The sequence below is a fragment of the Lygodium microphyllum genome, chromosome 1 (assembly GCF_053477565.2).
Source record: "Lygodium microphyllum isolate KBCC chromosome 1, Lygodium_microphyllum_v1.1.10, whole genome shotgun sequence".
Lineage (NCBI taxonomy): Eukaryota > Viridiplantae > Streptophyta > Polypodiopsida > Schizaeales > Lygodiaceae > Lygodium > Lygodium microphyllum.
In genome coordinates, this window is record NC_141135.1 from 59,244,224 (window position 1) to 59,388,402 (window position 144,179).

The following is a 144,179-nucleotide window of genomic DNA, read 5'->3' on the forward strand; positions in this document are numbered from 1 at the left end:
AGTGGGGAAGGGACACCATCAGGGTAAAATGAAGTCATGGCGTAGAGGCATGATCATAGCAGGGTATATGCATGGGGGTATGCAACATAGAAGCGTAAGGACGCGTCCCCACACTTAAAACCTTAATAGGAAGGGTAAATCAAACATCAAGGACCTAGTACCACACATCAGACCAACCACGAACGTCCCCACACTTAAGACATGACTGTCACTGAGAAACAGAAGGTGTATGATTAGAAAAACTTGGCCCATATTGTCGAGGAGTAATGTCGACTATCGAGGTTACGCCTTGTATCGTTGTCGACTGTAGGAGGTACCAAGGTGTCTTCACAGCACATGTCCTTCATGGCAGGGAACACGCGACAGCACCCAGGGAGATAGCTAGTTGAAGAAATCGCAAGAAATTCGTCGATAACGAGGGATATTGCACTCAACTCAAGATCACTCAAATGGAATGAAAGAGCAGTCACTCGCCGCCAGAGCTCACACCCAGTTTAGGAATCAACAAGGGGATGGTGTAGAGAGAGTATGCCAGGGTGCACAATTGATGGTGCATCAATGCATCCCATAGGTGCAAGCAGGAAGGCCAAGGAGCCTTGCAGTGCAGTGTATAGAACATAGTGACGTGTTCTGTACTGATGGCAAAGACCCATCCCGTGGGTGCATAGGAAAACAAAACCGTACCTGACTCCAATGGTCGTAACATCCCTCAATCCTCACCTCTCAATAATCGATTGAAGAAACACTAGTCACACTCAGCCCACCCTCTGTCTCACTCTCTGTTGAAAGATACAAAGGGAAGCCCATTCTGGAAACCCATTGATGTAATCCTCACTGTCACTAGTGTAGAGGTTGTATGCCTTGTGCGCATTTGATGGTGCAACAGTGCATCCTGCCTTGTGCCGGCATACAGTGCAAGAAGGAAGGGCAAGGAGCCTTATGGTGCAGTGCACAGGAATAAATCGTGCATTGTGCATTGAGAGGCCCAACCCATTCGTGCAACACTTCGTTCACACGTCTCACCTCTCATTTGACTTGAAGGGAAAAACTGGTCACTCACCCCACCCTCTGTCTCACTCTTTGTTGAAAGATACAGAGGGCAACCCATACTCACATCCCCATCATGTTAGGATGAAAGCTCACATCACTCAAGGGATTGGTGATGAAGATCGTGTCGGCTGTTGTTGTCATTAGGATCTTGAAGATGAGGCGTACCCAGGGAGGCAGCCTACAAATCTCATACTTCAATGATTTGTAAGAAAGATCATCTGTTAAGAAGGGCAAACGGACTGATATTGCAGAGACAGTGCACCAAGGGAGGTGGCTTCAAATTACTTGCTGAAAAGGTTCTATTGATGAGTCAGCTATCCTGAATTGCGGGTGTTACCGCCTTTTCCACAGTCAGCTTCCCGCCCAAGGGTGTTTCCACCTTTTCTTGGAATGAGGCCTATTATTATAGGGAATTTCTTTCTTTTCTCCCATAACAATTTTGTCTGTTTTTTCTTTTTCTTTTTTTTCTTTTTCTTTTGTTTGTTTTTTTTGTTCATGAAGAAAGAGAATGGTAGAAATACCATGTGTCAGGACCAACCTCGCCACCATTGTTGAATCGGACGAGAAGAAAACAAGGTCGGGTTGAGATGTATCTGTGAGGGATTAGCAGAACGAGATTGCCTCATGAGGAAGATCATAAGGGCTATCAGAAGCACGACGAGAAGGACAGTGCGACGCCCAAAAAGGGAGAGGGTAAGTCGACTGTGATTGTCAAGATTCCCAAGGAGGGAAGTACTTCTTTAGACGATAGCCATTGATCAGGAAGGGATCATCAGAGGCATCAACGGTCTGCACCTGAACAGAGCCGTTAGGATTGACAACAAGTACCTTGTACATGCCCATCCACCATTGTTGAAGCTTTCCAAGAAATTTGCCAAATATCTAATCATAGGCCAAGACAAGATCACCTTCCTTGAACTCCTTGTGCTTGATGAAACTGTCATGGCTGTGGCTGAGTTGATGGCAGAAAAAGAATCAGTGGCGGCTTTCCAATTGGAAAAAACCCGCATCATCGCCATGCAACAACACCAAATATTTGAACTCAAGCAAGAGCTGAAGGCCAACGAAAATAAGGAAGAGAGTTACAGGCAGTAGCTGGAGGATGAGAACCAGGAACTCGTGTAGATGCAGCGGGAGTACAAACTCCTCCCGATGCAATATCAGGAATTGGAGTCAAAGTATAAGGAATTGGAGTCAAAGACCGCTACCATTGAGCAGATGATGGGGGAGCTGAATGCCAAGGAAGAGGAGAGGAGCCAAGAGAGGGAGCAGCAACAAAAGAAGATCGAGTCTATCTCTGATCAGCTACGTCTCGGGAAGACAGAAGGCCTTGCGTCTCGCTTGAGTGGTTTCCATGCACTGTAGGGCTATCTGTCGTATCTTATCCAAACATTCCAAATGTAGGAGGCGGCGTTGCAGTGACTCATCATCTCCCAAGCGTTCTTTAACTACCACTCGCAAAGAGGGAAATTCCAATTCAACAGAGAAGATGGCTTCTGTACTATACACTAGCTGGAAAGGGGTCTATCCTATAGCTACCTTATGGGAGGTTCTGTATGCCCAGAGGGCCTCTGTAAGTCAATCATCCCAGTCGCGATGATGTACAGCAATCGTTTTTGTCAAAATCGAGCAAAGGATACGATTGGTGACTTTAACTTGGCCGTTGGCTCTGGGGTAATAGGAAGTGGACTTGTAATGGCGGATCTTATACAGCTCTGTCAACTCCTCCATGATTTTGTTAAGGAAATGAGTACCTCTATCACTTTACCAGCTCAAGGGGACTGTCAAAACGGGTGATAATATTTTCGTACATGAATAGAGCTACGTTGTTACCATCATCTCGCTTCAAAGCTTTAGCTTCACACCACTTTGTGACATAATCCGTACATACTAAGATATATCTATTCTGCTTCCGTCTGGTGGGTGGATCAATGGGACCTAAAAATCAATCCCCCACTTCTCAAACGGCTTTAGGGGAAGAATGGGTTGCAATGGCATGGCACTTGTTTAAGTGGGTTTTTCCATTCGCTGACAAGCATCACATCTCTTGCAATAGTCATATGCATCCTTGTGGAGGGTCGGCCACCAGTATCTTGCTAACAGAGCCTTCCTGGTTGTCGCTTCTCCTGCGAAGTGTCCACCACATGGTTCGTCATGGCATGCTTTCAATACTCTACCAATTTTATCCCCTGCAACACATCTTTGTAGCACTTCATCCTTGCTTCTCTTGTATAGTGCATCGCCTAGCAAGGTGTAGGGGGCTGATTCTAATAGAAGGTTCTTCTTCTCACGGCTTGAGATGCCAGGAGGATACTGTTGAGTGGCCAAGAGGTTGGCTATGTCTGCATACTGTTTCAACTAGAAACAAGGAAGCATCAAGAAGGTCAGGATCATCCTGTTCCTCTTCTTCTGTTTGAGGGATCCGTGATAGATGATCAGCTAGGACGTGGGAACGGCCAGGCTTAGCGACCACTTCAAAATCGAACTCCTGGAATAGGAGAAACCATCTCATCATTCGTCCTTTAACATCTACTTTATTCATCAGAAAGGACAAGGCTTCATGATCCACATAGAACTTGAAATGCGTGGACAGTAGATAGTGTCAAAACTTCTCCAGTGCAAATACCATTGCCAAGCATTCAAGCTCTGTCTCACTGTGTAGTTCTGTTCCCTATTAGTAACCTTCCGACTTGCATAATATATTAGCTGATCTAATTTAGAGGGGCCCTTTTGACATAGGACAGCACCTAGCCCTTCAACTGATGCATCTATGTGCACATGGAACTCCTTTGTCCAGTCAGGAGGCTGCAAGATAGGTGCTTGGATAAGGCACTATTTTAGGGTATTAAAGGCTTCTTCACAATCATCAGTCCAAAGAAAATCCATATCCTTCCTTAGGAGCTTGTGTAGAGGGGCTGCCTTGGTTGCAAAATGTGCAATAAATCTTCTATAGTAGCCCATATGGCCAAGAAATCCTCTCAATTGCTTGAGGTTTGTTAGTGCTATCAAGGCGGCAATCGTCTCAATCTTTGCCGGGTCTGTGGCAATCCCTTGTGTAGAGAAAATATGACCCAGAAGAACTCCTGATGAGATGCCAAAGGCACATTTGTCGGGGTTGAGAGAAATCCCATACTCTTGGCATCTGTCAAAACATTGCTCTAGGTGTCCCCAATGCTCACGGGTCAAGCTATAGACACAAAAGTCATCAAGATGCACCTCAATGAAATCATGCAAATGATTTCGGAAGGCAGTCTTACAAGTTTGGCATCAAGCTCTAGGTCAATGTGATGTTGGCATACTGTGGGATCAATCCCCTTTAGATCTTTATATGACCAAGCAAACACATCTAAGTTCTCCTTTAATAAGTCTTGCAAGACCACTAGTTCTTCCTCTGGAAGATTGAGACCCACTTTCAGGTGACGTTCAGTACCATCAATATCTAGGAATGTCACTTGTCTTTCACCTTCCACTTCACGGATAAATATCCCATGGATTGCTTCTGGATAGAGGTCTGACTAGAGAGTAGTGTCATCATCTGATGTTCCACTAGAACCAGTGTCCTCCTTCTAAACAGACGACCCATTCGTCTGTTGAGGTTGCTGGAAGGGTATCAGAGCTTTGTTTGATCTGTGTGAGTGGTGATTTCTTCTGGACTTAGGGATTCATCTTCAAAGGATGCATCCAAGAATGTCACATGGCATGGACCTTCTAGAAGCCAAGGCTTTGATAGCTCTGGTTTCTGTTGGTAAGGGACATCATCATCATCTTTTCTCCGGACTGAACAGTTAGAGCGACAGAAGCCACTGGTCAACTTAATTTTTATGCATTTGATCCATTGCTTATGCAAATTTTGCATACTTTGTGGTCCATTGGCTAACCCAAATGGAACCATGGTCATTCCATCCAATACCCTGAAATCTTCGGCCTCTGAGGTCTCTGTAGGGACATCAATAAGATTATCTGCTATCAGAGGAAATTCTTCATCTGCACTTTCATAACCTGCTTCGTTTTCTTCCTCATCATTTTCATCCTCTTCCTCTGGAGCCTTTGTCTCTGCTTCTCTAGAGGCTTTGTAGGAGAAGAACAGATCTTCTACCTTTGCATCTACTTCTGCTTCTGCCCCTATCTCTAGCTCTGTGAATGTCTCTGTTACTATCTCTGTGACTGTCTCAGCTCTGTATCTGTTCTGTCTTTGTTCTGTCTCTGCAACTGTCATGTAGCATGGAGAATAGTACATCCATGCTTCTATTTCACTATCAAAGGTGATTTTAGAAGTCAATTCAAGTTGAGGTAAAAGGTACTCTCCCATGGACAAGGACTTTGCTTCCCTTGGTAGTTGGCTTACAGTGCCCACTGTTAGGGACTGTGCCTCTGTTTTCTTGGAAAAGATTTGTTTAACAACCTCTTTATCTCCTGATGTACCATCTGTTACCTTGTTGGATGAGTCAATTATGGCTTCAATGGATGTGGATCCATTGCCTTTTTGCAATCCATACAATTTCAACACCACTTTGTTGGGTCCTTTGCCGAGGGTTAGGGTTCCTTTGAACCAGTCCGTCCTGGCTCTTGCTTCAAAAAGCCAAGGTCTTCCCAACAACAGAGGGTATGAGGTCACATAAGAATTTGGTTTGACCACCAAATATGTCAGCCAATAGTCTCTTCCTGCAAGGGTTGTTTTTACGTATGGAAGGATGCCCAACGGTTTAATTCTGCTTTGATCAGCCAATATGATAAGCCACTGTGTAGGTTGAATTCCTTGCAACCCTAAGTCCTTTATTGTCACATCCGTCATTATGTTTACTGATGAGCCTCCATCAATCAATGCATCTGAAATAAAGAATCCCTCTATCCATACACTAATCTCTGGGATTCTAGGATCTAGGAAGGCATTAGCCACATCTACTTCCTTTACAAGCTCCAGGACCTTATTGGTCTTAGTCACTGTTGAAGGAGCGATCCTTAGTCCACGTCTTCTTGTCAAGATGCTTTCGAATTTCTTTCGACAGCTGGGAGACAGCGTCAGCAACTGCCAGAATGTTAAGTTTGGTTTAAATGTGTCTAGGTCTTTGACCAAGTCATAATCTTTGATAGGATCCACACGCTTCTCTAGCCTGCTGGGAAATGGGGCTACACCCATTTTCATCTTTCCTTTTTCTTCTAACAATGGTGGCATCAGCACTTCCTCTGTTTCTGGAGGTACTTCTGCATCATCTATCTCCTGGACCTTTGGTCCTGTTTCTGGGACTGTCTTTGTAACTCTCTGTGGCACTTCAGTGCTCTGTACTACACTGTTCTGTCCTGTACTGTTCTGTCCCTCTGTTGACAGGTTGAACTTCAAAGTCTTGGCAGGATAATTATTTTTGTTCTGAATAACTAGTTCCTTCTTCTTGGCATGCGTGACAGCGGAAACTTCCAACTCTACCGAATTGGAGGTAGGCTCTTGTGCCTTCTGTTGGCTATTAGTAGCATTGGCCTTGACAGGGGCTGGACTCGGACAGTCCTTTGTAGTGTGGACTTCTTCTTTGCATCGGCTGCATAAGGGCTTTTAATCCACAAATTGTCTAGGGTTTGGAAAATTCGGGGAGATATGAATCTTTTCTCCACACCTATAACATTCCACCTCTGATCTCTGACCACTGCCAGACTAATGTCCTCTGTAACTTTGTGAGGGAAACCTCCTTGGACCGAAATTAGGATCAAACTCTCTAGGCTTTGGTCAAATATCTTATGTTGTCATTTTGGATTCTAGCAAGTTGAATCTTGCATTTTCATCCTTCTATCTTCGTTCGTGCATCTCTTTCAGAGAGCAAATATCCTCTGTATGGTTCTTCCTCAAATAGTAGGAACAGAAGGCTCCAGGAATGGTTGGTTTTCGAGTACATTCAGTGGCTAAATGCCCCACTTAATGACACTTTCCACACCATGTATTAGAGCGCATAACATATCTTCCAGCTCCCGTAGGGGTGTATATATTGGCGGTATTCACCTTCAGCATCGGTAGCTGCTCTGTAATCACATCCATAAGCTCTTTCTTGATACTTGCAACTGAGTTGGATAAGTAGTCCTTTATATTTTCACCTCCTGAAGTGCTTGTAGTAGGATTTTGGGAAGCTTCTGTAAATACTGCATACACTGGTTGGGTCGATCTAAGAGGGTCCTCTGTTCTGATTCTGATTCAGAGCTCCTGTTGAAACTTGGGGTTGTTGATTCCAGTGGGTAGGATTCCACTATTGTCGAGTCGCCATTGGAGGAACTGTTTGAGGCTACTGTTGTTGTGATTGAACCATCATTTGAGGCACTGTCATCTGTGGTGACCACAGTGGATTAGGTGCATTATACTGCGACACTGTTTGCATCTGGGGATAGGGGTAGGAAACTGTCCCTAGGACTGCATTTGGTGGGTATACCATTCCTGGCATGGTAGGAGGTAAGACTCCTCTTCCTGGAGTCATTGATAGCCTTGCTTCAACTTCGTTATACAATCTTGCACCTTCCACTGCAGCTTGCAGATTGGCTGGTCTTCTCAATTCCACGAACTTGCAAACTTCTGGTTGTAGGCCTCTAAGGAACACTCCTTTCTGAATGCCTTCATCCAAATGATGGTTAGTCCATCTCTTCATCAGGATGGATTCCATTCACGAGACATAAGCTTCTACTCTTTCTCTAGAGGACTGACTCAGGTTCATGAACTCCTCTCGCATCTGCTCTTCAAAACCTTCATGCTTGAATTTAGTGAGGAAGGCCAACTTCAGGTCGTTCCAAGTGCCAAAATTTCATGCTGCTTGTCTCTCATACCACTAAAACGCCGCGCCCTTGAAAGTGGCGGGGAATATTGCTAACAATGCTCAGGGGTTCTGGCATTGTTAGCCACACATGTTACCATAAATTTTGCTACATGAAGATCAGGGTCTTCATTGTACTCTCCCTTAAAAACTGGCAATGGGACTATATTTGCTGGCTTGCCATCAATATTTCTAGGTCGAATCTGACTAGGAAGGGGACCTTGAGTTGCCATGGGGACTTCTGTAAATAGTGATTTTAGGGCGTCAAAGGAAGCTTCTGCTGCGAGCTCGTTCTCAGCTTTGATTTTTGCCTTCTCTCTTCTCACGTACCTCTGGACTCGTTCTAACGCTTGCCTCTTGATTGCATCATTCATCAAGGGGTTGGCTCCAACCAGTTGGTCTGTACTCAACAGGATAATATCAGAGAGGGCTTCAGTGTCTGGGGGATTCTCTGGCCAACATCTCCTCTACTTCCTTCTTTTCAACATCTTTGAATTCGGCTTTCAAACCACTACAGAGGGGAAATATTATGTTCTGAAAGTATCAAAACTCATTCTTCTTAGGATCGTTGTTGTGCCATTATAATAATGCCAGCTTCTGAGGGTTTCAACAGTGTATATTGTGAAAAACACTCTGTCTACCAACTTCCAGTGGGTTACTAATTGAACAAACAGAAGATTGTCAGTGCACCAAGCATCCCACGTATCTTGCCGTTGAGCATCCACGAACAAATTCCAACTCTTTTCCTTCTTGTTTTCGTAAACCTCCATAGACCACGACTCTTGAAGCTTCTTCACAATCTCCCACTAGATGATGTTTGGAAACTTCTCAATGAATACCAAATCTTATATGGATAGTCATTCTCTCTGATTCTTCTCTTCAGTTTGTTCCCAAACAATTTTCCATCAAGATGCAAGTTTCTGCTGCTTCAACAGGAAGTGGAAACAGTCCACCACATAAAGCATGCATCATGATGGTGATATGTTTCCGCCATTGTGGGATGAACTTCTTGTGGAAAGTGGCTTTGATAATGAGAATCTCCAACTCTTTAGTGGAAGAAGGAACTTTGCAAACATCCATTGAATTCTCATCTTCTTGGCAATGCCATTTCCTTCATTTTCAGCCTCTTCTGATGCTTGTTGATGGCAAGTTTCCCTGGCTGCGCACCAAAAACATGGAGCCCCAAAAGGAACACCAAGGAAAAAGGGATTCTACTGTAAGAAAATCTATCTTGTAACATCAACAATATTTTATTTCATTCTTTTGATGACCAGAACAAAGAAAACAACAATTCTTCATGCAACATCATAGTGGATATCTCCCACGGATTTGATAGAATCAACCATAATCTTCAACTTCTTCATAGAATCCATCAATAGAAAAAGGAACATAAAGTAATACACCATTTTTGAATAGAAATCAATCACATAGTATTCATCTTCAATGTCTTCATAGTTTTCTCTCTCAATCTCTCATATACAAATACATTGTTTTGATAGAATTGGCTATCTCTGGCTCTCTCTCTCTCTCTCTCTCTCTCTCTCTCTCAATAGTACATCATCTCCTCACTATAATACTCTAACAATGACTCTCAATAATCCTTCTTAGGTCGTGGATACAGCTCCCAAGAGGTATGTCTGATGTGACGAGGCACCAGAGCCACTACAGTGTCTCTTCACAGCTCACTACTGTCACTGTCACTCCAGCCTTCTCTTCAGTCTTCAACAACTGCTTCTTCCATTTGTTTTAACTATTTTGAACTTAGATTCATCATTTCCAAAAGTTAGAAAACTTTTCCAAAGTCACACAAACATTCTACAGAACACTTAGAGAAGATCTACAGAACAATACAGTACATGAACAAAGCAGATACAGATTAGATACAGAGGCTCTATAGAAGGTTTACAGAGGGTTACAGAAGGTCATCATAGAACATCAAATCCTCATAATTCATACTAAAACCATTCCAAACTATCAAAAACTATTCAATAAGATTTCAAAATATTTCGACCTTCATCAATCATCAATCCATGCTTCATACAGAAGAAAATCAGAACAAAAAAAAAGCTATACATAAGGTATCAGAACCAATCAAAACCTCAACAGAACCTATCAGAACATCACATAGCTTCATATTTCTACTAAAAATCATCATGAGCTTCCAAAATATAATCAATATAATCCAAAACACTCTCAAAAACTTCCATTAACAACCATACATCACTCTAAATCCATAAAAAATCAATCATTCAGACCTCAAAAATAACAAAAATCAGTCAAAAATTCAGTCTGTTTTCACTCTCAACAGGTTAGCATGCCCCCAAACCCTATGTCGCCCGCCGATTTCTTTCTTGTTGTCTCTGATCTATAAGCTAGAGATTCCCCACCTATTGTTATAGGGCCCATGGCTAGCGCTTTTGCTAAAGACTCAATGGTTTTATGCATGTAGCCATTCTAGTTGACTTCATCCAAGGACCTAGGTGCTGCAAGGCTCTTGAGCAATGGTACTTCAATCCTGCTTATCAAGATTTTGTAGCTCAGGCTAGAGAACAATGCGTGGACCATTTTTGCCTACATTCTGATGTCAAAGTTGGGGATGTTGACTAAACTGATCCCATCATTGGTGTACACTTGGCCCGTGTCCATCCCCAATATGTCATAAACATATCTCTTTTGCCACTTCTTAGGTTTGTTAACAAGCCCTAGAGCCCTTTCCACCAGTTTAAACCTCAGCTTAATTTCTACTCTTCAGATCTCCTCTCCCTGCCTCGCTTTCACTATGCCATGGTTCATGTTGGTGTCAAAGGATCATAGGAACTTTGTGCACTTGATGTAATTAATGGATTGGTCCACCTTCTCTAAGTACTTTTCTGAGGTTGCACTGGTCAATGATCTATTTCATTGCATGCTCCTCTATCAGCCTGTCTTCTAGGTTCTAAATGCTTCTGTATTTGATCTGGTTGAAAGCTCCCATTTTAACAGCAAATGGCATGCTCCTCTTTCGAGAATGAAAGCATGTTACCTTTGTCACGGTGCCGTGCCATCTCAGGTTCCTGTCATGATATGACACTCACTATTAGTTCACTTGAAATGACATTTTGCAAAAAGGTAAGAGGATCACAAATGTATGTTATGGAACAATGAAATGTTCAAGTATAGAATGAAATGTTTTGCTTCAATAGTCCACACATTCCAATGAGAATTTCATAAAACTTTTCCTCAAGTTCAAGTTTACTTTAACCATCCTTTTTTGCTTTTGAAATCCAATTTGAGGTTCAAGTCATGTTTTCTTGCTCACCTTACCTCCTCCCCCTAGGAATGATGAAGATCCTTCCTAGGATTGGAAGATGAAGGGTTAAGTGCGTTAACAACACTAGTTGGATGATTCTTACTTCTTCATGATCCAATCATAGAACTGTGGATTATACTTTAAGTGGGTGTGATGGTCCATGTCATACAGCCTAATGCCTACGCATGTAATGTAGGTCAGGACATCAATTAGGAAGTCAACAGAGTTCATTCTGCTAGCAATGTGAAGTTCTTCCTCGATCAATATTCGGTCCAAATAGGGGTGGATCAGAACATGAGCTTCTAATGGTCAATTGTGAGTGATGGCCAAGACCCTGAATGAGGTGGGTCGTACTCAAAGGTTTTGATTGCATGTCTTTGCTCCGTAATGGTCATAATTTGGCAACCCTCTTGTTCCCATTGGAGATCAAGAGTATACCATTTTTGCAAGAATGATCAGTCAAAGTCAGCTAGCTTTTTCAGCTCTTCTAGCTCTTGATTTGTTGCAAAGACTTTACTCTTGCTATAGGAGGTGATTAGCTAGTGTTTGAGAGCTTGCTCTCGAGAAATCTTGTTGGCAATCAATTCCTTGGCCAACATGGGAAGCTTGAAAAACATGAATTCATATTCTTCCCAGGTGCATGGCAAGGAGTGTACATCCATTGCTAGTGGCTCATCTAGGAGACCTAAATCCAATTTTTCATAGCTATTAGCAAACATGGTGAAGGTAGCATCTAAGGATCTAATAGAGGTGAGCAGGTCATCCCCCATATTCATGGCTAGGTTTGAGGCCAAAGTAAGGATAGATCTCCACTCATAGGAAGGTCTAATTCTTGCTGCAGAGGATTTTGGGGTTTGACTGGGCTAGATAACTTAGCAATTGATGCCTGCTTCATGGACTGGTCATTAGGGTGTTTGTCAGCCACTTGTACAATGGGTTGGTCTTGTGGCTCAATTGGTGCACTGCTTTCTACTTTTGGAACAATTAGGACACTAGAAGTATTAGGTTGAGTTAGTTTTGGTGTAGAGAGCTGCAACTTTGGTCAATAAACCTATTGTGGTCCTATGGATTTGGTACCTTTTGGGTGAGTTGGTTTCTCATTCCTAGCTAGCTTACTAATGCATGCCACTCATGACCTTGGTTAACTGAATCCATGTGTTAGCCTTGAGCATGCAATTGATCTTTGGGGACCCAATGTGGCTTGTTTGTTCGTTCGCTTCTGTAGTGCCAAATTTCTTGCCTAGGCTTAGGATGTGAAGTTATGGGATTATGAGTTTGTGCGGGGCTGGTTCTTCCTAGATGGTGGTGATTGTCATTTGGGTATCCATTTGAGCTATTGCTCAATGGTCTTAGGTGTGTTTACGAGGGGTTGCAGTCGATTTGTTGTGGTGGGGTGGAATAAGTTACGACCCCTATCCTTAGGCTTGGCCCTAGGTTCTTTTACTGGTGGTATTGTGGGCTTGGATGGAGTCGTGTTGCCCTTGCTAAAAGCTGTTACTATTCAAACATTGCCAATGGCAAGGTGAATATGCTGTGAGTCATAATCAGCATTGTAGTGTGCTTGTCTCTTGATTGCATGTCCTAGCAGCATTTCCTACTGGTGGCACCCTTAGTGTTAGGTAACACATAGAAGATCATTGGTAGGCTTTTAGTCTCAATTAAGACCTCTAATTTGCACTTTCCCAACAGTGGGTAAGACTGCCCCCCAAATAGGTTGAGTTTAGCATTAGTAGGCTACGATTGGGACTGACTAATGAGGATCCAATGATTGTGTGTAAGAATATTGAAGTCAACTCCCTCGTTAATGAGTGCATCAAAGGCATGTGTCTTGTGGGCAGTGATTGATATGAGCAAGTAGGCAAATGCTACTAGTTTCTCATCCTCTATCTCAATGATGGTGGTGACTCTCATATTCACGAGTGATTCTAGCATGGGAGGCTCATGTAATGGATGCACTAGAGGGTTTGAGGCAATTGCCATTAAAAAACCTTATGCCCTCTCCCTCTAGAGTCTTGAGCTCTACATTGTTGGTTTGCGACTAATGTTGTGAACCTTATAAGGTCCCAATCCTCTGAACTTCATGCACGTGCTTTGGAATCATCGGGTATGGTTGCTTCTTAACTAGTATTGCTTCAAGAATCATAAGGATGTTGTGAGTCATAACCCTTGAATCTACTCCTTTTAGCTCATCTAAGGACCAAGCAAATAGATCCATGTACTCTCGTAGGAGAGCAATGAGATCAGCCTCCTCTTTCTTGATCAATTCATCTGCTATGAACACGGGTCGAGGCTTTTTCCCTTTCCTTGCTAAGTTAACTTCCTTGACCTTAGGAGGCCCTTCTATTGGTTTGCTCGCCTATCCTTGCCTCTTAGCTCCTAGCAAGCTCACTACCCTTTTGCCCTTTTTGAACTTCATGAAGCACTTTGTTGGTAGATCATGGGGCTTCCTTTGCTCTTTGGCTTCTGACCCCTTTGACTGCCTCCTCTTTTCCTCCTTCAAATGCCTATGCCTTAGGTGGATTGGCAAGTCCCCTTTGGTGCATTCAATCTTAGGTGGTCGAGGTGTTTCTGAATCACGTTTGGAGCTTACTTTTGACCCAAAGTTAAAATCACGACCTTTACTAGAAGAGAGAGTTTCATCTAGTGATCTCGCAACTTTGAGGCCCATTCAGTTTTGAAGAGTGGTGTAGTAATAGATTTAACTAATTCGGCTCATAGACTATTACACCTAGGTGGTCCACGATCACACTCCGTCTTGATGACTCCTCTCTTGATCCTAAAGATGTTGGCTTTTTGTGGCTTGGAGTCTACTCGTATCTATTCGATCACTCGACCATCTGTATCATACTCTATTGTCCTAGCCTCTTCCTTACTTTCCTCATTTGTAGAGTAGTAGTCTTTGTACTTGCTGTATGAATCCTCATATTTTGACTGCTTGTCATTTCCTAGGCTTCTACTGTCAACCTTCTCCTTGTTTGTAATTAATGTCTGATTGTACGATAGGTTCAAATCATGCACTTTGGTCCATTGCCATGTCAGTTCCTCCGTAAGGTCCTTGAGGGGTTTGAGATTGGTAGTTGGGCTATCAACCAGCTCTCTCATCAAGTGTTCAAGCATGCCCTAGAGTTTAAATTTTTTAGATGAAACATGGAAAGGGACAAGTGTTGGTCGACTTCTAGAGCTCCTGGCCATCATGTAGAGTGGTACCAATGGTGTGGTACAACTCTTGGATAGTTGAGATGGTGTGGCTTTGTGGGACTCATTGGTTGTTCTCACAACTCACTTATACTTCTCTTCATCATTTGAGAATGACAGATCGATGGTGGCTAACATATGCATACAATTCCGCTCCTCCTCGGGGCAAGGAATATACCTTGTTAGTGGCCCATAGGAATTCTTGACTTGTGCATATCCTTTCAAGATGGCAGAGATGGTATCTAGGTTGACCGACATGGTCTTCTAGGTGTCCATCTTGACTCTTACACCTTTCGATCTATTGCCTAAGAATATTAGACTATTATCCCAATCTTCTATTACTCGTGTATTTCACATCTAGGGTTGACCTAGTAGGGTGTCGTAGTCCACTCCCTTCATGACTATGAAGTTCACTAAGAATTGAACTCCTGCTATTTTCAAGAGTCACTCTTTCAATACTCCAAATGGTCTAACCTTCATTCTGGTAGCTAGCATGACATTAAGCCTTGTAGTCTCCATAGGTGGGTTACCCCAAGCCTATAGGACCGTATGACTAAGCACACTAACTCTCGCTCTTGTATATCTACAATTCCCTTTCTCATGGTGTCTCCCAATGCTACGATAGGTAATATTGCATGCATTTTTGTGCCTTCCCAAAAGGCGTTTACATACAAGGACTTAGGTACTGATTTTAGGGTTAAGATTGGTATTTGTGTTATTGCATCGTGGTCAAACAAGCTACTTGGTGATCCTTCTACCCACTGCTTCAACACTTGCCATAGACAAGACATATCACAATACCTTGGAGTTTTGGTGGCTTACTCCTAATCTCATAATCAAAATCTTGCAAAGTGATTAACCACTTTGCCAAACGGTCAGGCGGCAACTTTTTTTATCAATAGTCTAAGTCCTTTTTCCTTTGTAAAAAATACCACCTTCTCATAGAGAATATAGTACCTAAATTTCTTTGTTGTGAAAACCATTCCAAGGTACAATTTCTCCATATAAGTATAGTTGACTTCAGATATCCTAAACAATAGCTAATGCTATGCACTGTTGTTGCTAAAAATATATAGAAGACCTGGCCTCTTTCAGGTGATTTTAGGATTGGCACTTTTTCTAGTTCCTGCTTCACATCCTTAAAGGATACTTGACACAAGCTTCACTCCAATCAAACATATAGTTAAAAAATAACAAGTTCATCAATGGCAATGTTCTTTTTGCCAATGCATTGATAAATATCTGATAATACCCCACTGATGATGCCAGAAAGCTTTGTACCTTTTTTGGAGTGCGTGGTGGACTCATAGTGACTATAACCTTTAGTTTTTTAGAGTCAATCATGATCCTTGTGTTGAGCTAACCACATGGCCCAGTAACAACCCATAGGGCACCCCAAGAGATGCACTTCTGTGGATTAATAGCAATGTAGAATTGTCTGCAATGCTCAAAACATTTCCTAAAAATAATCAATTGTCTTTCCCTTGTGGTGGTGGTTGCCCCCAAATCATCAAAAAAAACTTTTAACTCCTTTAGGAAAATATCACCAAAAGTCTTATCAGCTATACGATGCCAAGAACCAGGTGCATTGTATAACCCAAAGGCCACCACATGATACACAAAGATACCAAAGACAGTGATAAATGTCATTTTTAGCTTATCTTTCTCCACAATAGCCATTTGGTTGTATCCAGCAAAGCACTCCATAAATGAATAGCTTTTTCTACCCGCTAATTGATCTAAGATCTGATCAATAAATGGTAATGGATAGTAATCCTTAATCGTCTCTTATTAAGATCTTTGAAATCCACGCAAAGCCGAATTTGATTATTATTCTTCTTTTTGATAAAAACTAGTGAATACCACTGTGTGTTGTACCGAAAATATCAAGCCAGCTTTGTGCAAATTTTCCAACTCCTCGAATAGCCCGTCCCTTAGCTCTAAAGACATATACCTTATTTTTTGTCACATAGAGTGGCTATCTTCCTTTAGAAGAATGGTATGAACAACAAGACTGGGAGGAATACCTCTCAACTCGTCATAACTCCAAGCAAAGATGCTGTGGAACTTGTGAATCAAGGACACATAGTTCTTTCTTTCTTCCAAACTGAGCATGGACCCTAATTTAATTGGCCGTGAATAATTCATCGTCCCAAGGTCTAACTCAATTATGTTTGGATCTCTTATCCTATCATGAGCCTCTATTGGCTTATTCAAAGTTACTTGATAGATATCCTCTATGTAGTGGTCCCCTCATTGGATTCATCACTTGATGATGTCTCACTACTAACTACATACTCCAATGTATCTATCTCTATAGAGGATAAATGAACTCTCTCACTTTGAGGAGATTCAGGGTAGGCATCTACTACTACACATCTAGCACCTTTGCCAAAGATCAACCAACTAGCGGGTATATCAACCTAACAGTCCACTTGTAAGATCCATGGCCTGCCTAACGATACTTGATAGCTAGGCTTCCTTATGCACATGATAACCCTAAAGTCCAAAATGTATTCCACATTAGTGATTTAGGCCCCTCCTCTACAATAGCCTTCCCTCTTTGTAGTATTTATTTTGGTCCCTCATCTTGCTGGAGATTATTCCCTTGTGCTTGATGGTTGACTAGACCTGGTGGTTTACTTTCTTGCTAGAGAGAGCTAATCTTGCTCCAATAGGTACTAGCTAAGTGGCTAAAATTTTCGCATATGTCACATTTAACATTTGGATAATTTCTAGGGAAATGTTAGTTGCCACACCACTTACAATTGAATCTTGAGGGGGCATACTCTTCAAGGCACAGCAACTCCCTATCAAATTCTGCTACTTAAGAAAACTGACATCAAGAGCTATTTGCATGTATTGTTTGGTGATAATGTTAGCATAGTACTTCATTATATCCTCAACTTCGTCAAGGACATATTTGAGGCACTTGACTCATAGCCGTGATCATCTGCCTGTTGTTCCATTGGCCTAACCACCTGATTAGAAATTGGCTACTAATTCCCTGGAACAACATTAGAATTTATTGTTTGGCCCCCACCACTTGGCGGAGCCATCTGACTAGCCATAGGCATGTGAAAGGTGAGAAGGATCGAAGCTTGCTTCGAAGAGCTATGGTGGGAGAGCAAGAGCAAGAAAAGAGAGAGACCAAATGGGAACTCCAATAGTCACAATGTGTGACCGGGCATTCCTTTATTCAAACTGTCACTGAAAGAATAAAGAATAAAGTGATGGTGACGGGAGCTTGTCACCTGTAGTGTGTAGTGGCAGGTACTGTTAGTGTAGTAATGTACGGGTGGCTAGGTGGAGGCGCCTTTAACCCCAAAACCTCCCACTTAAATGGAATCTGCCCAGCGAGGAGTGTAAAGAAAAAGAAAAGATAGTATAATATACACATGTACAATAGGATAAGGAAAAATGTCATCTCATCCAACATCCATCAATCTCTTGAGGAAGGCAAAGCGCTCAGTAATGAGGCTTTTCGTGAGCAGATCTGTAGGATTTTTGTTAGTGGAGATCTTGACAAGGTCAACAAACCTATCCTCCATGACCCCACATATGAAGTGGTACCTCATCTCAATGTGTTTCGTCTTCACATGGAAGACCGGATTCTTGGCTATGAATTCTTGGCTAGCTGAATAGCATTCATAGAATCCAAATGTAGTGTAGATATAGCATCAATCCCAAGGTCATGAACCAAAACACCCAACCATATGGTCTGCTTGCAAGCCTCAGTGACTGCAACATACTCAACCTCAGTGGTAGAGAGAGCCGTACACTTTTGAACCCTAGGTATCCAAGAGACAACGCCTCCAGCATAGATGTATACATATCCAGAAGTGAACTTCCTACTATTTGCATGTCCTGCATAATCAGAGTCTGTGTACCCCACAACTCCTGTATCTTGGCTGCCATAGCAAATACACATATCTGTTGTGCCCTTCAAGTATCTCATGATACCCTTCATGGCATCCCAATGTTTCCTGCTAGTTGTACCCATATAGCATGCCACAACACCAATTACAAAGGCAATATCTAGATGAGTGGCTATCATGGCATACATCAAACTTCCCACAGTTGATGCATAAGGGATCTTGGCCATCTCGGCCCTCAGCTCATCTATATGTGGACAATCGGCCTATGAGACCTTCACATAAGAAGGTAATGAGAGCTAATAGGCTTCAGGTTCTGCATGCAAAAACACTGAAGGATTTTATGAATGTACTCCCTCTGTGAGAGGTAGAGTAGTCCCTAATGCTTGTCGCGCTTAATGTGCATACCAAGAATGTGAGAGGCCTATCCCAAATCCTTCATCTCAAATCTCCTCTTTAGTTGAGATTTAAGAGCATCCAACTCATCATGAGCTTTCCCTGCTATCAGTATATCATCCACATAGAGTATCAAAATAAGAAATGAGCCATCATAGGCTTTCTTCTTGTGAAGACAGGGATCCATAGCACTCTTGCTATAGCTCTGTGACTGCATAAAGGCATCAAACTTATGATACCACTCCCTAGGTGCCTAATTTAAACCATAAAGGCTTTTCTTCAACTTGCACACTAGGTGCTCCCTTCCAAGTTCTACAAAGCCCTTAGGATGCTCCATGTATATCTCATCATGCAAATCGCCATGCGAGAATGCAGTCTTGACATCCATTTGATACATGTCTAAGTCAAGCTACGCGACTAAGGCCAAAACCAAGTGTAGGGTGGTCAACTTGACCACAAGGGAAAAGACTTCATCAAATTCAACTCCATACTCCTATTTAAAACCCTTAGCAACAAGTCTTGCCTTATAAGCCAACTTGGGGTGCCCAGGGGTACTTTTCAACTTGTACACCCATTTGCATGGCAAAGCCTTCTTGCCGTTAGGCAATGCAACCAAATCCCACTTTTGCAGGGAGTCCATCTCAGAACTACATAGCCCTCTCATAGGAGTGACTGTCACCCTTGCACATAGCCTCATCATAGGTGAGAGGCTCTCCTGCATCTGTAACCAAGACATAATGCATCAAGGGCTCAAATCAATCAAGTGGACGTCTAGCTCTAGTAGACAATCTCACTGTAGGATCTATTGCATGTCTAGCATCCTGCCCAACACCCTGGCCATGTGTACCAATTGTTGATGCAGGCTGTCCAACTGGCTGTATAGGAGCATGTGGCTCCTCCTGGAATATAAGCATGCATATCTCTACTACCTTCTCAGGCTGCCTATGCATCTTGTCTTCATGGAAGACTACATCATGATTGTGGATGACTTTCTGCGGGCTACGGATCCCAGAGGCTGTAACCCATCTCACCTACATCTTCATAGCCAAGGAGAATGCATTTGACACTCTTAGGATCCAACTTAGTCTGCTTGTCTTTGGGCACATGGTAGAATGCCTCACATCCAAAGACACATAGGTGCACATAAGATAAAGGTTTCCCAGTCCATACAACCTAAAAATCCAAACCATTCGAATGTGATCTATTGATGACATGCACAGCTGTACTGACTGCCTCAGTCCAAAAGCTCTGTGGTAGGCCTACATGTCTAAGCATACTATGTACATGCTCTTGGATGGTTCTATTCATCCGCTAAGCCAAACCATTCTGGGGTGGGATATAGGGGGCAGTCAACTGATGCTTAATACCCCTCTTGTCACATTGTTGCTCAAAGGCACATGACACATATTCTGCCCCATTGTCAGTCCTAAGGCATTTCATCCTATGCCCAGTTTGGTTCTCAACCAATGCAAGCCATCTCTGAAGCACTGCCAAGACATATGACTTATGCTTAATGGGGTAAGCCTAGACTTTATGCAAAAAATCGTCAATGAATGCCACAAAATACTTTGCACCATCCATAGGTTGACAAGGCATGGGTCCACAGGCATCGAAATGTACCAATGCCAAGGGATCACTCATGTATGTCCTATTAGACTTCTTCTGCATATTCCTAGTTTGTCTACCATAAAGACAATGCTCACAGGAATCAAAACATGAATAGTCAAGGGGAAGTAAGTACTGCAAACCAAAAATCATTTTTATTTCCTTCAAAGACATATGGCCCAAACTGGCATGCCAAAGAGATACATGTGGGATAAAACCCACTAACAAAACATGGTCAACACAGGACCCATCAACTACTACAAGAGGATAGAGGCTACCAACATTGGCACCTCTAGCAAGCACAAGTCTGCCACATGTGATCTTTCACACAAAATCCCTAAATGAAACATGAAACCCAACTTCATTCAGCTGCCCTGTAGACATAAGACTGCATGTAAGTGCAGGTACATGACGTACATCCAGTAACAAAAAAGTACTGCCAGTAGAGAACTGCAACCATACATCCCTAATGCCAACAATAGCAAGTGACCTATCATCACCCAAGCGAACCAAACCAACATGAAATGAAGCACCAAAATCTAAAAGCCAGCACTGTGCATACATGGAGTGAACCTCGGTCAATGGCATAGCATCACAAGAACTAGCTGCAAGTATGCACTTCCCATTAGAGTCATCAATCTGCATGACATTTATCTCCTTGATTTTCACACTGGATTTCACAAGAATAATGTTGTGATCAAAGGACTTTTCTTGTACTTTGTCTTTCCCCTTCTCTTTGCACTTCTCATTGTGTAACTCATGACACTTTGGGCGTATATGACCCTTTTTGCCGCAATGATGACATGTCACATTAGCATTTCTCCCACGAGACTTGCTACGCAACTTACCACACGACTTGGGCCTAGACTTCTACGAGTCGCTGCCATGGCCATTCCCACAGTCATTCTTTCCATTACCATCTCTGCCTTAACAGTCAAAGCATGCGACACACGAGAGGCATAAAAAAAGCACAAGAAAAAGAAACAAAAAAAGAAAACAGAAAAGGAAAAAAGAACGAAAAGATAAGAAGCACCCACAATCACATCACAACACTTAGGGGTCCTCAAATTAGGTACATCCAGTGACCTTGGTCGGCTGGCTCCGTCCCTAATTCCCTAGCCCTTTAGCATCACCCACAATTTTTCAGGGCACATCAAGGGCAGGACAAACCTAGGGAGCTTGTCTCGCCTATAATTAGACCTATCACCCTGACCCATTCGCATGATTTCCTCTTACACTCTACCTTAATACCATTGCAATCAATTGGAGTAAGCACCGCACAAATGGCCATGAAGAGTACACCGTCCTCATCAAGCAAGTCCAATAGCTCCCAGCTACCGAAAGTGCGGTGTCCCTGTGTTCAATTATGCTACATCGTGCAGTCACAATGCAAACTTACTGTTGATCTCTTCCTACAGAAGAGCACTCTCTACATCATGAAAGTTCAGAATAGTGGCAAGAGCACATAAGACAGTGCAAAATACATCCCATGACTCACTCAAAGTCCCAAGCAAAAACAATAGAGTAACTCATCATTATAGGTAATGCCCTGCAAAGTCAAGTTCTTGACAATAGCATGGAACTAGCTCAAATGAGTAGACATTGTCATATTCTCTTTCATGCATAGGTCCATAAGCTGCTTCGGCCAATACATCTTACTTGCTGGAATTTTCTTATCATAGAGGTTCTTAATTTTATCCCAAAGCTACCAACCACACATTGTAATGGACCTGTTCTGTAAGAGATAGGATGAGGATGGACTTGAATAACTCATCAAGCTCATCCCATTCATCATCAGTCATAGTTTGGACTTGCATAACTCATCAAGCTCATCCCATTCATCATCAGTCATAGTTTCAAACTGCTCGTCATGCATCCTTGGTGGCTTGATCTGAGATTTCTGCACCAATACATTAGAATTGCACAAGAAATTCAAAATTCTAATGATGCCAAACTTGGCTCTTCCAATAGGCATGATTCGTACCATCAAGCTTAGTGATGTTGAAGAAAGTACTATCAATGGAAGAAGATGCCATATCGTAGTCCAAAATGGCGCAAACAATTCAAAACTGCTTGCTGCTTTCTATTCTAAACAGCCAAAATACCACCAAAACCAAGGCAAAATGACCACGAACTGATAGCTAATGATGCTGCCCACTAAGTACCATCAAAAGAACATAAAATTAGGATGATTCAGCATGAAAATTCCACGTTAGTTCATGCATAGCTACTTGCTATAATAAATTATAGCTAGGTACAATAAGAGCAAATTGTAGGCAAAATGAATTCACCAAGTCAACCACTGACTATCAAAGCATAACCTGGATCAAGTAGGCATAAATCAACATGTGACAATCATACAGACATCGAGTAAACACCCAAGCATGTCAATTGAATTTGTCAGTAAGCCGGCACACCCCCTATGTAATAGGGCAAAGTGTACAAAACACTGGCAAGACTTGACACAAATAGGTGTATGCTTAGGAAGTGCAAAGGCCAAATCAGCCCAAATACATATGTGAGGACCACGGTATATCAACCATGCAACATCCAAGTGAAGATCCCAATCTCAAGTATCTGAATGCTGAAGTAGCATAAACCATCGGGTTAATATCTATCAAGCATATCAAGACACTCCCACTCGTACAAAAGCCGTATGTATCAAGCCAAGAAGCTCAAGAAAGGCATATGATAGCACTAGTGACGGAAGATCCAAGACCAAGCATCAATAAGACATCATGAGCATTTAAGCTCTATAGCCTCCAATCATAGCATCCATAGACATAAACTGAATCCCAAATACAACTCTGGCAAGGCAAGAAATGTCCCAAGTAAGCTCCGGAAATCCAAATTCAAGCCAAGACAAAGCTCTAGTAGCAATCGGCTCCAAACAATGTAACTAGCATGTAGTAGTGGCATAGACCAAGCATGTCAAGACTGGTCAGACATAAGCAAAGTACATTCCATGAGTACATCAAAGATAGAGCATCCAAATTCTTTCCAAAGCTGAGCTCAAGCTCAATCAATGATCCAGTATGAAAGCCACAAGCTCAAAGTCATCCCCGAATGTCAATACATCATTGCATACATCCAAGACATAGCTCGAAACCAATAGGCATAACCAAAGGCAATCAGAGGTAGTTTAGCCCACTGTATACAGTAGGCATACACTACTTGAAACTAAGTATTTGTAGGTCCAAATCATCACCAAAAGATGGCAAATCATTAGCACAACATCCACCAAGCATATGCATTAATGGTATAGCATACAGGTATGAGATAGTGTATGTAGATGAGCTTCAAGACTTGTACACTTCTGTTGCAGACTTGGACATACCTGTTGTTGTATATTACAACCAATGTGTGCTCAGATCAATGTCCCAAATCTCAAGAGAAGCATCAACACATTGCAACCAACATTGCCAAGCATGAATAACTGCCAAAGGAAGAGGGTAATGACTAGAGAACCAAGCTGTGGAGTAGGTAGATGTAGTCCAGGCTTGCACAAAATATACGCAAACTAGTGTGGCTAATCTGATGGTGCTAGCGCTCCTAAATGGCTGATGTAGGGTCAAAGGAAGCTTGAGGGGGTGCCAAAGAAGGCACACAACAAGCCTTAGCAAGTCTTGTATCAAGCCAAATGAGATATGAGAAGAGGGAGGACCAATGGTGGCTGCCCCTTCCTGTAAATACAATGTGTGGCCTGTAAACCAGTGAAAACCCTAAAGCAAAAGAAGCCATACCTATGATACAATGCCCTGAGAGTACCCAAAGGGATCAGGAAGGTGCTCAAGAAGTCGAGGAGTGACGGGAGCTCGAGGGAGTTGGCTATGGCTGCTAGGAAGGAGACCCAATGAGTATAGGTAATCAATAGGAAGCTAAAGATGCCACGAACCAAGCTCGAGTAGTCATGAACCCATGCTTTGATACTAGCTGAAAGGTGAGAAGGATCGAAGCTTTCTTGGAAGAGCTATGATGGGAGAGCAAGAGCAAGAAAGAGAGAGAGACCAAATGGAAACTCCAACAGTCACAATGTGTGACCAGGCCTTCCTTTATTCAAACTATCATTGAAAGAATAAAGAATAAAGTGATGGTGATGGGTGCCTGCCACCTACAGTGTGCAATGGCGGGTACTGTCATTGTAGTAATACACGAGCGACTAAGCGGAGGCACCTTTACCCCCAACAACATGGTCATATTGGGAGGAGATGGCAACATGGGTACATTTTGAATCATGCTTCCTCTCCCATTAGAAGTCCTCATGGGCATCCCTTGATCTCCATTCGTAAAAGTGCCAAAGTATTTCCAACACCTATGCCCTAGAGGTATAGACCATTTATAATCACTTGTGACTCTACCTCTTCTACTCTTGTAATGGCTATATCAATGTCAGCAAGAGCTACACTGGTCAGCTGCACCTGAATGTTAAAGTCTAGCCCATGCAAAAAGAATTGCAGCTTAGGAGTAGTTGGAATGGGAATATAAGTATGCAACTTATGAAATACTTCCTTAAATTTCTTGGCATAGCCTCGAACATTCTCGTGAGATTCTTGACATGGTACATTGAGACCACGTAGCCAGTACTACATTGATCTCTCCTTTCAGGGGGGCAAACTCTCTTCAGAAGGCCGCAAAGAATAAGTCAATCATAGTTATGGTTCCAGTCTCTAGGTTGTGATACCATACTACAGCTCGTTTTTTCAGAGTCATATTAAAGAACATCATCAAGTGTCCTTCATCTTGGATTCAAACATTAACTTTTGGAATTCATTAATATGAATTTTTGCATCTTCCTCTACTAACCCATTGAAAATGGGTAGAGAAAATCCTAAGGCTAGCAAGTTTGTCATTCCTGTTGGGATTGCAATGGGTTGCGCCATGGTGACAACCGGATTCACAAAAGGATTTTGAACGATGGGAACTATTACTCCACTCAAAGTGGACTGACTAACTAGAAGAGGAAAAGTACTGGAACTTCCTCCTCCTCCTCATAGACTATGTGTGGAACTAGGATTACTAAGACCCCTTCCTTGTAGGGATATTGGAACACTCTGCTGAGAATAATATCTCCCAACAATTTCACTCCACCATCGAGCCTGTTTAGCTCTTTCTTGCTTCTGAAGCTCAGCTTGATGGTCTTTTGAATCTGTTTCACTACCTTTTGGCACACACTAATAAATTGGTCCCTATCAATTGAGATTGAGAGACTGCCACTTATTAGTAACTCCTGGCAAATGCACCACTTGTTGGGACCTAAAACGGGCTCGACATTGGCTCTTTGGCACTAGCCAAGCCTCTACTATGCACCCTAACCTCCAATATAGAACTTTATGTTTGTATGGATTGTAATCCAATAGATAACCCTTTTCACACTCCTCAAAGGGAGTCCATGCACATATTGGTGTAATACACTACGTAAGCATGGACAAAGGGAGTGACCCTTGGCTGATTGTCGCGGCCCCACTATAGCTCTCCTACACCTCGAGGATTAGCCCCAAGATGTGCATCACATACATAGAACACATACAATACATACTCCACTCTTTTAATGAATCACTCCAAGATATGTAATGTATTCCTAATTGAATATTCTCCAAAGAAAATGAGCCACTAACCCTATAGCTTAGGGTACCTCACCTCCTCAATGTGGGTCATTGTTCATGAAAACAATTAATGTGCATTCAAGATGATACTATGTGTTGCATACAATACAATTGTGTATGATTCATAGTGCTCAAATATTTTTTCCATCAACAACTAGCATTGTGAAGGTGTAAAAATATTTCTCTTTATGCCTTTACTCTAAACAAGATTGCTGCATTGTATAGGGCTAGCACTAAGTATGCTCCTGCTACTGGACCCTCTTAATTTTTAAACCACACATCCTGTATGCCATGCATAAGAAAAAATATCAGAATTCAGCATATTATTAGCCCTTAACACCCCCTTTTCCCTACTGCTTAAGGTTATGCATTAAGTGGTAGGTTTAGAGAGCATTTTTTATGTATTTTATCTTCATAAAAGCTGTAAATACCCACTTTAACATAAAGATATGGTTGAACTGAGGCTAAACCTTATGCCTCCGCCTTACATCTATTCACAAACACAAATGTGTTTTTTCTCTATTTTTTAGATGTAAAAACTCTAATTTTCTCCATTTTCTTTATTTACTTATTCATAAATATCAATATTTTCTTATTTATTGATTTGGATTGATTAAACTTGCTGAGAATTATTTTTATATCACATTCTATTTCACGGGAACACCATATACACAACAAAACCCCAAAAACCCATGATTTCCCTTAAAATCGCAATGTTACAGAGGCTTTGCATGTTTTTAGAGAAATTATTAGATAATTGGGTTTTCTTGATTTCCTTAACATTTGTGATAGATTATAGGATAGCCAAATACAATAATTTCCAACCATTTACCAATGAAATTTATCATTAAAAAATTAAATTTATGACTTACTCATAGAACCATGCTTTATATCGTATGCATCTTGTGATTGGAAGGCCATTGACGCTCCTTCCAACTTCGATCTATGCTTCTTCATGCTCTAGCATCATCCCATGATCAAAATCTCACACCATCACCCATCCCCCTCTCTCAAAGATTATGCATATGAAGGAGTTATAGAGAGGAGAGAGAAACAAGAGTGAGAAAGACTAGAAATCAGCAATTGCATTCACTGCACTATATCTCGTGGGAATACAATTAAAAAAAGGGCTCTCTGCATAGATCAGAGCCATGGCATCATTCCTCAATTATCCCAGCCCCCCCGAAAGAGACAAAATTGAGGCATGAGGAGGTGGAAAAAAATTTACGTTCCCCTGTCAGTTGCAAATTTTTAAATTTTTAATTCATTTCATTTCATTTACATTTATTTGCATATCATTAATCAAATATCTAGTTCACCAACAAACTGAGTGTTCACAGTACCCAGCAAGTGCTTTCCCCTTTGTTAAGGGTGCAAACATCCCTTGGAATCACGATTTGACTAGAAACTCGCTTCGTGTCGTCGAAATCTATCAACCTAGTCTCCGTCACACTCTTTCGAGCTCCTGGATCACATAGCTACTTTATAACGCAAAAACTTGTGGGGATTAAATGGGGGTCAAATGATCTTAGATTGATGAATTGAGACTTGCATTGCGTTCCTAGTATCAAAATCCACTTAGGAAAACTCCTGCGGACCATCCACCACCATTCAATTTTCCATGAAAAATTGGTCTTTTACACCTCTTGACCACTTTTGCGCTTCAAAATGGGTCCCAAAATTCAACTCTCACCAAGTCGGTCGCCCATTCGAGACCGACTTGTCCAAGTCTGAAGTGGGCCATTGGATGGCCGTCCGTGAGGCCGAATGTGTTTCAAGGTCCAAGTTTGAGTTTCAAACTTGAATGGTTTTTTTGTTCGAGTGGACTATGACACTTGGACTACTAGAGTTGGTCAAGGCTGTCCAAGGTCGCAGACGACATCAGAGTGTGGCAAAGCCAAGGGTCCAAAATGGTGAAAAATAAACTCAATGCTCTTTGCAGCTACTCTAAATTGCAACCAAGGTCTTGACTAGGATCAACAAATATCAATTGTCACTCAGAGCATACCTATAGGGCTCAGGGATGCGGGAGTGTGAATTAGTGAACGAATCTATTCTCCTTCCCTGTAGCTCTCGCACACTATCTCTCAAGCTCTCTCTTAACTGAATACATACAAATGAGCTCTCTCCCTCTCTTCTTGGCCTCTTAAACCCCTTCCCTCTTGCTCTGTTACTTTCCCCTTCTCTCTCTCTTTGCTTCCTTAATGCATTTAAGCCCTTTTTCTCCATGTTTACCTTGTTTTAATAGTAGTAACCCTACTATTTGTTTTTCTTCTTTTCCATGTTTCTTCCTACCTTAATGTATCCAAAACACAAAGCAAACACCTACGCTACTCCAATCTACTCACCCAAATCTTAAAAACCAAAAAACTTACTTGCAAAGGAGATTGAATGCCCTCCGACTCCCTCGCCTCCTATCTATCTCAACATCGGTTCACGGCATGCCCTACTTCAATGCTTGATTTGCAGAGCACGCAAGCACTTAAATCTTGAATCCATTGGTTCCGACAACCGAACTAAAATTAGGGTGATCTCTTTCAACCGCCAAGACCCCCGCACCACTTATATTATTTCAAGTGTTTCAAGCCAAGTGCAATGGCTATCTCTCACATAGCCATGCGCACTCTCTCACCTATGAGTGTACTGAGCTTACCTTCATACCCGATTGAGTTGCCTCCTCCAATGAGCTCTCCGGTAGCTCCAAAATCCAAGGTACATGCTCAAGAAAGCTCCATCCTTAGGCTCCAAGCTCCAAGCTCCAAGCTCCATTGCCGTGTGCAAGACAATATAAAAGAAGAGAGGAGAAGATGGAGAGCTTCTCCACCAAGGTCCCTCACCCTCACACACTCACACACTCACTCCCTCACACTCCCTCTCTTAAGCACAAGCACAAGCAAGTAGTAGCAGTAGAAGAAGAGAGCTAGTTTTGGCCATACACAAGAATGAGCTTCTTCATTCACTTTTTGCCAGTTATACATGCCCTACCTTCTCCTTGGGCGCCCATCCCTTTTTTACATGACAGGTCATTTTAGTCTAGGTCCTCTTTCCCTATTCCCTTCATATTCACATTGTTCCTTCACCCATGCTCGTCTACATTTACAAATTTCATAGGAGAGAGCCTCCTGGTCTTTTACAAAAAATTAGGGTGCGCCTTTATATTTAAATGTGCCTTACCCTTTTTGCACTTTCCCTAGACTTTTTAAAGTTGCTCCTGTGCTTTTGGCTTTTTTCCTCCTATATTTCCATTGGGATTGCCTTTTTCCACTTTGCCCTGCGTCTTTTGATTCTCTTTCACTTTCTTTGCACTAGGGTTAACACTCTATATATTGAATTGTAGCATGCATCAAAGTGGGATGCATGGCTCCTACTTCCAATGAGAGGGTGGGGTCAAGTCTAAAAATGTATTTATTGAGTTAGCTCCATCCGAAATATACTAGCCATATATATACACAATTTGAGAAATTTATTACAATAATGTCAAACTGATTTGCCATATTGTTGAAGAGAATACCAATGTCTTTCTAATTTTTCTTTTTCCAAGGGTAAAATTAAAAGCTCAATCATTGATTTCTTTAAAGTTTTCCATGTCAAGAAAACTTACCCAGTTAGATATCTCCACCATGTATGTGCATATCCTTTCAAGTGAAGGGCTACAAAGTAAACTTTTGCCTCCTTTGCATGTGGATATAGAGTAAAATATATCTCCAATTTATCAAACCATTCCTCTAATTTAGATGGTGATGGAGTATCACCCTTGAAATTAGGGATGTTGATCTTTTCTATATATTCCTTGTTATAGTTGTTGTCCATGCATGGGTAGTTGTGCATTATTGTGCATGCCCATAGATGATGGTCTACGCATATCATCACTCCAAGATCCATGTGCAATAGGTCGCTGCCCAAATGAGTTTTTCATCCCAACATATGCTTGATACTATTCCAAGTAATTAGGTGGCATTGGTGGCTATCCAGAGCGCTTATGGGGGGTTCCTTGAACTTGAGGATGGCTATATGAGTGATTATTAACATGTGGCTACTATTGTCCCCATAAGAATTTGGTTCCCCATTTGCATCATTGTTACCAAAGGAATGTGGCTGCCTAATAGAATTATGAGATTCACTAGATTGACCATGGGAAAACCTTCTCTCTTCATATCTCTCTTCAATGCAAAGGCTAATTATTAGGCTCAACTCTCTTAGCAACATTGAGCTATGATCCATAAAAAGATTTATAGAAAGGGTCACATCCATGATGGTAGTCTTCTTCTTGCCTTAAGTTCCCATGTAATCCTTTAAATTGATTATTTACCCTAGACTTGATCGGAACTTTTTACTCATACTTGGATTGATAAGGCTAATTCTATTCTCTTGTCTTTAATGGCTCCCTCACTTTAGAGTTTACTCCATTTTGTTGATTTTTAGTCCTAGGAATAGGAATTTCATACATAGGAGAACCTTGCACACTAGGATTTGCTATAGGAATTAGTCTTTCACTAACTAAGGTCATAATCTTGCCAAATTTGGTATTAATACCCATGCTGGATTGGGATTGGGATTCAAGAGGCTTACCAAGGTTGTTTTGGGATTTAAGAAGCTTGTCAAATTTTGAATCTAGATTCATGTTTAAATATAGAATACTATCCTTTATGCCCTTGATGTCATTAGACAATTGTTGATAATCGTTAGATTTGAGGGAAGCATGATTAGCATTCACCTCTTTAGCTTGATTAACCTCTTTGTCTATGTCTTATGACCATTAGCCTCTTGGGCCTATCATTTGCACTCATCTCTCCTTCTTCAAGCTCTTGATTCATAGCTTCTTGGCTGGTATCGCAATCATTATGATATGCCCTTAGCTCTTCTTGAATTGTGTCCAATATTGGATTTTTCTTTCTATTTTTGGCCATAGTCAATTGTGCTATCTTAATAACCTCCAGTACTAATTTGGCAATAAATTTTGAATTTGATCTCCAAATGAAAAGATTTTTGGCTCCAATCTTTGTAAAGATAGGACCTCGTCAAAATTGTTCGGGTTCTCCCACATTTTGTGATCTTGCCTTCTCCTTCACTGTGCCTACCTGAGCAGAAAGAGCTTCTTCATTCACTTTTTGGCATGGTCTTCCTTGGTCATCCTCTACTTCGTTTCGGCTGAATGGTGACCTGTTGTGGGACATTACCCCCTCCTAGATAGATGCAAGTTCCCTAACACTTGTGGTATTGAGATGATGAAGATTCCATGATTGAAAATGGTGGTCATGTGAGTTGATGATGATGGGGTCTTGTGGTTTGGGGATTGGTCTTGGGGAGGGATTGATTAATTGGTTGAGGTGGTGGGAGAAAAGAATGTATTGCATGGATGATGGGGCCTTCGATGTGGGTAAGTTTTGTAGCATTTGTTTTTACCTGAAAAGAAAAGAAGGTTACTACCTGGGGGTGTGTCTACCTTACCGTGTGGTGCACAGTGCTCGTGCAAGTGGAATTGGGAGTTGGGTCAGGCCCAAGCCTAGGTGGTGTCCCACAATTGAGGACCCAGTTGGTGCGATGCGTGGCTTAGTGAGATAGGTATAGCCATAGGTGAGTGTAGCATCCCTTGGTATGTCATGCTTGATGTTCCCTAAGCGTGTTGTGGGGAATCAAAATAGGCTAGGGGGTTAGAGATGGAGCCAGCCGACCAAAGCAACTGACCGAAGCCACCAATCATGCCTAGCTTGAGAACCCCTAGGTGTAGTGACTATGACCTTGTGACTGTGACCTTTGTGCTCTTTTTTTTTCCACATTGATCTAGCCATAGAATAGATCTCGGGGAAGTTACTATATATATGTCCTCTACATCATGTGTGTTCAAGATCTATTTATAAATATCGTTATCTATGCAATTTTCCTAAATAAAACATAATCCTTTTCTATTTAACCTTTATATTACACCCTTTTGTATGTAAAAAATGTATAAAAATGGTAATTTAAAAGTACCTTATTTTGAACCCACGTGATGCACACATAAATTCATGAGTAACTTGCCCGAGGAATAGATATCTTGGTCAGCATTGGAGGTCAACAAGAGTGGTGGGGGCATCCTTCTCGTAAAAATCTCCCTCTAAGGAGCCACTTCTTGGTGTCCCCTTTCAAAACTTGGTTTTGCGTCTTCAGTCAGCCCTTGCCTCTCTTCTATCCTATGCTGTGGTGGCTCTACTTTTGTGGACCCTATAATTTGTGTTTGAATGTGTAGCCCATGCCTTAGAGCTCTGCGGGTGATCTTCATATTTTTCTTTAAGGACTCAATGGCCTCCTCTTCCTCAGAGATTGTGTGGCATCTAAGAGAGTGCAGAGGAAGGTGGGTTATTGGGCTTCCAATGTCAATTGTGTAGACTTTGCCATGTTCTGTGCTAGCACTTTGTTCCCTTTTCTACAAGGGCTAGTCTAACATGCTAAGGTTCTCACTCTTTCTTCACTTCTGTTCACCTAGTCATCTACTTTTTTCCTCATGTCTTGTAGGATTTTATTGTGTCTGCAGGCTAATGCCCTTAGACATTTCTCCTGTTCTTCAATTTCTCTTTCCAAGTGATATTGTTCCTCAAGATCCGAGGCTAACCTTTGTTCTAGATTTGCTATATACTTTTGGTGCCATTAGTTTCTCCCTTTTTCTACTGGTGCTAGCTGCTCTGCAGCATCTCAGATTTTTTCATTTTCTTTTTGCAAATCCTTGTACAATGCCAGTAGCTCATCAAAATTTCATTGTAGGCTCATGAGGCTATGTGTTTCCACCGCGAGTTTTGCTTGCCATCTCTCGTCTTCTCCTCCTCCACCTCTTCCTCCCCATCTCTTCTCTTTCTTTCATCCTTAGCTCTTCTAGATTTCTCTTTTATTCTCTTCGCCTTGTCCCTTTCTTCTTTCTTTCCTCGTTCTTTCATGCTTTTGGACTCACTTTGTGCTTTGTGTAGGCCTGTTTTCTCCTTCCGCTCCCTCTCTTCTTTGGCCTTCTTATGTGGAGTCTCTTTCTTTGACTTCTTGGCCCTCCCTTGACCAGATTGTGCTTCTTACTCTCCTTTGTCCCCATCACTCATGGTCCTTTAATTGGACTGCTCTTGTCCTTGGTGCGAAAGGGACTTGTCCGGTATTTTACCAACTACCTCGCCGTCATGTGCATTCCCTAGTGTTTCTCTTATGATGACTGTCAAGATTCCTCGAAGCCAATGTTTGAGGCCTTTGAGAATGATGATTTTTGTCCACTAAATTGATTGCTTATTACGCATTCTCTATTTAATAAATTTATGTCAATAAATTAATGACTCACTTTTCTTTAAGTGTTGATGATGATCTAGCATGGCCATGAGACCATTTAGAGACCAGTATTCCTAGTGCATCACTTAATGGGGTGATCAAAGCACTGTGGCAGGGATATCTGGTACAGGTAGTACAATTTATGAAGGGGAAAGGAAGTGTCTTCCAAGTGTAAAAGTGTACACAAGAACCAAGGAGTTACACATAAATGATGATGGATTGAGTTCTAAGAAGAGGGAGTGCATTAGCATTATGTATATGTATTTATGTGTGCATCCGGGGACACCTAGGAACGTTTACTTGTGTGTAATGAGCATTGCATTCATTTGGGGTCATCCTCTCCCTTACAAGTCAAGGTTATAGTGTCTTTCATTAAGAAAGACGAGAGAGGTAATTCTCTCACTAAGAAAGACGAGAGATGTGATCCTCTGGAATTGAGGAGAGAAGTGATTTTCCCTTTCTAAGGTCTAAAATGACACAAGCTTTTGTGTGGAAGTCAATCTTAAGAGGCTCAAGGCAATCTAATGAACTCTTCTTAAGGTGGTTGCATGGACCATAAGTTAAGAGTACATTTTAAAAAGCAGTTTTTCTTAGAATAGACATGGTGAATCCATTTTTAAAGTGTCTCACAATAGAAAGACAATCTCTAAAAATGGCCCGAAAGTTATCGAAAACAACGAGATCTACAACTTTTGTGTTGGACGTTTTTTCATACGAGCAACGAACAGAGAGATATCTCAAAATTGCTACTGCAAAGTAGGTCCTGAATTAGCCACATCTTGCATGAAGATCAACCTTTCCAATCTTGGCACTCAAGTCTCTCTCCAAGAAGAGAAGCTCTTGAAAGCCTATAAAATAGGAGGCTCTCATCGGGTGTGGGAGAGGTGAAGGAAGCATTACGTTGCATGCATCCAAGAGGAGAAGAGAAGGAGCAAGTGCTGTGGAAGCCCTACTGAAATCAAGTTCCAAGAGGAGATCCCTACACATATCGTGTAGGAGAGAAGGTGCAAGTGCTGCGGAAGCTCTGCTGAAATCAATTTCCAAGAAGAGATCCCTACACATATTGTGTAGGAGAGGAGGAGAGGCTCAAGAAGGATCAAAAGGTACCAACTTCCAAGTTGTGCAAGTGTTAACCGGTTGTATACCATGAAAGGGAACCGGTTGTATACCATGAACAGACCTTGATCTTGTTCCCAAGATTTACAAGTAAGAATTGGTTTATGTGTAATAGAGGAGCTTGCTCCTTGTTAATAATATAACTCCACAAGAGAGGGAGATTGGCCCATCTTCCAATCCCTAGTGTGTTGTCAATCTCTCTATCTCTCTATCTCTCTCTCTACATCTTTCTTTTCTCTCATTTGTTCTCTTTGCGCCATCATACTATTCACCATATATATTTTAAGTATATAAGAAAGTTGAGCGTGTATCTCGGACCTCATAACAATTTCCTAGCTTTGGAGGCTGGGGACTCTTTACTTCATCGAAGGACTGTGCAACAATGCTCTCTAGCATTGGTAGATTGGTTCAGTTCATTAATGCATTATACTGTTGATGACTGGAGAACAGAGCGTGTACCATTTTGGCATGGATTTGAACCTCATGGTCGGGGATGTCGGCTAGACTGATGCTGTCGTTGGTGTGGAACATCATTTCGTCCATCCCCAACATGTCGTATACATCTTGTTTTGGCCTTTTTTCCTCTTTTTTTGGTAAGCCTAGTGCTTTCTGTACTAGCTCACAGGGCTCAACTTGATGTCTACTTAGCAGGCTTACTTTTCTATATGCACTGTGATAGTGCCCCAATTTTGGTTGAAGGTTCGAAGGAACTCGGTGCACTTCTCATAGTCGATGGCTTGGCCCATCTTTTCCACGTACTTGTGCAGCCTGCACTACTTCACCAGTTGTTGGATGGTTGGTTCCTCCACGATTATGTCTTCTAGATTTAGGATATACCTAAATTTGAGTTGATTATAAGCCCTCGTCTCCAGCCGTATTTTGCTTGCTCCTCCTCCGAGAATGGAGGTTTGCTGCTTTTGTCTTGATGACCTGCCATAGTGGGTACTTGTCATAATGTCATAGTTCACCATTGTGTTCTCAAGGTAATTTCTTGTAGAAAGGTGAGCAAGAATTTGATTATGCTTTCTAGAGAAGAATAACATGCTTGATTACAAATAAGAGCATTTTTTCCTTCAACAAGCAGTCCATTCATTCCAAAGTTTTTACAACTTTTCATCAGTCACGAATTGATTTTTATCCACTCTCTTCTGCTCTTGGTCACTGATGGAGGTTTCATTTGTGTGTTTCATTCACCTTACATGTTCGCATGTTTGATTCCACCTTGCCCCAGAATCCTTCATAGCATTAAGGTTTGAGGGGTCAAGGGCATTCAGCGCTGGCTTGTGGTGTTTTACTTCCGCATGAGCCAATCATAGAAGTTTAGATTATATTCTAGATTGGCATAGTGGTCCATATCGAAAGGACATATGCTAACTTGAGTGATGTAGGTGAGAACATCCGTGAGGAGGTCATTAGAGTCGATCTTGCTAGCAATGTGTAACTCTACCTCAATAATAAGGACTCGATCTAGATAAGGATGGCTCATGACATGATCTTCCAATGATCGATTGTTGCGAGTGATGGCCAATACCCTAAAAGAGGTAGGAGCTACATAAGTGGGATCATACTCGGAGGTCTTAATGGAGTGTTGTTGCTCAACATTAGTCATGATCTGGTAGCCTTCTTGTTCCCATTGGAATTTGAGAGCATATCACTTCCTCAAGAAAGACGAGTCATTATCGGCTAGCTTGTGGAGTGACTTGTGGCACTAACTCTACTCTTGCTGTAGGAGGTGATCATCCATTGTTTGAGGGCTAGGTCTTGAGATATCTCGACATTGGTGATCAATTCCTCTATGATTGTGGGAGTTTTTACCATCACAAAAATTTGTATTCCTCCCATGTGCATGGCATGGAGCGGGCATCCAACACTGAGGATGGATCAAGTAGGCCTAGGTCGAAATGCTCATAGCTCTTAGCGAGTAGAGTGAACGTGGCATCCAAGTGCTTCATGCAGGTGATTAGGTCATCTCTTGTGTTCTTGGCTAGATCTTTACAAATAGTAGTTGTAGCTAAGGGCTTAGGGCTGTAGCTGTAGTTGTAGTTGTACCAGTAGGTCTTAAGCCATCTCTTGTGTTCAGTAGGTGATTAGGTCATCTCTTGTGATTTGGTAGCTAAGGGCTATAGCTGTAGTTGTTCCCGAGAGTGTGGTTGGGCTCCTTGTGTGATGGGCCTGATTAGAGTCAGGGGTGCCACACTACTAGATGCTAGTGAGGTCTTAGGGACACTAGTAGGACATGGTTGAGGCAGTATGTGAGTGGCAGAGGCTGTGGCTTTGGTCAATAGACTTCTTGAGTCTTTGTCGATTTATGCATTTGAGGTTCTATGGGCTTCGTAGCATGAGTCGTTTGTGGCTCTGGTGTGTTTTTTGTCACGTGGCTTGGTGTGGTCAAGGTTGCGGGAAGCATTTGAGTAGTGCCCTTGGCCATCTTCGCTTTAGGTACCCATATCTAGGTGTTACCCTCATAATAACCTTGTGCTCAATAAGATCTTAGGGACCCATTGTTTCTTGACCGTTCGTCTCGATCCCTATAGTTCCTTCTCTGCCTCCTAGGTTTTGAATACGAGTTCCTAGCCTTGCGAGGTCATGATTGTGTGCTTTTGGGTGGTGGTACTTAATATTTAGGCATCCATTTGAACTGTGGTACATGGGTCTTGGCTTTGATTTCAATATTTTGTTGGTTTTGAGGTTTGGTGGGTGGTGACGGATCATGACCCCCCTCCTTAGGCATGATGGTGGGTTTCTTTACCAGTGGCTTTGCAGACTGCGATGAAGTCATGTAGCCCTTGCTAAAGGCTGTGACAATTTGTACGTTGCCGATGAACAAGTGAATGTGTTGTGACTAGTAGTTAACATTACAATGGGCGTGCTTCTTAAAGGTTCGTCCTAGCATTGATTTCGTGCCTGTATCTTTTGTGTTTGGCAAAACATAAAAGACCATGGGCAAGCTTTCAAACTTGATAGAGACTACAACTTTGCACTTTCCCAAAAGTGCATATGATTGGCCCCCAAATGGGCTAAGTTTGGCACAAGTGGGCTATAATTGTGGTTTACCAATTTGAGTCCAATGATCATGAGTCACAATATTAAATGAAAGAAGAGAAGGATAGAAGCTTGATTGGAAGAGTTATGGCAGGAGAGCAAGAGCAAGAAAGAGAGAGAGACCAAATGGAACTCCAATAATCACAATGCGTGATCGTTCAAACTATCACTAAAAGAATAAAGAATAAAGTGATGGTGATGGGCACCTGCCACCTGCAGTATGTAGTGGTGGGTACTGTCAATATAGTAATACATGGAAGGCTAGGCAGAGGCGGCTTTACCTCCAACAACCTCCCAGTTAAAGGTGAATCCACCCTAGTGAGTACTGAAAAGAAAAAAGAAAAGACAGTACAATGTACACTTGTACAACAAGATGAGGAAAAACGTCATCTCATCCAATGCCCATCAATCTCTTGATGAAGGCAAAGCGCTCAGTCATGAGGCTTTTCGTGAGCAAATCTGCAAGATTTTTGTTAGTGGAGATCTTGACAAGGTCAACATACCTATCCTCTATGACCCTATGTATGAAGTGATACCTCACCTCAATATGTTTCATCTTCGTATGGAAGACCGGATTCTTGGCTAGCTGAATAGCAATCATAGAATCCGAATGCAGCATAGGTATAGCATCAATCCCAAGGTCATGAACCAAACAGCCTAACCATATGGCCTCCTTTCTTGCAGGCCTCGGTGGCTGCAACATACTCGCCTCAGTGGTAGAGAGAGCTGTTGACTTTTGAACCCTAGACATCCAAGAGACAGCACCTCCAACATAGGTGAATACATAGCCAGAAGTGGACTTCCTACTATCTGCATATCCTACATAATCAGAGTCTCTGTACCCCAGAACTCCTATATCCTGGCTACCATAGCAAATACATATATCTACAGTTCCCTTCAGGTACCTCATGATACCCTTCATAGCATCCCAATGTTTCCTGCCAGGTGTAGCCATATAGCGTGTCACAATACCAACTGCAAAGGGAATATCTAGATGAGTGGCTATCATGGCATACATCAAACTGCCCATGGTTGTTGCATAAGGGATCTTGACTATCTCGGCCCTCTGCTCATCTGTTTGTGGACAATTGGCCTATGAAACCTTCACATAAGAAGGCAATGGACAGCCAATAGGCTTCACATCCTGCATGTGGAAACGCTCAAGGATTTTATGAATGTACTCCCTTTGTGAGAGGTAGAGTAGTCCTTCATTCATGTCGTGCTTAATGCGCATAGCAAGAATGTGAGAGGCCTATCCTAAATCCTTCATCTCAAAGCTCTTCTTCAATTGAGATTGAAGAGCATCCAGCTCATCATGATCTTTCCTTGCTATCAGCATATCATCCACATAAAGTACCAAAATAAGCAATGAGCCATCATGGGCTTTCTTTGTGTAAAGACAAGGATCCATAACACTCCTACTATAGCTCTGTGACTGCATAAAGGCATCAAACTTATGATACCACTCCCTAGGTGCTTGCTTCAAGCCATAAAGACTTTTCTTCAACTTGCACATTAGGTGCTCCTTGCTAGGTTCTGCAAAGCCCTTAGGCTGCTCCATGTAAATCTCATCACGCAAATACCCATGCAAGAATGCAATCTTAGCATCCATTTGATACATGTCCAAGTCAAGCTGCGTGTCTAAGGCCAAAACCAAGCGAAGGGTGGTCATCTTGACCACAGGGGAAAAGACTTCATCAAAGTCAACTCCATGTTCCTGTTTAAAACCCTTAGCAATAAGTCTTGCCTTATAAGCCAGCTTGGGGTGTCTAGGGGTACTTTTTATACCGGTTGAAAGGAGAGAAGGATCGAAGCTTGATTGGAAGAGCTATGGCGGGAGAGCAAGAGAAAGAAAGAGAGAGAGACCAAATGGGAACTCCAATAGTCACAATGTGTGATCGGGCCTTCCTTTATTCAAATTGTCACTAAAAGACTAAAGAATAAAGTGATGGTGTCGGACGCCCACCACCTGCAGTGTGCTATGGCAGGTACTGCCAATGCAGTAACACATAGGCAGCTAGGTGAAGGCACCTTTACCTCCAACATTAAAGTCTACACCCTCATCAATCAATGCATCAATGGCGTGTGTCTGCTGGGACGACATAATGGTCATGCGCAAGTATGCCAAAGCTACGGCTTCCTCATCTTCATCTTCAATTTTTGTGATTGTGGCCACTTATACCTTGACAAGGGATTCTAGCAATGGAGGCTCGTAAACTGGTAGTAGTCCTTGGTGCGCTGAAGGAGTAGTAGTCCTCGTGTTCACTCTCGCGTCACTAAAGGAGTAGTAGTCCTTTTATTCGTCGTGAGAACTATCCTCATTTGATTTCTCACTTGGGTTCACTTAAGAGATTTTTGAGAGGTTTGAAGTTAGTGGCAAGGTTTATGGCTAACTTTCCTGTCAGGTACTCTAAGACCTCTTGGAGTTCTTGCCTATTGCTAGGGACATGGGACATGACAAGTCTAGGTTGGTTGCAAGGGCTTTTGACTATCATGTAGAGTGGCATTATAGGCTCCTTCTTGGGGACTCTCTCTTTCTCCGCATCTTACTTGTAATCCTCTTCCTCATTTGAGAATGGCAGATCAATTGTAGCAAGTACATGCATCCAATCTTGATCATCCTCTGGGCAAGGGATAGAGTGGCTTGTAAAAGTTTCTAATCTGCACATCACCCTTCAGCATGGTAGAGATTGCATTGAGGTCGACTAGTGTGGTCTTCCATGTATCCATCTCTACTCTTATTTCTTCTATTTTATTGCCTAAGAAGATCATACCATTATCCCAATCTTATATGACCCGTGCATTGCACATCCAGGGCCGGCCTAACGGGACGTCATGATCCACTCCCTTCATGACTATAAAGTCAACAAAGAATTGGATTCTTGCAATCTTTAAGGGAAAGTTCTTTAACATCCCAAATAGCTGCACTTTCATTCCATTAGCTAGGGTGACATTGAATCTAGTATTCTCAACATGCAGGTTGCCCAATCCTAGAGTACTGCATGACTTAGCACACTAACTCCTGCTCCTATATCTACAATTCCCTTTCTCATGGTGTCGCCTAGAGCTAGGACCGGTAAGACTGCATGCATTTTGGTGCCTTCCCAAAAAGCATTAAGGTATAAGGACTTGGGCACCGAGTGCAATGTCATATGGAGTATCTGAGTTACCATGTCATGATCATGTAGATCAGCTGCCCCTTGCTCCATTGGTCCTTCAACCCACTGCTTCAGCTCTTGCCATAGCGTCAGATGTTGCCTAAGAAAGTCTCCTAGGCTTAGAGTCACTAGGGTGGTTGCTAGCATGGTAAGGAGGCCATTAGCTCCTTGTCTCTCTCCTAACTCTGTGTTTCTTAGCCAATAGCCTTGACTGCTTTGCTAGCCTGTAGCCTGTAGGCTCTATTAAAGTGGCACTGCTTGTGGTACAGTCATGTTCCTCGACTTTGGTCATGGAGGTGAAACTGGTGTGATTACGCTTGAGAGATCATCTAGCTCATCTTCCAATATGGACTCAAAATCCTTTAGGTGCTCCTGGGCTTCTTTCACCCACTCATTGACCTTTTCAATAGCCTCGAGTTGGCACTTTGGTTTGGAGTACTCCCCGACCTTTAAACTCCCCTTCTTGGCTGTCTTTGGAGCTGACGTTTCTACTTCTGCATCTGTCACCTTTTTTTCGGCAAGTCGCATCGTGGCACTCTCGGTCTCTAGAATTACCTTAGCATTAGCTTTCTTTCTCCTTTTCCTATGGCTTTTCTTTCCAATTGAGGGTGCATCCAAGTTGCTAGGCCTTGGCAATGATATGCTGGCTTGTTTTGTCTGTGCACGGATCATGAGACGCAACGAAATGGGTGTGTCCTCTTTGTTAAATGTCTCCACTCCAAACAGGCCCAATGGCACAGATGGCTTGTTTTCCACACTAGAGAGTGGTATTCATATCGGGAATTTAGCAAATAGGTGAGTGATCCCACACTTTGGGCATCTAAGATCATCCTTTTCCCCAGCCTTTTCCCGATTAGCCTGCTTTCATTCAAGGTAGCATGAGGAGATATGTCCTGGGTGTCCACAAATCCAACACAAGATTGGTTCTTGGGTTTTCCCTCCAAAGCCTCTACCTCTACCTCTACCTAATTCCATCACAGGTATAGTCGATAATTCATAAGTATTGCATTGCTCTCTTCATCATACGATACATAGGGGTACTCGTAAGGCTCTTCGTCATTTGGCTCCTCCACATAGTGGACTAGAGCATTGCTTGGTGGATGGGTTACATAGGGTCCAGGTGGTCTAGGTATGCATGTAGGGTTTATCTCCATCCTAGGAATGGCTGGTTTGGCATCATTAGCTATTGAGAGAGCCAATGGGACTCCCCTCCTGAAAAAGTCTTGCGGCCTATTCACTAGGTAAGGTTGTCTCTGTATGGTTGCAAGTATGGGAGTCTCCTTAGTGGTCTGCAATGCATGACATCGTGACCAAACCTACCACAGTTGGGCACAAGGTCGGGTCCTAACACTCGGCTGGCAGGTGGTTTCTACCCCACAATACACGCATTGGACATGAGAGCGTGTTGGTCATCTCATCATTTCTTGTAATTTGGCTAGCTCTGTCTTCATCTCCGCTAGCTCCTTAATTACGCCCGTGCCCTTTCCTTTATCTTGAGCACTTAGGCTAGATTTTTTGCTTGATATTGAAACTCTCTCAGAGTTTCTAGCATTCTTCTCTTCTTGGGTCAAGCTCTTGGAGCTTCTATCCTTTGAGTTGGTCGTCCACTCTAATCGCCTCGTTAAAGACCCTAGCTAGCGCATCTCGCTACAAGCTTGAATTGCCTGCCAAGGCCTTGTAGAATTTCTCACTTATTATCCCATTGATGAAGACTATGGATACTGCTCTTTTGGTGGGTTGCTCACCAGTTGGGATCCTCTTGAAGAGACTCTGCATATGGGTGATGTAGTCTCTTATGTCCTTGTCCTTCTACTTGATGTTTATCAGCCACACTAGAAGGTTGTCAGAATACCCATGCTCAGAGAATCTCTTAATAAAGAGACTCTTGAGGTTATTGAAGTCAGTTTGCTTAGCAGCATCCAGACTCCTGTACCAGGTCCTACCCTTATCTCCTAAGCATAGACCAAAATCTTGTGAGCACATAGTAACATTGGTGAGGCCATTGGCGTCAGACCTGCTTGAATTGCTCTACGAAACTATATGGGTCATTGTTTGGTACTTGTCTAATTGCTTAGCCAAGACAAGGATTCTTGATTGGCTCTTAGAGACTTGGTTAACTCCTTATCCTACAAGCAGCGAGGTTGCCATTGCAATGACGCTTTGCTCTATTGCTGAGGAGTTGTCTAGCAGTCACTTTATAAGAAGCTCACTCAATGTGAGATCGCCTTTTAGAGCTCTTTCCCTCTCTACATCAGGGCATGTCCTATTTCTGCTTCTGGTGGGGCTAGATGTTCCTAATTATAGGCCGTTATGCCCTGCAAAACTTCCCAGGCTAGTCTTCTCTCCTCTTCAAGGTCTGCTATGATGTCCTCAGACATCCTACCATGGTGGCCGGTCTGGGTTTGTAGATTGTAATTGGTGACTAGCCCATTGGATTTCTGTTGGGAAACCGCCTAGGTCAAGCTCTTCGCCATGTCTGTGGTTGATGCTTGACTCTGTCATATTCATGGTCAGATGCTCCACCAGGTTGTCAATGAGATTGATCAAGTCAAGTAGATCCACTCCTCTAATGGTGTTGGTCCTTGCAACATTTGACACTTGGGTTGCATCCATTCTCGGTCCTATACTTGGGGTTCTCGATCACGATTTTAGGGTCTTCTCCTACCATTGGGTTCATTCTGATTGTTAGGTTGGAGTGAGTGCCTTATTATTTACAAACAATCCTCAATTAAACTCACTTGGTGTATGTGTGTGTGCTCACTTCTATGCACCATGCAAAATTAGGCTTTTAGCTTTCTTCATTGCGCTTCAAGTGTTCATATCAGAGTGGTGTGCGAATGCAAAGAAATATTTATCACATTCACTTTGCTCTCTTCATCCTAGCCTAGTTTGGCTCTATGCACGATTACTGGCCACTCTTGGGTCTAGTAGGATTTTTGTTGCATCGTCCTACTCGATTGGTGGGCTACGGTCTATGCGTTGATTGGTAGGGTCAGTCAGTTGTGTTTTTTTTTTGGATAGCCAATTCTGAATCATCCCATTCTCAGAATCGGATGATCAATTATCAGCTTCAACCGATTTTGGGTGGCTTTGTCCTGTTCGATTCTCAAAATTGGACCAGTCAAATCGGACCTGTCAAATTGGACACGGGCCGATTCTCTTAGGCCGATGGCTAATTTTTGGTGGGCTGATTTTGCCAATCGAATGGGCCGATTTCCTTGTCTGATTTTCAGTCATTCAAATCGGATAGGCCGATTTTCCCCCAAGGCAATCGACTGGGCGGCCGATTGTCCAATTATGAGAATCAGACGGGCTGATTCTGCGTGATGAGTTTCCAAGGATGACAAAAATCAACTTGATTCCAATGATTTTGGTTGAGGGGTCACACAAACTTCCAAAATGTAGGAATAGACCCTAATAAAGGATTGTCTATACCTGGGATAGCAAATAAACTCCAAAATACAAATTTGCAAACAAATCAAACCCTCTTGTCCTATTATGATAGCAAAAACCCCAATGCTTGTTTTCCTTTTTTTTCCTTTTTTTTTCCTACCCTAATGCATCAAAATCATAAAGAAAACACCTACACTACTCCACATGCTTTCCAAATCCAAAAAACCAAAAACTTTCTTGCTAAGGAGATCGAATAACTCTTCAAACTCCCTAGCTTCCTACCTATCTACCTCAAGCACAAGTTCAGGGAAAACCCTACTTCAATGCTCAAATCGGAGCACGCAAACACTCAAGGCTTGAATCCATTGTCCCAGAAACGGAACTAAAATGTAGAGGTGAGCTCAAACTCAATCACTAAGACCCATGGACTGCTTATTCTTTCAACTGTTTCAAGCTAAATGCAATGGCTATCTCTTACCTAGCTATATGTGCTCTCAATCTATGGGTGTAGTGAGCTTACCTCCATGCTCGATCAAGTTGCCTCCTCTGGAGAGCACTCTGGAGAGCTTCTCCACCATGGTCCCTCACCCTCACACCCTCACACACTCACTTCCTCACACTCTCACACTCCCTCTCTCAAGCACAAGCTCAAGCAAGCAAGAAGAAGAAGAAGAAGAAGAGGAGAGCTACTTTTGTCCGCACACAATAATGAGCTCTTCATTCACTTTTCAACTTTATATACAAAACCCTAAATCACTCTTGGGTGGTGATCCCCTCTTTACATAGCAGGCCGTCTTTCCCATTGTCATCTTATCTTCCTAGCTTCCTTCCTACCACCCACCATCGACCTTTACAATTTGCATAAGAGGGAGCTTGGCGCTCTTTTACAAATAGTTTTAGGGGCACCTTGTATTTAAAAATGTGCTTTTTCCTTTGATTTAGCTTTTGAGGCTGCCCTTATGCTTTTGGCCATTTCCCTTTCAGCTTCTTCCATTGTGTCCAATTTCCTTCTGGGCCACCTCTTTTAGGTCCCGACTTGTGTTTTTTAAATTTTCCTGCTTTTTCTTGTACTGCTGTTAACTATAATAAATGAAATTAGATATAAATCCTTTTGGCCAATGCCTAACAAACATTAATCATCCAGATGGTAGAGTAGCCACTCAAACATGCAAGGAATTGAATTCTTGTACCTCCTAGTAAGAGGATTATGGCTTAACAAGAGGGCAAGAAGGAGGAATAAAGAATTTGAGAAGTATCTCTATTATTCTTGATCGATGACTTGAGGAGTTGAATTTGATGGAATCCCAAGCAATGGATAGCCCACACTAATGTAGACTCCAATTTGAGTAGTCCTTGTAGTGCTCCCCAATGCTCATATTGCAAGGATTTAATTTTAGGAGGTAAAAGCCCAAAATTAGGGTACTAATTGTTGAAGCATCAAACAATGGCTAAGGACCCCAATCACCGAATACTGAGAGACTTGAATCGTCGAGCTACTAGGGAGCAACAACAATAGCCATGATTAGGGATGCAGCTCTACATGGCTTGATCAATTTGATCAACACTCTAGTTACTCAAGAAACCAACAACATGTCGGGGGGGGGGGGGGCAACACCAATCTTGAAAATGACAAGCTTGACTTGGGGGGATTCCCAGTCAACATCCTGATAACCCGGTATAACAACCTACAAAAAAAAATGGAGCATCACAGTAGAACAATTGAGGACATCATAGTGGATCTTGAGGAAGAGAAAAAGTTGGCAAGGAAAGCACAACAGGGTTTAACTACCTACAACCAAGAGCAGTGAGCTCAAAAGATGAGGCAAGACATAGAAATGTGCGAGGTTCAATGTGTCTTAGCACTCACCATATTGAAATAGGGTAGGACCAAATGCAGAGAGGGAGAGAGTACTAGAGGCCAAGCTTACGTTAAGCAAGCTACTTACGAAGTGAGTCTTAGACAACACGGTTGTAGAACATAATGGAGCACCCTGTAACTTCGTTGCTAACAGGACTACGAATCACCCCAAATTCTAAAAGCTAGACCAAGATACCTATGGTCGCTAAGAAAATCAATAAGTATTAGCCAGACAATGACTTGTATAGCTTTGTGGAGTAGTTTGAGCAAGTATGCGAGGAAAATGGCCTCACGGACCTTGCTCAACATGCACAAGCTTTCAGACTTGCCTACTAGGAGACAAAGGATGAATGTGGTACACTAGTCTAGACAATGCAAAATGTAATAACTTTAATAACCTCAAGAGTCTCTTCATCAAGAGATTCTTTGAGGCAAGATACTTTGACAACCTCATCATTAGGTTGATGAATATCAATCAAAAGGATAAATAGAATATTTGAAACTATGTCACCCATGTTGTGCAGAGTCTCTTTAAAAGAATCCCAACCACTCGTCATAGAAGTGACCTAGCAAATGAGCAGTCTCCACTGTGTTCATAAGCAGAATTCGAAGTGAAGAGCTTTACAAGGCCTTGGTGAGCAACTCAACCCTACAAAGGGACGTGCTAGCTAATGTCTTTGAAGAAGCCATATGAGTGAATAACCTACTCAAGGAGAGGAGCTCAAGACCCACAAACCAAGACAACACTGCCTCTAGAACCTTAGAAAGAGCTACGACCGTTAGTGAAAGGTCTAGTCAAAGCACCCAAGATAAGGGAAATAGTGTCAAGATCAGAGCTAAGAGTTAGTGGAAGTGAAGCTAGAGTTAGCTAGGCTTCAAGAGATGATGAGAAGGCTTACATTTGATGACCTCATGTGAAATGTGTGCATTGTGGAGGAAAACGCCTTTCGATTGAGTGTATGGATCCAATATCCAAACCCTATGCCAATTGCGGTAGGTTTGGCCATGATGCATTGCATTGCTGCCTACCGAGGTGATTACCGCATTCACAACCATACAATCAACCTTACTACTTAGGGAATAGATTGCAACGTTTTGGAAGGAGGACTCCACTAGCTCTCCTAGCACCTAAGATTCAAAGACAGTTGTTGTTACCGTGTTTCCCGCAGCACAGAGGAGCGGAAAATGGAAAAAAGAGAAAATAGCAAAAAAGGCGCAGGATAAAAGTAGAAAAAGGCGCCTTGACCGGTAACCAGTCCCTGAAAAATTTAAATGTTCGGGCACGACCCTCAGAAAGCCTCGCTGTCGGCCTGAGACAACAAAAGAGAAAAAGGGCGCACCATTAAAATGTGGGAGCACCCTCGAATCTTTGTAAAAGAGTGCCAGGCTCGCTCCTGTGCAAAGTGTACGCATTAGTTGGGAATAGGATAAGTTAGAATGGTGGGAAATGGGAAAAAGGGCCTAGGCTATGGCCAGCCATGTAAAAGAGGGAAAAGGGGATGACCGCCCAAAAAGGATTTAGGGCTTTGTATATAAAGTTGAAAAGTGAATGAGAAGCTCATTCTTTGGTGTGTGGCAAAAAGAGTCTTCTTCTTCCTCTCTTCTTCTCTCCTTCTTGCTTGTGTGTGTTCTTGAGAGAGGGAGTGTGAGAGTGTGAGGGAGTGAGTGTGTGTGAGAGTGAGGGATCAAGAGGGTGAAGCTCTTCACCATCTCCTCTTCTCTTCTTCTCTTCTCTTCTCTTCTCTTCTCTTGCGCGCGCGGCTATGGAGGATGGAGCTTGGAGAAGGAGGAGGCTTGAGGATGCTTGAGCTAGCATCAAGAATCGTGGAGCTACCGGAGTGCAAGGGAGAGGAGGGTACTCGATCAAGCATCAAGGTAAGCTCACTATACTTGTAGGATCGACATCACGTCGGCTAGGTGAGAGATAGCCATTAGAGCTCCTTGGAACGCTTGAAACAATAAGCGGTCCGTGGGTCTTGGCGGTTGAGCGAAAGCTCCCACATTTTGGTTCCGTTGCCGGGAACCAAGGCAACCATCTTGCACTTCGGTTGCCCCATCGAACTGGCTAGCGACCAAGGCACACACTTCATCAATGAAGTGATAGCACATCTCCTATCCACCTTTCTTATCATCCATCGCAAATCCTCACCATACTAACCTCAGGCTAATGGTGCGACAGAATCAACTAACAAAATTCTTATCAACGTCCTGACTAAAGTAGTCTCAGCCTCACGAAGCGACTAGGACAACAAGTTGATAGTAGCTTGTGGGCCTACCGCACAGCTTATAAAACGGCCGTCGGCGGCGGCCAAAGCCCCTTTAGACTGACCTATGGAACTAAGGCAATTCTACCATTAGAATTATTCATCCCTAGCCTGAGAATAGCACTCCAAGAACGATGGGAAGGGAAGGAAGCATGGACGCAACGCCTGGTCAAGTTGGAACGCCTATCAGAGACTCGTCTTCTAGCCACCCATGCGCTTATCTGCAAAGAAAGCCCAACGAAAGAGCTGGTTTGACAAGCATGTCAAGCAACGCGAGTTTGAATAGGGTGACTTAGTGCTCCTCTACTCAGTTAAAGGACATAAGCAAAAGATGAAATTCAGAGGTCTCGGACCCTTCAAGGTTCAGGCGATCAGCTAAACCGGTAATGTGGAGCTTGAGACCCTGGACGGTGAAGGAATAGGCTTCTTTAATGGCAGTCGTGTCAAGAAGTACTTCCCTCCCACTCATCCTTTGCATGAGCCACCAATGTTAAAACCACCAGTCAAAATACGAGCAGCCACAATCACTGAAATCAACGAAGATGATGAGGAAGGTGTAGAACCCGCTTACCTCCGTGTCACGGTTGCTGCCAAGCAAACATGCGCTTTCAATGCCTTGATTGATGAGGGAGTAGACTTCAATGTCTTAATGCACAAGCATTGGATCCAACTTGGCAAACCACTACTTCAACCCACAACTGCCAAATTAAGCCCATATGGGGCTCAATCTTACGCACTTCTCGGCAAGTGTAGAGTCACCATTTCTATCAAGTCTGAGATTGTTCCAATGCTATTTTACTTGTTACCCAGTGCTACAGATGCAGGCATGGAGTTGCTACTCGAGCGAACCTTCAAAAAGAAGACTCACTGTAATGTTGATTATGAGTCGCAGCGCATCCACCTAGCAATCGGCAATGTGCGCATTGTCACAACTTTCAGCAAGGGCTGCGCGACACCATCACTGTCCGCAGGGCCACCGATAGAAACATCTGTAGGCAAGATTAAGGAGGGGGTAGTGTGCGTTCGCCACTCCCCGACTTCCATAAACCGCACCCCGTAACAACCAAAGCAAGGACCCAACAGCCTCGCTTTCAATGGGTGCCTAAACAGCCGCCTAGGAGTCGATGCACCTATCCGCATAAGACCCAGAACTCTAAACCTAGGAGGCCAAGACGCAATCAGCGGAAGCGCTGCGTGATTAAGCAAATATGGGTCCCTGAAACCCTCTTACGTGTGCAAGGCTACTATGAGGGAAATGCCTCACTGTGGCTCCCTAAGGCCCCCGCGGCCAAAGGAACTAGTCATATGCCACCCTCAAGCTTGATCATCCCACGCCCCCCAACACCTCAAGACCATAGGCTGCAGTGCTCTCCAGAGCCCCAGCCATCCGACTCATCTATGCTTCGGCCCAAGAGAGTCGCGCAAACCTATCGGCCCAAGCACCATCGTTACAGGTGGCATCATCCGACCAAGTCAATCCGACTCTTTGCGGCAAAGCCGACTGCAGCAGCCCAGTTACTGTGACTAACCCTAACCCGAGCCCATCTTCCAAACAGCTCGGTTGCAGGCTCAAGAAAACTCCCAACCGCAAATATGTACTGTCAAAGCCTCTAGTTCTAGCAAACCTCAACCGTCCGTCGGCCTTACGCCCTCCTATGAACAGAAGTCAATTCTAGTGCTAGCCACTGACCTTGCGGAGGACACCAAAAATGATGTGGTGGGCTGTATCAAATAGCTCAATGCCACCTTCGTGTCGCTAGCCCTCAACTATATGACCGCTTGGACTTGGGTCTATTGGAGGAACCCTTTGCAACGGAAGTGCGCAATATGCCTTGCTCTTGGGAGACTTTTGAATTCGCCTTTGCACAGGCTTCTCGCTCTGCTTGCTGAGTTGCTCAGTAGCGAGGTCTCCAAAGAGCAAGCCACTAAGCAACGTCTCATTACGTCATACGATCCACGGACCACTTCTGCTATCACTGACCAAGAGATCGCAAGGTTATCCCACCTTACTGATACTGGATCACCCTTCTTGAGGCAGTGGTACGCTCTTAGGTTGCAATGGGAGGATGTCGCATAATGACCAATGCCGAGCCATCAAAACAGCCAAGTATGATCCCACTTACGTCGTGCCTACCTCGTATAGAGTGTTAACCACTCTCCGTGGCAACCCATGGACGAGCACATCAAGGGGCACCCCTACCTTGACTGCCTCGTAACAGAGGAAGAGCTCCACATTGCAAGTAGGGTCGATTCTGGCAATCTCCTAATTGATGTATGACATACATCACGCATGTCGGTATCCGCCCATTCGAATTAGATAGGGAAGCTCAGCTAGAGTATAACCCTAACTTCTATGCCTGGCTCCTGCACAAATAGACCGACGCCCTTTATGTTGAACACCCTTGGCCTCTCAACCTCCAATCCTAAGACGGATTCTTCTCATTCCAAAGGGGGAAGGGGGTAATAAGGTGGAACGTAAAAAATAAACAAGGGAAATCTAAAAAGTAAACCAAGTATGAAACGTCAGTTAAATTTGAAATGCAAGGGTAAGATGTGATGGTAAAAGTCTAAAAAGCAAAGTTAAGGCTATGTTCAATAAAATCTGCCACGCTTTTATTCCCCCAGCAAATTAGTTGCCAAAAAGCACTAAAAGTGGAAATGGCTGAACTTGCAGGTAGCGATCATGGCAAGCCAGGACAAAGCGGGAAAGCTCCCCTTCTCAGAGGAGGAGCAAGCAAAGTACGGCCTTACGGTGGAGACAAGAGCCTTCAACTAGTTGAAGTTCTGTCACGTCTTCAACCTTGAAGACGTGGCCATCGAAGAGCTGGCAATACGCCAAATCATAGATCAGTGCCACCTGTAGAAGTACCTAGATGCAGTGGGCCGGAGGGTGGACTACACCCAGTGCGCTGACTTCTTGGGCACCTTCAATAGGAACAAGGGCACCATCACGGTGCGAGACAATGAAGCAACTAGACAGGTGCAGATCGAGCTGACCCCTGAGTTGGTGGAAAGGGCACTAGGGCTGTCGAATAAGGTGTAAAGGAAGCCAAAAAGAGACATATACACCATGTTGGGAATGGACAAGGTGAAGGTCCATACCAATGATGGAATTAGCCTGGCGGATATCCCCAACCCAGAAATTGAGCTGCAGGCAAAGATGGTGCACGCCTTGTTCTCAAGCCAAAGGTACAACAGCATAATGAGCCGAATTAATGTACCTCTGCTCGACAGCATTGCACCGCAATCGCTGGACGAGGTGAACCTTAATGGGTTCGTGAGGAAGACAATAGAGGATTCGACTAAGGCCCTGGCAATAGAAGGAAGAGCCGTTGGAGGGGAGTCCCCGTCATCCCGATCAACCCGCAAGGCATCATCCTCCAAAGCTGCAACCATAGGGTTTGAAGGTGTCCTTATAGCCATCATCCAAGAAGCACTAGGGCAAGGACGAGAAGGAGGAGACAAGAAGGGAGGCGACGAAGGAAGTGACAAATCACCGTTAGAATCCCACCTCACAAAGAAGAGTAGCGAAGGTCGTCATTTGAAATGGAGACAGACATAGACAAAGAGGGAGAATCCCAGAGCACCCCACAGAGACACGCGGAACAACGAACCAAGGCCCTGCATGGAAAAAGGGAAGGGGAGTGAAAGAAGAAAGAAAAGGAAGATCTGGAGAGGGCTCGAAGGGAGTCAGTCAAGGATTAGGAGGAGAGAAAAAAGAAGACCGAAGAGGAGCTGAGAAGGAAGGAAGGAAGAGGAAGAAATAGAGCTGGCCACCCGTTGCTCTATCGAGAAGCAGCACAAAAGAGATAAGGAAGGCACAGAGAGCCTGTACCGAACGGAGGCACCTGGTTCTAGTACCAGTGTGCTGGAAATTGCACCCCTGCCCCCAGCAGAAGGAAAATGAAAAGATCCGATGATGCCAACTCTCCCCCTCTTTATACCTTCCATGCCAGCCACTCCTATCATGACGACACCCCCTGCCACCGCCACCCAACGTTCCACACCAAAAGTCGACAGCCACCACGGTTGAGCTGGGGCTAAGGCTAGAGCTGAAAAGGCAGAAAACAGAAGATGTTGTCACCACCACCACCATGCCCCACCCCCCACCTCCAGCAGGCCAATACGACGAATATGTTAAGGAGTTGCTCTCGCAGTTAGAAAGGGCCAGGGAAGAAAGGAGAACAGCTGTGGAGGAGCTGGTAGTAGAATGAGAATCATGAGCCGCTCTCCAGCTGGAGAGAACAAAGCAGATAACAGAATACCAAAGGGAGATCGCTGCGCTCAGGGAGGAAGCTAGCAATAAGGAGGCAGAGGAATTAAAGGCCCTGAAGGAACGTGACGCTGCTTGGGAAGGAAGGAGAAAAATCTTGATGGAGCGTCTCAACGGGGAGAGAAGACCAATGCTCACCTTTGGCGCAAGAATGATCAGCTATCTGCAGTCAACCTGGAAGCACAAAGCCAGCTTGACAAGATTAGACAAGAGGCTGCAGAGCTGGACTAGTTAAGGGAAGAGCAGGTGCGAAGGATGCAGGTGAAGCTGGACCAGCTCAATGCACAGATTGCCGATGAACGCCAGGAGCAGTCCCACCTGCACCATGAGCTCGAGGCCCAGTAGCAACAACTCATGGCTATGACCCTCCATCAGGGGGAGAGCCTGGAAGATATGGAAAAAAGAGCAAAAGAATGGGCTGATCACAATGAGGGGAGAGTACGGGACTTGGCACGCCGGCTAGCCAAAGCCGAAGGAGATAGGGTGCTGGTTGAGAATCAAGCAGAGGCAGCCTAGCTCTCCATGATAGCCCAGCAGCACACCTTCCTCAATACACTGCTCCACTCCACCAAACCAGAAGGAAACGAAGCCAATGATCAGCTCTGTAGAAGAAGCTAACCATTGCACGCAGAGCTCTGACAACAGGCCTGCATGTGCCATTGCAGCTAGGAGGCCCGCCGCAGAGCCTAGAGGAGCAAAGAAGATATCTTGCACAGGTAGGCCTGATGGCGCAGGAAATAGATGAACTCGGTTTCACAGAGGCGAAGGCACAAGAGGACGTGCAAGCAGAAGGGGGTGAACCGGAGTTCGACCTGGGACCTCAGGAGGAGGAATACGTCCCACCACCCCCTTAGCCACAACAAAAGGAAGTGCAGCCCCCTGATATGTCTGCTGAGAGAAAAGCAGCCCAGGCTAGCCACAGGAAAGAAATGGTAGAGAAGGCAAGGAAAAAGCTGAATGTTAGACCTATTCCAAGACAGCCTGCCCCTCTCCTACCGCACCCTCAAGATCCCCTTGCTGAATTCCATGCCGAATTGATTATCTGGGAACAACATGAATATAATCACAACCCCTTTGACTTGAGCTTTGCGTTTCCCGCTACCTTGAACAAAGTAGTGCCCATTCAACTTGTAAATGACGTCATCGCTATGGGTGCAAGGCTCAAGGCCAAGTGGTTAGCGGAGTGAGAGGCCCACCCAACTGCTTGGGGAGCCGAGGACCACGAATTTTGGCAGGATAAAGTCCTCCAGGTGCCTAGATCAGTGGAAGGCTATAATTGCCAACCCACCTGGAGAAGACGCATTTTTTACGTCAACCTTGACGCATGGATGGGCTTTTGCAACACCCTCCCTTCTGAGAGAAACGACCCTACTTTCATGCCGTATCCTCGAAGGGTAGGGGTCGACTTTAATCCGTCCATCCACGGCAGGTTCGACTTTCCCATTATCTATAACACCAATAGCACCTCCCATAGGGATGCCCTTCTCTTCACCCTCCCTGATTTGTACAGCTCTATAGATAGATTTCTTAGCGAGTTCACCTCTTGTTTTGACCCCGCCTTCATAACCACTTGTAATTATCTTAGACTAATTAGGATCCTAGTCCATCAAGAGCCCGCACCTCAAGAACGCCACCTCCCACCCCTCTACTTCGATCCCAATGCCATAGATAGCAGCACCATGACTCGCCTCATGATGCGCGCTTCTCTTTTGCCATCTTTCTGTGTTGCATTGCTCGAAGATATGAGCGACAGCAAATTCACCTAGTGCAACCACCCCTTCCTTTCTACCACCACTCTCAAAACCCGCCTCAACCTCAAGGGCTACTTGTTGAGTCGTAGATTCCTTAACAAAGCCCCCCGCCCTCCACCATCCCCTACCCGCCATTCGGATGACGAGGAGTAAACTCCCGTCATGCCCTTGTATCACATATCTCCATGTCTATGACTCTTTATGTTTATTATTTATTAAAAAAATTTAAAAAAGAAAAAGAAGAAGAAGAAAGAAGCACCACAATCACTGCACCTAGGGTTCTCCCTAGCCCCCTCCCCACTTCACACTTAGGGCACATCAAGGGCAGGACTTTCAGACCTGTCACCCTAAGACTTGCACCGCACCTTCAACAAAGCACGAACTAGGTCCTCAAGTGTGGGATGTTACCAAGGGCTTGCCCAAGGTTAGACCCATCTCCCAGTTCCACTGCCACGGGCACCACACACTACACGACGAGACAGACACACCCCTTAGGGAGTGCACAACTTTTCTTGCAGGTTATGTTCGAGTTTCAAGAAATGGCTACCCGCGGAAGAGGATCACCCACGTCATCCTTTAATGACCAAAACTTCTTTTTAGGTGCCGGCATCCAGCCATCTGCCTGCTGATGGCTACCATGATTGAACCCAGTCAAGGTAGAACTGCCATTGGCATAGATCTTGGAACCTCATCATCCAATGATCCATGCCCAATGCCTCAAGATCTACGGATCAATTATTGATTCCACAAGCCTGAAGACCTTCAACTCAAAGACAAGGATCTTCAATCAAAGCCATGGATTTTCAAGGCAACCAGTGTTCGAGGGGTTTCTCCAGAATAAATCCCTCCAATACCATCCTCCTAAGGGATTGCTTATTGCTTCAAGCGTTTCTGATACCCAAAAGACGACCGCGGCTACATAAGAGGCGCCACAATAGTGTGAACGATGCCGAGTATCTTCATGGAGCCTAAAGCACGTCGGAATCTTTCATGTTCATCGTCCTTAAACTCCATCACCTATCGTTCACCCAACCACCTTGGAAGCAGTGTCACCCACCTACCTATTCCGCCTCGCAGCCGACCTAGCTAGCCACTCCATCCCACCACAGTGCCATGGGATTGGCATTTGGCTAGGAGGGGGTAATGTTACCGTGTTTCCCGCAGCACAGAGGAGCGGAAAATGGAAAATAGCAAAAAAGGTGCAGGATAAAAGTAGAAAAAGGCACCTTGACTGGTAACCAGCCCCCTTGAAAAATTTAAATGTTCGGGCACGACCCTCAGAAAGCCTCGGTGTCGGCCCGAGACAACAAAAGAGAAAAAGGGCGCACTATTAAAATGTGGGAGCACCCCTGAATCTTTGTAAAAGAGTGCCAGGCTCGCTCCTGTGCAAAGTGTACGCATTAGTTGGGAATAAGATAAGTTAGAATGGTGGGAAATGGGAAAAAGGGCCTAGGCTATGGCCGGCCATGTAAAATAGGGAAAAGGGGATGACCGCCCAAAAAGGATTTAGGGCTTTGTATATAAAGTTGAAAAGTGAATGAGAAGCTCATTCTTTGGTGTGTGGCAAAAAGAGTCTTCTTCTTCCTCTCTTCTTCTCTCCTTCTTGCTTGTGTGTGTTCTTGAGAGAGGGAGTGTGAGAGTGTGAGGGAGTGAGTGTGTGTGAGAATGAGGGATCAAGAGGGTGAAGCTCTTCACCATCTCCTCTTCTCTTCTTCTCTTCTCTTCTCTTCTCTTCTCTTGCGTACGCGGCTATGGAGGATGGAGCTTGGAGAAGGAGGAGGCTTGAGGATGCTTGAGCTAGCATCAAGAATCGTGGAGCTACCGGAGTGCAAGGGAGAGGAGGGTACTCGATCAAGCATCAAGGTAAGCTCACTTCACTCGTAGGATCGACGGCGCGTCGGCTAGGTGAGAGATAGCCATTAGAGCTTGCTTGGAACGCTTGAAACAATAAGCGGTCTGTGGGTCTTGTCGGTTGAGCGAAAGCTCCCACAGCTGTTCCTAAAATGGACATTAACCCCACAGGGATACCTAGACCACCTGGATCCATCGTGACCCATCCACCAAGCGATGCTCCAATACAATACGTAGAGGAGCTAAACAAGGATGAAGCATATGTAAACCCTTACATCTCACATGATGAAGAGGAAAATCCCATCTTGATGGATTTTAGACTAGCATCGGTGATGGTGTTGGGCAGGGGAAGTGGCAGAGGACTAGGAGGATAGAGCCAGGAACCCATCGCATGCTGGATTTGCAGTCACCCAGGACACATCTCATCATCTTGATGCCCTAAAAGGGAGAAAACCAATCGAAACAAGGCTAACCTGAGATGCCCTAAGTGTGGGATCATAGACTTGTATGTTGTGTGCCCTAGGTGGAAACCTTCCACTAGCTCAGCTATCATGCCATCCGTACCATTGGGGCTGTTTGAAGTTGAAATACTTGATGGCAAAGCCACAAAAGAAGGAAAAAGAGGACTGAGATGAAGATTATGTTGAACACAGATAGTGCCACCATGTTACCAAAGGGGAAGCAAGTCACAGATATAGAAGCAAAGATATCTACTCCTAAGACAATAGAAAAGGAAAGTACCAAGATTAGAGAATATCCCGATCTGAGTCACCAATGAGAAGTGGTTGATAAGGTCAAGGAGTGGGTGAGAGAATCCCAAGTACACCTAAAGGATGCAGAACCTATGATCAAATACAAGATTGATGAGCTCTCTAGTGTGATCACAACAGTCTTACCCACTCGGTTCAAATGAAGAGACTACACCCCACGTAGCATTGCATAGACAAAGCCTAGATGCCATAGGTAGGCAGACTAGCCAAGATCATTGGCAAAAGAGTATAAAGCCCAACAAAAAGTAGGCAATCAAAAACTTTCTTACGACATTGATATCGGCCCTTGTGACTCTACATTTGGGAGGACTACTTAGGCAGAATCTAACCTTATGGCAAGTACTTAAGCAGTGCGTGGAAAGACCAAAAGAGCTTGGAACTACCGACTTGCCCCACCATGACGCAACCATACAAATACCTAGCTTGACCCTAAACTCAATGCCTAAGTACTTACACATGAATGCTTTTTGGGAAGGCACGGAAATGCACACAAACCTACCTATCATAGCATTAGGGGGGATGCCCCACAAAACATAATTGTAGACACAGGAGTAGGAGTCAGTGTACTCAGCTATGTAGTCCTCCTTAGGTAAATCCACCTATGGAGAATGCAAGGTTTAACATCACGCTAGCCAATGGAATGAAAGTTAGGTCATTTGGGGTGTTGAAAGACTTGCCCCTAAAGATAGCTAGAGTCCACTTCTCAATCAACTTCATAGTCATGAAAGGAGTGGACTATGATATCCTACTAAGCTGACCTTGGATGTCTGACCTTGGATGTGAAATGCATGAGTGATAAAAGATTGGGGCAATGGTCTAGTGTTCTTGGGCAACAAATCGAAGGCTGTAAGAGTCGATATGGATATACCTGGAAGACCATGATGGTCAAACCTAGATGCCATCTTCACCATCTTGAAAGGAGACTCAGAGGTTAAGAACTCTTACGGGCCACTAACAAACTATATCCCTTGCTCTAAGGACTAGCGAGATTGGATGCATGTGTTAGCCACCATCGCCTTGCCATTCTTAGATATGAAAAAGAGGATTATAAGTAGGTTTCAAGGATAGCTAGTGAGTTCCATGAAGCTACGATATCTCAATTTCCTTCCAAAGGGTAAGACCTTTCCCTTAGTACCACTTTTCATGATGGCAAGGTGCTCTAGCAGACAACCAACACCTATTCCTTTCCACATTCCATCTAATAAACTCGATCGAGTTCTAGGGGATCCTTGAATACTTGACAAGAGGGTTGGCAAGTAACCTAGCTACCAATCTCAAAACCCTCAAGGATCTCATGGATGAGTTGAAGTGGTAGTGGACCAAAGTGCACGACTTGAACCTAATATAAAATTTGGCATTGATCACATGGGCAAGAAGAAGGTTGAGAATAGAGACCTAGGAGATGATGAATAGTTAGAAAGTAACAATTCAGATGACGAGTATGGAGATTGCTACTCTACAATTGAGAAAAGTGAGAAAGAGGCCGAGACAATAGAGTTTGGCACAAACAGTTGAGTGATTGAATAAATACGAGCAGACTCCAAGCCACGAAAAGCCATTTTCTTTAGGATCAAAAGAGGAGTCTTCATAACAAAATGCGATCAGGGTTGATAGACTATGAGCAAGCTGGATTAGTTCAACCAAGTACCGCACCACTTCTTAGGATAGAATCAACCTTAGAGAGCTGCAACCACCACAAGGAAACTCCTTCTTCCATGAAGGTTGCAAGTTTAACTCTGAGTCAAAAGTGAGCTCTGAAAGTGATCTAGAAATGCCCCAACTACCTAAGGCCAATTGCACCAAAGGGGACCTGCTAGTCTACCTAAGGCGTAGGTGGTTGAAGGAGGACAAAAGGAAGCAACCAAGGGGATTGGAAGCCAAAGAACAATGGAAGCACCAAGTCCTACCTAAGTACTTCACGAAGTTCAAAAAGGGCGATAAGCTAGTGATCTTATTAGGACCTAAGAGGCAAGGATAGGAAAATGAGCCAATAGGAGGGCCTGCTAAGGTCAAGGAAGCCAACTTGGTAGGGGGAGGAGAAAAGCCTCAACTCTTGTTCATGTTGAGATTTATGCAATCACACCCATGTGACAGCCTCTTTGTATGGAGCAATAGGGAAATACTCAAACAATTTACTAGAAATGATGCCTGAAATATAGGATGCTTGAATCCCATAAGCACAGTGGAGAAAAAGGGAACCATCATAAGTCTATAAAGTGATGTACCTTCTTATCATTCAATGATGGAATAAAGCTGTACTTTGTCCTTTCAGTCATAGTCAATGTTATACTCAAGATTGTGTTTATGAGTCCAAGCTTCCATCTTGGAACCTAATTCACTTGAGTAACATTTGGTCTATTCAGTATATGTCTTTGTGTTCCATCTGCCATAGCCATGCTCTAGATCCATGCATTTTAACATGGTATCAGAGCCATGGTGAGCATGGCTTAGCTCTACTCAGCTCCTCTCTCTACTCTCTCAGTCTCTCTCAACCTCAATCCAACTTAGTGTCAGATCATGACTTCATCTCCAACTTCATTTGCATTTCTACCTTCAATGAAGCTTCCATGGCAGCCATAGCTAGTAGCATCCTTCAACTTGAAGCTTTCATATCTCTCTGTTGAGAATGGAAAAAGACTGAATTTTTGACTGATTTTTGTTGTTTTTGAGGTTTGAATGATTGATTTTTGATGGATTTAGAGTAATGTATGGTTGATAATGGAAGTGTTTGAGAGTTTTTTGGACGATATTGATTTTTTTATGAAGTTTGTGATGATTCTTAGTGGAAATATGAAGCTCTATGATGTTCTGATAGGTTTTGTTGAGGTTCTGATTGGTTCTGTATACCTTCTGTATAGCTTCTGTTTTGTTCTGTATGAAGCATGGATTGATGATTGATGAAGATTGAAATCTTTTGAAAGATTATTGAATAGTTTTTTATAGTTTGGAATGGTTTTATTATGAGTTATGAGGTTCTGATGACCTTCTGTAACCCTCTGTAAGCCTTCTGTAGAGTCTCTATCTCTGCTCTGTATATGCTATGGTCCTGTACTATACTATTTTGTAGATCTTCTATAAGTGTTCTGTAGAAAGTATGTGTGACTTTGGGAAAGTTCTCTAACTTTTGGAAAGGATGAATCTAAATTCAAAAGAGCTAAAACAAATGGAAGAAGCAGCTTGCTGAAGACTGAAGAGAAGATTGAAGTGAAGTGACAGTAGTGAGCTATGAAGAGACACTGTAGTGGCTCTGATGCCTCTTCACATTAGACATACCTCTTGGGAGGTTCATCCACAACCTAATAAGGATTATTGAGAGTCATTATTATATTATTGTAGTGAGGAGATGATATACTATTAAGAGAGAGAGAGAGAGAGAGAGAGAGAGAGAGAGAGAGAGAGAGAGAGAGAGAGAGAGAGAGAGAGAGAGAGAGAGAGAGAGAGAGAGAGCCAGAGATAGTAAATTCTATCAAAACAATGTAACTATATATGAGAGATTGAGAGAGAGAACTATGAAGACATTGAAGATGAATACTATGTGATTTATTTCCATTAAAAAATGGTGTATTCCTTTATGTTCATTGTTCTATTGAATGATTCTATGAAGATGTTGAAGATTATGGTTGATTCTATCAAATCCGTGGGAGATATCTACTATGATGCTGCGTGAAGATTTGCTGTCTTCTTTGTTTTGATGATCAAAAGAATGAAATAAAAGCTTGTTGATGTTAAAAGATAGATTTTCTTGCAGTAGAATTCTCTTTTTCTTGGTGTTCCTCTTGGAGCTCCATGTTTTTGGTGCGCAGCCAGGGAAACTTGCCATCAACAAGCATCAGAAGAGGCTGAAAATGAAGGAAATAGCATTGCCAAGAAGAGAAGAATTCAATGGATGTTTGCAAAGTTCCTTCTTCCACTGAAGAGTTGGAGATTCTCATTATCAAAGCCACTTTCCACAAGAAGTTCATCCCACAATGGCGGAAACATATTACCATCATGATGCATGTTCTATGTGGTGGATTGTTTCCTCTTCTTGTTGAAGCAGCAGAACCTTGCATCTTGGTGGAAAATTGTTTGGGAACAAACTGAAGAGAAAAAATAGAGAGAATGACCATCCATGGAAGATTTGACATTCATTGAGATCATCAAGTGGGAGATCGTGAAGAAGCTTCAAGAGTCGTGGTCTGTGGAGGTTCACGAAAACAAGAAGGAAAATAGTTGGAATTTGTTCGTAGATGCTCAATAGCAGGATACGTGGGATGCTTGGTGCACTGACAATCTTCTATTTGTCCAATTAGAAACCCACTAGAAGTTGGTAGACAGAGTGTTTTCAACAACATACACTGTTGAAACCCTTAGAAGCTAGCATTATTATAATGGCACAACAACAATCCTAAGAAGAATGAGTTTTGAGACTTTTAGAATGGAATATCTCCCCTTCTATAGTAGTTTGAAAGCCGAATTCAGAGATGTTGAAAAGAAGGAAGTAGAAGAGATGTTGGCTAGAGAATCCCTTAGAGACTGAAGCCCTCTCTGATACTATCCTGTTGAGTACAGACCAAGTGGTTGGAGCCAACCTCCTAAAGAATGATGCAATCAAGAGGCAAGCGTTAGAACGAGTCTAGAGGTACGTGAGAAGGGAAAAGGCAAAAATCAAAGCTGAGAACAAGCTTGCAGCAAAAGCCTCATTTGACGCCCTAAAAGCACTCTTTACAGAAGTCCCCATGGCAACTCAAGGTCCCCTTCCTAGTCACATTTATCGTAGAAATATTGATGACAAGCCAGCAAATGTAGTCCCATTGCCATTTTTTAAGGGAGAGTGCAATGAAGACCCTGATCTTCATGTAGCAGAGTTCATGGTAGCATGTGTGGCTAACAATGCCAGAACCCCTGAGCATTGGTTAGCAATATTCCTCGCCACTTTCAAGGACGTGGCATTTCAGTGGTATGAGAGACAAGCAGTAGGAACTTTTGGCACATGGGACATGGCCTTCCTTACTAAATTCGGGCATGAAGGTTTTGAAGAGCGGATACGAGAGGAGTTCATGAACCTAAGTCAGTCCCCTAGAGAAAGAGTAAAAGCTTATGTCTCGCGAATGGAATCCATCCTGAAGAGATGGACTAACCATCATTTGGACGAAGGTATCCAGAAAGGAGTGTTTCTCAGAGGCCTACAACCAGAAGTTTGCAAGTTTGTGGAATTGAGAAGACTAGTCAATTTGCAAGCTGCAGTGGAAGGTGCAAGATTATATGACGAAGTTGAAGCAAGGCTGTCAATGACTCCAGGAAGTGGAGTCTTACCTCCTCCCATGCCAGGAATGGTATACCCACCAAATGCAGTCCCAGGGATAGTTCCCTACCCCTATCCCCAGATGCAAATAGTGCCGCAGTATAATGCACCTAATCCACTGTGGTCACCACAGACGACAGTGCCTCAAATATTGGTTCAACCACAACAACAGTGGCCTCAAACACTTCCTCCAATGGCAACTCAACAACAGTGGACCCCTACCAACCGGAATCAACAATCCCAAGTCTCAAGAGGAGCTCTGAATCAGAACTAGAATAGAGGACCTTTTGGATCAACCCAACCAGTGTATGCGGTAATTACAGAAGCTTCCCAAAACCCTACTACAAGTACTTCAGGAGGAGAAAATCTGAAGGACTACTTATCCAACTCAGTTGAAGTATCAAGAAAGAGCTTATGGATGTGATTGCAGAGTAGTTATAGACACTAAAGGTGAATACCGCCAATATATCCACCCCTACGGGAGTTGGAAGAGATGTGATGCGCTCTAACATATGGTGTGGAAAGTGTCATCAAATGGGACATTTAGCCACTGAATGTACCCGAAAACCAACCATTCCTGGAGCCTTCTGTTCCTATTGTTTGCGGAAGAACCATACAGAGGATATTTGCTCTCTGAAAGAGATGCATGAATGAAGGCAGAAGGATGAAAATGCACGATTCAACTTGCTAGAATCCAAAATGACAACACAGGATATTGGACCAAAGCCTAGGGAATTTGGTCCTAATTTTGGTCCAAGGAGGTTTCCCTTTCAAAGTTATAGAGGACGACAGTCTGGCGGTGGTCAGAGATCAGAAGTGGAATATTACAGGTGTGGAGAAAAGGGTCATATCTCCCCGAATTATCCAAACCCTAGACAATTTGTGGATTACAAGCCCTTACACAGCCGATACAAAGGAGAAGGCCACACTGCAAAGGACTGTCCAAGTCCAGCTCCTGTTAAGGCCAATGCCACTGATAACCAACATAAGTTACAAGAGCCTGCCTCCAATTTGGTAGAGTTGGAAGTTGCCGCTATCACGCGCACCAAGAAGAAGGAACGAGTTGTTCAGAACAAAAGTAATTCTCCTGCCAAGACTATGAAGTTCAACCTACCAACAGAGGGACAGAGCAGTACAGAACATAACGGTGCAGTACAGAGCACTATAGTGCCACAGAGAGTTACAAAGACAGTCCTAGAAACAAGACCAGAGGTCCATGAGACAGATGATACAGAAGCACCTCCAGAAATAGAGGAAGTGCCGATGCTGCAATTACTAGAAGAAAAAGGAAAGATGAAAATGGGGGTAGCCCCATTCCCCAGCTGGCTCTGGAGAAGCCTGTGGATCCTATCAAAGATTATGACTTGGTCAAAGACCTAGACACTTTTAAACCAAACTTAACATTCTAACAGTTACTGATGCTATCTCCCAGCTGCCAAAGAAATTCAAAAGAATCTTGACAAGAAGACATGGATTAAGGATTGTTTCTTCAACAGCAACCAAGACCAATAAGGCCCTGGAGCCTGTACAGGAAGTAGATGTGGCTAATGCCTTCTTAGATCCTGGAACCCCAGAGATTAGTGTGTGGATAGAAGAATGCTTTACTTCAAATGCATTAATTGATGGAGGCTCGTCAGTAAAAATAATGGTAGATGTGACAATGAGGGACTTAGGGTTGCAAGAAATTCAACCTACACAGTGGCTTATTAGATTGACGAACCAAAGCAGAATCAAACCGTTAGGCATCCTCCCATACATCAAAACAACCCTTGCAGGAAGAGACTATTGGCTGACATATTTGGTGGTTAAACCAAATTCTTATGGAACCTCATACCCTCTGCTATTGGGAAGACCTTGGCTTTTTGAAGAAAGAGCCAGGACGGATTGGTTCAAAGGAACCCTAACCCTAGGCAGAGGACCCAACAAAGTGGTGTTAAAGTTGTATGGATCGCAAAAAGGCAATGGATCCACATCCATCAAAGTCATTACTGACTCCTCCAATGAGGTAACAGATGGTAGATCAAGAGACGAAGAGGCTGTCAAACATATCTTTCCTAAGAAAACAGAGGCACAGTCCCTAACAGCGGGCACTGTAAGCCAACTACCAAGGGAAGCAAAGTCCTTGTCCATGGGAGAATACCTCCTGCCTCAACTAGAATTAACTTCTGAAATTACCTCTAACAGTGAAATAGAAGCATGGATGTACTGGTATCCCTATTACATAACAATCGCAGAGACAAAACAGATACAGAGCAGAGATAGTCACAAATACAGAGCAGAGACAGAGCAGATGCAGAACAGAGACAGAGCAAGAGCAGAGTCAAAGACAGGACCAGAGACAGTCACAGAGATAGTGATTGTAACAGAAGCAAAAGCAGAAGTAGATGCAAAGGCAGAAGATCTGTTCTTCTCCTATAGAGCCTCTACAGAAGCAGAGACAGAGCCTCCAGAGGAAGAGGATGAAAATGATGAGGAAGAAAACGAAGCAGGTTATGAAAGTGCAGATAAAGAATTTTCTCTGATAATGGATGATCTTGTTGATGTCCCTATAGAGACCTCAGAGGCCAAAGATCTCAGGGTGCTGGATGGAATGACCATGGTTCCATTTGGGTTGACTAATGGACCACAAAGTATGCAGAATCTGTATAAGCAATGGATTAAAAGCATAAAAATTAAGTTCACTAGTGGCTCCTATTGCCCTAACTATTCAGGAGAAAAGATGATGATGATGCCCCTTGTCAACAGAAGCCCAAACCCTCAAAGCCTCAGCTTCTAGAAGGTCCGTGTTATGTGAAATTCCTAGACACATCCTTTGAAGATATTCTAAGTACAGAAGAAATTACCACTCACACAGAAGTAAACAAAGCTCTAATACCCTTCCACCAACCTCAACAGACAAATGAGTCATCTGTTCAGAAGGAGGACACTGGTTCTAGTGGAACATCAGACGAGGATACTACTCTCTTGAAAGAGTCACACCTTTATCTAGAAGTCATCCGTGGGACATTTATCCGCGAAGTGGAAGGTGAAAGACAAGTAACATTCTTGGATAGTGACGGTACTGAACGTCACCTAAAAGTGGATCTCAAGAAGAAGAACTAGTGGTCCTGCGAGACTTATTAGAGAACTTAGACGTGTTTGCTTGGTCATATAAAGACCTAAAGGGGATTGATCCCACAGTATGCCAACATCACATTGACCTAGAGCTCGATGCCAAGCCTGTAAGGCAAAGACAAAGACGTATGAATCCTAATTACTCTGCTCTGGTGTAGGTCGAATTATTGAAACTTCTTGAAGCAGAGTTCATTTATCCCGTGGCTAATAGTGAATGGGTTTTGCCCATTGTGGTAGTACCCAAGAAGAACGGGAAACTTTGAATATGTGTGGACTTTTGGAAGCTCAATTCGAAGATGAATAAGGATCATTTTCCTATCCCTTTTACGGACCAACTGTTGGACACATTGGCAGGCCATGAACCATATTCCCTCTTGATGGATTCAGTGGATATAATCAAGTCCAAATTGCAGAAGAGGACCAATCCAAAACAACCTTCACCATAGAATGGGGGACCTATGCCTATAGAGTGATACCATTTGGGCTCTATAATGCTCCTGCCACCTTCCAGCGAGTAATGATAGCTGCCTTCCAAAATCATCTGCATGAGTTCATTAAGGTGTATATTGATAACTTTTGTGTCTATAGTTTGATCGGAGAGCACTGGGGACACCTAGAGCAATGTTTTGACAGATGCTGAGAGTATGGGATTCCTCTCAACCCCGACAAATGTGTCTTTGTGTGTCTCCTTAGGAGTTCTCTTGGGCCATATTGTCTTATCACAAGGGATTGCAACAGACCTGACGAAGATTGAAAAGATTGCCACCTTGATAGCACCAACAAACCTCAAGCAATTGAGAGGATTTCTTGGCCATGTGGGCTACACAGGAGATTTATTGCACATTTTACAACCAAGGCAGCCCCTTTGCACAAGCTCCTAAGGAAAGATGCAGATTTCCTTTGGACTGATGATTGTGAAGAAGCCTTTAATACCATGAAACAGTGCCTTATCCAAGCACCTCTTACAACCTCCTGACTGGACGAAGGAGTTCCATGTGGACATAGATGCATCAGTCGAAGGGCTAGGTGATGTCCAATGCAAAAGGGCCCCTCTAAATTAAATCAACCCATTTATTATGCAAGCCAAAAGGTCACTGATAGGGAACGAAACTACACAGTGACAGAGCTTGAGTGCTTGGCAATGGTGTTTGCACTGGAGAAGTTTCGACACTATCTACTGTCAACGCATTTTAAGTTCTATGTGGATCATGAATCCCTATCCTTCCTAATGAACAAAGCAGATGTTAAAGGACGACTGATGAGATGGTTGCTCCTATTCCAAGAATTCAATTTTGAAGTGATCACTTAGCCTCGCCATTCCCATGTCCTAGCCGATCATCTATCACAGATCCCTCAAACAGAAGAAGAGAAATAGGATGATCCATACCTTCCTAATGCTTCTTTGTTTCTAGTTGAAACAGTTACTCCCTGGTATGCACACATAGCCAACCTCCTGGAAACTCAATAGTATCCTCCTAGTATCTCAAGCCGTGAGAAGAAGAAGCTTCTGTTAGAATCAACCCCCTACACTTTGCTAAGCGGTGCACTATACAAGAGAGGCAAAGATGAAATATTGCGAAGATGTGTTGCAATGCAGGGGATGAAATCGGAATAGTATTGAAAGCATGCCATGACGAACCATGTGGTGGACACTTCGTAGGGGAAGCGACAGCCAGGAAGGCTCTGTTAGCAGGATACTAGTGGCCAACCCTCCACAAGGATGCACATGACTACTACAAGAGATGTGATGCTTGTCAATGAATGGGGAAACCCACCAAAACAAGTGCCATGCCACTGTAACCTATTCTTCCCCTAAAGCCATTCGAGAAGTGGGGGATTGATTTTTGGGTCCCATCGATCCACTTACCCGATGGAAGCAGAACAGATACATCCTAGTATGTACGGATTATGTCACAAAGTGGTGTGAAGCTAAAGCCCTAAAGTGCGATGATGGTAACAGTGTAGCCCTGTTCATGTATGAAAATATTGTCACCTGTTTTAGCAGTCCCCTCGAGCTGGTAAGTGACCGAGGTACTCATTTTCTTAACAAAATCATGGAGGAGCTGATAGAGCTGTATAAGATCCGCCCCCATCATAAGTCCACTCCCTATTATCCCAAAGCCAATGGCCAAGTTGAAGTCACCAATCACATCCTTTTCTTGATCCTGACAAGAACAATTGCCACACATCATCGAGACTAGGACGATTGGCTTACAGAGGCCTTCTGGGCATATAGAACCCCCCATAAGGCAGCTACAGGACAGACCTCTTTCCAGCTAGTGTATGGTACAGAAACTATCTTCCCTGTTGAGCTGGAATTTCCCTCTTTGCGCTGGCAGTTAAAGAACGCTTGAGAGATGATGAGTCACTGCAACGCCGTCTCCTGCACTTGGAATGCTTGGAAGAGATATGGCGGATGGCCCTACAGTGCATGGAAACCACTCAACGCGACACAAAGCCTATCATGACAGTTTTATCAAGCACAAGGAGTTCAAAGAAGGTGATCTTGTTTTGGCCTATGATTCGAGATTTGGCAAGTTTCCTTGGCAAGCTTCAACAATGGTGGATGGGCCCGTACGACAACAGTGGATGGGCCCGTACAAGGTACTTGCTGTCAATCCTAATGGATCTGTTCAAGTGCAAACCATTGATGTCTCTGATGATCCTTTCCTGATCAATGGCTATCGTCCAAAGAAGTACTTCCCTCCCTAAGGATCTTGACAATCACAGTTGACCTACCCTTTCCCTTTTGGGCATTGCACTGTCCTTCTCGTGGTGCTTCTGATAGCCCTTATGATTCTCCTCATGATACGGTCTCGTTCTACTAACCCCTCGCAGAAACATCTCAACCCAACCTTGTTCTCTTTTCGTCTGATCCAACAATGGTGGCGAGGTTTGTCCTGACACATGGTATTTCTAGCATTCTCTTTCTACACGAAAAAAAGGAAAAAGCAAAAGAAATATTCAAAAAAAAAAAACAAAACTGTTATGGGAGAAAAGGAAGAAATTCCTTGTCATAACATACCTCGTTCCAAGAAAAGGTGGAAACACCCTTGGGCAGGAAGCTGACTGTGGAAAAGGTGGTAACACCCCATAGTTCAGGATAGCTGACTCATCAGCAGACCCTTTTTAGCAAGTAATTTGAAGCCACCTCCCTTGGTGCGTTGTCTCTACAATATCAGTTCATCTGTCCTTCTTAACAGATGATCTTTCTTACAAATCATTGAAATATGACATTGGTAGGCTGCCTCCATGGGTATGCCTCATCTTTAAAATCCTGATGATAAAAAGAGCCGACATGATCTTCATCACCAACCCCTTTAGTGATGCGAGCTTTCATCCTAACAAGATGGGGATGTGAGTATGGGCTGCCCTCTATATCTATCAGTGAGTGAGATAGAGGGTGGGGTGAGTGACCAATCTTTCCCTTCAAATCAAATGAGAGGTGAGATGTGTGAACGGAGTGTTGCATGCACTGGTTGGGTCTCTCAATGCACAATGCACAATTTGTTCATGTGCACTGCACCATAAGGCTCCCTGGCCTTCCTTCTTGCACTGTATGTCGGCACAGGGTGGGATGCACTGTTGCACCATCAAATGCACACAAGGCATATAACCTCTGCACAAGTGATAGTGAGGATTACATCAATGGGTTTCAGGAATGGGCTGCCCTCTGTATCTTTCAAAACAAAGTGTGAGGCAGAGGGTGGGCTGAGTGTGATAGATGGCTCTTCAATCAATTATCAAGAGGTGAGGATTAAGGGACATTACAACCATTGGAGTCAGGTACGTTTTTGTTTCCCTATGCACCCACGGGATGGGTCTCTACCATCAGCACAGGACACATCACTCTGTTCTGTACATTGCATGACAAGGCTCCCTGGCGTTCCTGCTTGCACCTATGCCAGACGGGGTTGGACGCACTGATGCACCATTAATTGAGCACCTTGTCATACTCTCTCTGTACCATTCCCTTGTCGATTCCTAAACCAGGTGTGAGCTCTGGGTCCCATCATTATTACCTCAAGTGATGTTAGTAATGGGACAAGTGATTGTTCTTTCATTCCATTTGAGTGATCGTGAGTTGAGTGTAATATCCCTAGTCATCGACGAATTTCCTGCGATTCCTTCCACCAACTGCCTCCCTGGGTGGGTGCTGCCACATGGTCCTTGCCACGAAGGACATTGGACGTGTGTTGTGAAGACACCTTGTTACCCCCTGTAGTCGATAACGATACAAGACGCAACCTCAATAGTTGACATTCCTTCTCGGCAATATGGGCCAAGTTTTTCTAACCCTACACCTTCTGTTTCTCAGTGACGGTCATGTCTTAAGTGTGGGGATGTTCGTGGTTGTTCTGATGTGTGGAATTAGGTCCTTGATGTTTGGTTTACCCTTCCTGTTAAGGTTTTAAGTGTGGGGATGCGTCCCTATGCGTCTATGTTGCCTACCTCCATGCATATACCCTGCTATGATCATGCCTCTATGCCATGACTTCATTTTACCCTGATGGGGTCCCTTTCCCACTTCTTCATTCTATTTTACCCTATCCTTGGAGTTGTTCCTTGATCGTTTGCCTTTATTGTTTATTTTGTGATTTTTCCATGCAAACGTACGCTACGTTCACTGAGAATCACATCCAACCTTATAGATGTGTTTGTCCCTTTTGTTTACAACAGCACAGAGGAGCGGGAAATGGAAAAAAGGAAATAGCAAAAGGTGCAGGACAAAAGGAAGAAAAAGATGCCTTAACCGGTAACCAGACCCTGAAAAAATTAAAAGCACAAGCACGACCCTCAGGAAGTCTTAGAGTCGTCCAAGGAAAGTAAAAGAGTAAAAAGTGCACCATTAAGTGTGAAAGCGCTCCCGAATCCTTGTAAGAGAGCGCCAGGCTCACTCCTATGAAAATTGTATGCATCAGTTGGGAATAGGATAGACTAGAATGGTGGGAAATGAGAAATGGGCCTAGGCTAATGGCCGGCCATGTAAAAAAGGGGATGACCGCCCATGAAAAGTAGGGCATGTATATAAAGTTAAAAAGTGAATGAGAAGCTCATCCTTGTGTGTGGCCAAAGCTTCTTCTTCTTCTTCTCTTGTTTCTTGCCTTCTTGCTTGTGCTTGAGAAAGGGATTGAGAGAGTGTGAGGGAGTGAGGGAGTGATTGTGTGAGAGTGAGGGATCTTGGGGAAGAAGCTCTTCATCTTCTCTCTTCATCTTCCCCTCTTCTCTTCTCTTCTCCTGTCTCGCGCGTGGCTATGGAGGATGAAGCTCATGGGAGAGGGATTGAGGTTGCTTGAGCTTGCCTCAAGGATCGTGGAGCTACCGGTGTGCAAGGAAGAGGAGGGTACTCGATCGAGCATCAAGGTAAGCTCACTACACCCGTAAGGTAGGCATTGTGCGTCGGCTATGTGAGAGGTAGCCATGGCTGCTCGGTTCGAAACACTTGAGCAATAAGTGGTCCGTAGGTCTCGGGGTAGAGCTTGTAGCTCCCCTTCATTTTGGTTCCCTTCGGACCACCCGAGTCCTGGAGTCGGACCGTCCGATTCCAAGAATCGGACCATCCGACTAAGTCGGACTAGCCCTGTCCGATTCATAGAATCGGACAGTCCGATCAGACGTGCCACGTGGCACTCGGACCGCCCATCATAGTCGAACCATCCAACATTCGGATCAGACCAAACAATTTTAAGAATTGGACCACCCTATCCGACTGCAAGAATCGGACCGTCCGACTATGAGAGTCGGACTAGCCCTGTCCGATTCTCAGAATCGGACCATCCTGCCAGAAGGAAAAATAAGGATCTTTAGTTGACCCTGCCACAGACCTGACCCCCAGGACACACCCCTGAACACCTCCAAGACCCAGTTTGACCATTAGAACCTTAGAAACCAATCGAACTTAGAGAAGAATAGAAAAACGCAGCACAGACCTTCAGAAAGACCATAGAATAGACGGAAACCGAGCTTAGAACTCAAATCAGGCTAAGAATGTGGAGAGAAACAGAGTGGAGTTTGCATTAAACACTTTCTGCATCAGCACTTCACTCTTGTGTTCCACTAAGTTTGCACTGCAAGAAAAGAGAAAAGCCTATTTTTGCACCAAGCACCACGAAAGCACTAAGCATAACATGTGAATAAGGATTGCAGCTGCTTTCAAATAACAAGGAACACATCTGGATATCTAATAACATTAAGAAACCCACTAGTAGGAGAAGACCCCAAGACTTAGACAGGTGCCTGAGTGCCCTACTAGTAGGACCTGGAGAAGACACGAAGACACGGAGAGCAACAATATAGAGGATTGGACGCTGCCGGAGCTGCTTGGATGACAACCTCGTAGAGCTAGAAGCAGAAACAATGTTGGGATCAAGAGGCGAACGAGGAGAGGACCAATTAGACTTAGGATAATTTCCAACCTCAGTCCAGGAAAACTGGTCCACAACTACGATCTACTCACTAGGACTGTGATCCAGGGCAAACCTGTAGAGGAAGTGGTAGCAAACCTGGAAGAAGAGAGAAGAGCAATCAAGAGAGTGCTAGAAGGCATAATTGCCTACAACCATGAGCAAAGGGCTAGAAGGCTACAGCAAGACATAGATATGTACGAGGCTAGACCTAGCTGGAGCGGCCAAATCTGGACCAAATGTAGAGAGGGAACGGGCAGCAGAGGCTGACATGACACTGAGCGAACTGGTAGCAAAGCGACTCTTGGACAATACGTCCGTTGAACAAAGCGCTACTGCCCTAGCCATCGCGCTACTATCGGGATTGGGAGTCATGCAAAGGGCTAAAGGGCAGGCTAGAATCCCCATCGTAGCGAAACAACTAGCTAGATATGAACCTAGCAGTGACCCGTACAGCTTCATGGAGCAGTTTGAGCAAGTATGTGAGGCAAACGGTCTTACTAACCCTGCACAGCGAGCTCAAGCTTTCGACTTGTGCTTAGGAGATAAGGGGAGGACCTAGTATTCTAGTCTAGATGATGCAAAACGTACGAACTTTGTTCGCCTTAAGGGCCTCTTCATCAAGAGGTTTTCGAAGGCAGGGTATTCGAATAACCTCATCGTTAGGTTGATGAATATCAGTCAAAGGGAGAAGGAAGACGTTAGGGATTACGTCACCCAGATGCATAGCCTCTACAAGAGAATCCCCGCCAATGAGCGACCTACCGAGAGGGCAGTGTCTACAGTGTTCATGAACGGGATTCGGAGTGAGGAGCTCTACAAGGCTTTGGCCAGTAACTCCACCTTGCAACGAGACGTGCTAGCTAGAGTTTTCGAGGAGGCAATACGCCTAGATGATCAACTCAGGGAACGCAGCATGAGGACTACCAACCGAGAGAGTGCAAGCCAGAGGGACCCTGAGAGATCAACCACTTCGGGGGAAAAGGCAACTGCTAGTGTGCAGGATAAGGGAAAGAGTGTAGAACACAACCAGGGGATGGCAGAAATGAGAATGGAGATTGCACGACTGCAAGAGCTGGTGAGAAAGCTTATGAGATCGCATATACAATGTATATACTGCGGCGGCAATCACCTCCCAGTTGAGTGCCAAGGTCCTAGATCTTGGTCGTGCTCAAATTGCGGTAGATTCGGGCATGATGCAGTGCATTGCAGAATGCCGAGGAGATTCCCATACGCGCAGCAGTACAACCCTCCATACTTAGGTAATAGGCCACCCAATTTCTTAGGGAGAGGAGCCCAGTTAGCTCTCCCAGCACCGACTAACTCAAGACCTGCCGTACCTAGGCTGGAGATGAACCCAACTGGTATACCCAGACCACCAGGGCCTTTTGTAACCCACCCATCTAGCGATGCTCTTGTTCACTTTGTGGAGGAGCCTAATGAGGAAGAAACATATATCAACTTGTACATATCCTATGACGAGGAGGGCAACCCAGTCCTGATGGACTATCAGCTGGTACCGGTGATGGCTTTAGGAAAAGGAAGAGGCAGAGGCTTTGGAGGGCCAAGCCAAGATCCTGTCACATGCTGGACTTGCGGTCACCCAGGCCACATTTCATCACATTGCCCAGAACGAGAACAAGCTAACAAGGACAAAGCGGACCTCCAATGCATAGAGTGTGGAATCACACATCTATTCCCTGACTGTCCTAGGCGGAAGCCATCAACCAGCTCTGCCAACATGCCATCGGTGCCTTTGGGGCTTTTTGGAGTGGAAACCTTTGACAGTGAGGATACACCCATCCCACTACATGTTATGACGCGATCTCAAACAAAACAGGCAGGCATCTCTTTGCCAGGGCCAAGTAACCTTGACGCAACCTCAATAGGAAACAAAAGCCGGAGGAGACGGAAAAAGAGAACCGATGCAAAGATAACTGTTAAAACCAAGGAAGCGACGGTGCTAGTAGCGGGAAAGAGGGTCATAGACGCAGAGGCGGAGACCTCAGCTCCTAAGATAGCCAAGCTAGGGAGTGCCAAGGTAGGGGAATATCCCCATCCCAAACAATAGCTCGAGGCTATAGCTAAGGTCAAGGAGTGGGTCAAGGATGCCCAAAAGCAACTCAAGGATGCTAAACCCATATTAGAAGATCCTATTGACGATTTCTCCAGCATGAGCACACCAGTCTCACCTTCAAAACCACAAGCTGCGAGCATGCCTGCACCACTGGGGGCAACTCAGCAGCAAGGCCAAGGGGAAACTTGCCAGGGCAGACAGAATGCATGGCCTAGAAATGCTAGCCTCAGGGGAAGACAAGAGCCCAGTAGCCTCCTCACAACCTTGTTGTCTACTCCAGTAACTCTAAGCTTGGAAGACCTGCTTAGGTAGAATCATTCATTATGGTAGGAGTTAAAAGACTTGATGGAGGGACACAAAGGACTTGCGGATGCTGATCCGCAAGATCATGAGGCAGTTACACAGATCCCAAGTCTTACTCTACACTCAACTCCTAAGTCTTTGCACATCAATGCTTTTTGGGAAGGCACTGAAATGCATGCAGTTTTACCCATCCTAGCCTTAGGAGATATGACACGAAAAGGAGTTGTAGACACAGGCGCAGGTGTTAGTGTACTAAGCCATGCAGTCTTAGAGGCATGGGGAAACCCTCCTGTAGAGACTGCCAGGTTTAACGTCACGTTAGCAAATGGAATGAAGGTAAGACCATTCGGGGTCTTAAAGAATTGGCCAGTAAAGATTGCCGGTGTGCAGTTTTCTATAAACTTCATTGTCATGAAGGGAGTGGATTACGACATACTATTAGGCCGAGGAATGCGCGTGTCATTGAGGACTGGAGCAATGGTTTGATTTTCCTAGGGAACAGAACTAGTGCAGTAAGGGTAGAAATGGACACTTGGAAGACGACCCCTGTTGACCTAGATGCCATCTCAGCTATGCTGAAAGGCGATACTCAAACGACCAAACCCTATGGATCACTCACTAAATATATTCCTTACCCTGAGGATGAGAGGGATTGGATGCACATTTTGGAAACCATTGACCTACCATTCTCGAATGAGGAAGAACTATATTGGTAGGCTGCTAAAGCCGCAACCATGCCAATTGAGGAGCCAATTGTGCCACTCTGCATGATGGCAGGAAGCTCACTCAACCTAGGCAAACCAGCCTCGTTCCATATCCCCAACAACAAACTAGAGCTTCAGGAAATTGTATAATATCTGACCAATAAACTGGAAGGCAACTTGGCTGCTAACTTAAAACCTCTACGTGATCTATTAGCTAAGCCAGGATGGAAATGGACCAAGGTCCACGACCTGAATTTGTTATATAACTGGGCTTTAGTTATTGATGACAAGGAGACAGGAGAGGAAAGCTTAGGTGATGATGAACAATCAGAAGGACATGACTTTGATGGCGAGGAGTATGAGGACTGTCGCTCTACTGGAGAGGAGAGTGAAGAAGAGATAGATACAATAGAGTATGACATGGAAGGAAAAGCGATAGAACAAATCAGGGCAGACTCGAGGCCTAGGAGAGGAAGGATCAATCAGAACGAAAAAGGAGTCATGTGTGATAGATCCTGGCTAGAACACATGGGAGCTATGGATTACGAGCAAGCCGGAGTGGCACGACCATGGGTAATCCCAGTGCTCAAGACAGATGCACCTACTGAACTATGAACCCCTGGGGAAACACCTTCCTCAAGTAAGGGATGCGAGTTTAACTCAGAGTTGGAAGTCAGCACTGAGAGTGATCCCGAGATAACGCAACCTTCCAAAGTCAAATGCACCAAGGGAGACTTGCCAGTCCACCTAAGGCACAGGACGCTAAAGGAGGGGGCCAAGAAGCAAGCAAAGGACTCAGAAGAAGCAGAAAGACAAAAGAAACCGCAGGATCTACCCAAACGGTTTACAAAATTTAAAAAGGGTGATAGAGTGGTGATTCTACTAGGTGCGAAAAGACAAGGCCAAACTAGTGAACCGATCGAGGGACCCGCCAAAGTCAAGGAAGTTAACTTGGTGGGGGAAGGTGAAAAGCCAAGACCTGTGCTCATTGCAGATGACTTGACGGAGGATGAGGAGACCAAACTTGTTGCACTCTTGCAAGAGTACATTGACGTATTTGCCTGGACATTGGATGAACTTAAGGGAGTCGACCCTAGGGTTGTGACTCATAATATTCCAATGGTCCCTGATGCAGTGCCAACGAAACAACGACCTTACCCCATGAATCCCAAACACGCCCATGCAGTAAAAGAGGAGATTGATAAACTCATGAGGGCAGGATTCATATATGAGATCGAGCACACGGACTGGGTATCACCTATCGTGATTGTCATGAAGAAAAATGGAAGAATCCGAGTGTGCGTGAACTACAAGAAAGTGAATGCCGCTACAAAGAGGGATAACTATCCTTTACCTTACACCGAGCACATGCTTGAGAGGGTAGCAGGTAAAGAAGCCTACAATTTTCTGGATGGTTTCTCAGGCTATAATCAAGTGCAAGTGCACCCCGACGATAGGCACAAGACTGCCTTTGCCACGGAATGGGGTGTATTCGCCTACATTGTCATGCCTTTTGGGCTGATGAACACACCTGTGACTTTTCAATGCCTAATGTGCACTATCTTTAAGGACATGCTTAGGCGCGAACTGGAAGTGTTTGTAGACAACTTATGCGTACAGTCTAGTTGGGCCGAACACTTAAAGAAATTGAGAGCTATCTTTGAAAGGTGTAGGTTGTACCACCTCTCGTTGAACCCCTTAAAGTGCCAGTTCTGGGTGAAACATGGATGCATCTTAGGGCACCTAGTGTCAAGGAACGGCATTGCCTCTGACTTTTCTAAAGTCACAGTCATTGTTGACTTACCACCACCCGATAACTATAAGGGAGTTCAGTGCTTCTTAGGTTTCACTGGATATTATCGACGCTTTGTACTAAATTACGCACTAATTGCTAGACCATTGTACAAGCTATTGATAGTGTTCGAGTGGACTGAGGAATGCCAACGCGCATATGAGGAGTTGAAAAAGGCTCTTACTACTCCACCAATCTTACGAGCCCCAGACTGGAACATAATGTTTCATGTACACATAGACGCCTCTAAGTTCGCTATTGGAGCCATGCTATGCCAGCCTGGTGAACATAACTTAGATTACCTGGTGAGTTTTGCCAACAGGCAGCTCATAGAGACCGAGATGAACTATTCCACGACAGAAAGGGAGGGGTTGGCACTGGTATTTGAGGTAAAGAAATTTAGGCATTGGCCACTCCCTTTGTCTTCTTTGTTGACCATCAAGCCTTGTTATATCTTGTGAACAAGCCTTGCACTACGGGACGCATAGCTAGATGGTTACTCCTTCTACTGGAGTTTGACTTCTCTGTGGTTGTGCGCAAAGGAAAGCAGCATTACATGGCTGACCACATGTCCTGCATACCCATAGGAGAAGCCGCTGGACAAGGCATGCCTGACGATTTACCGGATGCTCATCTCTTTAACCTATCTAGCGAGAGAGAATTGTTTAAAGCTGATCTGACGCCGTACTGGGCCGATGACATAGTACAAGTGCTAGAGAGCGGACTACCTGAGAGACCCATTGAGAAGGCCAGGCTGAGAAGACTTATCCTAAAAATCCAGACATACCAACTGATAGCGGCCAACTCTACAGGTTGGGACAAGACGGTTTATTTCACAAATGCGTATGTGAGCACGAGATGCACGATGCATTGAAAGAAGCACATGGCGGAATTGCTGGAGGATACTTTAGCGGGGACACAACAGCCCGAAAGGTGCTACAATCCCAACTATGGTGGCCCACCCTTTTCCGCGATGCAGCTAAATTCGTAAAGCACTGCGATGAGTGCCAAAGGACCAAAGTGCCTGTGCGGAAAGACAAGATGGAGTTGACCCCTGTCATAGCCCGACAACCCTTTGAAAAATGGGGCATCGATTTTATTGGACCTATCAATCCTGCGGCACAATATTCCCAAGCTCGCTACATCATAGTGGCAACCGATTATCTAACAAAGTGGGCAGAGGCATGAGCCACGAGGAAGAATGATGCTAGAACCACTACAAAGTTCTTGTGGGAGTAGGTCATTTCACAGTTTGGCTGTCCAATCGAACTTGTAAGCGACCAAGGCACGCACTTTATTAATGAGGTGATTTCCCACCTGCTCTCTACCTTCCTAATAATTCATCGGAAGTCCTCTCCCTATTACCCTCAGGCTAATGGCCAAGCCGAATCCACGAATAAAATCTTAGTCAACGTGCTTACAAAGGTAGTGTCTACTTCAAGAAGTGACTGGGACAACAAGCTAATGGCGGCCTTGTGGGCCTATCGCACTGCTTATAAAACGGCTATAGGACAGATGCCCTTTAGGCTGACGTACAGAATTGAAGCCATTTTACCCTTAGAATTCTTCATCCCTAGCTTAAGGATAGCAGTCAAGGAGTGTTGGGAGGGAAGAGAGGCTTGGACCAATCGCTTAGTGGAGTTAGAGCGCCTAATGGAGACTCGACTCCTCGCCACTCACTCTCTGATTTGGGAGAAGGCTCGACGAAAGATGTGGTTTGACAAGCATGTCAAACAGCGAGACTTTGAACAAGAGGACCTTGTTCTGCTATACTCTGTAAAGGGACATAAACAGAAGATGAAGTTTCGGGGGCTAGGGCCTTTCAGAGTATGCATGATTGGTAGAACAGGGAATGTTGAGTTAGAGACATTTGAAGGCGAAGAAATAGGCTTTTTTAATGGCAGCCGCATAAAGAAGTACTATCCTCCTTCCCGTCCATTACATGAGCCACCCATGCTAGAAGCCCCATTGAACATCTGCATGGCTACTATAACCGACCTTACAAATCAGGACGAAGAAGCAGTGGCACCGGCATATCTACGAATCACAGTCACAGCAGGAGCGACGTATTCTTTCAATGCCTTGATTGATGAAGGTGCCGACTACAACATCTTGATGCATGACCATTGGACACGCATTGGTCAACCGAAACTACAGCCCACTAATGCTAGACTCACCCCGTTTGGGGGTAATGCCTAATCACTCTTAGGGAAGTGCAAGGTAGTCGTTTCTATCGAGTCTGAAAGTTTACCAGATTTCTTCCATGTGTTGCCTGACACTAAAGGAGCCGGTAATATGTCACTATTAGGTCGTACTTTCAAGAAGCAAACGAACTGTAATGTGGATTACAACCTAAACCACATTCATCTTGCTATGGGCAATGTGTGCATAGTGACGACTTTCAACAAGGGATGTCCTGACTCCTCCACCATTATGAAGCCACTGGTAGAAAACCCTAGGACCACGTTTCAGCCCAAGTCTAAACAGAAGAAAACTAAGGCCTAATGCTAGGCTCTCGACCCTAGGCCCAAACCCACCAAGAGCACGCACAAGGCCAAGGAGTCCAAGCTTATGTGGGTGCCAAAACGGAAAAGACCACATCCGGGTAGACCACCCAAACGTGATTCTAAATGCCAAAATAATCAGCCATCACGGCCTAAGAGGCAGTCTAGATGCTATCGACGTAGACACACAACCAAGCCGCGATGGATCCCCAAGGATCTCTTGCGAGCACAAGGATACTATGAGGGCAACCCCTAGATTTGGGTGCCTAAAAATGGCAAGTTTTAAAAGCTCATCTACAAGCAATCTCACCCCAGTAAGGGAGGCTTGCACACAAGGTACCCAGGGCATAGCCAGCAAACCATTGCCTGTTGTGGCTAGTAAGCCCCAGCTCATCTATCGACCAAAGCAAACGCCACAAGCCTTAGACTTACCTAATCCAGAGAACTTAAATACCCCCATGACTGCTAACTTAGAACCCAGTACAACTCCCATGCCCCCAGAGCTTCCTACAGCACCTCAAAGTGCTTCGGAGTGCGAAGCCACACCTGTGACACCAATGATGGAGTCACCACTATCCAGTCCATTTGCACCATTCCCACTAGCAGGTCTTAAACCTTCCTACACAGTACGACGTTTCCTTTCCTTGGCTAAAGACCTCGCCGCGACTTCTGGGGATGACATAGTAACCTGCATCAAGATGTTGGACAAAACTTTCACTACATTCGCTAGAAGTTATGAGAGGCTAGACCTCTTCTTGACAAAACACTTGCTTCGAAAGTTCGTGCATTACCATGCACTTGGGAAGAATACGAACTTATGACCTGTAAATTCCCCAAAATTACTGCACGAAATCTCAAAGGAGCAAGCTGCCCTCAGAAGATTAATCACTTCATATCGTAAGCCTCCTCATTCTGTTCCTGAGCACGAGTTGCAAGAGCTCACACAGATGGCAAGCTCGCCTTCCACGTTCTTGCAGTAGTGGTTTGCTCTGAGAATCCAATGGGAGAAAAAAGGTTGCCGAATAATGACCAATGCTGAGCAACGCAGGGCAATTAAAACCAGTGAATATGACCCTAATTATGTGGCACCTATCTCATTTAGGGTTTTGGCCATCACCCGCAACCAGCATTTAGACGACCATGTGCTCGCTCACCCTTACATTGACCAATTCCTTACGGAAGAGGAATTACATGTTTGCAAGCCGCCTTAATACTGGAGATCTCTTTCACGATGTCTTGACCTACATCTCCCAAGTCTCCATCCAACCATCTACTCTTGATTGTCATGCCCAACTTGAATACAATCCAAGATTCTATGATTGGTTATTAGCTAAGTAAGTCAATCCATGAAAAATAGCATTTGCCTCATACTTCCTGTGCTAATCCTAGGAAGGATTCCTTGAAAGATCCAAGACGGGGGGGAGCAATGTGAGCAAGAGCAGAGCAAAATGAGAGTCAGCAAAATGAGAGTCATGCTATCTAGCAGAATGTTATGAGTAATTGAGTCTCAATGGAAGATACTGCAAAGGAAAAACAATAGCAATTGCTGCTGTGAGCCTGTTTCTAAAATTCAAGCCTCTAAGAAAGCATACCAATTTTTGACACATACATTTTTCTCTCAGAATTGAGTTTTGTTAGAAATAAGCCGATTTTTAAGCATTAATGTGGTGTGTTGACAGGTAACCATCATGGCAGGACAAGACAAAGGAGGCAAACTCCCATTTTTCGAAGAAGAGATGACCAAGTTCGGCATCAGCGTCGAGACACGAGGATTCAGTCAATTCACCTTCAAGCACACGCTGAACCTGGATGAGGCCATCTTGGAGGAACCTGCCGTCAAAGAATTGGTGGACAGATGCCACCTCCACAAGTACGTGGAAAAGATGGGGCAGGCCATGGATTACGGCATGTGTGCTGAATTTCTGAGGAACTTTGACAAGGGCAGGAACTGTGGCACTGTCACAGTGAGGACAGGGGAGTAGGAAAGAAGAGTTGAAGTGCCCCTCAATGCGGCAATCGTAGCGAAGGCCTTGGGGCTCATACCCAAGAAAGAGAGGTGGCCGAGAAGGGATGTTTACGCCATGTTGGGGGTAAAGAAAGAAGAGGTGCACACCGTGGATGGAATCAGCTTGGCTGACATCCCAGATCCAGTAGTGAAATTGCAAGCGAAGATGATCCACACACTCTTCTCGGGCCAAAGGTACAATGCATTGATGAACAGGATCGGGGTCCCGTTGCTAGAAAGCATCGTAGCAGGAGTCCCTGAGGAGGTAGACTGGAATGGGTTTGTGTAGAAAACCATTCAAAGCTCACCTGCCCTTCTCACTCCAGCGGAAGCACCAACAGGAGGAGAATCCCTTGCCTCAACAGCATGCTCCATAAGGAAGAAACCTGCCTCAAAGGCGGCCACAATTAGATATGGTGGTGTTTTGATTGTCATCATAGATGAAGCAATGAAGGATGCTGGAGTCAGGGAAGAGCAAGATGCACATCAAAGCCCACCGCATCAAAGCCCACCTCACCACGAAGGAGAAGAATCAAGCGAAAGAACGATAAGTGACAAGGGAGAATAGGAGGTGCCGCCTACGCAAGCAAGCAAACCAGAAGAACAAGAAAGGGGACATGAGACAGAAGGAAAGGAAAGAGAAATTAAGCAAAGAAGAATGAGCTGAAATCAAGAGGCCTCAAAGAGAGTCTAGGAGGGCTGAGGAAGAAAGAAGGAGGAAAGAGGAGGAAGAGCTTGCAAAGATAAGAGAAGAGTCAAAGAAGGCAGAAGAGGACAGGAAAAGAAGGGTGGAAGAAGAAGCTGAAGAGCAGAGACTGAAGGAGCTGGCCGAGTTGGCAGATGCTACGCGAAGATTTGTGGAAGAGACCCACGGGGGTGGAGAGCTCGAACCCGTGAGCCCCCGTCATAAAGCCGAAGCTAGTGCAAGTGTGGAAGCAGCTCCAGTGCTGTAGGCAAGGGAAAATCCCTACTACATCCACTCCCTTCCTCCTTTGTGCGTGCAACGACTGAAACCACAACTGCAACCACCACACAGCCCACACCTCCCCTCGACACGGCACAGCTAATGAACATGGTGCAAATGCTAGTGAGCAAAGTGGCCAAGATCGTGCCAGAAACCAGATTGAAAAGGCCCACTGCCACAGATGCAGAGTCACAGCAAAACCTTAAAAGACAAAGGCTGGAGGCATCAACCACCACACCCCATACTCCCATGCCTGCCGACACTGACTATGATACATATGTGGCGGAGCTACTGGCACAATTGGACAAGGCAAAAGAAGAGAAGAAAGTGGCCTTGATGGAGCTAGAAAAAGAAAAAGAAACGTCAGCTGCACTTAGGCTAGAAGTCTCAAGGCAGGGAGCCGACCGACGAAGAGAAATGAAGGCCCTACAGGACCAACTAGTAGCAAAAACAAAGGAAGCCCAGGACAACGAAAGCCGCCTTAGACAAAGGCTGGAAGACGAAGAGCAGAACCTGGTGGCAGAGCAAAGGAGTCTAAAGCTACTAGTGCAGCAATACAATGATCTACAGCAAAAGGTCACTCAAGTGGAAATGCTAAAATAGGAGGTTCAGGAAGGCGAAGCCAGTATGCCACAAGAACATACCACGGAGCTCCAGTTGTGGCAGGAGCTAGAAGAACAAAATAGATTAATAAGTGAAATCAAGTTTCTGAAGAGAAAAGGGCCATGAGTCTCAGTAGGAGAAGCAAAACGGCTACAAGATGAAGTGCAAAGATTACAAGATGCGCTGGAGACCTCCCAGGAAGATATAGAGGCCCTCATGGCCATGGCTTTCAATCAAAAAAGGCTATTGCTTGCTGAGGTCCAAAGCCAAGAACAGCTGGTGCAGGAAAAATCAGAAGTACTAGCCGAGGTGCATTAAAGGCTCAGCATTGTAGATCAAGCCAAAGGGATTGCTGAAGAGAAGCTGGCTCAGAAGTTAAGAGAAAGGAACCAATTGTGGTTTTTAACAAATGAGCAGCAACAGGTAGTAACCACCCTGGCGAGCCAACTGCAGGAAGAGAGAAAAAGGATGGAGGAAAGAGCTATGGAGTGGGAAAGGAACAATTTTGATAGGATGAGGGACTTGACCAAATGCTTGGCAGTGGCAGAATGCGAAAGAATGCTTGTAGAAGCCAGGGTTGAAGCTGACGAAATAACTACTAAAACACAGCAGCAGGCCTTCCTCAACACGGTACTCCATGTCACACAAGTTGAGGGCGATGATCCAGTGGAAAAGGTGAAAAGAAAGTTGGAGCTAACCACCCGAGCTCTAAGATATGGCCTTCAAGAGAGGGAGCTCCCAACGAGTACAGGGATCACTAAGGAGCAACAATTCCGCTACTTACGATGTACGGGCCTTTCCACTGCTGAGCTCAAGGAGCTAGGTTTTGAGGAGCATGAACAGCCACCACCACCACCGCCAGTCATCCCAAGCGACATGTCGAAGAGGGTCCGGATTTCGAGCAAGGCGATGAAGAAGAGCAACAAAGAATGTTGAGTCCGCCTCAATCGGATCTCCCACAGGAAGAACCTGCATTTTCCCATCTACCTGAGTACATAGTTGCAGCAAGGAGAAGAAGACAAGAGTTAGCTGAGGAGGCCAATGCCAAGCACATACAATTCCAAGACAACTTCCTGAAGAGCCCATGCCACTGAGAAATGATACACATCCTGTACACTGGCCCCAGGAGTTGGTCATCTGGCGTTAGGGAGAGTTTCATAAAAGGCCGTTTGAGCTTCCATTTGCTTTCCCACGCTCTCTGGACTGGGCCCTGCCTCTAGGAGTCTTAGCCAAGATCAAGGATCTGGCTAATGAACTTGCAAACAGGTGGATAGAAGAGAGGAGCATGATAATGACTAGGTGGCGACAAGAGCCACAGGATTACTGGGAAGATAAGGTCAATCTGGTTTCCAAAACCATCCAAGGCTATGAGGCATAGCCGAAATGGCGGAGGAGGATTTGGGACACCAATTTTGATGCATGGACCGCCTTTTGCAGTTCACTCCCCGAAGAGCGCAATGATCCTATCTACATGCCCTACCCCCGTAGGCATGGAGTGGACTATGATAGAGACTTGCATGGGGATTACGACTTCCTAAAAATATATAATGTAAATGCTAGGAGCCCTGAGGAATGCTTAGTGTTTAGGTTAGAGGATATACTTCCTTCTATAAATTCTTTCCTTGTAGACTTCTCTTCCTGCCTAGATCCAGAGTTTTTGACCACTTGTAATTACCTCCGACTTATCAAATTCTTGCTACTCCAAAAACCCACGATAGAGGAAGCCCATCTCCCCCCACTCTTCTTTGATATCAACCTAGGAATAGATAGTAGAGCTATGACTAGGTTAATTATGCGGGCTACTCTCCTTCCTTCCTTCCTTCTGTCTAGAGCTCTTAGAAAATATGAGTGACACCCGCTTCACAAGGTGTAATCACCCTTTCTTGTCAACCACTCCTCTGAGAGCTAAGGCCGATATTAAAGAATACCTACAAAGTCACGCATTCTTATCTCAATGCCTGCGACCGCCCCGTGATTAAATGGGTGTGATATGCCTTGTCAATTGTACTCCCTCTCTCATTCTTCAAAAAAAAAAAGCCACAAGGAAACAAAGACAAGGTGACTGGAGAGAAAGACAAAGGCAAAAAATAGCCAAGCTGAAAGATGAATCTACTACTAAGCAAGTTAACAAGGAGGACACTTCACATGTGCTTGCAGTCTCCCTTCATTGTTATTGTGCACCACACTCACTGCATCTAGGGTTCTCCCTAGCCCCTTCCCTACTTCATAGTTAGGGCACATCAAGGGCAAGACTTTCAGACCTGTCACTCTAATTTTTACACCGCACCTCCAACGACGCACGAATTGGGTCCTCAAGTGTGGGACATTACCAAGGGCTTGCCCAAGGTTAGACCCATCTCCCAGTTCCACTGGCACGGGCACCATGTACTACACAGTGAGATAGACACACACCCTAGGAAGTGCACAAATTTTCTTGCAGGTTATGTTCGTGTTTCAAGAACTGGCTGCTTGGCTGAAGAAGATCATCCACTACATCCTCCAATGACAAGGAATTTTTCCATGAGTCGGACATAACTCCATTACTGCAACTTCAGGAGCTTCGCTGCGAAGGTTTAAATGGCTCAACAGATTTCATATTGCCAATCATCTGTCTACTGATGGCTGCCATGACTGAACCAAATCAAGCAGAAGGAAAACCCAGTGATGAATCTGCCATTGGCATAGATCTTGGAACCTCATCGTCCAATGATCCATGCCCAACGCCTCAAGATCTACGAATCGCTTATTGATTCCACAAGCCTGAAGACCTTCAACTCAAAACTGAAGACCTTCTACTCAAAGACAAGGATCTTCAACCAAGGCCATGGATTGTCAAGGCAAACAGCGTTCGGGGGGTTTCTCCAGAATAAATCCCTCCAATACCATCCTCCTAAGAGATTTCTTATTGCTTCAAGCGTTTCGGATACTCAAAAGATGACCGGCTACATAAGGGATGCCACAACAGTGTGAAAGATGCCGAGTATCTTCATGGAGCCTAAAGCCCACCGGAATCTCTCCTGGTCATCGTCATCAAACTCCATCACTTCTCATTCACAAGCATCAGTGTCATCTACCCACCAGTTCCACCTAGCAACAGCATCATCTATCCCACTACTTCCCACCACAGTGCCACGGGACTGGCACTTGGCTAGGAGGGGGGTAATGTTTACCGCAGCACAGAGGAGCGGGAAATGGACAAAAGGAAATAGCAAAAGGCGCAGGACAAAAGGAAGAAAAAGGCGCCTTAATCGGTAACCAGACCTTGAAAAAATTAAAAGCACGAGCACGACCCTCAGGAAGTCTTAGAGTCGTCCAAGGAAAGTAAAAGAGTAAAAAGTGCACCATTAAGTGTGAAAGCGCTCCCGAAATCCTTGTAAGAGAGCGTCAGGCTCACTCCTGTGCAAATTGTATGCATTAGTTGGGAATAGGATAGACTAGAACGGTGGGAAATGAGAAATGGGCCTAGGCTAATGGCCGGCCATGTAAAAAAGGGGATGACCGCCCATGAAAAGTAGGGCATGTATATAAAGTTAAAAAGTGAATGAGAAGCTCATCCTTGTGTGTGGCCAAAGCTTCTTATTCTTCTTCTCTTGTTTCTTGCCTTCTTGCTTGTGCTTGAGAAAGGGATTGAGAGAGTGTGAGGGAGTGAGGGAGTGATTGTGTGAGAGTGAGGGATCTTGGGGAAGAAGCTCTCCATCTTCTCTCTTCATCTTCCCCTCTTCTCTTCTCTTCTCCTGTCTCGTGTGTGGCTATGGAGGATGAAGCTCATGGGAGAGGGATTGAGGTTGCTTGAGCTTGCCTCAAGGATTGTGGAGCTACCGGTGTGCAAGGAAGAGGAGGGTACTCGATCGAGCATCAAGGTAAGCTCACTACACCCGTAAGGTAGGCATTGCGCGTCGACTATGTGAGAGGTAGCCATGGCCGCTCGGTTCTAAACACTTGAGCAATAAGTGGTCCGTAGGTCTCAGGGTAGAGCTTGTAGCTCCCCTTCACCTTTGAATTGCCCAGTTTTCCTTTTTACCAACCCTTGTTCCGACAGACGGTTCTAAAGTTATTAATTTTTGAAGCACTTCTCATAAAATGGACAATTTTCCATGTGAACATATTTTTATTGCTTTGGAACACTGATTTGAGATGCCATCCATGCCCTACCCATTCCCCTTGACATTTTTCCTTCTTACTCCGTGTCATTCTGATGCACGGTTGGTCCGCTATAAAGTTTTGCGGGTTTTCGGGCCCTTTTCGTGCTTATTTTTTTCATTTTTCCATGTGAACATGCCCTATTTGCACCAGAATTTCAGTTTAATTTGACAGTTGTGTCTTGCCAACCTTTTCTCCACTTTTTCCTTTTTCCTCCTCCCTCTTACGACTGCTGGATTTTTAGTTATTGATTTTTTCGAGTGTTTTCGGCTTTGTTTTTCGTGTTTTCCCGATTTGAACCCCTCCTCATTTCCCCCAAATTGAGTTTTGATGCACTAACCTTGCAAATCGTTTTCTTTTGGACACTTTTCCTTTTTACTATCCTCTATTCCAGTACACGGTTCTTCTCGTATTAATTTTCGAGTTCATTTTCGGGTCTGTTTTTGGGGTTTTTCTCATGTGAACGCATCCTATCTCGATCGAAACTGTGTTTTTCCATGATAGGGTTATTGGACACATTATTTGTCACATTTTTTCTTCTTTCCGCACTTCGTTCCGATGCGTGAATTTTCCGATATTAATACATGTATGTGTTTTCAAGTCTATTTTTTGTGTTTTTCCCATGTGAACAACCTGATTTTGCCCCGAAACCCATGTCGCATTTTTCTATCATCTTCCCCTCGTCTCTAGGCACATTTTATCCTTTTACAGTTTTTCGATCCGACGAACGGTTTGTATTTTATTATTTTTCTTCCTTTTTGCCGTGTGGCCACGTTTCTCGTGTCGCGTGTGAACGCGCATGTTTGTTGTTTTATGCGCCTCGGGGCGCCTCCATGACCTCGGTGCCTTGCGCGTCGCCGTCCTTGCCTCGTCTGATCCCACTGATGCAAATTTTTTTTACTCCCGCCCCGCACATGCGCATGGGACGGGGGTGCACTCCTTTTTCACACCCATAACCAATTTATTATTATTTTTTAAAAGAAACAAAAAAACAACACACACCATTTAAAAAAAAATTAAAAATTAAAAATAAACAACCCACATTAAAAACAACAGCAAACAACACTTTTTAAAAAAAACACACACATACGAAATGAACTTATTTATAAAAAAAACAAACAATCACAACCAAACAAAAAAAAACTACATACACTCAAATAAAAAACAAATAAAACGAAGAAAAAGAAAAAAAAGAAAAAAAACACACTAGAATTTCTTCACTTTCTCAAAGAAAAATACACAAACAAAAGAACCAAAACGAAAAGAGAAAACCAAAAAGAAAGAAAGAAAGAAAGAAAGAAAAAACAAAAAAACGTCACGTACCTGTTCGTTGTGATTTCTGCGTTCGCCTTCCCCCTCATTCTCCTCGCCGCCTCGTGGACCTCCTCCTACTCCCTTCCCCTTCGCCTACCCCTGCGTTCGCCTCCCCCCTCTTTCTCCTTCGTCTGCACTCCGCGGCCCCCCCCTCCCGCTCCGCCCCGCCCTTCTTCCGCAGCTCCCTCCTCCCGCGCCGCCTGCCCTCTTCAGCAGCTTCCTCCTCCTGTGCCGCCCCACTAGCCTCCTTCTCCTCTCCACCTTCTCCACCCTCCTCCGCCCCGCTTCCTCCTCTCCACCTCTTCTAGCCACCTCCGCCCCGCCCTTCTCATCCTCCTCCCTAGCTAACCGCCTGCCCGCCATTTTTGCCCCCCCCCCCCCCCCCCCCCCCCACAATTAGCCAACCCCCCTCCAAACTTGGGCCCCCCTCCAAAATTAGCCTACTCCCTCTAAACTTAACCCCCCCTACCCAACCCCAGTTACCTTAAACCCCCCTCCCCCACCCCAGTTAGCCTAACCCCTAACCCTTCACCACCTAACCCCAGTCCCCCTAACCCTTAACCCACTAACCCCAATTACCCTTCCCCTAGCCCCCCTTCCCACCCACCTCCCTCTCCACCCGCAACACCCCTCCCCTCTCCCTCCCCTATTCTCACGCTGTGTGCCCCTTGCGATGTGCGTGTGTGTAGGGGTGTGACTTGCGGGCGTTCATGCGCGAGCAGGCGCCTTCGACTTATCCATGCGATGGTGTGTTGCAGTTAGTCATTCACACGCAGTCATCCTCTGCTATTCACATGCAGCTTGGTACCGCCGTTTAATTTCCAAACCCGCAAAATATATAAAAATACATAAAAATACACATAAAACACTTAAAAACTTCAAAAATTCATTTCAAATTCAAAAAAAAATAATCTAAAAAGTTTTCAATATTGTTGAAATCATTTAGAATATTTTTTAAAGTGGGAATTCAAGAAAATAAATTGTAAAAAATCAAAATTTTAAAATTCTTTCAAAAATACATGCAAAATGAGTAAAATTCATTGAAAATTGGTTAAAATTCAAAAATATTTCCAAAAATATTTCAAAAAATTTCACAAACCCCCTTGCTCATTTTTCCAATAATTTCTCAATTGAAAATGCTTTTATAAATGGTCAAAAGTATTATTTGAAGCCAAAACTCTACTTTTAATACTTCACCTCATGAAAATTCATTTTAAATTCCAAAAATCAGTTGAAAAATCATGGATAAATTCAAACACATTGTTGACACTTGTTGCATTGTTGAAAATTTTTGACTGATTTTTATTGTTTTTGAGGTCTGAATGATTGATTTTTGATGGATTTAGATGATGTATGGTTGATAATGGAAGTGTTTGAGAGTGTTTTGGATGATATTGATTTTGTTTTGGAAGTTTATGATGATTCTTAGTGGAAATATGAAGCTCTGTGATGTTCTGATAGGTTCTGTTGAGGTTCTCATTAGTTCTGTATACCTTCTGTTTTGTTCTAATTTTCTTCTATATGAAGTATGGATTGATGATTGATGAAGGTTGAAATCTTTTGGAAGCTTATTGAAATTTTTTGATAGTTTGGAATGGTTTTAGTATGAGTTATGAGGTTCTGATGACCTTTTGTAACCCTCTATAAACCTTCTGTAGAGCCTCTGTCTCTGCTCTGTATCTCCTCTGTATATGCTTTGGTCTTGTACTGTACTATTCTGTAGATATTCTATAAGTGTTTTGTAGAAAGTATGTGTGACTTTGGGAAAGTTTTCTAACTTCTAGAAAGGATGAATCTAAGTTCAAAAGAGCTAAAACAAATGGAAGAAGCAGCTACTGAGGACTGAAGTGAAGTGACAGTAGTGAGCTATGAAGAGACACTATAGTGGCTCTGGTGCCTCTTCACATCAGACATACCTCTTGGGAGGTGCATTCGCAACCTAAGAATGATTATTGAGAGTCATTATTAGAGTATTGTAGTGAGGAGATGATGTACTATTAAAAGAGAGAGAGAGAGAGAGAGAGAGAGAGAGAGAGAGAGAGAGAGCCAGAGATAGTAAATTCTATCAAAACAATGTAACTGTATATGAGAGATTGAGAGAGAGAACTATGAAGACATTGAAGATGAATACTATGTGATTGATTTCCATTCAAAAATGGTGTATTCCTTTATGTTCATTGTTCTATTGAAGGATTCTATGAAGATGTTGAAGATTATGGTTGATTCTATCAAATCCGTGGGAGATATCTACTATGATGTTGCGTGAAGATTTGCTGTTTTCTTTGTTTTGATGATCAAAAGAATGAAATAAAAGCTTGTTCATGTTACAAGATAGATTTTCTTGCAGTTTGGAGCTCCACTCTCTCAAGAGGCCAAATCTCTCTAAACTTCCTTCTGGAGAAGTGTTTCTCTACTTCTAGAGCTCCTCCCTTGCACCTCAATCATTGACATTAGGCAACTATAGCTTCAACATTGCCTCTTTTCAGAGTCACTGCCATAACTATGTCTGGACAATAGCACCTACCTGGCTTGGAGGAGTTAGATCTCCACATATAGGTCATATCTCTCCAAGTTCTCTTATGGGGAAACATTCCTAAACTCCATGCACTCTTGCTTGGCACATTATAGTGGGACATTGGCCCCCTAGTTGCTCAACGTTTCACGAATTTGAAGATCTACCTGATCTGCACCTGATTTCATCCATATGGTCGTTCTCTCTCCATGCAGCGTGATTTCCACGGAGACCATAGGGCTTTGGAAGGTCTACACCTAAGCTCTCTTCCACTCAGAGGGTTTTCAAAATGGATACCTCTGTGAGTTGCAATGAGTGAAAAATCACGCCCCTATCCTAAAGCCCTAAAGGGCAACCATAGCCAACAGTCATAGCCAAGTTTCTTCAAGCTCATAAAACACTTCAATTTCACCTACTAGAGTTCTTGGCACTCTAACCTCAATCTCCAGCAAACATTAAGGCATCAAACCAGCAAGGAGGGGACTCAAGTGACAAGACAAGCATCTAGTTCTTGACTTGACATCTAGTTCTTCACAGCTAGTATCTCTTGATACTAACCTAATGCTTTTTGGCACTTGTGTTTTTTAGCACATTCAAGATCATCTGGGTTGCTGGTTATTCTTAGTCATTTGAAGTTTATTTCCTATCATGGAATGCTAAGCATGAAGAATTTTAAACGGATGCTTCTCATGAAGAGTAACATGGCTCATGTTGCTCATCTATACTACATGGAAGAATTGTTTCTTCCAGTTGTAGGAATGGATAAACTTACTTGTTCTAAAGTGCAAACAATGATCTTATTTGAAGATTTTGCAGACATTCCAGCTACCTTGGTCATTATGCAAAAACCGAAGATTATGACCTCTTTGCTTGAGGGGGACATGGACACGAAGACTAATGCAAGCAAAGTCAATGAAGAAAAAGACCAGAAAGACCATAAAGAAGAAGACAAAGTCAATGAAGATCAGAAAGACCATAATGAAGAAGAAGACCAGATGGTAGACCAAAAAGAAAAAGACCAAGAAAAAGAATACCATGAATAAAAAAAGAGCATCAAAGAAAGAAAAATGGAAGAAAAGAAGATCTGTTATGCCTACCATGACATATATGATGAAGAAAACCACAAGGGCATATTGGTCCTTGTCTCTACTTTTCACTAGAAATTTTTATTGTATGTACTTGCCATTAATGCTCCTGACATATGCCTTGTAAAACTCCTCATATAAGCCTATGTGTAACAACACCTACACACTTAGTGAGGCCTTGTAACAACCCTTGTATGTTAGCCATGTTTTTTTTTGTACCCACACTTAGCCTTTTTTGTGACAACCTCTGGTGTTTACCATGTTTGTGGCATCCCACACTTAGCAAGGTTCTACTCATGATAGCCTTTGTACACTTAGTGCTTTCTTTACGGTTGTGATTGAGAACTTAAAGCTTTCTTTATGGTTGTGATTGAGGAGGGTGTTGAGATTTATGCAATCACACCCATGTGACAACCTCTTTGTATGGAGCAATAGGGCAAGACTCAAATAGTTTACTAGAAAGGATGCCTGAATCCCATAAGCATAGCGGAGAAAAAGGTAACCATCATAAGCGTATAAAGTGATGTATCTTCTTATCATTCAATGATGGAATACAACTGTACTTTGTCCTTTCACTCATAATCAGTGTTATACTCAAGATTATGTTGATGAGTCCAAGCTTCCATCTTGGAACCTAATTCACTTGAGTAACAATTTGTCTATTTAGTCTATGTCATCATGAACATTGTCTTTGTGTTCCATCTGCCATAGCCATGCTCTAGATCCATGCATTTTAACAATTCAGAGGTGACGACCTGACTGAGCAACAGGAGGTTGATCTCGACGCTCTCGAGTGCAAGTACATAGATGTATTCGCTTGGTCCTTAGATGAACTCAAGGGAGTCGATCTGAGGGTCATGACCCATAACATCCCGATGACTCTTGATACAACACCTGTTAAACAATAGCCATACCCGATGAATCCAAAGCATGCATACACCATCAAGGAGGAGATAGATAAGCTATTGAAGGCCAAATTCATCTACAAAATTGAGCATACGGACTAGGTATCACCCATAGTGATTGTCCTAAAGAAAAATTAAAAAATTGGAGTGTGCATAAAATATAAAAAAGGTAATGTTGTGACAAAGAGAGATAACCATCCATTACCCTACATTGAGCATATGCTTGAGAGAGTCGTAGGAAGGGAGACCAATTTCCTCCTGGACGGCTTCTCAAGTTAAAAAACGAGGTGCAGGTGCACCCTGATGATAGGCATAAAACAACATTTCCAATGTAATGGGGTGTGTTTGCCTGCGTAGTGATGCCATTTGGAAAATGCACCAGCTACCTTTCAGTGCCTCATGTGTACCATCTTCAAGAATATGCTTATGCAAGTATCAGAGGTGTTTGTTGACAATCTATGCATTCACTCTAGTTGGAGGGAACACCTAGATAAACTTTGTGCAATCTTTGAGCGGTGTAAGCAATACAATCTTTCCTTCAACCCCTTGAAGTGCCACTTCTAGGTAAAACATAAATGTATCCTACGGCACATGGTATCAAAGAATGGCATTGCCACCGACTTCTCTAAAGTCAGAGTCATTGTCGATTTACCACCACCCACGAACTATAAGGGAGTTCAATGCTTTTCTTGGGACACAAAGGGTACTGTTGTGGATTCGTTTTGAACTATGCATTGATCACTAGACCCCTTTTACAAATTGCTGATCATATTCGAGTGGGCTAAGGAATGCCAATGTGTCTACGAGGAACTAAAAAATGCTCACATGACCACACCAATTCTTACAAGCCCCAAATGAGAACATAACATTCCACATGCACATTGATGCCTCAAAGTTTGCCGTGGTGGGAACTATTTGTGCCAACTTGGTGAACATAATCTTGATTATCTTATGAGCTTTACTAGCAGACAACTCACAGATACAGAAATGAACTACTCCACAATGGAGAGGGAAGGCCTAGCCATGGTATTTGCTGTAAAGAATTTTTGTAATTATCTTTTGGCTATGCCCTTCTTAGTTGACCACCAAGCCTTGCTTTATCTAGTGAACAAAACTTGCACTACATGATATATAGCTAGATGGTTACTTTTGCTTTTAGAATTAGGCTTCTCTGTGTGGTGGTGGTATACAAGGATAAGAAACATTACATGGTAGACCATGTAACGTATCCGCCTTTATTACGTGACGAGTAACATTTTAGTAGTCGCCCAGATTTTATCTTCTAGCCACCATCGCCATTCATACTCTAACCAGAGATGATTGAATTTTGTTTGGCTCTATAACCCTAGGTCTACCCTGTTGAGATATCGAGCTCCACTCGTGATATGCCAGGGTGACCGTTGTGCATTTATGTCACCGACTTGTCAGTTGCAGATGCGGTTGGTACACCGCCCATGAATAATAGCTACATGATAGCTATCCTTATCTACTCTAGTTCGTGGCTCAGTTAGTATGCCACCTTAGTTAGTTGAGTTTGGTTTGAGACCCATATATAGGGTTCTTCTATTTCCTTGTACTAGAGTTCTTTTGGCTTACACAACTAAGAAGAGAAAAACTGTTTTCAGCCTCCACCCTTGTGTGTCTTCCCCCATTGTGCAAGCAAGAAAGCTACAAGTGAGACTCCTTTCTTCTCTCCCACAATCTTGACATGGTATCAGAGCCTTGTTCGTGGTAAGGAGCTCAAGAAAGCAAGCCAAGCTCGTGGTGTTCTGGTAAGAGGAGCAGTGTTGCTTTCATTTTCTGTTTTGGGAGCAGATCTCTGCAGGCAGCACAGCCGGAAATTGCAAGAGTGCATTGTCTCAGGTTGAGATGCCCTTCGCGGTGAAGCAAGAGGGCAGTATATGCTGCGGGCGAGGGCTTTAGCCCTCGGCGACCCTGTTTCTTTTATTTGAGGCCATTTCGGGGCCTCTTTTGGAGGCGGAAGTTTTCTGCACGCACTCAGGAAAAGGCCCAGTTTTATGGTATGCGACCACTGTTCTACAGGTCGGTGAAAAGTTACTGTAGAAATTGCATCGTATGCTTGTGTACAGAGACATTGGGAGTTACAAAATCATCCTTGTTGCCTGTTGATGCAAAATCGTCACTAGGGAGTGACTGTGTGGTCAAATACCACTTTCGTCAGTTTTGCAGATTAGCCCTTGTGAGGCTGAAGCTGTGTTCTTTGCAGTGACAGAACTTTTTGCAGTGTTCTGTAATGGCGTCTGATTCTCTCTCACAAATTGTCACTGAAAAGATTGACAAGAACAACTTCCAAGCATGGAAGTTTAGAATGACGAATTTCCTTATGGGAAAAGGATATTGGGAATTTGTTGCAAGAAATGAAGAAGAACCAGTTCTTCCTGATGTTCCCAATCAACAGCAAATGCAGGCATTTAAAGCATGGCATGAGAGAGCCAGGAAAGTTATGTACTGGCTGTCTATCAGTATTTCAGACTCTATGATTGTGCATATTCAGGATGCAAGTACGCCAAAGGAGGCATGGGATACTTTGTCAAAAATGTATAGCATAAATACGCAAGCCAGGAAAATGCAGCTCAAGCAAGAGTTGCATAATGTGCAAAGAGAAAATATGAGCATCAATGACTACCACATGAAGGTGAAGAAGATTGCAGATGCACTTGCTTCCATTGGGTCGCCAGTGGAAGATGATGATTTAGTTCCTGTGACCTTGAATGGTCTAGGAAAGGATTATGCACAGTTTCGGACATCCATTTCAGTTCGTGAAAGATTTCCTGATTTTGAGGAGTTGATTGCTCTTCTAATTTCTGAGGAGCAGAGAAATGGTGGTGCATCTTCTTCAGGAGGAACTTCAAAAGAAGCTGTCTTCTACTCAAATGCTGGAAGAGGTAGAGGCAGAGGTAGAGGAGGCCGATTTGGAGGCCGTGGTAGAAATCAGAATATGCAGCAAACTCAAGAAAACCAGTCCTATGGAGGAGGACATGGTAACTCTAGAGGTAGGGGGAGCTAAAGAGGTCGTGGTGGATGGCAAAGAGGCCAAAATGCAAACAGTAATGTTGAATGCTACTACTGTGGTAAAATGGGTCATATGGCTAAAGACTGCTATAAAAAGCAGAATGACATCATGAATGGAAAACTGCAACAAGGGAATTATGCATCTTCTAGTAGACAGGGTGATGACAGAAATGAGCATTTGTTTATGGTGCAGCACATGAACAATTCTGTGACAAGTGCAGAAGAAAGCAATGATGTATGGTATGTTGACTCAGGTGCATCAAACCACATGACAGGTCATGCAGAATGGATGGAGGATGCAAGGAAAATGGAAAAACCAGGATTTGTTGAGACTGGTGATGATACTGCACATCCTATTGTGCAGATTGGAAAAATTCATTTGTCTATGCACGATGGGAAAAAGAAATACCTGTCCGATGTATTTCATGTCCCGAATATCACCAAGAATCTGGTTTCTGTTGGTCAAATGGTTGAGCAGGGCTTGCAGGTTAGATTTAATCCTCATGGATGCTTTGTTGAGGATATGAAAAATAAAGGTCGCTTGATAGCAAAAGGAAAGAAGAAGGGCAGAATGTTTACGTTGGATGCAGACATGTCTGAATTGAGTGCAGCAATGTTTGCACATGGGACTGGTGTAGTTGCAGATATTGATATCTGGCATAAACGCATTGGTCATGTTAATGTACAGCGACTTAAATCAATGCAGGCCCAAAATATTGTTGCAAGATTGCCTAAATTCAAGGTTGCAGAAATGCATAAGGTATGTGAAGCCTGTCAGTTTGGAAAACAGGCAAGGAAACCATTTCCTAGACATGTTCAAGAGAGTAAGAAGCCATTGGAATTAATCCACTCTGATGTGTGGACTACTAAAGCTGCATCTCTTGGAGGCTGTCATTATTTTGTCACTTTTATTGATGACTATAGCAGAAAAGTTTGGGTGTATTTTATGAAGAAGAAAAGTGAAGTGTTTGGGCATTTCAAAACTCTTAAAGCTATGGTTGAAAAAGAAACAGGTCTGCAAATAAAATGCCTAAGGTCAGATGGAGGGGGAGAGTACCTCTCAAATGAGTTTGCAAGGTTCTTGCAGGAGCATGGCATAAAGCAGCAATATTCATGTAGTCATACCCCACAACAAAATGGAATTGCAGAAAGGAAAAAGAGGCATATTGGAGAGGTATCTCGTGCCATGCTCAACGAAAAAGACTTGCCAGATTTTTACTGGGCTGAAGCAGTTGCTACAGCAGTTTACATAATGAACAGGACTCCCACTGCAGCAACACATGGGATGACTCCAGAGGAGAGGTATACTGGTAGGAAACCAGATATTTCTCATTTGAAAATTTTTGGTTGCATTGCCTATGTACATGTGCCAGATGAGTTGAGATCCAAGTTGGATCCAAAAGCTGAGAAGTGCATCTTTATTGGTTACTCTCTGCAGCAGAAAGGGTATAGATGCTATAACCCTTCTACTCATAAGTTTACAGTGAGCAGAGATGTTGTTTTTGATGAGATGAGTAGCTGGTATAAACCAGTAAATGTGATTGATGATGTAGATGCACAAAACGGTAATGCTGCATAGAATTCACAGCAGCAGTCACAAAATATTAGTGGACCTGGAGTGTCCTCTAGCAGTGGTTCACATTCTTCGCCATGGACAGGCAGATTGAGGTCAGGAGAATCTTCTCAAAGCAATGCAGATAGTGGTATGTAGGTATCACGAAAAGGAAAAGAGAAGGTTGATCAGCCCATGTTTGATGTGAATGCAGGTCACTCTTATGTGGATGGTGAATCCAGTGGCTCAGAACAGAGCATTGATGATGAGTTGGGTATTCCTTCTATTGTTACACCTGGAGTAAGGAAGACCAGGGATGTTTTGAGAGCACCTGGAGTGAACCTATTTTGCGCAGGTCTACGAGAGCTAGGTATCCTGTGGATAGGCTGAAATATGATGGATTTACAGCCATTCACTATGCATATATGGTCAAAGTGATACAGGAACCAGAACCCACTTCTTTTGAGCAAGCCATGGGAAAAGAAAAATGGGAGAAAGCCATGGATGAAGAAATGGATGCCTTGGAAGTAAATGCTACATGGGAGTTAGTACCTTTGCCTAAAGGTAAGAATGCAATTGGCTGTAAGTGGGTTTATAAGGTGAAGCACAATGCAGATGATTCTGTGAACAGATACAAGGCAAGATTAGTAGTCAACGGGTATGCACAAACATATGGCATTGACTATGAAGAAACATTCAGTCCGGTTGCAAGGATGGCAACCGTAAGAGCAGTCATTGCTATGGCTGCATCAAAGGGATGGTCTTTACATCAGATGGATGTAAAGAATGCCTTCTTGCATGGTGATTTGCAAGAAGAGGTATATATGGAGCAGCCACCAGGTTATGTGCATGCTGTTCATCCTGAGTTTGTTTGCATGTTGAAGAAAGCATTGTATGGCTTGAAGCAAGCACCTAGAGCATGGTCTGACAAGATATGACAGTATCTTGTCACTATTGGCTTTCAGATTTCCAAGGCAGATTTCTCACTTTATGTGAGAAAAAAAGAGAAAGGTATTATGCTACTTGTAATTTATGTTGATGATTTGATTATGACAGGTGACAGTGATGAAGATATCCTTCATGTGAAAATGCTATTGAAGCAAAAGTTTGAGATGAAGGATTTGGGAGAGCTGCGTTATTTCTTGGGCATTGAGGTGATTAGATCACCAAGTGGGATACAGCTCTTGCAGAGGCAGTATGGATTGGACATGTTGTCCAAATATGGGATGACAGGCTGTAAGCCTATTTCAGTTCCTTTGGAGCAGAATGTGAAGCTGAGCACAGATGTAGGTGAGCTTCTGGAAGACCCTACTATGTACAGACGCATAGTAGGAAGTTTGATTTATATGACTATTACCAGGCCAGATTTGAGCTATGCTGTTGGATTGGTAAGTCAGTTTATGCAGGCTCCAAGGAAACCGCATTTGGATGCGGCTAGACGCATACTCAGGTATGTGAAGTCCACATTGCAGTATGGACTATTTTATGAGACTGGGGTTCAGATACAGTTGCATGGATACACTGATGCTGATTGGGCTGGTAGGATTTCTGATAGACGATCTACCAGTGGATATGTGTTCTCTTTTGGGAGTGCTGCAGTCACTTGGAGCAGCAAGAAACAGCCTACAGTTGCCTTATCCAGCACAGAGGCTGAGTACAGGGGTGCAGCAATGGCTGCATGTGAGATAGCTTGGTTGCATAAGCTACTTTATGATATGCATCAGCCTACAGATGGGCCAGTTGTCATTTATTGTGACAACATGAGTAGTATACACTTGGCAAATAACCCAGTCTATCATGCTAGAACAAAGCACATTGAGGTGCATTATCACTATGTGCGAGAGAGGGTTTTACTAGGTCTTATTGATCTAGTTTATGTCAGCACAGAGGATCAGGTAGCTGACATATTTACGAAGGCATTGGGCACAGAGAAGCTGTGCAAGTTCAGAGACCTGCTTGGTGTGCAGGAATTGGGATTGAGCTCGAGGGGGAGTGTTGAGATATCGAGCTCCACTCGTGATATGCCAGGGTGACCGTTGTGCATTTATGTCACCGACTTGTCAGTTGCAGATGCAGTTGGTACACCGCCCATGAATAATAGCTACATGATAGCTATCCTTATCTACTCTAGTTCGTGGCTCAGTTAGTATGCCACCTTAGTTAGTTGAGTTTGGTTTGAGACCCATATATAGGGTTCTTCTATTTCCTTGTACTAGAGTTCTTTTGGCTTACACAACTAAGAAGAGAAAAACTGTTTTCAGCCTCCACCCTTGTGTGTCTTCCCCCATTGTGCAAGCAAGAAAGCTACAAGTGAGACTCCTTCCTTCTCTCCCACAATCTTGACATACCCCGCAGGGGAAGCATCTTGTCATTTCCCATGGAGGACCACCAAGCTGATGGTTTCTAATTGACCTAACAGTCACCTATCAACAACTAGCTCACATCCGAATGTGTCCTTTGAGAGACTTCTTGTCCGCAAGGAGCAATTGCCATTACCCTTGATTCATGGAGTACAACGTTTTTTTCCAGTAGTAGTCTAAGGATTTATGAAATCCCTCACAGCAGTGCTCTAGCACAGCCATCGTACCTTTCCCCTAAGATAATTTACAGTTCGGTTTCTGAGACCAAACCCTAGGTAAGTTAGTGAATAGGTCCTTCCTAGAGTTTCTTCCTGGCATTTGTTTTTGGGAAAACCTCTCAGCTAGATTCTTCGGAATCCATCCACTTGCTTCCCTCTGTGGAAGTTCTTAGTTATCTAATTACCTACTACATTACATGAAACATATAAAAACAGCTTCATTAATTAAAAAGAATCCTTTTATGCACAGTTGTTCATTTGCATAATTTACTCACGGACATACAATCAGAATAAAACTTAGAGATAACTTTGTGTAATTTACTCACTGACATACAATCAGTTTCTTTAACTTATAGATATTTTTTATGTTAAAATCTTCTATCAAAACTTCTAGATTAAACTATATCCTTGACTACTTTCTTTGGGGTTCGTTCTTAATAAATGTGTCTTGAAAAATTCATCATGATTTCTCTTGAGTTTTAGAATTTCATAGTTTCCCTAACAGTTTCTAACCTATAAGATGTTCTAATAATTTATCAAGTGAATACTCTAAGATCGCAGTATTACTTAAGAGACTTATCTTATTTCTATTGTATTCAGATATAAATTTTTTAAAAGACCTATGGTATCAAAATTGATAAAGGGTTGTTATCCATGCCCATGATTTCGTTAGTGACTCTAGTGTGCTCGCAACTCCAATTTTTGCTTCCACGTTAGTAGGGTCATTTGTGATTTCTGCTTTTGAATTCTTTTTCTTTGGGGCCATGACAGAAATATGATTTGTAGAAGAAGAAGAACATGATAGTAATACTGGTTGGCAAGGATGTAAGACTCTCAATGATGATGATGGTTATTTCAAGATTCAATGACGTAGGCCTCGCGGATGGTTCTTCTTGCCTCGTGGAGAGCAATACTTCTCTCTCTGTAGTAGATGGAATAGGGAGGATAAGAGCTTCTTTTCTCAGATTAGAGTAGAAGAGGATGAGAGACCTTCAGCGTATCCCCTTCCTTGGGTTGAGTGGGAATGATGTCTTTTCATCTTACGGAATAGAGTCTCCTTCTCGATTGGTGTCTCATCCTTGTCAAGATTGCTCTTGTCCCCCTTGTTGGTCATCCCCAAGCCCTCAATTTATAGTTTTTCAAAGGGGGGTAAGAGAGAGGGCAATTGCTTTTTTAGCATTTTTTGATGACATCATCAATGACAAAGAGAGAAGACTTTCTTTTAGCACTTTTGATGACATCATTGATGACATCCGAGAGCGAGCTCCATTTTTGTAGTGCAAAGATAAAAATTTACAAATATATAAGGCGGCGAGTAAGGCGGCAACCAAAGGCATAGACCTTGGCATCTTGGCCTTGACATACTTGGCAACAAGCTACGAAGGCTTCGTTGGCACTGTTGGTTGCATGCAAGAAGCTCCCACTAGCTTATAGGAAAATCTTCACGGGAGATCACCCATCCCGACAATGTCGTCACCCACATGCACTTAACTGCCAAGTGACTATCCACTAGGATAGTTCTTTTTGTTGTTCTATACTACAAACATAGTTTTAATAAGCTAATATTGGGAGGGTTTCCCAAGTATTTCTTCCATGAACTAGCATATAATATCTCATTAATAATTATAATTAACTTCATAATGAGAGTCAATTTCATAATTAGAGCTAGTTTTTTTTTAAATGTGTAACATAAATCAATTTTCTTTGGAATGTATATGCACATTAAAATAAACTAACTAATGGGGACATTACAGACCATATGTCCCACACACCTACAGGAGAAGCTACTGGATAGGGCATCGTAGATGACGTGCTTGATGCACACTTATTTAGTGTGTCTATTAAGAGAGACATTTTCAAGGCTGATCTAACGTTGTGCTTGTCAAATGACATAGTCTAAGTCCTAGAGCATGGTTTGCTTGAGAGACCTATAGAGAAGGCTAGGCTAAAGCGCCTTATCCTTAAGATTCAACCCTATCAGTTAATTGTTGGCTAGCTCTATCGAATAGGACAGGATGGGTTGGAAGGTGCATGTTTGAGCATGAAATGTATTTTGTCTTGTTGAAGCACATGGTGGAATTGCTGGAGGACACTTCAAAGAAGATAGTATATCACACAAGGTACTGCAATCTCACATGTGGTGGCCCTCCCTATTCCATAATACTCTTAAAGTTCGTGAAGCACTGTGACAAATATCAAAGGACCAAAGTACCCATCCCTAAGGACAAGATGGACTTGACTCCAAAAATTACATGATAGCCCTTTGAAAAGTGGGAGATTGACTTTATTGGGCCAATCAGACCTGTAGCGTAGTCCTTACAAGTGAAGTACATCATTGTTAGCAACGAATTATCTCACAAAATGGGTCAAAGATTGGGTTCACCAGGAAGAATGACGCTAGGACCATGGCTAAGTTCCTTTGGGAGCAGGTGGTCTCGTGATTTGGTTGCCCAATGGAGCTAGTTAGTGATCAAGGCGCGCACTTCATTAATGAAGTGATTGCCCATTTACGTCTACATTCTTAATCATCCATAGAAAATCATCACCATACTACCCTCAAGCTAACGGTTAGGCACAATCCACAAACAAAATCCTAGTGAATGTACTAACTAAGTAGTCTCTCGCTCACATAGTGACTAGGATAATAAAATCATGGTAGCACTATGGGCCTACAGAACAACCTACAAGATGATTGTAGGGAAAACACTATTCAAGATTACCTATGGGATCAATGTGATCCTGTTATTGGAGTTTTTTGTTCCAGGCTTGAGAGTGGAACTAGAAGAGAGATGGGATGGAAATGAGGCACGGACGGAGCACCTGGTAGAGCTAAAACACCTTTTCGAGACCCGAATCCTAGCTATCCATGTGCTAATCTGCGAAAAGGCGAGACACAAGAGCTTGTTTCACAAACATGTCAAACAACGTGACTTTGAGCAGGGTAACCTATTGCTACTATACTCTGTAAAGTTTTATAAGAAAAAGATGAAGTTCAGAGGGCTGGGGACTTTCAAGGTCTGCAACATTAATCGAACTGGCAATATAGAGCTCAAGACCCTAGAGGGACTGGGCGTAGGCTTCTTCAATGGCAGTTGCCTTAAGAAGTACTACCCTCCAATGTATACCCTACATGAGCTTCCAATGCTAGAATCCCTTGTGAACATAAGAGTGGCCACCATTATCGAGATAGATAATGAGGATGAGGAAGTAGTAGAACCTGCCTACCTATGCATATCAATGACTGCCCAGAAGACACACGCCTTTGATGCACTTATTGACGAGGGAGGTGAATTTAATATTCTTACACACAATCATTGGACCCTCATTGGTCAGCCCCAACTGTAGCCTATTAATGCTAAACTCAACCCATTTGGGGGACATTCCCGCCCATTGCTAGGGAAATGCAAAATAGCGGTCTCTATCGAGACTGAAAACCTACCTATGATCTTCTATGTGATGCCTAACACCAAGGCTGCCGGTAAGGAATCAATGCTAGGACAAGCATTCAAAAAACAAGAACATTGCAATATCGACTATGACTCATAGCGCATTCACCTCACCATTGGCAATGTTTGGATAATGATGGCTTTCAACATCGTAGTCTCTTATAGTGCCACTGGTAGAGGAACCAAGTGCAAGGTCTAAGGAGGGGGATTGTGACTTGTTCCACCAAACCAAAACAAATTGGACACAACCCAAAGGAGCCATATCCAAGACCATTAAGTAGTAGCTCAAATGGGTGCCCAAATGGTAACCACAACCCCCTATATTAGCCAAACCACACAAACTTGTACCTATAGAACCTCACGCCCTAAGCCTAGGAGACAAAGCTGGTGCTATGAAAGAAGACAAATGGTAGCCGCGATGGGTGCCCAAAGACTTGTGCACCCAAGGCTACTACGAAGAGACAACTAGATTTGGTTGCCCCCCAATGAGCGGCATGCGTGTCCCTCCATCCAAGCCCTCCAACCCCATCTCCACAAAACAGTAAGCCAATGAGAATTGAGAAACCACTTGATTCAAAAAGCCTTAAACCCATAGAGCCTCAATGAGTCTATCAATCAAAATTGCAACCAGATGCCCCTATACCAACTCAACCTAACACTCCCAATGTCCCAATGGCTCCAAAAAGAAAAAGTAGTGCATCACTTGAGCCCCAAGACCAACTCATCACACAAGCAGCTGCTAAATGCCCCACTAACCAATCCACAAAGCCCGCATTTGTTCCTAAGTTATCTAGTCCCCAACCAAACCCCAACCTTCTACCCGCAAGTCTCAGACCCTCCTATGAGCATCAATCTATCCTTACATTGGCCTTGGAACTAGCCATGAATACAAGCGATGACTTAGTCACTTGCATTAGATGATTGGATGCCACCTTCACCATACTAGCTACTAGGAGCTATGAACGGCTAGACTTAGGGTTCCTAGATGAGCCATTCATAGCAGATGTACGCTCCTTGTTATGCACCTGGGAAGATTCCAAATTCATGTTTGTCAAGATTCCCACGGTAGCCGAGGAATTGATTGCCAATGACTTCTCTCAAGAGTAAGCTCGTAAACATTGGCCGATCACATCCTGTAGCAGAAGCAAAGTCTTTGCAACAAGGTAGGAACTAGAAGAGCTGGCATAGCTAGCCAGCTCTGACTTTTCTTTTCTGCATAAATGGTATGCTCTTTGTCTTCAATGGGAAAAAATGGGCTGTCAAATTATTAACAATGCCAAGTAGAGATAGGCAATCAAAACCTCTGAGTATGATCCAACCTATGTGGCTTCTACCTCATTCAGAGTATTGTCCATCGGTCACAATCAACTGTTAGAGGACCACATCCTGGCCCACCCCTATTTTGATCGAATCTTGATTGAGAAAGAACTGCATATTGCTAGCAGGATGATGAAATCCAGTGACCTCCTCATCAATGTCCTAACTTGCATCGTAGGTAGGAATTAGACCTCATGACATGGACCACCATGCCCACTTGGAGTACAACCCAAGCTTCTAAAAACGGCTCATGACAAAGTAAAGCATAGCAAGCATGCACTTTAATGCCCTTCTCCAATCCTAGGAAGGCTTTTCGTCACTCCCTGGGGAAGGGGGGGGAGAGGGTAAGGTGGGAAAGAAGACATGACTTGAACCTTGAATTGAACTTTAAAAAGAAAGAAGGACTATTTGCACTTAAGGAAAATTTTCATGGAATCCGTGGTCGAACTATGTGGAATGCTTGAAGCAAAAATTTCCATTCTATACTTGAGCACTTCATCTTTCTATAGAATATATTCATAATCCCCTAATAGTGAGCTTCTGCATCATGACAGGAACCTGAGATGGACATGCACAACAAAGGCAACAAGCTCCCATTCACAGAATAAGAGTAGGCCAAATATGTCCTGACAACAAAAACAAGGGCTTTCAATCAGCTTAAGTCCAAAAGTATCCAGAACTTAGAAAGCATGGTGATGAAAGAGCGAATGGTAAAACAAATTATCGACCATGGTAATCTTGGAAAATATATGAAGAAGGTTGGCCAAGCCATCAACTATAGCAAGTGTGCAAAGTTCTTGTGAACTTTTGATGTAAACAAGAACTATGGCACAGTGACAGTGAGACAAGGAGGAGAGACTCGTAGAGTAGAAGTAGAGTTGAGCCCCGAAATAGTGGAAATAGCTCTAAAGCTAGTCAACAAGCTCGAGAGATGGCCCAAAAGAGATGTTTATAGTATGCTAGGGATGGACAAGGCCCAAGTGTACATGAATGATGGAGTTACCTTAGCCAACATCTCCGGCCTTGACATCAGCAGGCTGTAGGCAAATACAATCCATGTGCTATTCTCTAGTCACACGTATAATGCCTTGATGAGCAAGATTGGAGTGCCACTGTGCTCGAGATCCTTGTGGGCCAAGTCTCTAGATGAGATCAATTAGAATGGCTATGTGCATAAGACCGTGGAATCCTTAGCAAAAGCACTAGTCACAGGAGCCAAAGTAGTAGGTGGGGAGTCTTTGGCTTCCATAACAGAGACGGCAAGGGAAAAGCCAACATCTAAGGCCTCCAACATAGGTTTTGGAGTTGTGCTCACCACCACAATCCAAGAGGCCGTTGGGTACTTGGAAAGTCAAAAATTAGTGAAAGAAACCCTCGAGTGCTTCACCAGCCCACTTGTGCAGTCACCCAAAAAGAGGGAAACTCTACTCCAAGTCTAGCAACTCCAAGTCTAGCAACAACAAGAGGCTTTGAGCGAGAGAACCATTAGTGGGGAAGGGAAAGAGGGCTCAATCCCATCAAGCCAAGGCAAAAAAAGAAAAATCAAGTTGAACATCCTAGGGAAGAAGAAGAAAACCATGGTAGAAGGAGACAAGGAAGTAGAAGCCGCACAGAAGGAGTCCAGAGAATTAGAAGATGAACAGAGAAAGAAGCAAGAAGAGGAAGAGGAGTGGTTAAGAAAGGTGGAAGAGGATTCAAGAAGGACAGAAGAAGAACAAAGAAGGAAGAAAATAGAAAACAAGGAAAGGCTAAAAAGAGAAGAAGATGAGCAAATGGCCCTAGCCTTGCAAGTTGCTGGTAGTAGTAGAGTAAACCTCCCACCCCAAAGAGCTCATAAGGAGAAGCCTAGGTGATGAACTAGGCTCCATCGCTACAGCAAAAGAAAGAGCTCAAGGGCCCATGGTGCCAGGTAAGGGAAATGCCCCCATGAATCCACCACCATTGGCCCTGATTGCCATGCTAGCCACCACCCAAGAGGCATCAGAAGGGGTAGTGGACCAAAGCAACATGATGGTGTGGATGTAGTACTTGCTAAACTCGGTGAAGTAGCTTGGCCTAGTTCCTAGTGGCGGAGCCCCATTAATAGGGACAAAGAGGTATGCGGCCATGGATGCAGAATCTAGAAAGGACCCAAAGAAGTCCAAGGTTGAAACATTGACAATGCCCATGCCATTGGCCATACCAATAGCAACCTACTACGATGAGTATGTGCAAGAGCTCTTAAGACAACATAAAAATATTAAGGAAGATAGGAAGGCTGCTATGGTAGATTTAGAGACTAAAAAGGATGCATTCGCCACCCACCAACTAGAGAAGACAAAGCAAATAACCATCTAGCAGAGGCAGATGAATGACCTAAAGAAGGAATTAGAGGCAATGAAGAAAATGGAGGTAGAGAAGGAAGAAGAAAGCGCAAAAGAGCTACAAATAAAAAAGGTAGAGGGAGAAATGGGGCTAAAAATGGACTTCTCAAGCCTCATACTAGGGGCAAAAGGATATGGAGAAGCAATTTGAACAACTAAAGAACCTAGGAGAGGAACTCATTGCGGAGCTGAAAAGGGTAAAGGGACAAGCCCATGTAGAGTTCCATAAGGAGAGGAGGCAAAAGGACAGGAGCTGGTGACAATGCTATCACAAGAGCTGAGGTGAGTCAAGGCAAGATGGAGGAGAAGGACGAGGCCTGGGAAGAGAGGAACCTTGGAAGAGTTAGGGACCTGGCCAAATGCCTTGCCCTAGTAGAAAGCAAGAGAATCATGGTAGAGGCAAGGGATGAAGTAGTAAGGGTAGGGCTAGAAGTCTAGCGACATGCCTTCCTAAACATAATACTTCATGTAACTCAGGCCGGAGATGATGGCTCCATGGAAGGGCTAAAGAGGAAGTTGGAGGTCTCAAGGAGAGCCATAAAATATGGGCTCCAAGAGCACGCCCCAAGAACCAACACTAGCCCAAGCTTGATGCAATGGAGGCAAATTTTGATGCAAGCGGAGCTCTCGATGGAGGAGTTAGAGCAGCTCAGAATTGGAGAGCAGGAGCACCATGAGAGTAGCCAACTACAATGGCCTAAGCATAACCACCAAGGGACAAAGGGCCGAATTTTGAGCAATTTGACGATACGAGGCACAGCCCGGTGAATGGAGCCCTCCCCCACCTCCGTCTATAGAAGTAGAAGGGCAAGAATAAGAAGATCCTACCACCATAGAAAGAATCATCTAAGACAAAAGAAAACACAAGGAGCTGACTGAGAACTCATGAGGATACATTTTAATGCCATACCAAGGAAATGCCCAATGTCCAAATGTTGCAAACCAAGGAATAATTGCCTATCAATTGGGCATCAGAATTGAACCATTGGGAGCATTGGGAGAATGGGTGTAGTCCATTTGAATTTGAATTTTTCTACCCTTCTACCTTGAATTGAGTGCTACCCCCTCAAGTGGTTGAAAGAGCCATCTAGGTCGTGAGAAGAAGCTAGGGAAGTAGTGGCTAGATGAGATGATTAGAAATTCCATGTTATGAAAAAGAGAGCCTACAAAGTATTGGGAGGATAAGTTCATGGAAGAACCAAGAAAGATCAAAGGCTATGAATCCCAACCTAAATGGCACCGAAAGATCTGGGACACCAATTTTGAGGCGTGGATGGATTTTTGCAACATGCTACCATATGAAAGAGATGACCCCACCTACATGGCTTACCCAAGGTGCCACAGTGTGGATTTTAATCGGGGAAAGCATGGCATGTAGGAATTGCCTTTGATCTATGACGTCAATGCTGCCACTCCTAAAGAATGTTTGACCTTTGGGGCACAAGACCTCTGACCTTCCATTACTCACTTTTTGGACGAGTTCATGGGCAACATGCTTCGACCCCGCTTTCCTTACCACTTGTAACTACCTCTACCTCTCTTGCAATGTCTGCTAAAACCAAAACCAAGAAGAGTGCTTGTCACCTCTCTATTTTGATATCAGTGTAGGGATAAACAATTGTGCAATGACCTGCCTAATGTAAGGGCTGCTCTCTTTTTGCATGAACCTTTTGGAAGACATGAGTGACTGTAGGTTCTCAAAATGTAATCATCATTTCCTCTCTACTACCCTTCTCAATGTAAGAATTAACCAAAAGGGCTACATGCAAAGCCCTACTTTCCTTAGCAAATCTATTAGGTCCCCCTTGAAATGTAACTACAGAAGAGCATTAGGATGAGGTGTAGTATACTTCCCCCCTAATATATTGAGAGAGAAATAAAAAAGAAGAAAAGAGAAAACAAAGAAAAACCCCATGCAAAGAAAAAGGAAAGGAAAAGAGCTTCCTCATGTAGCATCAAAGTATCACAAACACGACACTTAGGAGTTCTCAAGTTAGATGCATCTAGTGGCCTCACTCTGTGCCTCACCCCCTAGCCCTCCATGTCCCCCCACTTCACACTTAGGACACATCATCAAGGGCAGGACACACTTTGGGGAGTTTGTGCTCGCCTTTATACTGTTAGACCTGTCTCCCTAACTCACACCCACAACACCTTCCCTTGTACATGAACTAGGTCTTCAAGTGTGGGACAACACCACAAGCCTCCCTGAGGTTTGACCCAACTCCCAGTTTCACTGGCACATGGACACCATGCATTGCACAAGTGAGGTAGATACACCCCTAGGTAGTGCATTTTCTCTTCCTTTTCAAGTATGTTTGATCATCTGCAACCAACCATTGACTTTGTAGGCCCTCTTCGTTCACTCTATCTACTCTTAGATCCACAACCCCACATCCATGTTGCAATGCTTCTTCTCCATGTCCAAGTACCCACAAAGCCCTATCATTGGCACACATGATAACCATTCCACCACCTGATCCCTCATCAACAAGTGCTAGCAAGTGCCATGGGATTGGAACTTCATTAGGAGGGGGTAATGTTAACCCCAGTGCGAAGAAAGCAAAAAGAGAATTAAAAAGATGTAGGGAAAAATAGAAAAAGGAGGCCTGACTAAGGAAATAGGAAGAAAAAAATCCAAAAGTGCAAGGGCAACCTTAAAATTTTAGGGCAAGTGCAAAAGAGGAAAGGCACATTTTAAATATAAATGTGCACTCTAAATCTTTGTAAAAGATTGGCATGCTCCCTCTTGTGTATTTTGTAAATGTAGATGGGCATGTGTGAAGGAACAATGTAAATAGGAACAGAATAGGGAAAGAGGACCTAGGCTAAAATGGCCGGTCATGTAAAAAAGGGATGGGTGCCCACAAGGGGAGAAGGGCATGTATAAAAACGTAAAAGTGAATAAAGAAGCTCATTCTTGTGTGTGGCAAAAACTAGGTCTCCTCTTCTTATCCTTCTTCTGGTTCTTACTTGCTTGAGCTTGTGCTTGAGAGAGGGAGTGTGAGGGAGTGAAGAAGTGAGTATGCGAGGGTGGGGGACTGTGGTGAAGCTCTCCATCTTCTCCTCTCTTACTCTTCTCTTCTCTTCTCTTCTCTTCTCTTCTCTTGCACCTGGCAATGGAGCATGGAGCTTGGAGCTTGAGGATGGAGCTTTCTTGAGCTTGCACCTTGGATCGTGGAGCTATCGAAGTGCTTGACGAAGGAGCCAACTTGATCTAACATGGATGTAAGCTCACTACACTCATAGGTGTGGAAGAGTGCACGGCTATGTGAGAGGTAGCCATTGCACTTAGCTTGAAATGATTGTAGTAATAAGTAGTAGTCTTGGTGGTTGAGTGAGAGCTCTCACATCAGAGGCCCATAGCATCCATAGAAGTTGAAGTAAAGCTTGAAGAAGAAGGGGAAAACCCTATTTCATGAAAAGAAGTGAGAACTTTAGTCTCCACCAAAGCATGGTAATTGTTCTCAATCACCACTAGAATTTCTTGGAAAGTTGATCATCCCCTCACAACTTGCTAAAATGGCAAGGAGATTGCCATTTTTTCCAAGATATTGACCATATTCTTCTAGAATAGTTTTAGTTTGCTATAGAGAGCCTATTTAGTCATAGCTAGGGTGCAACCAAGTCCTCTGAGACTAAAGATCTAATTGTAATTCTATATCCTAGTTTGTGGCATTAAATCTGTGGATTGAAAATGACAATAGACATGATCTAACCTACTACTCTAATATCAATGTAAAGAATTGCTCTAATTGAATTAATCTAGCAAAAATTTCTAATAAACGTGGAAATTGAACATGAAATTCTAAACATGGCATGCCATAAAGAAATTCTTCTATTAATACATGGCACAGTGGAACCATAGTTGTTGTAGGAAATACAAGAGAAGTAACTAATGCTAAGCTAAGTCAGCTCTTGATGATTTGACAAATAAGCAAAAGTTCTTTACAATGGCACCGAGTGCCCTTTTATACTTCTCTCTAAATCCACTAAGTCACTCCTCCCTCCTCCAATAGTTGTCTTCTCCCCAATTTAATAATGGGCTCCTAAAACCATTTCCCATGAGAATTCTCCCCAATTTAACAATAGACTCCCGAAACCATTTCCCATTAGAAATTTTTCCTTCATTACATTTAGGTGACCTTGGTTCATCATAAAGATGGAGCTTGTAGTGTGCATTGCTTCTAGAATTTTGGGCTTGTAGCACTATTGACGCTTGAGAATTGATGGCTTTAACCACACAAATGTATCTTTGGTTGGCTCAAAAGAACTTGTTGCATGACATCCTTGTAAAGAAGGAGGTGCTTGTTGCTTTAGTGAAGGACAAGCTTGAGGACTATGAGAAATTGATTGCATAATTGCATTTTTATGCATGGATATGGAAGCCTCTATGCTTCCCACCTACACTTTAACTTGGAATAGCAATAGGTCAAAGTGCCACATGGAACTAAATAAGGTCGTTGCTTGGCATTGAGTCTTTGCTCATCTATGATATGAAGTGTTGGAAATCATCATGGGGTCTCTATCTTGTGAGTCCATTAATGAATGAGTTGTTGGGAGTTGACACCAAAATGCTCCCACCTTATGCATGAAAAATGTTACTAAATGCTTTAATGGTTGCTTGATTGTTAATCCATTAAATCTAAAATTAACATATGAAATTGATTCTTAGTGCACAAAATTATATTACAAGCAATCAATTGTTGAAGAATGTTACACATGAGATGTAGGTGAGAATATACAATTTTTACTAGTTTTTCTTATAAGTGCACATATTATCAACAATCCATCACAAAGTATGGAATGGTCATACGTGAGTCACATGAAGGAGAATGGATTGATTGCACAATATGAAATTATTATATGTGAGTCTACATATGCATTGCTTGCAATGCCATTCTTCCATGGATGAATAGCGATACATATATGATTGCAATGCATCACAAAGCATAGAGAGAGATCATTAAGAGTTTCAACTTGATCACATGTAAGAAAAGAGAACAATTATGTAGTATGGAATGATTACATGCAAACATCATGCAAGTATACATATGCATTGTGTATAATGCATGTATGATTAGAATGCATCATAAAGCATAGAACAAGACCTTTAAAATTTTCAATTTGATAACTAGTAAGAAAATTTATTGATTACGCAATATGCAATGATTATATGCAACTGTGAATACACATTGATTGCATTGCAACTCATAGAAAGAGACTATTAAGAATGTTGCAAGAAAAGACAATGAAAACATAGTATGATGGACTACAAAATTACCCATTTTTGGATGAGCCTATATTGGAAGAAAACTCCATCAAGGCACTACCTTTATGCTCCTACAATCAAGCACACATGATACTTTACCCTCATCTCCAAATCCATCATTTCATGTAAAGATTTTGGAAGACTATAGGTTTTTTTTTCATGTGTATATAAAGAGTACTCTTTTCACCTCCAGTATTTAGAGTTGGTTTGTAATATATTCTATTTATTTTTTAGGATAATGATATTTAAGTGGGGATGGATTTTAGTGAAGTGCTTAGAATGAATTTAGACATGTATTTTTGAGAAATATTTAATGAATACTAGGTGCTATACAAGTCCAAGTATAAAAGATGTAAGAGACCACAAGCAATACAAGATTAGTCTCCTAATCTTCACCTTCTTGTTTAAGCTTTCATGGCTTCTCTCCTCTTTCTCATTTTTCTCTAGTTTCTCTCCTATTCTAGCATTTCTCTCTCTTGTACTCTTATTCTCTCGTCTCTCAAGCTTGGTTCCTTATAATCACCATGATAGACATTGATGCCTAACTATCAACCATGTTTATACTATCATCCTCAATTCCGAGAACTCAAGTTCAATTCCTTACAATCACAACAATAAACATTAGTGCATGAGCATCAACTGTGTTGTTACCATCACCCTCAATGCCAAGAACTCAAAAGCAAATGGAAGTGATAAAAAAGTAGTAGAGATAGCACCATCAATATCATCATAACTTGATTGGCATCATCTTGACCACATTGGTACTCACCATGAAAGAGCTTTGAGGGTTTAATTATTTGCTAAATTAGTAGGTTAATTTTAATTTTTCTTGTTGAGATATAGTACAAATAATTGAGATACCTTTTTGAACTCTTTTTTAAATGACTTCGTTGCAATAAGCTGAAAATTAGCATTTGCTATCAAGGTATATGAGAGTTTCATTCCAATAAAACTCCATATAGGGCTAAGAAAAGTCAATGTTAATTTTACTCGATTGCCTTCTCACATCTCAATATTGTCATAGTCCTTGACTATTCGATAAACTTAATCACAAGAAAATTGAAAGAATTCACAAATTATAAAAAGAGAGCAAATAGAAAAAGAGTGCATGCTACAATCATTAGTTGGGTAAAATATCCCCCTATGCATGGGTGAGCACCTGCCCTATGCATTTATAGATTTGAATTATCCTTTTGTCTTGAAAATACATTTAAAAATGATCATTTCGGGCTTCTCTCTTTATTTCCTTTAATGCCATGCTTTTCATATACTAATTTTTAATTCTTATCTAATAAATCTATTCTAAGGTTTAAAATAATAATAATCTAACCCTTTAGGCCTTGCACAAAGATTAGAAATAAATAAATAAATAAATTTTGTGTGTGCACATACAATAACCTTGCATTAGAGAGTGCCCAAGAATACAACAATTTTATGCTATAATGAAGCATCCTGAAATAATTAATTCTTGTATACTAAATTATGCTTCACTCAAAATATTTAACCACATAACTCTGTCTAATAATATTCTTACCACAACACAAAATATACTAATTTCTTACCATCTATCTAGGCATAATGTAATTAATATCACACATAATGCTCTAATATGTCACAAATCATGCAACAAATAGAAAAATAAATATCTCCAATAAGTAATGAATAAAAATCAATTTATTTTTATGTACTCAAAATATATTGAAAAAGCATCCTATTTGGACTTCTTATCTTTTTTGCTTGGAGATTATGCTTTTAGCCTGATAGTTTTTAGCTTCTATCTAATCAATATATTCTAAGGTTTGAAAAAATAATAATCTAGCCCCTTGGGCCTTGTAGAAAGGCTATAATGATAGATAGATTTTGCTTGTGTGCATATAAAAATCTCATGCTAGAGAGCACCCAAAAATATGATCACACCATGCTAATGAAGAGCCAAAAAATAAGTAATTCTTATACACTAAATTGTACTCCACTCTAAATAATTAATTTGCATAATTTTGTTTAAAAATCTACTCACCACAACACAAAACACATTAGCTTCCTACTATTTATCTTCTGCCACATGTATTGCGATTAGTGCCATATGCGCCACTATGCATAACAATGGCATTGGATGCAGACTACCATATATTGCTTCATAAAGTTGATTGTCTTGCCAATATTCAAAACAACCTCAAGAGAATTTTATGGAGAATTGTAGAAAAAGATGGAATAGATTGTGTAGCATATGTAGATAAAAAATAAATATAAAAATAGTCTCAGATCAAAGAATGGTGCATACTAAGCCCTTATTCACCCTTCCAAGAATTTGTTGATTTCTTTGGACATGTCAAATCTCGTACAAAATAGAGACTACAATTTTTTTCAAAATGGTTTATAGGTAAAACACATTAAAAAAAACAATCTCATATTGAACACTAGAGAAAACTAAGCACTTATGGGTCCTCCCCAAGGATTTTTTGACCTCTTTTGTGCATGTCAAATCTCATATCAAATAGAGACAGTGAAGATTTTTGTTGGCGGCATTGAGCAAAGACTCCATCTCTCTCCAATACCAACTATTGGAGCTATAAGAGACATACATACATACATACATACATACATACATACATACATACATACATACATACATACATACATACATATATATATATATATATATATATATATATATATATATATATATATATATATATATATATATATATATATATATAGCGAGAGAGAGAGAGAGAGAGAGAGAGAGAGAGGACGTTATGTTTGTAGTATCTCTAATAGCCCTCTTGTGAATAGTGTCTCATTTTCTTATTACTCTAAGAATAAAGAATGAGGATGTACATATATATTTAAGATTAGTAAGTAAATAAGATAGGTGATTGGCCTTTACCCCAACAAAAACACTATTTTTCATGCAAAAATAAAGCACATTGGGATGAAGTATCACTTTATTAAGGAGATACTTGAAGATAGGTGTAGGTGCATTGAGATTGTCAAGATCCATGCAAATAATGACCATAACAAGGTCTATACAAATGATAAATGTACAGATGTTCGATCTCATGAAGAGTTTACCTTTTGAGTGCTTACACACTACAGAGTGGCATTGTATAGTATCTTTGATTTCTTCTTATACTATCATAATGGTGCATTAGCCTTTAAATGGAAAGTTATTAGGGTAAATGCCAATGGTCAATGGTCAATAGCTAAGTGAGAACCCCTTGTATACATATATATTGTGTAGTCATGTATAAGTGAAGATAACAAAAAATAAAGGGAACCATTCATTGTACCGAGAAAACTCTCTTATGTGCTCATCTCTCTAGACTCCATAGCTTCTACATTGCATCCTACCATTAGTTCTATTTTACTATCAATCCAATCCTAGTCCAATCATAATTTGCAAGATTATGGCATTATAGCCTTTGAGAGCCACAAGTTGATTGATGAATATATACAAACAATATTTATGATCAGGAAATTATGTTCATCCTTCATGCTAGCAAAAAGTAGCATCACTACATTTATGGCAATCACTTTAGGAAGAAAAGGGGTCATAGAGTCCTTAAATATTCCCTCTCCTAGATAAATCTAACTCCAATGCATAAAAGATGGGTGGCTATGCTCAAATTATAACTTTGATATCTCTCATACAAGAGGGAAAGACAACGTGGTTGTGGATTCACATCCAAGTATGTGGATATATGAAGTTTATTTTATCATGGAGCTACATAATGATTGGATTGAGAAGTTATAAGTACCATCTCTTGGATGAGAAATGTTCTTATATATTTTAGGAATTAATACTATATTAGAGACTTTGGGAATTTCCATGCACTTTGGGAACCCCTAATACCTTTATTATTTAACCACATGGTCAAATCTTATTGTCTTACTTGAAGGTGGAGTCTACCCTAAATACTATATAAGCTATCTTCCTAAATCCCACTTTCAAATATGGATCACGATTTAGCCACATGGTCAAATATTTATCGCTTTTATTTGACATTGGGACTTGGGAAATTTCCAAAATCTCTAATATGGTGCAAAATAAATTTCTTGAAGATAACTCACATTATGAACTCAAAATTTTTCTCATACAGATATACGGCAAGGTGGTTATACCTCATACATCTTTCAAGCAAAAGTTGATAGAAAAGTTCACTCTTCACGTATGGTTTAGGTGTCTTCAAGACTTATGATAAGATTTTCACATTTCTATATTGGAAGGAACTATGGAGAGATGTGAAGGAATTTGTCTCAAAATATCATTTATGTCAATTTACCAACTTGATGGTGTACTATCCCACCATCTATATGGTGTTGGATAATCTTAAAAAAGCATCCAATTTTATTGCAACAAAGACCAAATATATGGCCTCACTATTGGAAGAGAGGGAGAGAAACAGAGTGGAACAGAAGATGAGTCTCAGCTCATTGTTGTTCTTCTTCCATCGTTTTTTTTTTTTTTTTTTTTTAAGAAGAAGAAGAAGAAGAAGAAGAAGAAGAAGAAGAAGAAGAGGTTTTTTTTTTTTTTTTTCTCACAGCCTCGCAGACTAGGAGCGTCTATCTACTGCTAAAGGACAAACTACCCTAAAGCCTAATCTATGCGTTTATAGTTTTGTAGTTTTGTAGTTTTGTAGTCCAATGTTTCCCTTTCTATAAACTCCACATAGGAGAACCCATACACATTGGCAATAAATACCATGATAATCACATACATGGAGGCAACCTCTTGGTAGAAACACCGCGGCCCCACTGAGCTCTCCTACATCGCAGGGATTAGCCCCTTGATGCGATGCTCAACATATAAAACAAACGAACAAACTCCACTCTTCATTTCAAATGTCTCCAAGAGATATACCATGCTTCCTTTCCAAATAATCCCCAAGAACCGAACGTCTATCCTACGGCTTAGGATGCCTCTCCACACTCAAGCGTGGGTCATTGTCATTGAAAACAGGTACTATGCATCCAGTCGTTTTATTCCGATACCATGATCATCGTGCACATACAAAGTGAATTATTCTAAAGTTCTCAAATATCATTTTTAAATCAGCAACGTGCTTGTGCATAACCAGGCTTTCAATTGCTTATTCACTAACTCGTTGTGCGATGAAAGGATAGCACCGAGATAACACTTGTGCTACTATCCTCTTAATTTACATTCCACAAACCCTATGTCATGATGTGCATAAAAAAATCAGCAACAATTAGCATGCAAATCACACCATTCAAACATCCCAACCCCCTACGTTTAGATATTACTTTCGTTGCATAGGTGTAGAGGTTCATTTTGTCATATTTTGATGTATAGAAAGCAATAAATCACAAACTTTGACAAGGAGAGAGGGCAAACTGAGGCCAAACGTCATGCTTTACCACTACCACACATCCACAAATAATTATTATATTTTTTCTTATTTTTCCAAGACATATTTCTATTTTTTCCCTTATTTTTGATTTATTTAGCAATAAAATATGCTATTTTTTATTTTTCTTATTCCAATCACTTCAGCATACTAACATTCAATTTATCTTCCATTTTCCCCCCATGGGAACACCTTTCTCCCACCCGAAACGGAAAAACTACCATTTTGCCACTAAAAAACCGCATTTCGGGTTTACGGGAATTAAATAAAGCATGTAAATCATTGCAAAACCAAGATTTTCTGATAAACAACAATTACTCATGATGCAAACAGCACTCACACAAATTTTGATCCAATAAGAATATAATTATCATCATAAACTATCAAAAATCCTTCATTGTCTTCATAAAAATGGTCATACCATGTTTTTACGTAACCCGAGACACCTTGAATGACTTCATAATCAGCAGACGGAGCCTCCATTGCTCTCAATCCAATGCTGTACTTCAATCTTCAGCATCTCCATCAATTTCCATCATCACTTTCTTCATTCTCCTTCCCCGTTCCTTCATCAAGATGGTACACATGAACAGTCCATAGAGAAGAGAGAGAGGGAGGAGAGAGAAAGACTAGAATCTGTTCTCTTCATCTAGACAGCCATTCCATGCACGAAGGGTGGCGATAAGACCAGCCAAGAGAGAGAAGCCAAGCCCCATTGTCGGTTCCATGGGTTGCTTGCAGCCTGCAATCATGATCATCATGGGGGAGGGTGCAATTTTTGGCCTTTTGCAGATGCCATCATCCTCATGTTTTTTCCACGCTTCTTGTTGATCAAAAATTGGAGGGTTGTTAAAATTCCAAAAGGCAGCCCCCCCCCTTTGGTCCTCTCAAATGTCCACCTTTTCAAATCTTGCCAATTTTGTGGCCACTTCCTCGTCCGGACTCCGATTCGAGCTCTGAAAAATCCTGGGCATCCGGCTTGACATCCCGCACTGGCTGACAACTGTTGACATCCCGCACGGCAGTCTGAAAATTTATAAAAAATCCACAAGTGTCGCTCAGGCGCCTTTTAAAAGTCGTCTTTCACTTGGTGCTTAAAATCGTCCTAGCTGCAACCACTGCCTTCGATGTTAAATATTTTTTCCCTAAATTTTGGATTTTTTGGCAAAATTTAGGCACATCCCGGGCTCAAAACTCCGCTCTCATCCATCATACTAACTGAAAGAGACTTACACACATAGGTATGACTAACCAAGACTAACTGTGATTGAGTCACTAACTACACCAACTTATTAAATATCACACACGTGTATAGTTGTATCCATCTAATGTTGGTCACACACATAAAGATAGACTGACTGAAGAGTAACGTGAGCTTGATATTCTAACACTCCCCCTCAAGCTCAACCCATCTAATAAACTCCAAGTAGTTGTCTGAAGTATATAAACTTTTCTTTACCAAGAGACTTGGTAAATATGTCTGCTACCTGGTCTTCAGTCTTCACATGAATCAAGTCAATCTGCCCTGTAAGAACCATTTCTCTAATGAAATGGTAGTGAACCTCAATGTGTTTGGACCTAGCATGGTAGGCAGGATTGCTAGCCAATATAACACTACCGAGGTTATCACAATGCAATCTCACTTTGCTTTCCAGCTGTATTCCCAAGTCTTTCAATAGTTTCATCAACCAAACTGCTTTGCAAGCCGCTAAAGTAGTTCCTTTGTACTCAGATTTTATACTAGACAATGCAATAGTAAGTTGTTTCTTACTCTGCCAACTAATCATACTGTTGCCCAATCCAAATGCATGACCACTAGTTGACCTCCTGTCATAGGCACAACCAGCCCGATCAACATCAGTAAACCTTGTCAAGTCGAGATTTTCCATATGCATAAAACAGGCCATAACTTGTAGTATCCTTTACATATCTCATGATCCTCATGACTTCATCTAAATGTGGTTTGTGAGGCTTCTACATGAACTAACTAATCAGCCCCACTGCATAACATAAGTCAGGATGGGTAATAGTCAAGTGTATCAAGTTGCCTACCATTTGTCGATACATGGTCACATTCTCTATGTCATTCCCAACATCAATTTACAGCTTGACATTTTGATCAAGAGGTGTCTCCATAGGCTTGCATTTAACCATACCATACTTCTGTAACATGTCATGAGCATACTGCTTCTATAGCAACCATGTACCTTGAGGTGTAGAGACTACCTCAATCCCAAGAAAATACTTTAGTTCACCAAGGTCTTTGACTTTGAATTCAACCTGCAAACATGATTTAATTTTAGCAATGCCCTCTTCATCATCTCCAGTGATAATAAGATCATCTACATAAACCACTAGAAACACATATCCATGATCTGTCTTCTTCGTGAGCAGACTGTGATCTGCATCACCCAATCTAAATCCATGTTGCTGTAAATAACTACTGATTTGAGCATTCCATACTCTAGGTGTGTGTTTCACTCTATATAAAGCCTTTTTTAGCTTACATACATGTGTAGGAAAGTTCGGGTGAACATAGCCTTCAGGCTACTCCATATATACTTCCTCAACCAAATCACCGTTCAAGAAAGCATTCTTGACATCCATTTGCCATAATTTCCAGCCCTTGCATGCTGCCAAAGCAATGACAGTTCTGATTGTTGCCATTTTAGCCACCGGACTAAAAGTCTCCTCACAATCAAGGCCATATTGCTGTGCATATCCTTTTGCAGCCAGCCTAGTCTTATAGTGTTCTAAGAAACCATCTGACTTGCACTTAACCTTGTACACCCATTTGTAGCCAATGGGGACTTTGCCTTCAGGCAACTCAACCAATTCCCAAGTCTCATTTTCAGCCAGGGCTGCATACTCCTCATCCATGGCAACACACCAGTTATCATCTGTAACTACATCATCAAACTTTATAGGTTCTTTGTAACCTGTCACACTAGTCATATATGCATAATGGCGGGCTAAATAACTAGTGTATGTAAATGTGTCGATTGGTTTTCTGACTCTCTTAGATCTCCGTAACTGTGGCTCACTCTGAGCTCACCTCTCATGAGGTGGTACATAACGACTCTGCCTTGCTCCAGGCATCATAATAGATGGAATGCCCAACTCACTATCCGAACTGTCGTTGTTAGATGACTCATAACCTATTGTAAGTGGACCTGTCACATCCTTAAGCATCTTTTCTTTTCCCTTATCCAATCTCCCGCTCATTGACATATCCGTGTCAGTGACGTAGTAGTACGACTCCGCAAGCGTCCTAACCAAGGACTTAATGTAGGTGACCCATCACATGTAGGACCACTCATAGATGTACTCACTGTAGGTGTATTTTCAGTATTACTAGTGCTCGCTGATCTATCAGTAGCCACTGCAATAGGATTACCATACCACGATGTCAACTCATCAAAAACAACATCTCTACGAATCAATGTCTCATGTGTAGACGGTACATAACACTTGTAAGCTTTTTGGTCTTATGCATAACGAAGGAACACACTCTTGACAGCTTTAGGATCCAATTTCTTCCTCTTTTCATCAGGAACATGCACGTATGCAATGCTGCCAAATACCCTCAAGTGTGAAATGTCCATACAACCTCTCATATGGAGTTACATCATGAATCCCTACTGTAGGGGTTCTATTCAGCACATAGATAGTAGTCACTACTACTTTAGCCCAATAACCATTTGGCAAACTCTTCTCATTCAGCATAGCTCTTGCCAATTCCTTCAGTATCCTATTTTTCCTTTTTTCTACACCATTTTGTTGTGGTGTAGAGCTGCAAGTTAACTATCTTCTGATCCCATGTTTAGCAAGGTACCTATCAAAGTAATTAGAGACATATTCTCCACCTCCATTTGATCTAAGACATGAAATTTTACAACTCAACTCATTTTCAGCATGCTTCTTGAAGTCCTTGAATGCATCAAACACATCATCCTTATGTTTCAGTATGTATATACCTTGCTGCTGAAATCATCAATGAAGGACACATAGTAATGAGCAGTACCAAAAGAAGCATTATGAGATGGACCCCATACATCTGAATGTACCAACTGCAAGGGTCGTGAGCTATTTCGTACATATCTCATAAATGGAAACTGTGCTTGCTTTCCAAACTGACATGCATCACATACATGTTCAAAGTCATGATACTTGAACTTAGGCAGTCCAAGCACAATCTCCTTTTGTTGCATAGATTTTAGCTTTTGTACATTCACATGGCCAATCCACTTATGCCATATCTCAACATCCTGTATAGTACCATCATCATGTGCAAACACGGCTGCTTTCAATTCTGAAATTGATACATCAAGAATAAACATTCTACCATCTCTTCGGCCTCTAGCAATCAATTTGCAGCCATTACCATATTCTTCAACAAAGCATCCATCTCTATGAAATCTCACCTGTAGATTCTGTAGATTCTGTTCTGCCATCTATCCAACTGACAAAAGATTCTTGGTTATTGTAGGTACATTTAGTACATCATATAGGCTCTTTTTCTTTCCATCAGGCATCAACAACGGAACAATTCCTGTGTGCTGAATGCCATGTTGGGTGTCATCCCCAGTACACACATAACCATGTGAACCTACAACCATCTCATCAAACCATTCTCTATGGAGTGTCATATGATTTGAAGCCCCTGAATCAATGTACCATCTCTCATCTATGTTCTTCCTAGATGCATTCTTAGACACATGTTGCATGGCAAACAACCTGTCAACCTGCTCATCAGGAGCACCACTAGAAGGTGCATAGTGCCCGTGTTGTTTTCCCTTTTCCTTCATATATCCTTGCTTCTTGTAACAATCATTTGTAATGTGTCCATATCTACCGCAGTAATGACAGTCCTTATCTCTGTTTGACTGATAATTTGACTGCCATGAACCAAATCCACCACCTCTACCATGGGGTGATCTTCCCTACCTCTAAAGCCACTAGATCCACGCTGGCCATATGTATTTGTGCCATGCTAGGCATTTTGCTAATGTTGTCCATAAGTGCTTCGAGTATCTCCTCAACCTCGAAAAGAGACACGGCCTCTGCCGCCTCTGCCATGCTGGCTAGAGTAAAGAACATTGTCTTTGCTTGGAGGCATACTAGAACCTGTATTCAACCCAAGCTTAACTTCCTCATGCAACAGCAAAGCAATCAGCTCATCCCAATCAGGGGATTCAGCTCTCACAGAAATAGACGTATCAAATGCTTTATACTCTTTGCCAAGTCCATTCAATGTCATTGGAATCATATCATCCTCAGACACTAAAGTTCCAATGGTGGCAAGCTAATCTGCTATGTTCTTGATCTCTATAGTGTAGGCTTGAATGCTTTTGCCATTCCTATACATGTTATTGAACTGTTGCTCTAGCTGAATCTTTATTGCATGTGTTACATTTCCATAATTCTTCATGAGTATGTCCCATGCATCCTTTGGGGAACTGCATCCAATAATTTGTATAACCATAGCATCTGATATACATAAGGAAAACCAATGTAATACCTTCCATGCTCTCTCAATCCATAGCTTATGAGCCCTTTTCTGATCGTTTGTCAGATTCCTTTCATGTATTTCAAGTTTAGCCTCATCACCTATACATAAGTCCCAATAACCTCTGCTAACTAAAAAATTCTTTATACGGAACTTCCATAAAGAAAATTTTTTGTTGTTCATGAGTGATATTGTCAGTGCCTTGAGTATTTTCCATAGTTGTAGCTTAGGTATTCAGTGATGTATACAACTTGTACGTATCTGACTCCTTTTCCTACAATTCAGGACTAGTTTCTTCCTATTCATGACAGTTTCCTACAATTCAAGACAATTTTCATGACGCCCTGCTTGCTATAAACTGTATTCCAACAATGAAAAAACACAGTCAACTGAGTATACACCAAGCTCAAATCAATGCAAAACATTCTATGGTAGTGGCAAAACATCCCACTAACAAACTATATCCATATAAGTATCAATGTTTGTATTGTATGCAAGTAGCAGTACCAAATACAGCCAACCCACTGCTATAACCAATAGTATTTTCTTTGTTAAAACAAGATTATTTAGACCTCAAAATAGCCCCAAAACATCTAATTCATTTGCCACTCTATGCAGGAGTTGATATATGTCCAACCAGTCAAAATATGTTGCATGTATGTCAAGTAAAGATCGTAGGTATCCTTCTTGCAAACAATAACCAGTTAATACCCTGGTATAACCAGCAACAAATCAGTCCAAACTTTGGACTTTTAGAACTCACAATATTCCAAAAATCATCTACCACTCAAGTGGTATGATCCAAGCATTTGTCACTAGCAAATAAGCATTATAGATACTTCAACCCTGTAGGTATATTGTTTCCAAATTTAGGACAGCAACCAGTTCACTATTTCTAGCCTGCAAATAAGCTCCAAAAATGAGCATTTAATACTTCAATATCATGCTCAAATTCTTGATAATAAGGGCATGTACATTGTTAGGATGAAAGCCACTAGTGCCCTGGAATCACATGCTATTTACTGTAGTAAACAGCCAGTCTGCACAGGTCTGTGCTAAGTATCTCAAAATATGTGAGGAATTTGAAAAAACTTTCTTATGCAAAGTTGTAGACCATGTTGAAACAGTCAGGAATGGAGGGCTGTTTCTCCAAAAACCATTTCTCTAGCAAGATATAGCTTCTCCAAAAAAAAAAAAAAACGGGCTACAGGCACAATCTCCTTCGATGACGTTTTCTTCAGATCTGATGTCTTGATGTCAAATGGCCACTGTCAAGCCTTCAAGCTTCAAGCATTCAAGCTCTCATACCATGTTGGAAGAGAGGGAGAGAGACAGAGTGGAGCAGAAGATGAGTCTCAGCTCATTGTTGTTCTTCTTCCATTATTCTTCCATCATACTAACTGAAAGAGACTTACACACATAGGTATGACTAACCAAGGCTAACTGTGGTTGAGTCACTAACTACACTGACTTATTGAATGTCACACACGTGCACAGATGTATCCAGCTAATATCAATCACAAACATAAAGATAGACTAATTGAAGAGTAATGTGAGCTTGATATTCTAACACTCACAAGTTACATGCCAATTCATGGAACATTTCTTCAAGCTACATGGTTTACCTCAATAAATTGTTCATGGTAGAAATGCAAAGTTTACAAGCAATTTCTAATAAGGATTATTTAGCTCTATGGATACTAAAATTTCTCCTTCAATATCCTGCCATCCTCAAACTGATGGGGTCAATTGAAGAGAGTCAACGAATGGCTAAAGTTTTATTTGAGGTCTTATTATTGTGATATTCAACATTTATCGGATTTATGGAACTATAACAATACAACTTATGCTAGCATTGGAGTCTCCTCTTTTGATGCCATATATGTTTACAAGGTGCCCCTTTCAATCATTATGTTATACAAGAAGATCAACCTTCATGGAAAAAAAGATATGGGAAGAATTTAGGTGGCTCCCTCAACCAAGGAAATAGGGAAAGAATTGTAAGAAAGTCTATCTTGTCTCACTAACAAGCATGGTTTTCATATTCCTATGAAACACACACACTAAAAATAAACACCATGAAAAAGATCTTCACCCAACATCATAGAATGTATATCCCACGATATTAGAGTCATCAAAGCACATCATATTCTTCATAGTAATGAACTATCATTAGGAAAAAAATCAACTCACAAATGGGCCTTTTAGCCCCCCCTCTCTCCTTCTTAAAACAAGGAAAAGAGGAGAGAAGAATAGTAAAATAATCATCTTCTCTCTCACTTTTGCAATCTCATTTTCCCTTTTTAATATTATCTACAAAGATATACTCAGATTCCTTATCTCTCCTCATTCAAGAAGTCTTTTTCAACCAAATTTTATATTCAAAAAGTGGTCAAATTTTGTGTTTTTTGGAGATGTTTTTGGAGGTAGAATAGAAATGTCTAAAATACGAAAAGTCTTGGACATCCCTACCCTCTGAGCTATTGTTTCCCATATCTATACTTTCTCATGGCTCTATTGTAACCTCTTCTCTGTGTTTATGCAAACTTTATTAACATAGTGAATTACTTACACCCTCCTTTTCATTGGCACCTTTGTGTGCCTCTTTGTGCATCTCCACTCCACTTCTTATGATAACCAAGTAGGATCCCCATTTTTATTAATAGTAAAATGAATATAAGAAAGAAGGAGGCGTATATTGAGGTAGAGATTAAATACACCCCATTATTCAAAAGAACCCAGCGTACCAGTATCAACCCTCAGGTTTTGCAAAGTTACATGCAAATGTGATTGAAACATGTGGACTTGAGGGTTGATGGGGAAATCTACCCAATTGACCCCTTAAACAATAGACCTCCAACTTTCTTAAGAATCACAAATTTGTTGAAATATGTGTGCGAGGGTGAAAATGGGTTGCCCGATTACACTAGGTGGCTCAATGATCAGGTGTTCAAAGTATTTACAACTTGCCAGGCAACCATAAAAAATTGTCATGATGTGATTGCTATACATCAACTTCATATACAATAGCTCATAGAACAAGTAGTACAGCTAAATAAACTATAATTCAACAAAACAATCAAATTATTTCAATGCAAGACACTATCTATGACATTGGTATCTCATATGAGGAGGCAAAAGCACAATTGGATGACCTGAGAAAGATCAACAACAAGCTAACATAAGAGTGCAAATGAAAGAAGAAGCCAATCAATGACTTGATTGTGAATAGCAGCCAGTGGAAGTGACATATCAAAGGATGTAAGATAGCTCAGAATGAGAACCTAGGTGAGGGTGAGGTTGGATCATGTATTAGTAGATTGCTGAAGTACATTGGAAAATGCTTTGAGCAATCCTAAGTTTAAGGCTATGAAGGAAAAGGTGATTGCGTACACATTAAAAGATGTGTCAAATGAGTTCTCAGTTGTGGATGCACAATCCATTTGTGACAGATCCGATATTAGCACAACAATTTACTCAAAGATATTCAAAGGTGTGAAGGATGGATTTGGTCATGTGCTGAAGAGAAATAGAATCGGGCCTCTTCCTCAACCTTCAAAGTTAATAGAGGCTTGATGGCAACTTAATACAAAGGTTTTGGAGCTGATAGGAGATCCCATGCATGTTCAATGTGTGGAAACAATTACTATTTAGATTTGTACAAGGTGCAGCCAGCAATGGTAATGTACTACAATATGTCTGTTGAGGAATGTAATGGTAAATTGCATTTTGTTACAAAATTAGATGAAAGTGAGGTCGTCAAAGGAGTAAAGCTTGAAAGATTTTGTGTAACTCTGATGAATAGAGCTTTATAATTCGACAAGAACAACCCAGGGAACTTTAGTGTTCAATCCAAGCACCACATGTGGTGGCTCGTTGCATTTGAAGTTCCTAAGGAAACATTTGAGATGTTGCAGCTGTTCTTTATGCACACAAGCATTCCAAGCATCATCGATCATCCGAAACATGGTGAGATGCTCTTGGTTGAAGAGTATGGTCAATACTTGGTTGAATGGCATCTTGCAGGAGACTTGAAAACTTTAAAATGCATGTGTGGAATCTCTAATGGTGCAAATAAAAAAAATCCATGCCTATATTGCTTGACAGAGAGGGTGGAAGGAAAGGACATAAATTATTGGCAAAGGGTGCCAAGTGGTGCACCGACGCGTAATAGAGTATCCCACTTCGAAGCCCATCTTCAACATTCCATTGGATCATATTCACATTTGTTCATTGCATGCTTTTGTCAGAATCATAGAGAAACTTGTATATGAATACATTTGCTTTGCTTATAGGATGCAACCAGAAAAAGAAGCCATTGCAACGTGTAGAAATGTGGAGCGAGAGCTATCAAAAATTGGGCTACACAAGCATCAAGTGACGATTGAAAAAGATGAGAAGAGATCAAGAAAATCTGGTAACTTGACAAAAAAGCCTTTCTTTGAAGGAGCAAACGCTAGGAAGTTTCTCTCAGCACCCACGATCAATGAGGAAGGGAATGTCATGGTTCATAGGCCACAGGACTAGGATGGGTGGAAAAAGTTACATTTTTCAGTTCCTGATCAAAGTAATGGAGGAAAAATAAGGTTGGCCAAAGCTAAGGTTTGGATAAGTCTTTACAAATTGGCCCCCTTACTTTACAAGATGGTGTTTAACAATGAAGATAAGCAAGAATTTATTGATGTTGTGCATATCTTCTAAGAAAACATGGTGCACGGGTCAAAAGCTCTATCACACATTACATGGTGCGTACTAAGTTAATATTTTAAAATTGTATGAATTGTATAAACTATTGAGCATAGTTTTACTCATGTGTGATATGTGTCTTTGTAGTATATCCTTGAGGCACATGGGCCATACTTTGCAGAAAAGGGAAGTATTGGAGTTTGGTCCGCACAAGGGATGGAAAATTCACATTGGATAGCACATGGTGCATACCAAAGAAATACCGATCATGGTGGAGGGGTGAATGGTAGCAATCCAATGATCCAATTGCTATCTTGGTGGTATAGGATTATAGTAGCAAATGAAGCTAAACTTTTGCAAAAGAGAGCAAATGAAAGTACTAATGAATTGGTTATAGACATGATGGAATCACGTCGTGTCACTAAAAGAGTGTGTTATGAAGCCTCAAGTGCCAAAGAAAACCATGCCAAGTGGCTAGAAACAAGGCTTTGACAAGGTAGCAAATGGGTTTGAAGAGAGCTAAGATTGTAAGATGAACAATGTGTCCAGTGTGAATGCAATTCATAGTTTAAGAGAGAAAGAGAGAGTGTGCATCTATGTAAATGAGTCTCACAGTTTAGGGTTATATAAAAGAGGGTTTCACTTTCTATCTTATTCATTGAGATCTCACATCTCTTGTGCAGGAAAGATGGCTAGGTCTAAGGTAGTTGCAAATAAGCTTTCGATCAGAGTCCTATATTGTGTTCAGCCCCTTGGAGCATCTACTGGCTCAGATGCACCCCCTTCTCAACCTAACCCAGCTTCCTCAAGCCATCCTCACAAGGGTCCTCCTCAGCATCTCCACAAGAAATGCAAGTGGAAGTCAGGTACAGTGGCCCTGAGAGAAACCAGGAGGTATCAATGCTCTTTTGATCGCATCATTCCGAAGGCGAGCTTCTTGAGACTTGTTTACGAGATTGTGCAAGACCTCTACCGCACAAAAATCAGGAGGTGGTTTTTGACACAAGGTCAAGATAGACCTAATCGCTTCACAAAAGAATGTCTTCATGCTCTACAGTGTACTGCAGAGGCCTTTTTAGTTAACTTGATGGATTGATGCTCAGTGTTGTGCAATACATGCGAAGTGCATATTACTGTAACTCCCAAGGACTTCCAACTTTTAAGAAATCTTCAAGTAGTGAAGGATGCATTCGTTCCAATGGAATGAACACAGTTTGTAATGTTATCTTTTTTGGCATAGTGTTCTCCTCGTACATTGGACATATGACTATGTCCTAGTGCAAAACTATTGTACATCCCTTAAAATATGAATTAGATTTTTACTCTTGTCCTTTGCTCTCAACTTTGACTGTGCATCTTCACTGTATTTTCAACTCTTACTTATAGTTTTTGCTAGCACTGTCAATTTCAATAGAAAAAACATGTAAAAATTTGCCATTTATTGTTGCAGACTTTACTCATGATGCCTCTATATAGTCTATGTGGTGCAAAGTTTCTAAGGGCCAGTAGTCGTGATGTTGGTTTCTCGATTATCAATCCATCTGTGGGGTAACTTTTAAAATACTAAACTGTATTAGAATGCGACAAAACTTCACATGTGCACTCGTCATGTGGCCAAGAGCCCAACAGGAAAGTGGCTCTAGACACCAAACTTCGGACCAGGGGTCTGCATGCATTTTTTTCCCAAAAAAAAAGGGCTCTTGACCACCTAACAAGTGTGCATGTGAAGTTTTGGGTTTAGATGGGTTAAAAATTCATTCTTCTTCTCATTTTCACATCTTACTTTCTTTGCTTCCTCCATTCTCACACCCCCAACCTCTGTATCTTCTCCATCTTGCCCTCCTTGAGCTTGTATGGCACACACCAAGCAAGCATGTCGCCCTTAGCTATGGGAAGACCTCATGCCAAGGCCCGCCACCTGCAGCACAAGGTGGAGCCTCCTCTAGTGCAGAGCAGGTGCTCCCCATAGAGCACAATGACCACCACAGAAGAAGAGGAGATGGAAACTGGGCACTATCGCCCTTCGGGAGATAAGGAGAATCCAACGTGGATACGAGCTTCTCATCCCAAAAGGATCTTTTCATAAGGTTGTTTGAGAAGTCATGTGAGACTTGGAGCTAAAACGGATGGGAAGATTTTGGGCACAAGTGCGGGATGGCACACCAGTAGAAAGGTGGACTGCTGCAGCTATGAAGGCCCTACAAATGGTTGTAGAGGGATTTCTCATCAACTTGTTTGATGATACACAGCTAGCGGCCATCCATGCAAAGCATGTCATAATCATTGATAAAGACATGAACTTTATCGTTCGGCTTTGATACGGCAAGGGGACTCCTCCATAGGTTATGAGATTAATGACACAAGGTTTTGTAATGAGTGTTATAGCATCATAGCATCTTGGAAGGCCAAAAAAATTTGTATACTCTACCACATTGGAATATTTATCTATACATACATAATATCACATGCGATGTATACTAAATTCAATTAATTGAGTAAAGTTGTTTTGTTTTGTTTCTTGAAATGCATGACTCTTAATTTTTGTTTAACATACGTACGCATCAAAAATAGTAATACGTACGAATACAAGTTACATTATTGCTTATGTACAATCGCAAGTGCAGTAATATACGTTGATATAATTAAATTGGATTATGTTAACATATGCGAATGTGTCATTCATGTACCACACATTATCATCACACTTACACAAACCACATATTTATTTAATAAATATTTATTTATAGGGACAAAGTAATATATCTTATATTCATTAAGAAAAATACATGTGATGGCTGATAGTGATGGTAGATACAAAAAGTTGATAGCCAACAAGAACTCTCATTGGTTCCTTGGCTTTTTCATCGGTAGAGAGGAGGGGCTAGCTTCCAATGAAAATAACTTGGTGCTCACAATGTCTTCCAAAACCTGAAGGGGGGGATCCAGCGATGAGAGCATGCTTTCAAGGTTGAAGTTCTTGGAGAAAACCTGAAATATCTCATCATCCCGGCTAGCAAAGATAGTCTCTAGATCCACTCGTCAAAGTGTGCACACGAGCATCCATCATAGCAAGTAGAAGGGATGTGGTGGATATAAAGAGGTGAAGAGAGAAAGTGTGAAATGAAACAATGAAACAAGAATTGAACTAGTTCTACCTTAAAAACCTTAAGTTTTAAACCATTAAGGATTGTTCGCATACGATATTTAGTTAGTGCTTTACTTATGTCTTTGTAAAGTTTACATGCATATGTAAATGTGTTGATATAGAAAGTGTATAACAAGTATATAATTTTGCATAAATACCATAATTTTTAAATATTGCAAGTTTGCAAGCGACAATATTCTATTGACAAAAAATTCAAAAAATTACAAGTGTTGGATATTACAACTTGTGGTGTTGGTATTTTTAGGGAGACTCTACAATTTCTAAAATATGTGGAGCCACACACTTTCCACTAGTAAGAGTATCCTCAGCTCGGCTTTGAATTTTCCTACCATCTAGTTTAAAATAGAAGCTAGTAGTTGGATTCTGCATTAACATTGTAATTTCCTGGCGTATTATACTCAAGGGCCAATCATCCTCCATTTGCAACACTTGGGGCTCGCGGCCCTCACAAATGACAGTAACATCCATAGCTGCACTTTCATGCATGTCTTGATCAAGGCACAACCATTTACCCTTGAGCATCCTACATCTACGATACTTGAATACTAGGCATAAAGTCTATCGTGTGACAAAGTACATGTAATTGGAAAGGAAAGTTAGCCGAGCCATCCCAAAATAAAATAATAGTTAACTAAGAGAGAAAATTTTTACTTGAAAGCCATGTCCCTTGTTGTGACTCGACACTCCATTGTGTCAGGACTGTGAGTCATTTTTTATGTCCAAGTTTTGCCTAGAATTCTTGTTACATAATCCTCTGATACACTTTTTATGACGTACGTGCTTCTGGTATGTCTCAAACCCTTACATTTCTTGAACATATGTGTGAAAATTGCAATCAGTATGAATCAGCTTAGATGTATGTTCTTTGAGTCGGTGCTTGGCTTCATAGAGTTCAATATGTATGCTGAAATTTTTGTGCTACACATGTGCGAAATGTCGCTACTACACAATGGCCATTATGCTATTGAGATTCAATATGTGCATAGACTCAAGGGTTCCATATTCTTGACCCCCCTTGGGCAATATATACTTGGAGACATAGAAAAAAACAAGTCCTTTGCGAGTTGCTTAGCTGTACACCCCTCAAAGAGCAATCTACCAATTTCAAGGTGCTAACACTTAAAAGAGCCTGTGAAACTCTCAACATTTTGCCACTCATCGAAGGGTATACTTTTGTAAATATGAGATAAGTAGTTATATAGATATCATGAAATTTCTCATTCTCAATGAGTTGCAAATACTTACTATTTGCAATGTTTCGTTGAAAGGGCACAATAGACGCAATACATATTTGTTTTTGCATGAATACATGTTGTACAAACGCCTCTGTTACAAGGTGAGAATCAACGTTCCTTTTTTTGAGAGCTAAAATTTTACCCTTATAGTGCTTTGATATATCTGCAATTACAGAGGCTTTCACCTTGAAAGCTCCCTTCATACTTGGACAAATATGTACCCAAGATGAGCGATGATACGTATTAGTGATCCAATTCCCTTCTTCATCTTTTTTGTTACGTACTTCTATTGAGAGAATGCTTTTTCTTTTGTCAGGCATTATAATCTATGCATTAGATGTAAAGAAGTATGTATTACTCCCTAAATAATAAGAATTTTAAGTCTTTCTAGTAATCACCAATATGCCATACAAATAAACATGGCATTAAGAGATGTTTACACTTTTGTAAACAGACACAAACATCAATATCAAAATGCATGTGGATATGTACATTGACACAAAGTATAGAGTCGATTTCAAGGCGTCACTTTAATCATATCATTTACATAAAATATAATGAAAAGAATAGCACAAATAGGAGTCTAATTTGACTCAATACATTGTATTAAATATGGGTATTATAGAGTAGTTGTTACAAGAATAGCAACCACATGGCATGCAAATCTTAATAGGCACATTGGATTGACACATGAGATATTCTATGACTTAACATATTGTGCATTATATGATGATATGATACAAGAGTTTCATGGATCATTGCCAATCGGCATGGAGATCCGAATGGACACACATGACCAATAAATAAGGATTTTTGAACCATCGACTTCCAGCAGTTCGATATCATCCAGCACAAAGGAATCACTCACCACATCAAAATAGTCAATCGAGAATTATGTGCTTCACCTACTTGTATGTACAAAAAAATACTTACATGAATCCCTTTTTCAAAAAATACTTGCATTAATAGAAGCAACACAAAATAGGGCCAATTTACCTATAAGTTGATCGGCTAAAGATAAGATTGAATCGTTACTAATCAAAACCCATTGCAATTAATGATGGACAAAAGAAAACATCAATCCCATCAAACATAAAAGTCACGAATTAAATGAATAAATTTTGGTACTACAAAAAATTGCAAATTTGCCCATAAATTAAGCTACAAAATCTCTACTCTACCTTGTGTTGAGTGCTGCAACAACAATTAATCCTTAAGTTAGAACTAGCATCAAACCCTATTGTAAAGATAGTAGAAAAGGGAAAATGCAGAGAGGAAGAAAGAGAGTGTGTGTGAGTATGCGGGAGAGAGAAAGAAATGAGCACCTATCCAATCTTAACCAAATTGATCTCTGCAAAAGACAATAGCAAGAGTTAGTATTTACATGAAGGTATACTGAAAAAATAGTAGAAAAGAGGAAACATAGAGAGAGAAAGAGAGAGGGAGAGAGAGATGAGCACTTATGCAATGTCAGCCAACATGATCTCTGCAATAAAATAACAACAAAGGTTAGAACTAACATCATGTTGTATTGAAAAGATAGCAGCAAAAAAAAACCAAACATAGAGAGAGATTAACACCTGTGTCTCTTGCTCCAAATAAACTCTCTAAGAAAACAACAATTAGAACCAACATCAAATTCTATTGAAAACACAACATAAAAGAGAAACAACACATAGAGAGAGGGGGAAAAGAAAGGAAAGAGAGAGAGAGAAAGAGAGATGAGCACCTCTATCTTCTACCCAAAACAACCTCTGCAATAAAAAAACAATAATAGTAAGAAATTACATCAAACCCTATTGAAAAAATAGCAAACAAGAGAAAATGCAAAGAGAGATGAGCACTTGTGTTTTTTCCAAAATCTAGAGTTGCATGGAGAAGAAAGTGCAGAGGTAAGCAAAATCTCAAAACCCTAATTACTCTCACCAGGAAACTTCAATGGAGACAAAAATTCACGAGTATAGAGAAGAGAGGGAAAGTGGACTGTTGCTCAACTTTTGGGTCAAACTAATTTCATGAGAGGGAAAAAATCAAAATTAAAAATTCTTCAAAAAAAGGGGAGAAATATGAGGTGAGAGAAACTCAAATTTTGTATAATATTCATTCTCCCTTTTCTTAAATCTCCCACCACCCCTTTTTTGATAAAAAACCCAAGATTTGGAGAGAGAATATTCACCCTCCATGGATGTCAACATCTAGCCTTCCTATTGGACAATCCAAAAGGCCCACATCTTAAACTATATTATTTTTAAGGGCCCATTTGTGAGTTTTTTTTTCCTAATGGAAGAAGAACAATTCATATTGACCACTTTATGAATGGAATCAATCATATAGTTTTCATATTATAGCTTCCACAAAGAATCCACATTCTTCTTCTTTCATAGTCTCACAATCTCTCTCATATACAATGTATTGTGTCAAAGTTTGACTATCGTCCTCTTAATATCTCTCTCTCACATGGTCTTCTTCAATGATACAATACACTAGAATAATCATTCACAATACTCTCTTCATCATGGAGACACCTTCCAAAGGACATGTCTAATATGAAGGGGTATCAGAGCCACTATAGTGACTCTTCATAGTGAGTTAATACATTGTCACTCCCAATCTTGAGCTTTAGTCTTCAACTACTATTGTGTTCACATGAACTAGCTAACAAGAGATTTTATTCTCTTCTTTCCAAAATAGGAAAACATTCCCAAGATATGATACATCAAAGAATGCTCAAAGGGAATATTCTCCACAAATTGCTCAAAGGTAGTCATAATTATTTCCATTCAAGCTTGCAATCTTTCAACTTTAGCTTAAAAAAGAGGGCACAATGAGGCACTATGTTGAAGAGCAACCAAGTCTGTAGAGAATGTGGAAATACGTGGGATTTAGAGCATGGCAGATGCAAAAGCTATGGAGGTTAAAAGAGAAAAAAGAAACTCATGAAGACATTGACCCTAACAAGGACAAATGGTTACACAAGTGAATTAGGTTCCAAGATTGAGACTTGGACTCATAAACATAATCTTGTGTATTGACTGTGACATGCCACTTTACTGGAAAGAAAAGAGTACTATCATTTCATCAGAAAAAGAGTGCAAGTACAATGCTTTATAGGAATTGAGTGGTGGTACTTTGTCCTACTGTGCATATGCGATTTTGGTCCTAAGCCCTCACTGTTTCTCACAAAGGGACTAAAGTAGGTGTGATTGCAAATATTTCAGCATCCCTCCTCAATCACAACTAGAAGTACAAAGCATATAGAGGCTTTAATGAAAGAAATACTTGCAAAGTGTGGGCACACCATAAACATGGCAAAACACCAGAGGCTATCACAGAAAGGCTAAGTGTGGGTACCACAAACATGATGGACATCTAGAGGCTGTAGTAGGGGCCTCACAAAGTGTACAAAGGCTGTAGTACAAGGCTAACTGAGGAGTTTACAAGTTTATGTCTAAGGCATTAGGGCTAGGAAACACAAAATTAAAAAAGTCTATTTGAATAGAAGGACTGATGAGGTTTGTCCTTCTCCTGGTGGTCTTCTTCTTCTTCTTCTTCTTCCTTTTCTCTATTTTCTTCTTCTTCTTTGACTGCAACTAGATAGGCCTTTTGGGACCTCTTTCTGGCATGGCAGAACTTCTTGGTGTGTCCGATCCTTTTGCAGAAGTCATAGAAGAGCTGATCATTCTTGTCTTTGTACCTATTGCCAATATATAATGCATGTTCATCTCTAAAGGTACTTGGTTCTTCCTTAGTTTTTAGCTTCTTTTCCTCCTCTAACAGTGATGCCTGGATATCAACAAGTTCAAGATTTGGCATGTTGATTAAAGTTGTTGATACATTATTATATTCAGGAGGAAAACTCTTAATTAGAACACCGATGCAAACATCTTCTTCCATTTTAATGTTGATTTGTGCAAGTTGGGTTAGAAGTTCTTCCATGTAATTTAGATGCGTGGCAAGTGATGTGCTCGACTTCATTTCAAGCCTGAAAAACTCAATCAAGAGACCATACTTTGATGATTTAGACTGTGCACCAACAAGGTGTCAAGTCTCTTCCATGTATCTTGTGAAGTCTCACAGTTATCCACATGGTGGATATAGCTATCGTCTAGTTCCAGTTTGATAATGGCCTGAGCCTTATCATCATTCTTTTGCCAAGTGACAGCAAGGTCCACATCATGAGGCTTCTTTTCTTTTCTGGTGGTAATGGCCCAAAGGCCATTCTTCATTAGGATGAGTTTGATGCGGGACTGCCAAGTATGAAACTCGAATCCTTTGAAACAAGCAGTTGGAGAATCTTTTCCCATGTTACACTTGCGGGAATAGCAACAAATCAGCTTCAGTATTATTAGATTTAAGCAGCATAAGAAATAATCTTGAGTGTGCTAACAAGCAAAAGTGCCAAAAAACACTAAGTGATTAGTATCAAGAGATACTTGTGGAGCCAAATGCTTGGTAAATGCTCAATAGGTCTTCATCAGTCTTCTATTCCCATCCTTGATTTGCTTGCTAAACTGCTTATTGCTGGGAACTCAAAGTGATAGAACTTTGAGTAGGGAAAGCAGAATGGGAAGGATGAGATGTTTGATTTGATCCCTTCAACTTGGGTCCTTCTGCTTGAGGTCTTCAAGACTTCAAAACAAATCTTCAAAATCTCCCAAATCTTTGCTAAGACTCTCAAATTAGTGTGGCCTTGATTTGTTTGAGTCGCAAGGAGAGAAAATGAAATAAAAATAGAGCTTGAAATTGCAATGGCTATGGAGGATCTATCTAGGGTTTCCTAGCCGGCTAGTTTTTTGTTTATAGTAGCGTATACAAGCGATTATTTTAGAAGATATCTGGTGGGTAGAAGGCTCATAAAGCGGGCTTCAATTGCCCTAAGATTGTAGGGTAGATCTTGATGTGTGTTGGCCACACCACTGTACGACCATGACAGGGCAAAAATCTATCAATGACATCGAACGTTTGAAATGTTGGGCGTATTCTGCATTGATCACATCGATTTTTGTGCCATGCTAAAGCGCCTCGAGTAGAGAAACAATTTTGTAGAAGAAAGCATGAAGAATTGTGCCCTCTAATGCAAGATCTAGTTCCTCAAAGTTGGTTGGGTCTGTCTGGCTATGGCTGCCACAAGCTTTGACTAAAGATGAAGTTGAAAAATGAAGTCCTAAAGCTAGATGTGAGCTAAGTAGAGATTATCAAAGGTGAGAAGAGACTGGAGAGGGAGTGCCATGCTCAGCTGAGCTCTGATACCATGTGAAAATATGTAGGATCTAGAGCATGGTAGATGCGAAAGCTATGGAGGTTGAAAGAGGAAAAAGAAACTCATGAAGACATTGACCCTGACAAGGACAAATTGTTACACAAGTGAATTAGGTTCCAAGATTGAGACTTGGACTCATAAACACAAACTTGTGTATTGATAGTGACATGACACTTTACTGGAAAGAAAAGAGTACTATCATTTCAGCAAAAAAAGAGTGCAAGTACAATGCTTTATAGGAATTGAGTGGTGGTACTTTGTCCTACTGTGCATATGGGATTCTGGTCCTGAGCCCTCACTGCTTCTCACAAAGGGGCTAAAGTAGGTGTGATTGCAAATATTTCAACAGAGAAAAGGGAAGGAATCCCTGAAATGTTGGGACTTGGGGGAGGGATGGAACAAGAATGTGCTAACTACTCCTATAATTATTTAATCTACTTGGCTTGCTAATAAATGGTAGCCTTAGTTGATTACAACTCAACTATTTGAGTAGCCATCAAAGATTTCAGATCCTGAACCTCTCAATTAAGTTTATCTTGTTCACCCATGATAGAGATTATCTATGCCTTACCTCAGGAAGTTGTACCTACAAAGATGCAATTTTAGCCTTATGATCTTCCAAAAACTTGGTTGGCACTCTATCAAGTGATATCAATCACCACCTCATGAGTAGGACTCAATTCGATCATGGCACCCAATGAGCTAATAGCTCGTGATATTAGCAAGACTTTAATGCAAGGTCAATTTGTGTACCATTGATGCATGTTTCATATAATATTTCCCATGCATGCACTGTCTATGTGCATAACCCTTAAGTAGCCTTTATGTTCTTTATGCCACGTATGACTCCGTCGTGTAGCACTGGGATGCAAAGTAATTGAGTATATGGGTTTGTGCAAACCTTAATGCGCCATATGTATAAATCTACGCACGGTCATTTATGGTTATGGAAAGAATTTTCTAAAATCCCCTATGAGTTCATTAACTATTGAAAAATAGTTTTGGTTACTTATTTAAAATGAACTCATGCACATGCCAATGTGATATAACCTATGTCCTAATGAATAGTGGGGATGGCAATTAATACCTCGATATTCGGATATGAATTATCCATACCCAATGTTGTATTCATATTTGTAGAAATGCCCTGGCCAGTGGCTCCATTGTCCGATGATGCGGGATTATGATTGACGAGTGTCTCCCTCCGTTTGGGGGCCATATTTTTGACTTATGAATTTCCCTCTCCCTCTCTGTCTCTCATCAGAGAGATAGTGTGTTGTGGTGATTCTTCTCAAAAGGATTAGACTTGTGGGGAGATGAGGATTAGACTCGCGAGAAGACAAGGATTAAACTCACAAAAGGATTAGACTCGTGGGGAGATGAGGATTAGACTTGCGAGAAGACAAGGATTAAACTCGCGGGGAGATGAGGATTAGACTCGCGAGAGAAGAGGATTAAACTTGCGGGGAGATGAGGATTAGAATCGCGTGAAGACAAGGATTAAACTCACGAGGAGATGAGGATTAGACTCACAGGAAGGTTAGGATTAGACTTGCGGGGAGACAAGGATTAGACTCACGAGAAGATGAGGAGAAGAGCAATGCGTGTGGTCACCCTCTAAGGAGGGGAATGAAAGAATCTCCCAGAACCTTGCCTCTCTCTCTCTCTCTCTCTCTTTCTCTCTCTCTCCCTCCCTCCCTCTCTCTCTCTCCCTCTCCTTTTTCTTCTTTCTCTTCTCTCTTCTACTTCTCCCCTCTCTCTCCCTCTCTCTCCCTCTTACATAGGCCGGTAGCAATGGGAGGGGGGAAAAAAGGTGGTATCCTATGCTCCCTTTTGTGTTAGGGGGGTTTGTATAGGGGACGGGTGGGGTATTATTAGAGGAGGTGATTGTTGAGATAGCAAGCTCAATAGGTGTGGACATTGATGATAGACCGCCTGGCTAGATGGGTCCGCACGTCTACACTTAGCACGTTGGTGGTCATTATGATACTCACATGGCCACTGACTTATCACTTATTATATTTAGTTTGTTACACCTACCTACAGCTGGTAAAGACATAGCACCAGTCGTTTAGTGTAGTCAGTTATGCACTGTTTGACTTAGTAGGCCACTTTCCTTTATGTTGTATCTTATCTATACTTTGTGTACATTGTATAGTGTGTGGAAGAAGAAGAAGAAACCAGCAAGAAAACGTTTTGGCCTCCATCTCTCTTCTTATGTTCTTGAGTGAGCTTCATCTTGTGTATACAATGTGTGTTTGGTGCAACAGCTCAAGCAAGTCTCCCCACCACGCGATTCTTGACAGTGATGGGATCTCTCCCTCCCACATGGATAGCCAATATGGCTATCATTTTCTACATGGCAGTGGGAGTAGGCCGTGGCCTCATTCTTGTCCTCTCTCTCATCATCATCGCAAACATCGGCCACTCCTTCTCCCTCGACAGCATCGTCGTCTTCCTCTTCTTTCCCTGTCATCGCCTCCTTCCTCCTCGTACTCATCGCCACCCTCCTTCCCCTCGCCGTCTTCTTCTTTCTCGGCTTCCTCCCCTACTGGTGTCATCATGCTGTTTTTCCTCCTCACCACCTGTCATGTCGCCACCTGTCATCGGTGATGACAGGGGGGAAGGGAAGCTTTTAAAAAATTTACATTATCTTTATTCGTTTTGGGGGGCGGAATTTCTATGCAGGAGCGAGGGATATCACAACTATCTCAAAATAAGCTATGGGGCCTGTACATCCTATCTAAGATCATGATCATGGGCCACTAGAACATCAACCGTAGGTTGTCTAGTTGGCTATACAGTAACAAGAGGCTCCTCCACAAATATTATCTTGTGTACCTCAACTACTTGCTTAGGTTGCTTATGTTGAGATATCGAGCTCCACTCGTGATATGCCAGGGTGACCGTTGTGCATTTATGTCACCGACTTGTCAGTTGCAGATGCGGTTGGTACACTGCCCATGAATAATAGCTAGATGACAGCTATCCTTATCTACTCTAGTTCGTGGCTCAGTTAGTATGCCACCTTAGTTAGTTGAGTTTGGTTTGAGACCCATATATAGGGTTCTTCTATTTTCTATGTACTTGAGTTCTTTTTGGCTTACACAACTAAGAAGAGGAAAACTGTTTTCAGCCTCCACCTTTGTGTGTATTCCCCCATTGAACAAGCAAGAAAGCTACAAGTGAGACTCCTTCCTTCTCTCCCACAATCTTGACATGGTATCAGAGCCTTGTTCATGGTAAGGAGCTCAAGAAAGCAAACCAAGTTCGCGGTGTTCTGGTAAGAGGACCAGTGTTGCTTTCATTTTTCTGTTTTGGGAGCAAGTCTCTGCAGGTAGCACAGGCGGAAAGTGCAAGAGTGCATTGTCTCAGATTGAGATGCCCTTCGCGGTGTAGCAAGAGGGCAGTATATACTCTATTTTTTTGATTTGAGGCCATTTCGGGGCGTGTTTTGGAGGCGGAAGTTTTCTACACGCACTCAGGAAAAGGCCCAGTTTTATGTTGTGCGACCACTGTTCTACAGATTGGTGAAAAGTTACTGTAGAAATTACATTGTATGCATGTGCGCAGAGACATTGGGAGTTACAAAATCATCCTTGTTGCCTGTTGATGCAAAATCGTCACTAGGAAGTGACTGTGTGGTCAAATACCACTTTCGTCACTTTTGCAGATTTGCCCTTGTGAGGCTGAAGCTGTGTTCTTTGCAATGACAGAATTTTTTGCAGTGTTCTGTAATGGCCTCTGATTCTCTTTCACAGATTGTCACTGAAAAGCTTGACAAGAACAACTTCCAAGCATGGAAGTTTAGAATGAAAATTTTCCTTATGGGAAAAGGATATTGGAAATTCGTTGCAGGAAATGAAGAAGAACCTGTTCTTCCTAATGTTCCCAATCAATAGCAAATGCAAGCATTTAAAACATGGCATGAGAGAGCCAGGAAAGTTATGTACTAGCTGTCTATTAGCATTTCAGACTCTATGATTATGCATATTCAAGATGCAAGTACGCCAAAGGAGGCATGGGATACTTTGTCAAAAATGTATAGCATAAATACGCAAGCCAGGAAGATGCAGCTCAAGCAAGAGTTACACAATGTGCAAAGAGAAAGTATGAGCATCAATGACTACCACATGAAGGTGAAGAAGATTGCAGATGCACTTGCTTCCATTGGGTCGCCAGTGGAAGATGATGATTTAGTTTCTGTGACCTTGAATGGTCTAGGAAAGGATTATGCACAGTTCCGAACATCCATTTCCGTTCGTGAAAGATTTCTTGATTTTGAGGAGTTGATTGCTCTTCTAATTTCTGAGGAGCAGAGAAATGGTGGTGCATCTTCTTCAGGAGGAACTTCAAAAGAAGCTGTCTTCTACTCAAATGCTGGAAGAGGTAGAGGCAGAGGTAGAGGAGGCCGATCTGGAGGCCGTGGTAGAAATCAGAATATGCAGCAAACTCAAGAAAACCAGTCCTATGGAGGAGGACGTGGTAACTCTAGAGGCAGGGGGAGCCAAAGAGGTCGTGGTGGATGGCAAAGAGGCCAAAATGCAAACAGCAATGTTAAATGCTACTACTATGGTAAAATGGGTCATATGGCTAAAGACTGCTATAAAAAGCAGAATGATATCATGAATGGAAAATTGCAACAAGGAAATTATGCATCTTCTAGTAGACAGGGTGATGACAGAAATGAGCATTTGTTTATGGTGCAGCACATGAACAATTCTGTGACAAGTGCAGAAGAAAGCAACGGTGTGGTATGTTATCTCAGGTGCGTCAAACCACATGACAGGTCATGCAGAATGGATGCAGGATGCAAGGAAAATGAAAAAACTAGGATTTGTGGAGACTCGTGATGATACTGCACATCCTATTGTGCAGATTGGAAAAATTCCTTTGTCTATGCAGGATGGGAAAAAGAAATATCTGTCAGATGTATTTCATGTCCCGAATATCACCAAGAACCTGGTTTCTGTTGGTCAAATGGTTGAGCAGGGCTTGCAGGTCAGATTTAATTCTCATGGATGCTTTGTTGAGGATATGAAAAATAAAGGTCGCTTGATAGCAAAAGGAAAGAAGAAGGGCAGAATGTTTACGTTGGATGCAGACATGCCTGAATTGAGTGCAACAATGTTTGCACATGGGACCGGTGTAGTTGCAAATATTGATATCTGGCATAAACGCATTGGTCATGTTAATGTACAGTGACTTAAATCAATGCAAGCCCAAAATATTGTTGCGGGATTGCCTAAATTCAAGGTTGCAGAAATGTATAAGGTATGTGAAGCCTGTCAATTTGGAAAACAGGCAAGGAAACCATTTCCTAGACATGTTCAAGAGAGTAAGAAGCCATTGGAATTAATCCACTCTGATGTGTAGACTACTAAAGCTGCATCTCTTGGAGACTGTCATTATTTTGTCACTTTTATTGATGACTATAGCAGAAAAGTTTGGGTGTATTTTATGAAAAAGAAAAGTGAAGTTTTTGGGCATTTCAAAACTCTTAAAGCTATGGTTGAAAAAGAAACAGGCCTGCAAATAAAATGGCTAAGGTCAGATGGAGGGGGAGAGTACCTCTCAAATGAGTTTGCAAGGTTCCAGCAGGAGCATGGTATAAAGCAGCAATATTCATGCAGTCATATCCCACAATAAAATGGAATTGCAGAAAGAAAAAACAGGCATATTGGAGAGGTATCTCGTGCCATGCTCAATGAAAAAGACTTGCCAGATTTTTACTGGGCTGAAGCAGTTGCTACAGTAGTCTACATAATGAACAGGACTCCCACTGCAGCAATACATGGGATGACTCCAGAGGAGAGGTATACTGGTAGGAAACCAGATATTTCTCATTTTAATATTTTTGGTTGCATTGCCTATGTTCATGTGCTAGATGAGTTGAGATCCAAATTGGATCCAAAAGATGAGAAGTGCATCTTTATTGGTTACTCTCTGCAGAGCAGAAAGGGTATAGATGCTATAACCCTTCTACTCGTAAGTTTATAGTGAGTAGAGATGTTATTTTTGATGAGATGAGTAGCTGGTATAAACCAATAAATGTGATTGATAATGTAGATGCACAAAATGGTAATACTGCACAAAATTCACAGCAGCAGTTACAACATATCAGTGGACCTGGAGCGTCCTCTAGCAGTGGTTCACATTCTTCGCCATGGACAGGCAGATAGAGATCAAGAGAATCTTCTCAAAGCAATGCAGATGGTGGTATGCAGGTATCACGAAAAGGAAAAGAGAAGGTAGATCAGCCCATGTTTGATGTGAATGCAGGTCACTCTTATGTGGATGGTGAATCCAGTGGCTCAGAACAGAGCATTGATGATGAGTTGGGTATTCCTTCTATTGTTACACCTAGAGTACTACCAGAGCTAGGTATCCTGTGGACAGGCTGAAATATGATGGATTTACAACCATTCACTATGCCTATATAGTCAAAGTGATACAGGAACCAGAACCCACTTCTTTTGAGCAAGCCATGGAAAAAGAAAAATGGGAGAAAGCCATGGATGAAGAAATGGATGCCTTGGAAGCAAATGCTACATGGGAATTGGTACCTTTGCCTAAAGGTAAGAATGCAATTGGTTGTAAGTGGGTTTATAAGGTGAAGCACAATGCAGATGGTTCTGTGAACAGATACAAGGTAAGATTAGTAGTCAAGGGGTATGCACAAACATATGGCATTGATTATGAAGAAACATTCAGTTCGGTTGCAAGGATGGCAACCGTAAGAGCAGTCATTGCTATGGCTGCATCAAAGGAATGGTCTTTACATCAGATGGATGTAAAGAATGCCTTCTTGCATGGTGATTTGCAAGAAGAGGTATATATGGAGCAGCCACCAGGTTATGTGCATGCTGTTCATCCTGAGTTTGTTTGCAGGTTGAAGAAAGCCTTGTATGGCTTGAAGCAAGCACCTAGAGCATGGTCTGACAAGATAGGACAGTATCTTGTCACTATTGGCTTTCAGATTTCCAAGGCAGATTTCTCACTTTATGTGAGAAAAACAGAGAAAGGTATTATGCTACTTGTCATTTATGTTGATGATTTGATTATGACAGGTGACAGTGATGAAGATATCCTTCATGTGAAAATGCTATTGAAGCAAAAGTTTGAGATGAAGGA